This window comes from Natrix helvetica (assembly GCF_964273705.1).
Source record: "Natrix helvetica genome assembly, chromosome: 5".
NCBI classification, from domain to species: Eukaryota; Metazoa; Chordata; class Lepidosauria; order Squamata; family Natricidae; genus Natrix; species Natrix helvetica.
The window spans coordinates 12,254,276-12,398,454 of record NC_138551.1 but is presented as its reverse complement, the minus strand read 5'-3'; the positions used below and the strand labels follow the sequence as shown (position 1 = coordinate 12,398,454).

Below are 144,179 nucleotides of genomic sequence, written 5' to 3'. Positions count from 1 at the left end.
GCGAGGCCATGGAAAGGCAGGCAGAGGCTTCGCCCGGCTGGCTCCGCTCTTCCTCCTCCTCCTCAGGTTTCTCTTCTTATAGCTCCCTTTTGTAAAAATACTTCACATTGATCTTCTATACTGTGCTTCCTCTAAAGCAAATGTTGCTGGCACAGCTACTATTTTTAATGCTCTAGATTAGAATGATCCATGTATTATTAGATGCAACAAATTCACGGCCTGTTCCAGAAATTGCATTGGGAGATATCCTGATGGTATTGTACAATATTTACAGAATACAGAATAACAGAGTTGGAAGGGACCTTGGAGGTGTTCTCTCACAACCCATGCTCAGGGAAGAAACCCTATAGCCATGATGGCGAACCTATGGCATGTGTGCCACGGGTAGCATGTGGAGCCCTCTCCGTGGGCACGCGAGCCATTGCCCCGCTCAGCTCCACCATGCATGCGTGCATGCCTCCCACCAGTCAGCTGATTTTCGGGTCTCTGCTGTGCATGCGGGAGGTGCACACGCATGTGCGAGGGGTGGGCCGTATTGCATTGTGCTCCCCGTGCGCCCCATTTTAGGTTCCAGAAGGCTTCAGGGAGGCCTGCTAGGCCCAAAATGGGGCACGGAGGTGTGTCGTGCACATGCACGGGGGGCAGCGGAGCACCGGGCGGGGGTCTTACGCGCATGCACAGGGGATGGGGCGCTTTGCATTGTGGGTGTGAGCACACACAATTTTGGCATGCAAGGACAGAAAGTAACACTGCTATTATATCTCCCCTAGTCCTTCTTTTCATCAAACTAGACATGCTCAGTTCCTGCAACCGTTCTTCATATGTTTTAGTCTCCAGTCCCCTAATCCTCTTTGTTGCTCTTCTCTGCACTCTTTCTAGAGTCTCCACATCTTTTCTACATCGTGGTGACCAAAGCTGGATGCAACATTTATTTATTCTCTGTTTCCGTTTACTTTATTTGATTTGATTCTGATGTTGTCCATCTGGTTGGCCATAAAAGAAGGAATTGTCCTCACCATTTATCTCCTGCATCACTGCATCGAGCCAGTCTCCAAATCGTTCTGTGATTCTAGGCTACTCCATTTCCACATTCCAATTATGTGTGGGCAGTACATCATTTTTTATATTAAGTTCAGCATTTAAGATTTGTTACAGAAACACTCAGTATTTTCCCCTGTGGTGCATCTGCAGAAGGTGGTTACTATTGAATAATAATGATATTTACTGGATATATAATAAAATGAGTATGTATGACCCTGCAATTTATTGACTTATCGCTGAGCACATATGTATTTAATGATGAAGCGTGCACGAAACGAGCTGGCAGCAACACCGGCAGCAGCCCACCTCTGCATCCGACCCACACTGAATCTCCTTGCCCCAGACAATTCCCTGCAGTCCCATCTAAACCAAAGAGTAGAAGTCTCCTGACTAGCTCAATACACAGCCTAAGAACAGCCAGGAGTGGATTTCTGCCCGGCCTTACTGCCGGTTCGCTCGCGTGCATGCTTCGGGCTCACGTGCACTGGATGTGCGCTGCGTGCGCATACACAGTTCAATTAAAATTGTCCTGGGCATGCACAAAACTAAAAAACAAGATGGCAACGGCAGCGACAAGGGAACCAGTTTAGGGGCATGGAAGGCCTGAGTCGCTGCCAGTTCCAGTGACCCAGGCCCCCAAACTACTACCGGTTCAGCTGAACCGGGCCGAACCGGTAGGAACCCACCACTGAGAACAGCCCTTACATGGAATTGCAACCTAAAGAAACCCCAACCTTTCATCTTCTCATCAGCTGATGACCTCAACATAAATAATGACCTCCTTAAATAATAAACTTCTCCAACTCTGCTGTTGCTCCCAAAAGCTCCATTCTGCCTAGTACTCATCCTAGCTACACTGACAAGGCCTCCCTAGTGTCCCCAAATTAACGGTTCTGACCTAGGCTTCCCCAGTGGCAAGAAGCCGAGCCCTCGTCCCGATAAGCCCCTTTTATTTAATTGACAGTGAATTCTTCTCCAGCAAACTCCCAACCCATAGTCTTTCAAGATAGTTCACAATTACTGATCTTTATTCAGGCTTGGAGAGTGGCCAGGCCGATATCTTCCAGGCATAGCAAAACGTGGCAAGAATGCAAGAATGAACTAATTGTCTCCTGCAAACTCCCCTCCTCTTTCGCTCCTCTTTTATTCCCTATGGGAGGGGCCATTCACCGTCCACCTGTGGCCTTACTACCAAGTCGACCCTTGTTCCTTAGCTGTTCCCTTCATTTGGCAACTCTACACATGCGCACACTGGGAACAGGCTCCAGCTGTTCGTCTGCCTCACTGATGTCTGATTCCGAAGGCAGCTGATAACTGACATACGGCTCTGGCCCCCTCTCTGTCTCCAACACAGAGCCCTCAACAGAGCCTTCCCCATACTCCAGGACTGGCCCATGTTCCTCCCCAACCTCCTCACTGTCTGAATCTGCTGCCAGCTCTGCTGGCTGCTGGCAGGCCACAATACTAACCCGCCAGTCAGATCTCTAGGATTTCTCACCTTGCAGCCCTCAACTTCTATACAAATCTTTGTTTTCCCATTATTCAGGATCTCTTTTTCTTGTAAATCTAAAATCTGGCTATAAAACATGAATCAGTGCTGTGCTCCTTATTTCGATTGTTCCATGACAGTTAAAAACTCACTTGCATTTTGCCTGGCTGAGCATACATCTGGTGTGCATAAACAAAGCTGATGTGCATGGAACGAGTGGATTCCAACAGCCTGAATCATTTTTTGGGGTGGGGGAGGGATGTGCATCCACTTATGGATCCCAACATTCCATTGAAAAGTTGCTAAGCAAAGGGTAAACTGGAAGATATATAAAACACATACTATTATACTATACTATTTGATCCTGGACAGGCTCAAGGTTGATTCAGCTTTCCGAGGCCAGCAAAATAAGGACCCAGAGTGTTGGGGGCAATACGCTAGGCTCACTCATACTCATAAAAGTGATTTAGTGGTTTTATTAATATTCCTCAGCAATTCCTGTTGTGGCCCGCCAGAGGCCAGCAGAACTGGTGGCAAACTCAGACAGTGAGGAGTTTGGGGAGGAACATGTGCCAGTCCTGGAGTCTGGGGAAGGCTCTGGTGAGTGCTCTGCATAGGAGGCAGAGATGGGGCCAGGGCCATCCGACAGTTATCAGCTGCCTTCGGAGTCAGAGATTAGTGGGGCAGAAGAACAGCTGGAGCCTGTTCCCCATGTGTGCATGCACAGAGCTGCCAGGAAACAGTTAGGGAACAAGCCCCAACTCATGAGTAAAGGCACAGGTGAATGGCCCCACCCATAGGGAATAAAGAGGAGTGAAAGGGGAATGGAGCTTGCAGGAAACAAATTGTTTGTTTAATTAGTGTGAAGCTTTGTTTGTGACTCCAGAGACTCTTTGCCAAGTATTTTCTTCTACAGCATTGTGTTTGGAAGATATCCTGGCAGCTCTCCAAGCCTGATAAGATCTGTGGTTGTAAATTCATCCTTGAAAGATTGTTTGCCAGGACTTTGCTGGATGTGAATAAGAGGAATTCACATTAGCTTAATAAAAAGGGTTTTTGTCGGGACAAGGAGTCTGCTTTGTGATTTTGTGAAGCCTAGGTCAGAACAATTCCTTCACCAAGTCCAGCCAAAAGCAGACCAATGCTAGTCCACAGACTAATGGCCAATGAGTTCACAAGGCACTTGAAGGCTACCCCCTACAAGACAAAGCTACCAGCAAAATTAAATCCACAACACAAGAAGATTCATGAGGCAAAAAAAGGTCAGAGTTCACAAGGTACAATCCAAAGTCAATGCACAGTGTCAATCCAAAGCAAGAACCACAATAACCAGGAAACACAAAACAAGGAGCTCAACCAGTGATGGGTTCCTACCGGTTTGGACCGCTATGGCCGAACCAGTAGTAGCTTGGCGGCCTGGGTCGCTGGAACCGGCAACAACCCAGGCTGGCCACGCCCCCGAACCGGTTCTCCTGGCGGCACCGTAGGCAGCACTGTTGTGGCCCAGCAGGTGCCGTTGCCGCTGCCACCAGACTCCGAGAGTGAGGGTCCCTATGAGTCAGCTCCATTGGAGGTGGGAGACCCTGGACAGGGTTCCGACGCTGAGCAGGGATCGGAGAGTCTGGTCGGCCACCAGGAGGCGCCTGAGGCATGGAGCAGCGGTGAGAGCCAGAGGAGGGGGGCTCCCGATGCCATGCCTTGGAGCAGTGGGGAGGAGTCACGAGACAGTGAGTCAGAACTGAGCAGGGAGTTCCTGGACGCTCGTTACCGCCGCGCCCATAGATGCAAGGAGCGTGGGGGTAATTATCGGCGATAAGAGCTCTCAGCTGCTGATCAGGAGGCTCCTCTCCAGGTTATAAAAAGGGTTGACTGTGCATATGCCCTTTGCAGCAGCAGTCAACAGAGGACTTATGCCAGACGTTCTAGTCTGGAATTCTAGCAAGCTGGATAGCTGCTTTCGTGTTTTGTTTTTGTGAGTTTTGTCTTGGTGGTTTACTGCCACTGAACCTTCTGTTTGTTTGTGCAATAAACCTTGTTCCCTTGTACTGTTCCGGAGTGTGTTCTGTGTGGGCAAAGGAGGAAGGGGGGTCAGAACACAGCACCATCTTATTTTTTGCTTCTATGCATGTGCAGTGCAATTTTAGTTGTACTGCGCATGTGCATGCAGCATGCATCAAGTGAGCCCCTGAGCAAACTGCAGTAGTCTCTGCCGGAACCCACCACTGAACTGAACATGTTCCCAGCATTGTCTCCCTCTGTCTGCTGTGCTAAATACCCATATTCTGGTGCAGCCCATCAAGAAGGGCGAAGCTTTCTCCTCGCAAGTAATCTGGCTGACCAACACTGCTCCTGCCTTTTCTCTGCCCTGTGTATTCTTGGATCAGTTGCAGAAGGCAGTTCCTTTTCCTCCTCACTGATTAGCTTCAGCTACATGCTTTCCCCACCTGAAGCCTCAGGGCTCTCCTGCTGCAGCTGGGCTCCAGCCAAATTCCTCCCAGATGGCTATTCAGAGCCATTGACCAACTCTTCTCCAGATGTGTCCGGAACTGGTTCAGCCTCCTCTGAGCTAACATCTGGAAAGGTATCTGGGGAAGCATCCGGGGAGCCATGACATATTCTGACTCTGTAAACCACTTAGCAAGGGGCTGTAAAGTACTATGAAGTGGCATACAAGTGCTGTTGCTACTGCTATACTACATCTGAATTTTGTTTTAAAGAAAATAATTTGATTTGCTTTGTAGTAAATGGTGTCACTTGGATTCGAACCCTTAGGAGAGGCTGTGGAAAGCCTAATCTTCCTCCCTTTAATCTATTTGCACAGGTTACATAGGATTTCCCACCGTGCACAGTTACCATAGTACATGATGTGGGATTGCGAATTTCTTTTTCCGTCTAGAGATTGGGATAAATATTCTATTCCCCCTCCCCCACTTCACATTCAATGATCCCATTCATATATCAAAGGTTGTTGGTTTTTTTCCCCCCAAAAGCCAACTGAATCATGGGGTGTGGGTTTTGTTTTTTGTTTTTTTGAGGAAGAAGAAGACAACTAGCTTCTCATCCAAGGGGTGTCGTGAGTTCTGAACTCATGAACCTTCTCGGGCAGAGGTCACCAACTGGTGGTTCGCGAGAAAATTTTGGTGGTCTGCAGAAAAATTATTTGCATTTTTTATATTGCACTAAATCAGGAGTCCTCAAAGTATGGCCCTTGGGCCGGTTACATGCAACGAATGCTTGTGTTGCTGCAGAGAGTCTCCCCCTTCTGGGTCTATTTTTGCAGGTTGGAGGTGTGGGGGGAAATTCCAACTTGGGGTCTGCTTCAGCCTCCTGGTGTGGGGCTTTGGGCGAAGGCTGGAGGGAAGCACCGCTGGTGGCAAAGAGCCGGAGGGCCTCGTTCCAGTGGGACTGCATCATGGCCTGGAACTGGCTGAGCATCTCAGCCTGCTGAGCCTCCAGGCGCCGGTGCCTGGCCTTGCACTCCTGTAGGTCTTCCCTCTACTTGGAAAGCCTATGCTCGTAGTCCTCAGTGAGATGCTTCTGCTGAGCCTCCTTCTCGGTCAGATCCAATTTGAACTGAGCTGTTTTGCCAACTCTTTCTCATGGTGGCTGTTTTGCTCCAACAACTGCTTCCTGTTGGGGCCCTAATGAGCCCGGGCGAGCAGGTGAGGAGTGGTGAGTAGAGGCTGGCAAGGTGCCCCACAATGTGACTGACATCGAGTTGGCCACACCCACCCAGCACATGACCACCTTGCCACACCCACTCAGCCTGTCTTTAGGCAGATCATATTAGTGGTCCGTGGGATTTAAAATTATGAATTTTAAAGGTAAATTAAATTGTAAATGAAGGTTGGTGACCCCTATAAGCTGCGCGGGTTATCATGGGGGTACCTAGGTGCTCTCATGTTACACCCCTTTTAGGTGGCCTGCACTGGTTACCAGTTGTCTTCCGGGTGCGATTCAAGGTATTAATTATGACCTTTAAAGCGCTCCATGGCTTAGGCCCAGGGTACCTGCGAGACCACCTACTGCCACCAATAGCCTCCCACCGTCCAGTTCGATCCCACAGAGTTGGCCTCCTCAGGGTGCCGTCGGCCAGACAGTGTCGGCTGGTGACCCCCAGGGGGAGAGCCTTCTCTGTGGGAGCGCCTTCCCTCTTGAATGAGCTGCCCCCGGAGCTTCGTATAATCCCTGACCTCCGGTCCTTCCGACGTGCCCTAAAAAGTTGGCTTTTCCAGCAAGCCAGCCTGGCCTGTTAATTTTATTTAATTTTTAAAATGTGAGTGTTATATAAATTGGGTTTGTTTTTTGGACTGTTTCTAATTTCCTTTTAACTTTTGTACTATGTGTTTTTTAATGTTGTACGCTGCCCTGAGTCCTTTGGGAGAAGGGCGGCGTATAAATCCAATAAATCCAAATCCAATCCTATCCTATTCTGGGATGAGAAGCAAAACTTCTTCTTCTTTAAGAAAAAACATTTCTTCCTCAAGAAAAAACATAGTCTAGATATATGATGTCTTCAGTGGGGATGTGTTTAGGGGGGACTGCAAAGTTGAATCCTCTGGAAAGGACATTGGTTTCAGCTGTGGAGGAGGAGCTTCCATCGATGGCGGTCGCCTCTTGAGCTCCAAGAGCACCATGGAGCTCCCGACCAGGTAGGGGATTGCTGCCGGCCCCCATATCATCTGAGGGGGCCGAGAATTGGATAGCCCGACCACCCAGGCATGTTTCGGGCTTGATTTGGCCCGCCAGGGTGGTCGGTGAAGATCGGAGGGAGAAGAGGACCGGACGGCTGCAAACGGCTATCGGCAAGGAGAGAACAATGGCGACGGCGCAGTGCAGCACTGGCGCCGAGAAACACCGAAAAACGCCGAAAAACATCGGAAAAAAGCCGAAAAAGCCGGAGGAGAGTGAGGGGGAGGGGGCGAGAGGCTCCGGAGGCATTGGAGGCACCGGAGAGACCCCAGAGACATCGAAGGGCACAAGGGGAACAACGTGACGTAACGGGACGCTGGAAAGACATCTGATAGGTGAGAGGACTGGGAGGTAGCCGGAGGCAGCTGGAAGAGGCAAGGAGAGATGGCTGCGGTGACGGACGAATGGAGAGAGCCGCAGCCAGGGACTCCTGGGGATATTCTGTCGTTCCTGGCTACTCGTTCCTGGCTACTCCCATAATGCCCCCCCCATCCATCGGGGGGGGGGGCACATCCACCTGGAAACAGCTGAATTGAACTATCATTTACCCTTTACCACCTTCTACCATCTTTGCTTTTCCCCCACCATCTGGGATATTTAATTATTGCCTGCCTTCCCCCCCCCCTTCCTCCAAGTACCAAGTACTACCTGGACACTGAAAAACCCTCCGCCCTCCACTGAGACTCTAGCCCTACCGGCTTTTAACTATTAACTTTATATCATCTGCACCCTTACCCCACCGGGATTGTCAACAACTTATTAATTTATTCGAGGATAGACCTGCTCCGCCTGCGGGAGGCCCCTCTCTCGCAGGTATGGCCCTTGGCTCTCTCAAGGGCCAGCCTTGATGACGGGTTCGTGAACCCCGAGAGGTGGAAGAAGAGGAAGCTGAGGGGCTTTTTAGCCAAATGTTTTATATTGTTTTTAGGGGGTTCTGGGAAGGGGGGGGGGGATAACCAGGCCAGGAGGGAAGCCAGTGCCACACGAACAGGTGAGTCCAGGAGGGAAGTGAGCGGAGTGGGGGGGGGAGAGGGAACAAGCTATTCCAGTAGAGGGTTGTTTTATTACAACGGTCGCGGGGAGGGGGGGATGCGAGGACAAGAGAAGATCACAAGGTCGGTTGGGAGACCGTGGCTGCTGGCTACGCCCGGTCGTTTGTACCAACCCCTGCAACCTAGGTGGTCAGGAACTACAGAGACAGGGCCTGCGGCTGATGCTTTGCAATGCAAGGTCCGTGACCAACAAGGCCCCCCTCATTAATGAGTTGATCTCTGAGGGGGAGCTGGACCTTGCAGGAATAACGGAGACCTGGTTGGGCCACAAGGGTGGTTTACCCCTCGTGGAAATGTGCCCACCAGGTTTCCATGCATTTCATCAGCCCCAGGCCCTGGGTAAGGGTGGAGGGGTGGCAGTGGTTATACGGGATGGTCTAGAGCCGAGGGAGTTCACTGTTTCTCAGATACCCGGGTGTGAGTCACGTGGTGTGAAATGGGGCCCAGGGAGGCAGTGGGGTCTGCTGATTGTATACTTGGCTCCTCGCTATACGTCAGCAGCCCTGCCCGAGCTCCTCGAGCTGATCTCGGAGACGGCGGTGGAGATCCCCAAACTTTTGGTTATGGGGGATTTCAACCTGCCGTCGACGGGAGCAGCATCCGAGGTGGCTCGGGAGTTCATGGCTTCCATGACAGCCATGGGCCTGACCCAACTAATTCAGGGCCCCACACACGAAGGTGGCCACACACTGGACCTTGTTTTTGTATCTGAGCAGTGGACAAGTGATCTGGGAATAGGGGATTTAGACATTACTCCCCTGTCATGGTCAGATCACTCTTGTCTCCGGCTAGACTTCCCTGGCGCTACCCCCCACCGCGAGGAGGTGGAGCCAGTTTGTCCAAACTGGTACTGCCCCAAGCACCTGATGGAACCAGATAGGTTCCAGACGGAGCTTGGGCCATTACCTGTAGCCCTGACCCGCGCTCGGTCGGAGGACCTAGTGGCCGCCTGGAATAGAGCGACGGCTGGGGCCTTGGACCGGGTTGCGCCTTTGCGACCTCTCCTACAGCAGCGACCCACCCGGGCTCCTTGGTATACCGAGGAGTTGAGGGTGATGAAGCGCCATAGGAGACGTCTAGAGAGCAGGTGGAGGTCCTCACGCTCCGAGTCTGACCGAACACAGGTAAGAGCCTATTTACGGACCTACCTTGTGGCATTGAGAGCGGCCAAACGTAGATATTGTGCCGCTCTTATTGCATCTGCGGATAACCGCCCTGCCGCCCTGTTTAGGGTGACCCGCTCCCTCTTGGTACAAGAGACGCGGGGGGCACCCTTACAGGGAAGAGCAGAGGAGTTTGGAGAATATCTGCAGAATAAAGTCGCTCAGATCCGAAGCGGATGGGCCCCCTCCAGTGGTCTGGACGGGCCGTCAACAGCGAGTCTTGTGAGTCCACTCTGGGAGGGGTTTGACTCTGTTGCCCCCGAGGATTTAGACAGGTTGCGTGAACGGCTGCGACCCACCACATGTTCATTGGACCCGTGTCCCTCCTGGCTGGTACTGGCATCCTGGGAGGTGACACGAGGCTGGCTTTTGGGCCTGGTGAATGCCTCGTTGGGTGAGGGATCCTTACCAACTGTCTTGAAAGAGGCGGTGGTGAGGCCCTTACTCAAGAGGCCTTCACTTGACCCAATGGAGCTAGCTAATTATCGTCCAGTCTCCAACCTTCCCTTTTTGGCGAAGGTTGTTGAGAATGTGGTGGCGCAGCAGTTTCCACGTCACCTCGATGAATCCGACTATCTAGACCCACGCCAGTCCGGCTTCCGACCCGGGCACAGCACAGCGACAGCCTTGGTCGCGTTGGTTGATGATCTCTGGAGGGCCAGAGATAGAGGTTGTTCCTCTATCCTGGTCCTATTAGATCTCTCAGCGGCTTTTGATACCATCGACCATGGTATCCTACTGCGCCGGCTGGAGGGGATGGGAGTCGGAGGTACCGTTCTACGGTGGTTCGGCTCTTACCTCTCCGGCCGGATGCAATATGTGTTGACAGGGGGGCAGAGATCGACCTTGAGGCCACTCTCTTGTGGGGTGCCGCAGGGATCGGTCCTCTCGCCCCTCCTGTTCAATGCATATGTGAAGCCGCTGGGCGAGATCATCCGTGGTTTTGGGGTTGAATACCATCTGTACGCTGATGATACACAGCTGTACATTTCAACCCCAAACCACCCCAACGAGGCTGTCGAAGTGATGTCCCGGTGTTTGGAAGCCGTCAGGGTCTGGATGGGGGACAACAGACTCAAACTCAACCCCTCCAAGACTGAGTGGCTGTGGCTACCGGCACCTCGGTTCAGCCAGCTGACCCCATCGCTGGCCATAGGGGACGAGCATTTGCCCTCTGTGGAACGGGCGCGCAATTTGGGCGTCCTCCTAGATGCCCAGCTGTCAATGGATGACCATGTGGCAGCCGTGGCAAGGGGGGCGTTCCACCAGGTTCGCCTGGTGCGCCAATTGCGCCCCCTACTGGACCGGGATGCCCTACGCACAGTCACTCATGCACTGGTGACGTCTCGCCTAGACTACTGTAATGCTCTCTACATGGGGCTTCCCTTGGGACGCGCCCAGAGAATGCAGCTAGTCCAGAACGCGGCCGCGCGGGTTGTCATGGGAAGTTCTAGATACTCCCACGTAACACCGCTCCTGCGCGAGCTGCACTGGCTGCCTGTGGTTTTTCGGGTGCGTTTCAAGGTCCTGATTACTATCTTTAAAGCGCTCCATGGCACAGGACCTAGTTACTTGCGGGATCGCATCCTCCCACATACATCCCTGCGGCCAATCCGCTCTCACAGGGAGGGCCTTCTCCAGGTGCCGTCCACTAGGCAATGCCAGTGGGCGGCGCCAAGGAATAGGGCCTTCTCTGTGATGGGCCCAACCCTCTGGAATGACCTCCCCCCCAACATTAGAACCACCATGGACTTCCGCTCCTTCCGACAAAAATTGAAGACTCACCTGTTTCGATTAGCTGGCCTGGCATAATTATAATTGTTACAACTGCTACCTCCTGGAAGTATACTCTCAACTGGTTATTTTAAGGGTAGTGTTTTAAATCTAATTGATTTTAGGGCTTTTAGAGCCATATTTTATTCTTCTATACAGTTCTTTTAATTTTTAACCTCCTCCATGTGTATATGTATATTTATATTTATATTTGTACTTATTATTTGTTATGTGTTGTGTGGACTGTACACCGCCCCGAGTCCCTTTTTGGGAGAGGGGGCGGTTTAGAAATGCGAAGAATAAATAAAATAAATAAATAAATAGTCCAGTTGTCTTTTTTTTTATATTAAAAAAACACCTTTGAGACAACCGTGACCTGGATGACTGAGAAACTCCACAGACATTGATCCTTTCCACAAGGGAGCCATCAGACACTTTCAATAATGTCAATAAAGGGCAGATAGAACAGTATATTGTATATTCGCACATTGCTTCGTTTAACCCCGTGGCAACAGAATTAGTAGCAAACTTTGGACAGATGGATGAAGGGAGAAACTTCGCTTTTGAAGTTTTGATGGCCATTCCAATTTTACAAGAATCGCTTGGGGTTTAAAGCAAGCATCTGGTGAGTCCGGAACAATCCTCAATTTGTTTCTTGGTACTTTTGAAGCTTGTGAGAATTCAGAACTCATAAAAGTGCAGACTTCAAAAGGTAGCTATATATTAGAGGTAGCGACTGCTGCCTTTTCGCATTTAAGTACTGTTTTAAAATATCTCTGCATGGTATCTATAATATATAGGCTTTTTTAAAAAAAGAAAAATAAAGTCCAATTGTTTGTTGAAAGGAAGCCTAAGTGGTGTACGGGAAAGGAAATTCTTTGCTAGATCCAATCCTGCCTGTCTGGAGTGATTTTTTTTTTCCTGTCTAGTTCCAGCCCTGTTAAATTTCGTTAATTTCCTAGAAACTGGAGGTGAGAGGAAATGAGACATGCTTTTAAAAAAGTGCCTCATCCAAAATTATGGAGTGAGCTTTCTGATGTTGGAAGCAATGTCCTTCTGGGTTCAGTTCCAAGTGGGGGAAAAGACACTGGATTCATGGAAGTTGCTTGGAAAGAAGATGTTAATGGACAGGATCACGTGGCTTGAGGCCCTGGGGAAAAAGGAGCTCGCATGCTCAGAAGCATTGCGTGTGAGAGTGTGCGGGAGCATGCCCGAACTAGTAGTAAAAAAAATTAGCAACCCACCTCTGGGCTCCACCTTATGAGCTTCCTGTCCCCGTGTAATAAATGTATTCTGATTGGTTGTCAGACTCCCAGGGGGCGGGGATCTTAGCTAACTTTGTTGACTGTCTGTGTCCCAGGCTTGGTTGGGCCTTGCTGGGTGATATAATCTTCCCAGGTGCCATGTGGTGAGAGGGCTAATCCTACCTTTGTTGAATCTTGGGTGAGGGCATTTCCCTATGAATGGACCTAGCTATCTCTTTATTTCTTAAGGACATCTGCTGTGGGTTATTGAGGAAGGTGGGGGCTATTAAGAGTGAGTCTGCTTCCTGGCCTAAAAAGCATGTTTTTCCAATTCTCATCTTGGGAAATATAACACACTGTCTTTTCAGTATTTCCTAGGATATTTCATTTTTCTAGGAGAGGCGTAGGTGCTAACTTCCTTCACTGATTTAGCGGGAATTGGGTTTCCTCAGTCCAGTCTTAGGACTAATTACGTAGACAAATATCCAGCCAATTTTTAACTTTGCTTCCAAGGCCCACATCAGACATGCGCCCACATGCGACCTACCACATGTTTACTGGACCCGTGCCCCTCCTGGCTTGTACTGGCATCCTGGGAGGTTACACGCGACTGGCTCCTGGGCCTAGTGAACGCTTCGTTGAGTGAGGGGTCTCTTCCGGCCGCCTTGAAAGAGGCGGTGGTGAGGCCCTTGCTCAAGAAGCCTTCCCTGGACCCTACGGAGCTGGCCAATTATCGTCCTGTCTCCAACCTTCCCTTTTTGGCGAAGGTTGTAGAGAGTGTGGTAGCTTATCAGTTTCCACGACATCTGGAGGAAAATGATTATCTAGACCTGCACCAGTCCGGCTTTCGCCCCGGGCACAGCACGGAGACGGCCTTGGTCGCGTTGGTGGATGATCTCTGGAGGGCCAGAGATAGGGGTTGTTCCTCTATCCTGGTCCTATTAGACCTCTCGGCGGCTTTTGATACCATCGACCATGGTATCCTGTTGCACCGGCTGGAGGGGTTGGGGGTTCGGGGCACCGTTTTGCGGTGGTTCGGCTCCTACCTTTCCGGCCGGACGCAACGTGTGTTGGCAGGGGAGCAGAGGTCGACCCTAACCCCCTTACTTGTGGGGTGCCACAGGGGTCGGTCCTCTCGCCACTCCTGTTCAACACATACATGAAGCCGCTGGGTGAGATCATCCGTGGGTTCGGGGTGGGATACCATCTGTACGCTGATGATACTCAGCTGTACATTTCCACCCCGAACCACCCCAACGAGGCCGTCGAAGTGATGTCCCGGTGTGTGGAAGCTGTACGGGTCTGGATGGATGACAACCGACTCAAGCTCAACCCCTCCAAGACGGAGTGGCTGTGGGTTCCGGCCCCCCGGTTCAACCAGCTAATCCCATCCCTGGCCATCGGGGGTGTACAACTTGCCCCCGTGGAGCGGGCGCGCAATTTGGGCGTCCTCCTGGATGCCCGGCTGTCCATGGATGACCATGTGACAGCCGTGGCAAGGGGGGCGTTCCACCAGGTTCGCCTGGTGCGCCAATTGCGCCCCCTACTGGACCGGGACGCCTTGCGCGCAGTCACTCATGCACTGGTGACGTCTCGCCTGGACTACTGTAACGCTCTCTACATGGGGCTTCCCTTGAAATGCACTCGGAGACTGCAGTTGGTCCAGAATGCGGCCACGCGGGTAATTATGGGGAGTACAATGTACTCCCATGTGACACCTTTCCTGCGCGAGCTGCACTGGCTTCCTGTGGTCTATCGGGTGCGTTTCAAGGTTTTGATAACGATCTTTAAAGCGCTCCATGGCTCAGGACCTAGATACCTGTGGGATTGTATTCTGCCCCATAAATCCCTGCGACCAATTCGCTCACACAGAGAGGGACTTCTCCAGGTGCTGTCCACCAGACAGTGCCGGGGGGCGGCGCCTAGGAGCAGAGCCTTCTCTGTGGCAGGCCCAGCCCTGTGGAATGACCTCCCCCCGGATATTAGGATTACCTCTGACCTCCGCGCCTTCCGTGTAAAGCTCAAGACCCACCTATTCCAAGTAGCTGGCCTGGCTCAACCATAGTTTGATGATATCGCTCCTGACGGGTTTTTTAATTTTGTGATTTTATTTAGGGGATTTTAAACTGTGATTTTAATTGTTTCCATCCATCTGTCTACCTCCTCCATGTATATGTCTATTCTGTGTATGTATTGTCCATATTTGTACTTTATATGTTTTTTATTGTACGCCGCCCCGAGTCCTTTGGGAGAGGGTGCAGCTAACAAGTAAAATTTTATTATTATTATTATTATTATTATTATTATTATTATTATTATTATTATTATTATTATTATTATTATTATTATTATTATTATTATTATTATTATTATTATTATTATTATTATTATTATTATTATTATTATTATTATTATTATTATTATTATTTATTATGATTTCCTCCCCCCAAATACTGATAATTCTTGATTTACAATCATTCATTCAACTACTGTGGGAAGTACACACCAAAAGGACAGTGCCAAAAAAACCTTACAGCGCCAAAAACCTCAGAAAACCGTGCCAAGAGATTCAAACCAGCCTTTCCTCCTTTAAGAAAACCAAGAAGCACCAGAAAAAAGGAAAACTTAGAGCAGCCCTGTTAATGGCTGTTACAAAAGTAACAGAGCTGAGTAACAGAAAAGTAACAGAAACACTTAAGTAGAGCCAGTAACATAAGGGGGATCAGGCTAAAAATAAACTCTCCAAGGTAAACTGGAAACCCCCTCTTCCTGCCCCCTGACAGAATTAACCTTTAGGACAGGAAAAACAAAAGATTAATGCAGGAAAACAGGAAAACAAAAACAAAGGCAATCAGAAACACATCAAAACCCATCGAGCTTCAGGAGCTTCAGAGGGGAATTAAGCATAAAAGGCTCAGATTCACACTTCCAAGCTGCTTCCAAGCCACGAATGCTCCAGCTGTGTCACTTTTTGCTTCTTGCCTTCCTACATTAAAAGAATTCCACTTTCTGGCAGCTGGCTTCTGCATCCATTTCTTCTCAGTGGCTGTAGGTGTGTCCCAGCGGGGAACGAACCAGGAAAATTTCTTCCAGCACTACCATTCAAAATTATAACAACAGTGACTTACAACTAATCCTTGCACTCACACCAGTTCACAGTCTTGCCAGAGTCTTGTGATCTAAATTCAGGTGCTCGGCAACCAACATGTATTTACAATGGTTGCAGTATCTCTACCCAGAAAAGTAGATAAGATGAGTTGCGCAAGAGAAATCTTTGTGTGAATAAAATTTTAAGGGGAACAGCAATTGCACAAGGGCAATTCCACTCTCTCGGCAGAAGAGGCCTTAATCCAGTGGAGAACTGTTATAACTGGGACCCCTCCTGCTGCAGTGGAGAACCAGAATGTCTGAGTATCTTGTCGTGTGTAAGGTTTCAGAAAGATGCACTAATAAATTCATGAGCCTCAAGCCAAGTTTCAAAAGAAATACAGTCATTTATTAGGAACACCATTTTGGTAATACCCCATTGCAGTCAGATCTGACTTCATTTTAATTATGGCTGAACTTTGCCCCTGTTTCTTCTCTCGCCTGAATCTGTGTCATAAATCACATTCTCCAACGAAGTGCACACCTCACAAGCCTGCTGTAGTAATCTGAGATCTGACTCAAGCTGAAGGTATGCCTGGAATGTGCTGCCCCCCCCCCTTCCTCACCATGGCAACTTTATGAGTTGACATCATGCTTGCTTCTTTGATCATTGGACTGTGGATCAATATCCTCTTCTCAATCTGCCAGGACCAGACTTTACACATTAGGATAGACAAACCCCTTATTTCACTGAGAAGTGCTGGCTGCATTAGCCCATTTGCCACGATGGCTTACTAGGACATGGCCACTGCACTATGTTATAGCTACTTGGAAACTTAGGTGAGAATTAAGTAATGGGGAGAACCAAAGGTGAACAAAAAGACATAAAAAGGTGCCTCCACCAGATGTGTCACCCTCCCAGAACACTCTATACTCGATATGGCGAACCTATGGCACGCATGCCACAGGTGGCGCACAGAGCCATTTGTCAGGGCATGTGAGGCATTGCGCTGGCCAGCTGAGTTCAGCCTTTTTAAAAGCCATTTTTCTCCCTCCCCAGGCTCCAGAGGCTTTATAGGGCTTCCCTGAAGCCTCTTGAGTGCAAAACAACCAGCTGAATGGGAAAACAGAAGTTCGGGAACGGACTTCCGGTTTGCTCGTAGGGTCAGTTTAAGCCAGGCATGTCCAAAGTGCGGCCCGGGGGCCAAATGTGGCCCCTTTTCAAATTTCAAGCGGCCCGCAGCCTCTTCTCCCCACTGGAGTTATTTGTTTAGTCTTTCATAAAATACCGTATTTTTCAAAGTATAAAGATGCATCTTTTTCCCCTCAAAAAAGAGGCTAAAAATCTGGGTGCACCTTATACACTGAATACAGCATTTTTTGCCTCCCAAAATTCTGCCCCCTTCACCAAAATGGCTGTGCATAGCCTTTAGGAGGTTTACAGAGTGATCATGGGGGCTGTGGAGGGCTTAAATGAGCAAAAAAACGGGCCATTTTTTGCTCAACTTTGCCCCCCCTAGCCCCCAGGAGCACTCTAGAAGCCTCTTAAAGGCTATTCATGCCCTTTAAAAAAAAGGCCCATTTTCGTAAAAAATGGGCCATTTTTGGGAGAGTGCAAAAACTTTTTTTTAAATTTGCCTCTTCAAAATCTTGGTGCGTCTTATACTCTGAAAAATACGGTAGTTAATTCGCATTTAATGTTAAGGGTTCAAAGAATGTCAGGCTGAATGATCGGCCCCACACATTTTCACATCACCAAATCTGGCCCTCCTTGCAAAAAGTTTGGACACCCCTGGTTTAAGCCCTCTGGAGGCTTCAGTACCTTCAGGAGGCTTCCCTGAAGCCTCCGGAGGACTAAAGTGCACCTACCTCCTGAAGGTCCCTGAAGCCTCCAGAGGGCCTCCGGGGAGCGGGGGAGGCTGTTTTCGCCCTCCCAAGCTCCTATAAAGCTTCTGGAGTCTGGGGAGGGCAAAAAAAGCATGCAAAACAAGGGGGAGCACCTATCATGCATGCATGCGCACTGGGGGAGTCGCACTTTGCATTATGGGTGCGGCACTCCCACGCACGACCCCTCTGCGCTCCCCCCCTTATGGCACACGAACCAAAAAAGGTTCGCCATTGCAGCTCTAGACATCTCCATTCTCTCTCTCTCTCTCTCTCTCTCTCTCTCTCTCTCTCTCTCTCTCTCTCTCTCTCTCACACACACACACACACACACACACACACACACACTTTTCTTGTGGAAGGCTGAAATTGTCTTTACATTTCTCTTGTATTTCTTAGAAAAATAAGATGTTGTTGATGATGATGATAATGATGATAGAGTTGGGAGGGACCTTGGAGGTCTTCAGGTCCAACCCCTTGCTCAAGCAGGAGACCCTATATCATTTCAGACCAGTGACTGTCCAGTTCTTCTTTAAAAGCTCCACTGATGAAGCACCCACAAGTTCTGAAGGCAAGCCGTTCCATTGGTGAATTGTTCTCACTGTTAGTTGCTTCTCTCCTTCATTAGTTTCCATCCATTGTTTCTTGTCTGGCCTTCAGGTGCTTTGGAGAATAGGTTGACCCCCCCCCCTCTTCTTTGGGGCAACCCCTGAGATATTGGAACACGGCTATCATGTCTCCCCTAGTCCTTCTTTCTATTAAACTAGACATACCCAGTTCCTGCAATTGTTCTTCATATATTTTAGCCTCCAGTCCCCTAATCATCTTTGTTGCTCTTCTCTGCACTCTTTCTAGAATCTCCACATCTTTTTTTTATATTGTGGTCACCAAAAGTGAATGCCATATTCCAGGTGTGGACTTGGTAAGGTTTTATAAAGCAGTACTGATATTTCATGTGCCTCTGTTTATGCAACCAAGGATTGTATTAGCTTTTTTTTATTGTTACCACACACTGCTACAGCTGCTGCTGTTGTTCTTTGGTTTTACAATTCCTGTGCTACTACAGTTATGTAAAATGTAATATAAAATTTCAATACAATACAATAGTAGAGTTGGAAGGGACCTTGGAGGCCTTCTAGTCCAACCCCCTGCCTAGGCAGGAAACCCTATACTGTTTCAGACAGATGGCTATCCAACATCTTCTTAAAGACTTCCAGTGTTGGGGCATTCACAACTTCTGGAGGAAAGCTGTTCCACTGATTAATTGCTCTAACTGTCAGGAAATTTCTCCTCAGTTCTAAGTTGCTTCTCTCCTTGATTAGTTTCCACCCATTGCTTCTTGTTCTACCCTCAGGTGCCTTGGAGAATAGTTTGACTCCCTCTTCTTTGTGGCAACCCCTGAGATATTGGAACACTGCTATCATGTCTCCCCTAGTCCTTCTTTCTCTTAAGCTAAATATACCCAGTTCCTGCAACCGTTCTTCATATGTTTTAGTCTCCAGTCCCCTAATCATCTTTGTTGCTCTTCTCTGCACTCTTTCTAGAGTCTCCACATCTTTTTTACATCGTGGCGACCAGAACTGAATGCAGTATTCCAAGTGTGGCCTTACCAAGGCCTTATAAAGTGGTATTAGCACTTCACATGATCTTGATTCTATCCCCCTGTTGATGCAGCCTAGAACTGTGTTGGCTTTTTGGGCAGCTGCTGCACACTGCTGGCTCATATTTAAATGGTTGTCCACTAGAACTCCAAGATCCCTCTCACAGTTACTACTATTGAGCACGGTACCACCTATACTGTACCTGTGCATTCCGTTTTTGTTGCCTAAATGTAGAACCTTACTCTTTCAGTTGAATATGATTCACTCATGTATGTTAGATGTGAAATTATGTGGGGTCAGTTTTGTTTTTTAAAAAATGTGTTATTATTTCATGACAATTGGCCAAATCAAATTCTTTTGCGATTGATCAACAGGTAGGTTTAGGATTCCTTGTTGTTGCTTCATATTAAGTACCATTTTTTTTACACTGACCAGTTGGAGTAGAAACCATTCAAACAAAGGAGTCCAACAGTTGTGGCTATACTAGGTTGGGAGGTTACAGCAAAGGGATCCTCTGACAGAACATTCTGCCAATGTTCTCATCGCCCACGGCAAATGAAAAAGCCATTGGCAACACACTGTATTTGTCAATGGAGATTCTCAGTCATCCAGGTGATTGGTTGTTCCAAAGGTGCTTTTTCAGGCAGCAACTGGACTTTCTGATTTTTCCTTGAAGACATTTCGCTTCTCAGCCAAGAAGCTTCTTCAGCTCTGACTGGATGGTGGGGAATGGAAGGATTGATACTCCTTGCAGACAGCTGGGCGTTTGCATTCTTTTAATAGGTCTTTGAGGCCACTTGGACGTTTATCTGTGTCCTCAGGGTCAGCTGAGTGGTGCAAAGGGGTATGGCACCTTCTTGGAACTGCTGAAAGGGCGGTGTTGTAGACTGGAGAGAGAGGATGTTGTATCCTTCCCCCTCTGTTGAGAGAGGGCTGTTCAATTTTTGACATAGATGGCCTCTTTGACCCCTCTTTCAAACCAGCGGTCTTCTCGGTCCAAAATGTGGGCTTTGCTGTTTTCAAACGAGTGGCCTATGTCTTTTAAATGAAGATGGACTGTTGAATCTAGTCCTGATATGTTTGTTCTCCTATGTTGGGCCATGCGCTTATGAAGTAGTTGTTTTGTTTCCCCAAAGTACCGTATTTTTCAGAGTATAAGACGCACCCTTTTCCCTCAAAAAAGAGGCTGAAAATCTAGATGCGTCTTATACACTGAATACAGCATTTTTGCCCCCCTGAAACTCCACTCCTTCACCAAAAGGGTCGTGCATAGCCTTTACAAGGCTTTCAGAGAGATCCTGGGGGTTGGGGAGGGCAGAAATGAGCTAAAAACGGGCTGTTTTTGCCTCCCCATCAACACTCTATAAGCTTCCTAAAGGCTATCTATGCCTTTTGGTGACAAAAAACGGGGCCGTTTTGGGGAGGTTTGCAGAGTCCAAAACTTTTTTTAAAAAAAAATTTCCTCTTCAGAACCTTGCTGCTTCTTATACTCTGGAGCGTCTTGTACTCTGAAAAATATGGTACATATCTCCACATGGCTTGCTACATTGTATTGCATATATCACTTCCTCACTGTACAACACACTGTATAGTATTCACCACACTTCCATGCCCACTCTTTCATCACCCTACCCAATCTTCTGCTCTGCATCAAAAAAGCAGGATCTGGTCAAGATTGCAGGAAGTGATACAGTGGGGGGTTTCAAAATTTTTTAGAACCTCTTCTGTAGGTATGGCCTGCTTTGTGGGAGTGGCTTGCTGGCCATGTGACCAGGTGGAAGTGGCTCGGTAGTCATGTGACTGGGTGGGCGTGGCCAACTTGTAAAATGCAGTGATGTGCGGTGAGGTTTATGGCTGGTGAGGCTGGTGACGTCATCAGGAAGGTGGGGAATGGGACCACATGTGCTGGAGGCTCAGGCTGCCTCAGCCCCCAGCACACGTGATCCCATTCCCCGGCTCGCGCTCCACAGTCCTTGAAAGCAACTGGGGAACGACGAGAACCTTCCTACCTCTGCTGGACTTTGCGCGCTCCTCGCGACTGCATATTGCAGTCACGAGGAGCGCGCGAAATCCAGCAGAGGCAGGAAGGTTCTCATCATTCCCCAGTCGCTTTCGTGCCTTCGTCATCCGGCAGCGCCGACAACATTTCTGCCTCCGCCCTCCGCAGCTCCCGGATGCGCCCGGACGGAGGTAGCCAGAATGGCCCCGAGGCAGTCCAGCAGGCGAGCAACCGAGGATCAGGCTGCGAGCCCGGGAGCTGCGGAGGGCGGAGGCAGAAATGTTGTCGGCGCTCCGGGATGACGAAAGCACGAAAGCGACTGGGGAACCCAGTCGTTTTCGTGCCTTCGTCATCCTGGAGCGCTGACAACATTTCTGCCTCCGCAGCTTCCGGGTGCGGCCGGACGGATGTATATAATATTATAATATTATAATATTACATATATATATATATATATATATATATATATATATATATATATATATATATATATATATATATATATATATATATATATATATATATATATATATATATATATATATATATATATATATGCTGGTTTTGTTGTATTCGGGTCTTTTCCCGTGTAAGGTTGAGATTGTCTTTGCAACGTTTCGGCAGGATCACACCTGCCATCTTCAAGCTGTGGGCTTAAAGCCCACAGCTTGAAGATGGCAGGTGTGATCCTGCCGAAACGTTGCAAAGACAATCTCAACCTTACACGGGAAAAGACCCGAATACAACAAAACCAGCATACCTACACCCGTGAAAATCTACGAAAACATATATATATATATATATATATATATATATATATATAGTATATAATATTATATAGTATTATTTCATGAAGAGAGGTGAGGCTCTGCCTCCCCTGCCTCCCCTGACCGCACGTCCCTGGTAAAATGTGGTGAAACTCACTTAACAACGCTCTTGCTTAGCAACCAAAATATTGCCTCAGAATCTCTAGCATTTGAAGCACATAAGTCTTAAAGCTGTCAAGGTACAAGACCCTTGCACCCCTAACCCTTTAGAAAAAACCTCAGGGGTGTTCAAACGTGACAGCTTTAAGACTTGTGGACTTCAACTCCCAGAATTCCTCCTCCAGTCATGTTGGCTCAGGAACTCTGGCATTGAAGTGTGCAAGTCTTAAAGCTGTCAAGTTACAAGATCCTTGCACCCCTAAGCCTTTAGAAAAAACCCCAGGGGTGTTCAAACTTGGCAGCTTTAAGACTTGTGGACTTCAACTCCCAGAATTCCTCCTCCAGTCATGTTAGCTCAGGAACTCTGGCACTGAAGTGTGCAAGTCTTAAAGCTGTCAAGTTACAAGATCCTTGCACCCCTACCCTTTAGAGAAAAAAACCCCAGGGGTGTTCAAACCTGACAGCTTTAAGACTTTAAGGTTTAGATAGGACTCCTAGATGCGGGCGGGGAGATTGGTGAGCCAGCCAATCAGTGAGCGGCGGGCAGGGCAAGCGTGGTGCAGACGGGCGGAGGGTGGGAGCTGGAACCGGTACTAAACAGCATGGTAGATTTGTGGAACCTTTTCTATGGAAGAGGTTAGAACTGGCAGGAACCCACCCCTGAAGTGATAGTACCACTCTGTACAGGTAGTCCTCAACTTCCAACAGTTCATTTAGTGACCAGCACTGGGGAAAAAGTGATTTAGGACCGTTTTTCACACTTATGACCATTGCAGCATCACCATGGTCATGCAATCAAAATTCAGATGCTTGGCGGCTGACTCATATTTATGACGGTTGCTGTGTCCTGAGTGTGTGGGTCCTGTGATCACTTTTTTATGACCTTCTGACAAGCAAACTCAAGGGGAAAGCCAGTTTCACTTAACAATTGTGTTATTAACTAAACAAAGGCAGCGACTCACTTAACAATGGTGGCAGCAAAGGTCATAAAATGAGGCAAAAATTAATAAATGTTTCGCTTTCGCTTCTCATCCAAGAAGCTTCTTCAGAGCCTTTCTGACAATGCTGCTAAGCAATGCTCAATGTGGACTTTATCATCAGGTTCATATTACCATATGTGGTGGACATGCCCAAAAGCTAAAAAATATTGGACGGAAATACATACAGTTGGAAAAAAATGATAAAACAGCATATACTGTATTTTTCGGAGTATAAAACACACCTTCCCCCCTCCTAAAAAAGGGTGAAAATTTGGGTGCGTCTTATATACTGAATGAAGCCCCACCCACCCACCAGTCCCAACTCTTTGGCCTCTGCCTCCCAGCAATTTACCTCCTTGCAGCAAACGGGAGCTTGCGAGGCTGCAATAGGCTATAGCAGCGATGGTGAACCTTTTTTTGGCTCACGTGCCATAGGTGGGGGGAGCGCAGGGGGGTTGTGTGCGGGCGTGCCGTACCCACAATGCAATGCGGGACCCCCAGTGCGCATGCACGCACTACAGGCCCTCCTCCCCATGTTTACATGCTTTTTTTGCCCTCCCCAGGCTCCAGAGGCTTTATAGGAGCCTGGGGAGGGTGAAAACAGCCTCCCCCGCCCCCCCGCCCGGACGCCCTCTGGAGGCGCAGGGAAGCCTCCGGACGGTCCCTGAAGCCTTTGGATTGCTCAAAACGACCCTCTGAGCAAACCGGAAGTGACTTCCAGTTTGCTCAGAGGGTCATTTTGAGCGATCCAAAGGCGTCAGGGAAGCTCATGAAGCCTCCGGAGGGCCTCCGGGGAGGCGAGGGGGGGCACCTTTCGCCCTCCCCAGGCTCCTATAAAGCCTCTGGAGTCTGGGGAGGGCGAAAAATGGCTTTAAAAAAGGCTGAACTCAGCTGGCCAGCGCACGCATGAACACTGGCCAGCTGACAGGGCAGAGCCTCGCATGCCCTGACAAGTGGCTCCGTGTGCTACCTGTGGCACGCTGCCATAGGTTTGCCATCACTGGGCTATAGTTATCCCTGCAGCCTGAAACAGCTGATGATCCGGAAAAATTGAAAGTGAAACTTGCTGTTTGCTCCACGTGGCAAATTGTTGGGAGGCAGAGGCAGAGGCAGGTATTTTTTTCTTATGCTAATCAAGCTGTTTGCTGCAAGGAGGTAAGTCAATAACTGTACATGCCTATAGAATGCTCAAATTATTAGACTTATTTTTTAAAAAAGACTGCTTTATTATTGTTCTAGACAGCTTAACAAAATGAAGAAGCTTTTTAAAATAAATGCTTGATGTGAAGACACCCAGTGCTATTGTATCTTCTTTTAAATAGCAGAAAATAACTATACTTCCAGAAAGCACATCAATTTTAACAGCATCTGTACAAGTATAGTTTGAAATGTAACACCACAAACAGTGTATATTGTCTGTACTGTTTGCTGTTTGTTGCAAGGAGGCAAATTGCTGGGAGGCAGAGGCAAATATTTTTCCCTTGTTTTCCTCCCCAAAAGCTAGGTGCGACTTATACTTCGGAGTGTCTTTTACTCTGAAACATACGGTAGATTTGAAACGAGAGATGTTTTTGTTGGTGATTCTGCCAGAAAAATATGATAAAAGGACTATATATCTGATTTTACATATATTAACTGCAGCCAGAATTGCATTTGCATAGCAATGGAAAAATGATGAGATTCTGCCAGATGAGAATGAAATTAAGAAAATACTAAAATGGGCAGAAATGGATAGACTAACTCTTAGGATTAAGGATAAAGAAGAAACTGAATATTTTTAAATATGGGATGTATGTAACAATGGCTAGACAATAGAAACAGAAGTTAGAACAGAGGAAACATAAAACGAGGAAATGTTAAAGTGTAGAATTGTTAAAGAATACAATGCTAAGTATTATTGTTATTATATTATTATATTATCAATATTATTGTGATCAATGCTATAGCAAATATGTGGATTATGACCGCCTAAAAAGACCACACACTGTTTGATGGAAATTGAATTTTTATATGTTATATAAATAAAATAAATAAAGCATGAAAAAGAATGTTGATTTTAATTCTTATTTACTGATGGAACCATGGAATATCAATCAGATAAGGGAGGGATAAATGGATTCTTAATGTAGGTGTCAACTTGTAAAGTGTTTCCATGACTCGAGACATTTGTCTCGAGGCTCGTAAATTAATTAGGTCATCTTTTGGAAACTTCACAGAAGGTCTATATTTCAGGTCTACATGCATCAGAGCATAAGGATATTTAAAATTCAATGCTCAGATGAATTTTGCTGGGTTGTTGATCCACAGGTAGAAATATATATTTCAAATTATATAGTTGTATATATGGTAGCTAAAATTATTTAGGTAACAGCAGCAGGGCAAAATATAGGCAAAGACCGTAGATGGGAGAGACAGGGGACAAATCAAACAGCTACCTTGATAGAGTTTATGATTTTTCCCTTATTAATGTGAGTCTCTCATTATAAAATTAATGCATTTATTTTCACTAGCATTTTATACCCTAGATGGCAGCAGTGGAACAAAATATAGCCATGGGGAAAATATAGTTTGCTAATAATGATTATATATGTTATTTTTGGTGTGTTCATTTAGGTGGTAATGAATATATTTATATAGTTCATCAAGCTTAACTACTGAGGAGATGATTTTCTGAATGAAACAATAGAAGGTAATTGTCCAATACAGTTTACAGCCTTTTACCCAAATTACTGGAAGAGCTTCATTTACATTAGCTTAAAACCTGTGCAACAATCCCTATGAGGCAGACGTGCACTCTTTCTGATTTTCATATCAAATACGATATGAAACTTAGGAACAGCTGAAGGTAAGAAGTAATGTCTCCACTTAATAAACTCCCAGACGAGGCAAGATTTGAGCCGGGAGGGGAGGGGGGATCAGGCTATTGACACTAATGCAAAACATTCAAGTTCTTAATTAATAATCTGAATGACTAATCTAAATAACTGTGTCTGAGATTTTGAGGGTTAAATCAAGAATCTTGGTTTTAGCACTGTCTAAGCCAGACCATAATTAAGCTTGTCTTCCAGTTACATCTTTTTCATTCATCTCCCACGTGTATGCGTGGCAGAGATCTGAAAACCAGCTGGCCGGAGGGACGCATGGGCACATGCATGGTGGAACTGAGCTGGGTTGACAGCTTGTGTTCCCGCAGAGAGGGCTCTGCGGACCACCTGTAGCACGCGTGCCATGGGTTCGCCATCGTGGGCATAGGGTTTTCTGCTTGAGCAAGGGGGTTGGACTAGAAGACCACAAAGGTCCCTTCCCACGCTGATATTATGTTATTCAATGGCAAACATTAGCTGAACATTGAGCAGCTAGAAAGCGAGAATGGAAACGGAATAATCTTACCCAAACTGTTGTTTTCTCAAAATATTTGCCTGGCACTCCAGTAAGATGATAGCAGAGACATGATAGCAGTGTTCCAATATCTCAGGGGTTGCCACAAAGAAGAGGGAGTCAAACTATTCTCCAAGGCACCTGAGGGTAGAACAAGAAGCAATGGGTGGAAACTAATCAAGGAAAGAAGCAACTTAGAACTGAGGAGAAATTTCCTGACAGTTAGAACAATTAATCAGTGGAACAGCTTGCCTCCAGAAGTTGTGAATGCCCCAACACTGGAAGTCTTTAAGAAGATGTTGGATAGCCATTTGTCTGAAACGGTATAGTGTTTCCTGCCTAGGCAGGGGGTTGGACTAGAAGACCTCCAAGGTCCCTTGGATGGCATTAGCTGTTTAAACTTAGGGCAGAACATATGGATAAAAGATTTAGAAGGTGGAAAACAGATGGGAGGAAACATTTTCACATCAGCTTTCTCCCTTGAGATTAACAGCTATGGACATCTCTGAGCCGGTTCCCTCACAAATGGCACTGACACGCTACGATTTAGCTGTGCTGTTTGATTTTTGTACTTTGATTCTTCTCCATCTCCTATTTGTTCCCCGTTGTGATCTGGCTTTGATGAGAAGGTGGATCAAATTTTTATTTTATTCCACTCAGTCATGTCCGATTCTTGGAGATTACCTGGATGTACCCCTCGATTTGTCAGAAGGGGCTTGCCATTGCCTCTTTCCTAGGGCTGAGAGAAACGGACTGGCCCAACATTGCCCGCTGACTTCATGTCCTAAAAGCAGGACTAGAATTAACAGTCTCCCAAATTCTGTCTTGAATCACTATATCAAACTAGCTCTGGGATTAAAGAGTGGGAAATTGTAAATTGGGCTTTGTCCTCAAATTGACTTTAAACACTGGATCAGGGGTGTCAAAAATTTGCAAGTCTCTTGTAGTGTTATTGATCCTATTATCTATGGCTAGTCTGCTTAGGTGCTCCCATTTATTACTACTTAAGTTTTCTATGATCAGTTGCAAAATATGGATCTAGGGTCCAATACCTTTTGACAGTGAGCTCTTAAGAGAAGTGTTGTAATGTAATTGTTGCCTTTGTAATTTTTGACTGTCAGAGTTACAATATCCAATTTGGTCACTATGTGTGTAGAACAGGGGTGTCAAACTCAATTTCATTGAGGGTCGCATCAGGGTTGTGTTTGACCTCGGAGAGCTGGGGGGGAGGAGACATGGCCATGGTGGGCGTGGCCATCTTGACATCCCTAGTGTCAGTGCCTGTGGTGGCCCGAGCGCTCTGCCAGCGAAAACGGGCTCCCGAGCTCCATTTTCAGATGCAACGACTTTCTACAACCTTCTGCCAGTGAAAATGGAGGTCCATTTTCACTGGCAGAGGCACCGCGGGGGGCCTTGTGCTTGACACCTGTGTACACTAGATGATGAAATTAGAAATTGAAAAATACTATTTCATTTCATTGAAAGTAGCAGTATAGGGAATGATGCCCGACATTTTACTTCCAAGGCTATTGTAGGAGATGACCTGGCTGGGCCTGAGCGGAGAGGTCAAATGTGTCATCAGCAGTGGTGGCTTCCAGATCCAGTACTGGTTGGAACGGGCCCGGCGGCATTCACATCGACGTGCGCAGCACACGCGCATGTGTCTTAGCACCTCCATGAGCCTCCGCGATGCTCCAGCTGCTTAGCGGAGCATCACGCAGGCGCTGTACGCCCCATGTGTGTGCGCGGAAGAGCCGAAGACTTAAAAGATGGTAAGGAGCTTTGGCGGGCAGGTGGGCCCTCCGGAGCACCGTACCAGAACGGTAACTGGTGCTCCGGGCAGGCTCCGGTACGCCCGTACCAGGGCGTACCCCCTGCAACCCACCACTGGTCATCAGTTTGGAGTCCCATTGCGCCCACAAGAGATCTAAGTCCCCCCCATCTTGAATCCCTTTGACTTTTATCTACTGCCAATTTGCTTTGACCGTTGGACTCAAGTGTGGTCGTAGGTCAAGGACTACCTGTAGGTGTTCCTTAACAGAAATTTGAGAAAGCCTGTCAGGAAAGGATCAATAGTATCCCTACTCCAATCTGCTCAAAACCGGTGTTCTGACTTAGGCTTCCCAAAAGCACGAAGCCAACTCCTCATCCCAATAAAACCCCTTTTATTTAGTTTAAAGGGAATTCCCCTCCAGCAAAGTCCTGGCCAACAGTCTTTCATGAGTTTTCACAACTACAGACTTTTATCAGGCTTGGAGAGCTGCCAGGCCGATATCTTCCAAACGCCATTATGTAGCAGACAATATTTGGCAAGACGTATTGCAAACAGATCTCCACCCTAATGAATTGAACTAATTGTCTCCTGCAAACTCCCCTCCCCTTTCGCTCCTCTTTATTCCTTATTGGAGGGGCCATTCACCGTCCACCCGTGGCTTTACTCCTGAGTCGACTCTTGTTCTTTAGCTGTTCCCTTCTCCTGGCAGCTCTGTGCATGTGCACATCGGGAACAGGCTCCAGCTGTTCTTCTGCCTCACTGATGTCCGTTCTGAAGGCAGCTGATAACTGTCAGACGGCCCTGGCCCCCTCTCTGCCTCTGATGCAGAGCCCTCGTCAGAGCCTTTCCCAGACTCCAGAACTGTCCCATGTTCCTCCCCAACCTCCAGATTGTCTGAGTCTACCACCAGCTCTACTGGCTGCTGGTGGGCCACAACAACTGGCTTCTTTTTCTTTTTTAAAAAAAAATAAAGGGAGTGGGTAGTAATTTATAATTTGTCCCCTGCTTCTTTCCATTCTATTCGGGTTACGAGACAGGAAGATGGGATAGGCAGTGTGGACCGCCATCCGCAGCTGCAAAAGTCAGCGAGACCTTATCCTAATTTTATCAGATGGCTTCCTCCCAAACTCTTTGTTTGAACTGCTCTTCGAGAGAAGAACGAACAGGGAAGACTTCAAGGCTTCCTAAAATTGAAAGCTTCTCCCTGGGGCAATTGAAATGTGTGTTTTTTTAAAAAATCAAAGGACTGATGAAATCGGATTCCAGGAGCAACACAGAAGAAACAGATAAAGCCGAGTGGGAATTTGGTGAAACAGAGCCAGAGGTACAGGCCTATTGAAGGCGGTCAAGCTAATTAGAATCAGTAACTCAGGCATTCTATTCCATGCTGTGAAAATGATCTCAGAAGTTTTGGATTTGCTTGTTCTAGTTTCTGTCTCTTTGTACAGTGTGTGTGTGTGTGTGTGTGTGTGTGTGTGTGTGTGTGTATTTCAGAAGTAAAAATAATAATGTGACCGATGGATTTTAGGTCCCTGAATGGCCAAACCCAAACAGAAGTCTAGAAAATGGCAATTTTCTTTTAAACAAAAGAATTCTTTTGAATTCTACGTGTGTCTCTGCCTTCACCGCTGTTTTAAAACCCCTCTTCTAAAAATTTCACACAGAGCTTTCTGAGTTGATATGTTCAAAAGGATTTTTTTTGGGGGGGGGGTTGAGGGTGGGAGAGAAAGAAGCAGTGAAATTAAACAGTTTAACATTTTTTGGGGGGGGGCGGGAACCCGCTGTTAGAGGGATGAGGTGGTTTAAATTCGGGTAGATTGTTGAGCAGGAATGTCAGCGTAGATCAAAGAAGAATAACCGTAGCTTTTTTTTAATGAGGCAAAATGGTGCCCAAGGAATATTAAAACAGAGAATCCTCGACTTACAACTGTTCGTTTAGGGACCAAAGTTACAACAGCACTGAAAAAGTGACATGACTGTTTTTCACACTTACAACCCTTGGAGTATCACCAGGGTCGCATGATCAAATTTCAGGGGCTTGACAACTCGCTTGATCCACTAGAGTGGGGAGGCAAGGAATGCTGTGGGTCCCGTCCCCTGAGGAGATACATCTGGCGGGACCAGGGGTGGGTTACTGCCAGTTCTAACCTCTTCTATAGAAGGGGTTCCACAAATCTACAGTGCCGTTCAGAACCGGTTCCAGCTCCCTCCCCCTGTCCGTCCGCACATCATCAAGATGAAGAGCGAGAGGAGGAATTCTGGGAGTTGAAGTCCACAAGTTTTAAAGCTGTCAAGTTTGAACACCCCTGCATTTTTCCCCTAAAGGGTTAGGGGTGCAAGGGTCTTGTAACTTGACAGCTTTAAGACTTGCACACTTCAATGCCAGAGTTCCTGAGCCAACATGACTGGAGGAGGAATTCTGGGAGTTGAAGTCCACAAGTCTTAAAGCTGTCAAAACACCCTTGGGGTTTTTTCCCTAAAGCATTAGGGGTTCAAGGGTCTTGTAACTTGACAGCTTTAAGACTTGCATGCTTCAAATGCCAGAGTTTCTGAGCCAACATTTTGGTTGCTAAGCAAGAGCATTGTTAAGTGAGTTTCACCACATTTTACAAGTTGGCCATGTGCCCACCCGGTCACATGGCTGGCGAGCCACTCCCACCCAGTCACATGGCCAGCAAGCCACTCCCACAAAGCAGGCCACACCTACAGAAGAGTTTCTAAAAAAATTTGAAACCCACCACTGGGCAGGACCCAGAAAGTGGCTTCTCTGTGGTTGCTCCCTGCCTCTGGAATATCATCCCTCTGGGAATTAGACTTGCCCTTACTCTGACACTCTTTCGGAAGTCCCTGAAGACGCAGTTCTGCCAGGGGGTCTGGGGAACTCAGAGCGGGATGGAGCCCATTAAATGACTGGTATGAACGTGTGCTGTTGTTGGGATGGGGGCGGAGGTTTATTATTTCATTATTTTAACAATTCTATTAGTTTTATTTTTATTTCTTTTATATTGTGCTTTTAGCTGCCTTGAGTTGCCATGTGCAAGTAGGCAGCAATATACATTTTCTAAACAAATACAAAAGTCTTTATGGTCTGAAACAGTCAGGTTTAATGTGGTACTTATGACTTACTGATAAACTAAATTCAATGGGCTTTATTAAATCCGAGACTGATGAATGCGTGTTCACAAAAAGATCTAACAATGCATATGAGATAATTCTTGTTTATGTTGATGATATTGTTTATATTGGTCCAAATAAGAAAATGAGTGAGATTTTTGTTAAAAGTTTGCAGAGATACTTCACATTGAAATCTTTAGGTCATATTAGCACTTATTTAGGTGTTCAGATTGACAAAACACAGAAGGGGTTTAGTCTTTCACAAGAGGAGAAAATTGATCACATTCTGCATCATTGCAACATGAAGGATGCTAACACAACAAAGACACCCATGCAAACAGATTTTCACAACTTAACACATGAACCAAGTTCTGAGTTTGAGGATCAAACACTTTATTGTTCAGTCATTGGGTCACTGTTGTACATTAGTAGTTGGACCAGACCCGACATTGCACTTAGTGTTAATCTCTTATCACGACACGTAGGTAAGGCAAAACAATTTCATTGGACATGCGTTAAGACGTTATTGAAATACCTGAAACACACTAAACACATGAAGTTATTGTTAGAACCAACACATACTGATTATGCAGAATTGTTGTTATGCAGATTCTGATTGGGCAAGTGATAAGAAATCACGCAAAAGTACTTCAGGTTACATGATGTTCCTGAATGGATGTCCTGTTTATTGGCAAGTGAGAAAACAGAGTTTTGTTTTGTGTTCATCCACTGAAGCTGAATATGTTTCAGATGCATGTAATTCTCTAACATGGTTTGATGCTTTGATCGCAGATATCTGGACACGTCCGATTCGACCAATCACAGTGATGGAAGACAATGAATCGGTGGTTTAAATTTCTGAGTCACATTTCACAGGTTCTAGGTCCAGACACATTGACATTCGTTATCAAAACACAAAACAATTAGTTAAACAAGGTTTTGTTAAATTGCAATATGTATCTACACATGATCAAATTGCTGACATGCTCAACAAACCGCTTCCAGCAGCTCAACACGAGTATCTGCGGAAGATGTGCCTCATTCGATGATTTGATGACATCAGCCCAACTAGCAAAAGAAGGGGTGTCACTGCGTTAATTGGTTTGCTAGCTGCGCTGAAAATCTACTGCGCAGATCACAGTTCTTATCTGCAAGTGATTTAGTACGCATGCTCCTTCACATTCCTCCTTAACTTTCTCTTCTGATCTTCTGTTCACCTGCTGAAGGAGACAGGCATATAGCTTTGCCAAAATGTAATTAATTCAGTTAGCAAGTTTTGTATTTTTATTTTCTTTTATATTAAAAATGTTTTTATTAGATCTTGCTTCGGGTTTATTTTTGCTTATTTTCAAAAGTATGCTACAAGGGATGCCAAGATCCACACCTCCTTAATTCAGGGCGGAACTCTAACAGAACAGCCCCTCCCAGAGGAAATAAAAGAGGAGCAAAAAGGGAGTGGAGTTTGCAGGAGACAATTACTTTGCTTAATTGGTTCTTGACTCTCCGAGACTCCTTGCCAAGTTTTGCAGATATTGGCCTGGCAGCTCTCCAAGCCAGATAAGGTCTGTGACTGTAAATCCTCCCTGGAAAGACTTTGCTGGATGTGAATGAGCAGAATTCACAGTCAATTAATAAAAGGGGTTTTTGTTGGGACAAGGAGTTTGCTTCATGCTCTTTGGGACGCCTAGGTCAGAACAGAGAGAGAGGGACTGACCCAAGGACACCCAGCTAGCTTTGTGCCTAAGACCGAATTAGAACTCACAGTCTTGGTCATAAGTCACTTTTTTCAGTACCATTGTAACTTCAAATAACCACATCTATAGTGATTCTCAAACATCCAGGTCATGGTTGTCCGAAAGATGTTTTTTCGAGAGGCAAATGAACTTTCTGGTTTTTCTTTGAAGATAGTTCGCTTCTCATCCTAGAAGCTTCTTCAGCTCCTGAAGAAGCTTTTTCAGCTCAGAGCTGAAGAAACGTCTTGGATGAGAAGCAAAATGTCTTCAGAGGAAAAACCAGAAAGTCCAGATGCCTCTTGAAAAAGCACCTTTGGGTCAAAAGAGTGATAGTTCTAAGTCAAGGACTACCTGTATTTCAAAGAAACAGGTCTGTGCATCAGGCTAGTTGAATCATAGTAGATTGTTTTCTCTTTTCTCCAAATTAAGTGTCTCCCTGGTGTATTATTAGTCTTACTCCAGAGGTGGTATTCAGCAGGTTCTGACCAGTTCTGGAGAACCGGTAGCGGAAATTTTGAGTAGTTTGGAGAACTGGTAAATACCATCTCTGACTGGCCACGCCTGCATCTATTCTCTGCCTCCTGAGTCCCAGCTGATCGGGAGGGAATGAGGATTTTGCAGTAACCTTCCCCTGGAGTGGTGTGGGAATGGAGATTTTACAGTATCCTTCCCCTGCCACACCCACCAAGCCATGCCACACCTACTAAGCCACGCCCACAGAACCGGTAGCAAAAAAAAATGAATCCCACCACTGTCTTACTCGTATTATTTGCAGTCAAGATGCCCATCAGGAATTCTAGCTGAAGACCTTTAGAAGTTGGAACAGGGAAAGGCTAATGTTGTCCACGGACTTTAGTGTGATCAATATTGTCAGTCTGATTTCCTTTGTATTTGTTCCCTCTTTAGTTGAGCCCCCATAAAAACAACCAGGTTTTTTTTTTTTGGGGCCAGCTGCAATGAGCGACCCCGATATCAGCATATGAATACACTTTGCTTTTTAAAGGCTGCTGAGTGCATATTTCCAGCACTAACAATTTTAATCAGGCAAATTCACATGCAGATTACAGCAGGCCAAGCCAACTCTCGTTATCATTATTGACCAGAACGGTGAATAATATTCCAAATATAGCCTTGCTGATATTTCTTGTGGCTGTACATCAACTCACTTGGAAATTAGCAGAATCTTCGCCAATTCAAAGTCGTTGTACATTTTTCCTGACTGATTGCTCTTTCATTCTGACTGTGTTCTAATGCTATTTGTGACCCTTGCTGACCCAACTAGCTTGTGAAGAAGGCAGTTGTGCAGTTGGTTCGTTTTCAAAAACGCTTCATTGGGCAGGGCTACTTAAAGCCAGAAAAAGAGAAGGTAAAACGACATTCGACGACTAAAGTTAAGCTATTTGTTTTTATGAATTCCTGCCCTTCCCCCACTATTTAAATGTTAGAAGTTATGATTCTTTTTGGACTTTCTCTGCCCTCCCAAATAATTGATAGTTTTCATGGAATTAAACTATTTGAAGGTCTACTGTTATCAAGTTAAAAATTGAATAAATTGCATTGGTGGTGGTGGGGGAAGTATAGATAATCCTCTACTTGCGACCACAATTGACCCCAACATTTCCATTGCTAAGCAAGACAGTTGTTGAGTGACTTGTGCCTCAATTTAATTTACTTTTTTTGCCACGGTTGTTAAGCGAATCAGTGCAGTTGTTAAGTGAATCTTGGGGTCTTCTCCAGCGGTAGGTTTCACATTTTGTCACTTCTACGCATGCGTTTTCCTCACATGTGGACCTTCTGTGCATGCACCTGGCTTGGGCGAACCAGTTCGAACTGGCTGAATACCACCTCTGGGCTTCTCCCATTGACTATGCTTGTCAGAAGTTGGCTGGGAAAGGTATAAATGGGTTGTAACTTCAAACGGTCACTAAATGAATGGGTATAAGTCGAGGACTACCTATACTCAGAATGTGAATAGAATACACTGCAGGTTATCTTCAACTTACAATTGTAATTCTGCCAACAATTTTGGTCAAAAGTCAAAATGGTTGTAAAGCACATCACCATGTGACAATCTCTTTTGTGGCCGTTGTTAAGCAAACACTGAGGTCCTTAAACAAACCCATTATTTGCTATGGGGCAGTTTTGCTGAAAATCGGAAGTAAATGCTGTTTTCCTAGCAAAAACATTTGTAAAATTGTGGTCATGTGTGGTGGGGCGATGCAATGGCCATAAATGTAACGGCGAGGTTTGTATGTTTCGGACATCAGAACGTTGAATCTGGGTCATCAGTCTCATATCTGGGATCCGTTGTAACTTGGAACATTTGCCAAGCAACCGAGTCGTAAGTCAAGGACTATATATGGCAGTGTTGAGCTGCTTGGATGAGAAGCAAAATGTTTTAAAAGAAAACACCAAGAAATTCCAGTTGCCTTTTGGAAAAAAAAATGCACCTTTGGGACAACTCTAGCTGATCAACACACCTAGGAAGCCCAGTACCGGTAGTTTCCCAGCAGATGGCAGACCCATGGCTATTAAATTAAGAACCATGGCTCTCCATGACTTCCAAAAATGAATCCAACCCTTCTCTGAAGCCAACCTAGAGGGTATCCTCCTGCCACATCTCTTGCTAACAAATTCCAAAGTTTTGATTATGTGTTGCATTTTTTAAAAAAATCCTTTTCATATGTCCTATTCTTCCAGGGATCATTTTCATTAGATGACTCCACTTTGGGGAAAACAGGTTTACCGTGTTCATTTTATCTGCACCATGCACTTTTCCATATCTCAATCACCCACTTCCTATTAGTCACCTCCTGTCTAGTCACGGTTTTCTTCCATATAGTATCAACCTTGTGAACTCTCAAGATTTCTCTTTCTTTTTTTTAATTGCAAAATTTTTATTGGTTTTAAAATATATAGGGAAGGGTAAAAGGGTGTACAGAAAATTTTTTGCAGCTTCCACACTGGTGGCGAAAATCCCCCCAAGAAACTCACAGATTTAACAATCTTAAAAATAAAATATAAAAGAAAGCATTAGAACAAATTTAACCAATATTATCAAACATGTACTCTACTATTTTTTCTCTGTTACTTTTTGTAGTATCAACAATTACAATTATTCCAAATACATTCATTTTTGTGATCTAAGCCTTTTCGATATTGCTTCTTTTTCCCTGCCGCCCGGAGGGGCCTCAGCGCCCTCCCTCCTTATCTTGCGTCTTGCTGTCCTTTTCCCTACTCCCACTAAATTCCTCCTCTGGGGGGGGGGGGAAGATTCTTTTTAATAAAGGCTTCCGCCTCTTGAATTGTATTAATTCTGATCCTATTTCCCTCCCAGAAGACCATCATCCCCTCTGGTAACAACCACAAGATTTCTCTTTCTGTTATGTATTCAAAATGGACAGTGATTAAGATATACATGTATGGGTGTAGGTATAAATATATATTTATATATATATAGCATGTGTATATGTGTGTTATGCATGTGTATGCGTAGAAATGTACTTTTGAGAGCAGGCAACAGAATTTCACTTTTAATGTGTGTGTGGGTACCCAAAGTAAAAAATGACAATAAAGGTTATCTTATTAAGAAAAAAACCCAAGAATCATAATCTTCATGTGGATGCTGCTTCAATGTTGGATCATCTTAGCTGCCCTCCTCAGGACCTTCTCTAGCTCCACTTTGTGTCCTGTGCTGCCTACGACCAAAATAGCACACAATACACAATCCTGAACTTACAACCACAATTGAGTCCAAAATTTATGTCGCTAAGTAACACATTGGTAAAGTGTCCCATTTTACGTCTTTTTGTTGCCACAGTTGTAAGTGAACCACTGCCGCTGAGTTAAATTAGTAGCAAGGTGATGAAGGTGACTCTGCTTTCTCACTGACTGCTTGTCAGATTGTGAAATGTGATCACGACTCCGGGATGGTGCAACCATCATAAATATGAACCAGTTACCAAGATCACATAACCAGCTGCAACAGTCTAAAGTGTGAAAAATGCTCATAAGCCCCTTTTCGAATAGAACAACAGAGTTGGAAGGGACCTTGGAGGTCTTCTAGTCCAACCCCCAGCTTAGGCAGGAAGCCCTGTACCACATATGGATATCCAAATTTTGTTCTTATTTTGTCAAGCATGAATTAGATAACAGATGTGTGTATAAACATGATTATGAATACATGAAATGAATACAAGGGAGTACAAAGAAGTCCCATCTTCTTAAAAACTTCCAGTGTTGGGGCATTCACAACTTCTGGAGGCAAATTGTTCCACTGGTTAATTGTTCTGTCAGGAAATTTCTCCTCAGTTCTAAGTTGCTTCTGTCCTTGATTAGTTTCCACCCATTGCTTCTTCTCCTACCCTCCTTTCTCAGTGCTGTTCTAACTTCGAACAGTCAACAAACTGTTATTAGTCGAGGACTATCTGTAGTCCTCATGCAGTGGCACCATCGGCTTGTAATAGGATTAACTGCAACCACCCACTCAGCCTTACACCTTTTACTGCTCCCCATATGGCTTGAAACAATAAACCCAACGTTTCTCAACTTTTAAAAGGTGGACTTTTAAAGTTTCAGAACACCCCACCCAGAAAGCTGACTGGGGAACTCTGGGACTTGAAACCCACCAAGCCAAAGTTGAGAAACACAGCCAAGTTTCCTTCAGTTCTAGTTTCCATTTTGAGCCCACTGAAGGATGCCCCGGTGTTCCTGGAGGGCCTCCCCTCATCACAGGTGCTCGCACTACAACTCCCACGCCTCCTGCTCAGGGGCATATAACGGCTACGAGCCGCTAGGAATGCTGGGAGTTGAAGTCCCCACCGGGAGGGGAAAGAAACGCTAGCCACGGGAAGAAGACACGCAAGCCCCGCCCTCTAGGGAAGCGAAGAAGCCAGAACTCGCCTTCGGGGCTTGCGCGAGGCGTCCGAGGAGGGACGCAGAACCGCCGAGGAGATCCTTCCGCTGCTGTGAGTCGCCCGTGGCGACTGAGGGCGGCGCCGCCCCCGCCTGTCGCGTTGCCCTGCCGCTCCGCCTCCCACGGGCCCTGGGCCTGCGCCGGGTGTGCGGAGTGGGGGGGGGGGGAAGAGCCCTGGGGGCGGGGGCCCCGCGTCCCCTCCTTGTTCTTCCTGCCCTCCTCTGTAACCCACTCAGGTGGCGATAGTTTCTAGAAGCCTGTCCCGGCGTCCTTTGCGGCCCCAACATGGAGGAACTGACGGTGGAAGTGCGAGGCTCCAATGGGGCCTTCTATAAGGTACGCGCCTCTTCGCCCCCACCCTCCCCGCCGGGCGACCGGCCGAAGCGGGAACCACCGGGAGCTGCGGCTTCGGGGCGGGGTGTGTGTGAAGGCCGCCATCGGCCAACCATTGTGGGGGGGGGATGTCTTTCCGCCCCGGGGCGGAGAGGGGAAGACCGAGGAGGCCTATAGGGGTCGCTGGGGGAGGCGTCGGGGGCCGGTTTGTGGGGCTGCGGGGAGGTTTCGTTCTCAGAAGTGGGAGCCGGGGGGAAGGGGATTCCGTGAGGGCCGGGGCGGCTTTTCATCTCTCCTCCCAGCCTTTGGAGGACACTTTAAGCCCCTGCATCCATGCCCCATAATAATAGCAGCCCGATCCATAACCTTAAGGCCAGGAGTTTTGGTCTCCTTTGCGGTTTTCTTTTTCTTTTACTGCAGAGACCTAGAGGGCGGGCATGGTTTTCGGGAACCCCAGGATGAGTGTGGGGTTAGGGATAACTGTTCTTAATTCCCTCTTGTGGCCCCTTTACTCAACCCCTCTTTTCTGACCCTTTTACTCATCCCCCTCTTTTCTGAGTCCTTTACTCAACCTCTCTTTTCTTCCCCCTTTACTCATCTCTTCTTTTCTGACTATTTTACTCAACCTCTCTTTTCTGCTCCTTTACTTATCCCCATCTTTTTTGACCATTTTACTCAACGCCTCTTTTCTTACCACTTTACATCCCCATCTTTTCTGACCCCCTCTTTTCTGACTACTTTACTCATCTCCTCTTTTCTGGCCCCTTTATTCATCCCCATCTTTTCTGACCCCCTCTTTTCTGACTACTTTACTCAACCCTCTCTTTTCTGGCCTCTTTATTCATCTCCTCTTTTCTGGTTCCTTTACTCATCTCTTTTCTGTCCCTTTTACTCACCTCTTCTTTTCTGGCCCTTTTACTCACCCCTTCTTTTCTGGCCCCTTTACTCATCTCTTTTGTGACCCCTTTACTTTTCTTTGATGTGAAGTCATAACAATTAAAATAAAATGTAAAAAAGAGACCCTCTGGCATGAATGTTACCCCTAGAACATTGTGTGAAGTCCGGATCCTCCCAAATTCAGGAAACTTTCAGGTCACAACTTTTGTGGCTTAATGGTGTGGCTTCTTTCGTCTTGGGGGCTCTCGGGAGTTTATTTATGTCACCCTTTTCCCCTGCTACCCTCTCTGGAATGCCAGGATGTTGCAGGATCAATACAGGGTACTCTCTCAGCTGTTGCTGTCAGTCTGTCTTCCTGAGCCAAGCCTTGGATTCTTGAAAATCCTAGCCCTTTTTAATCCTGTGTGAGGCCTGTGCCTTCCTTTAGAGAAGTGCGGCTAGGTCAGCGGTGTGAATGTTAGTTTATCACTGCATTGTGTAAATTAATTGCATGTAATAACATGCATATATTACTTGTTCTATCCTGCTATCAGATCCCATGTTCTTTTTTGTTTCAAGTTGAATGAGTCGTTAAGAATAATAGGTCTTATGGACATTTGAAGGATTCTTAAAAAACAGATGTTCCAACACTGTCCTTAATAGTTTAGTAAGACTAATGGGAGGAATCTCTATAAAATGTTATTTAATAGCTCTAACAACTACATGTCATACTTTTGAATTCCTACATAACATATGAGCTGTGTTTTTCATCTGTTTTGCTAAGAAAGTCTGTCTTTTTTTCTCAGTGTAACATTTTTGTGTAGTCTCTAAGTTCTGAAAGGTGATCCTAATTTCAAAAAATGTTACGTTAGAATTGAACCAAATGCCTCATAAGTTTTTGAACTGGGAGGGTCGTTTCTGTTTCTATAAAGTGTTTTGATCTTTCCTTACTTCATAGTCTTGAACTGTATAATGAACAATATCCTTTTTAAGACTTTAGTGTTTAACATGTATTCCGTATTTTATTTACTTTAAAAAAAAGATAAACTGCGTAGACATCTAGAGCTATCACTTGAACCATTACTTTGTGTATATATGTGTATATATATACGTGTGTGTGTATATATATGTGTGTGTATGTATGTATACACCAGTGTTTCTCAAACTTGGTGACTTTAAGTCCTGTGGACTTCAACTCCCAGAATCCCCCAGCCAGCATAGCTGGCTGGGGGATTCTGGGAGTTGAAGTCCACAGGACTTAAAGTCACCAAGTTTGAGAAACACTGGTATACACACACACACACACACACACACACACACACACACACACACACACAAAGAAGTTGGGATATATTCTGTACTGAAACATTTCTCATTCAGTTCACTCAAATTAATTTTCTCTTCAACTATTTTATATCAAAGGAATGAGACAATTTGTAGAAGTTACCTCATCCCAAAAGTACCTGCAATCCAAGAGTATTGATGTTTTAACAGAAGTTTGTTCCTTTATTGCTTTTGTGTACATAAATGAAGGGAAGTGGAAGTGATGTTGTTAGAACAGAAGCTGTTGTGATGGTATCCATTCCACATTAGTAGGTGTGTAGCTGGAGGGCTCTCCTTGTTTCCATTTTGCTACCAATCAGCTCATTTAGCAACTTACGTCTCTTGGATTGGGATAGTCAATGCTTTGATAACACACAAATGGCATAAACATTGCTTGACATTGAGATACCCTTGAAAGTTGTCTAGAAGTTGCAATTGCTGCAGATCATAACTACCTTCTTATTAAATTATATGCTAAATTGCACCATATAATATGGGCCTGGAAGTGCTGCACTTGGCTTCCCTCAATTATTGGATCCAGTATTAGGTGTTGGCATTGGTCTATAAAACTTTAACTAGGTATTAGGAATTTAATATTGTCTTCTCCAGTAAATTTCTAATCTATACACTGAAGGTAGCTGGGAAAACCCAACAGGTTGGTTTGGTCAGAGTTCAAGGGTTAACATTAGAGTCATGATGGCACAGTGGTTAGAATGCAGTATTGCAGGTTAACTCACTGCCCACTGCCAGGAATTCAGTTCTGACCAGCTCAAGGTTGACTCTGTCTTCTATCCTTCCAAGGTTGGTAAAATGGAGACCCAGATGGTTGGGGGCAATATTCAGACTCTATAAACCTCACAGAGTGCCGTACAACACTATGAAGCAGTATATAAGTCTAAAAGCTATTGCTTTTAGGATATTCTCAATAGCAATACCTCTGTTACAAAATTCTACAAAGGCAAGCTAGCTTATCTTTTAGATGTCAGCTGAAGATGTGCTTGTTTACGTAGGTATTTATAAAGTAATGATTCTTTTACCAAGCAGTTTTCATATTTCCTGTTTATATGACTTTTCTTACAATTAACATTGTTTCGAATTTGTGAAAGTAGCTTTAAAGAATTGTTATTTAACATTACTATATTCCTTTTTTAAGTTGCTTGGGAACCTGTGGAAGTAAGAGGAGGATCGAAATAATAGTCATTTGGTAGTGGGATTTAAAATTACATGAAGTTATATTAAAATAATCATTGGCAGATTTATTTTCTCAAAATAGTGCTGTGCTACATTTTATTTAGATTGAGCTTGAATTCTGAGCAGACAGCAACATCAAACTTGTGTTATCCGTGTATATCCTGTTTCTTCGTTCAGATGGTTAAGTGGATAGCTGTAGTTAGAATGCCAAATACAAAATATAAATTAAAATAGAAAGTTAAAACTTTGATTAAAGATATGAGTCCACAGCAAAAGCAAAATAAAGACCAATTATGATTTGTGACAGAATGTGTTGTATAGCCTAGGAATAAGGGCGGACAAAATCCACTTCTGCATGCTGGATAAATAAATCTCTAAGATGAGATACTTTTTCAATAGGGTCTGGTCTGCTTAGTATCAAATCCTTGATTGATTTTTAGGCAATTGAAGTATCCCATTTTTCTGATGTGGACTTCATAGAATCTGATTATTTCTTTAATTAGAGTTCCATATCACCTTTGAGCATTTGTAGGATTATCACATGTTTGTTTATTAATAGCTATTTTAATCACATGAAAAATAATATAGTTAGACTTGCTGTAAATCATTTTCACATATTCTAAGAGATGAGCACTACTCTTTTAGAAATCTATATCTAATTTTCCCTTTATTTACAAAAAGTAATCTGAAAGACATTGAGAGGCTGTCTTTTGAAGAAAGTAATACACCAGAAACATTTTCAGCAAAGAAGAATGTGCAATTATTTGAGGCCCTCAGAAGATGCTGAATCACAACTTGTAGCCTCCCTCACCATTAGCCACATTTGTTGGAATTGCTGATCATTGCAAGGGAAAGATCTTAGTTGGCTTACCCCCAATATAGGTGACAGCTTTAGGTAGCTGGATTTGGAAACTAGGTTGAAAAAAAAATCTAGCAGGCTGAGTTTAATCAGGGTTTTGGAGAAGGTCTCTACTTCTTTATTTGTATATTAATCAAGCCAAATTTCCTGCCTCTGGAGAAATATTGTTGATGCCGATTTTCTCCCCACTCCACAAAGGAATTCTACTATGCATTTCCTATTTTTCATATTATGATCAGTCAGTGTGATGATCATTGATCATAGCAATGTCATTAATTGAGAGTCATGAAAATCAGAATACTTGATAATGCTTAGCTCTGCTGAACTATAACTTATTGCAGTTAACTTGGTTGAAATTAGTTTTTAAAAAAGTTACGCTTAAATTGCTGTTTCATTGTTTACCACAATTTGTATAACTAGAAGGCAGTGAAAATGATGTGCGTCACAACAGCTGAAGTTTGTGGTGGGAAAGGAAGCACCAAAAAAAGATACTTTTCATATTTTGCATTCCGAAACCAACACTTACGTTTTGGACTTTCTCTTCAAGGAGTTCTAGGGGATTCTCAAATAATTGACAGTTTAAAATACCCCTCTAAAAATAGTGAAAGATTAATTAAACATCTAGTGAAATCATCCAGCCTTTTCATCGATTTTAACGAACTGAAAAAAAAAACTTTTCCTAGAAGATGTCACGACTTAGATTAGCAGTTTGAAAAGACTTTTCAAGTTGCTGAGGCATGGAAGAGGGCCTCTGAACATTATTTCAGTAAGTGGTTAATTTCTTAAATGAAGAGAGGGTCTTTGCCATCTATCTGATCCTAAACCATTTAGGATTTTGCAGCCGTCATACCAAGCTATTAGGGCTGTGGTAGATATTGTAGCAATAATAGCTCCCTCAGCCCAGTAATAATAAATTAATAATATTGGGGATTATTTCTTTTCAAATGGAGTGGACTTGCATGCAGTTCTCAGTGAAGGGGATTTGTTGTACCTACTTGAAAGTAACATTAGGGTTGTGTCATCCCCCCCCCCCATAACATTGGAAGGATTGTCAGAAATTCATTGAGAAAATAATAATTGAGGCAGATCAGCAGAAGCAGACAATTTTCAGTAGGGAGATCAGTTTTAGAGTCACACAAATATTATTTTAAGAGAATTTTAATTACATGGGAATCCCTGGAGGTATAGATTAGGCAGAAAAGCACATTGGATGAAGATGGTGGAAATCTATACCTGTTCTGTAGCCATAAAAAAAATTCCATGGATTATCCATGAAGTCTGCTTCAGGCATGGAAATAAAGTTACATGTATCTGATAATTACAGAATATACCCCAGGATTGGCTTTTCTGTTCAGATTTGCTTTGCTGTGAGCATTGTTGGAGGGAAGGAATGCTGAATAATCCCATTCCACAGGAGACCGGGGGGGTGGGGGGGGTGCAAACCAACAGTTTTCTGTCTCTGGTTGCCCCTGCCTTTAGGAGCATCTTGTGTCCTGATATGAGGAATTTCCCTAGCTCCTTGGTTTTCAGAAAGATCTTGAAAACTTTATCCAGCAGAGAAGGGTGCACACTGATGGTGCTGGAATTGTCTTAACTATGTTAAATACTGTTCGATCAGGTTGTGTTAGTTTGATTTATAAACCACTTTGAGTTCTTTGTAGGAGTGGGTGATCACTCCTAAATTGGGGTTGGGAATCACTTTTATTTACATACAGTAGAATTATGTTGCAGCTGTTCTGCATTATTGTATACTAACTAGTATTACAAATTTTGAACCTAGCTGAGAAGTTTGTGTAATATTTTGCTCTTTTAAAAGAAACATGTGCCATCACTATTTCTCATAGTTTTCCTAATATAAGAGCTAAAATTTCCTGAATGAATTCGTTGAGACAAATACCTTGTTATATATTACCCACCCTACAAGGCAGAATGACTTTCTAAGGAGTTTGGGATGCATTAGTCTTTTCTATGGACAGAAGTAGTGCACACTACTGCAGATAAAAATGCAGAAATCTAAGAAATATCCAGTATAGAGTAATTTTTAAAATCTTCAGGTGGAACCTTGGAGAACAAAATAGGCCTGGCAGGGAAAAAAAAAAGATCTTTATCCATTTTGTCTAGTGGGAACATTTTTAATTTTAACAGTTATTTAAATGATTTGTAGATGACCTGATAGGATTTTTTTGAACAAAAGTGACAAAATTTGCTACCTTTAATATGTTTTGAAATAATTAATTTGACCATAAGCGATACCTGCCTCTACTTTTGCTTGCTCCTGCTACCCATGAGTCATATGCCTTTTTTAGTTTGAGCTCTCATTGGCTCTCTCACATTCACTTGTCACTGTCAAGTTGCATAGCTGTGAGGTTATTTTAGGCTATCAGATTTTGATAGTAGAGCTGTGAAGACCTTAGCTGTTGAGCATTTTAAATAGTCTACCTTCTGTTGCTTTTTTGTAGTAATCAATTATTTTTAGAGTAATATTAAAGATTACAGTTAAAAAGGTAAAAACTAACAGAAACAAAAAGAAAAAAGGGCGGAAAAATATAAAAGAAAAAAATAAGCATATGGTAAAAAAGTGAAAGAAATACATACATTTCCTCCCCCTTAATCACAAGTATGACAATTTTAGGAACTTACTTTCTCTTAAAATAGAACACATTATCTCTTCTTCCTATATCTCAACCCATATCTTCAAAAACCTCTCATTCAGGTTTAGTTAACAAAAACCCACTAAAACAGAGATAACAATTTATTTTTAACCTTGATCAGATAACCAAATTTATATTCCTTCCTTGTATTTTTAACAATCTTGATTTTTAGTGCATTCAAATAATTTCTTAATTTTTTATTTATTTTTTATTTATCCCTTCTCACTAAATTTTTCAGAACTTTAACAAATCTTGTTTGTAAATTCAATATAGGAAGATGTCCAGATTGCTCTTTTGATTTATTTGTATATCTGTTTTAATTATTAAGATAGCCTGTTTTCATTTGTATATCAATATAGCATCTTTCTCCATATAATTCTTATTGCCTGTTCTTTATGAATACACATTCAAATCTTGTTCCCTTTTATAATTTTTAAACACAGTCTGTTTATAACAGAAAAGACGCCCTTAAAATATCCCTCAATACAATAGTTTACTAAGTTCTGTAAGTCAAATGTAAGTATCCTCTTTAGTGTAATCTTTAGCTCCTTGGTTCCCTCTAGTCTTAACCTTCAGAATCTTATCCTATCATGTTTTGTAAAAAGACAATTAAAAACAAAAGCCTTTTTCCATGGAATGACTTCTTAAAATTCATTTCAAAAGTCTATGATAATGACTTTTCTCAACAACTTCATGTAGATGAAGATAGGGGAGCAAACTAAGCTCTAGGGCACTTCTTACTGGAGTCTCTTTAGGCTTGACATCTCCCCTTCTACAAATGATGGACTGAAATTATCCTCTCAGGAAGAAGCAGAAAAAAGGGGCATACAGGTAGTCCTCAACTTATGACCACAATTGAGCCCAGAATTTATGTTGTTGTGATAAATTAAGCGAATTTTGTCCCATTTTATGACTTTTCTTGCTACGTTGGTTAAGTGAATCACTGCAATTGTTAAATTAGTAACACGGTTGTTAAGTGAATCTGGTTTTCCCATTAACTTTGCTTGGCAGGAGGTTGTAAAGGGTGATCACATGAACCAAGAACACTGCAACCATCATAAACGTGAGTCAGTGGTCAAGCATCCGAATGTAAATCACGTGACCATGGAGATGCTCATTCATAAGTGTGAAAAATGGTCATAACTCACTTTTTTCAATGCCTTTGTAACTTTGAATGGTCACTAAATGAACTGTTGTAAGTCGAGGACTACCTGTACTCTTAACACATAATTTAACTTGTTTAGTGAGAAAACAAGATCTCATTAAAAACTGCAGTAATAGATGCTCTGTTTATTTTTTGCTAAACCATCAGGAAAGCAGTAAAAACAAATCAATGGGCCATTGGCATATTGTGTACCTGGTATATGATTTCTGGCTGATAGTGAGTTCCAAGGGCTTAAGCATTCAATACAACACAACACAACACAACACCAGAGTTGGAAGGGACCTTGGAGGTCTTCTAGTCCAACCCCCTGCCTAGGTAGGAAACCCTATACCATTTCAGACAAATGGCTATTCAACATCTTCTTAAAGACTTCCAGTGTTGGGGCATTCACAACTTCTGGAGGCAAGCTGTTCCACTGATTAATTGTTCTAACTGTCAGGAAATTTCTCCTCAGTTCTAAGTTGCTTCTCTCCTTGGTTAGTTTCCACCCATTGCTTCTTGTTCTACCCTCAGGTGCCTTGGAGAATAGTTTGACTCCCTCTTCTTTGTGGCAACCCCTGAGATATTGGAACACTGCTATCATGTCTCCCCTAGTCCTTCTTTTCATTAAACTAGACATACCCAGTTCCTGCAACCGTTCTTCATATGTTTTAGTCTCCAGTTCCCTAATCATCATTGTTCTCTTCTCTGCACTCTTTCTAGAGTCTCCACATCTTTTCTGCATCGTGGCGACCAAAACTGAATGCAGTATTCCAAGTGTGGCCTTATCAAGGCATTATAAAGTGGTATTAACACTTCACCAGTCCTAGTTGAAGAATTGTATAATTGGTAGTTCACATGTTTAGCCAAGCCAGGATTTTAAGTCATCACTCAAAATGGACTGAACTGCAGTCCTCATAAGAAGTCTACTCGCAATTGAGTCCAAAACTTCCAAGGTAGTCCTCTTGGTCTACAGATGGTCCTTGACTTATGACTACAATTGACCTCCAAATTTATATTGCTAAGTAAGGCAGTTGTTAAGTGAGCTGTGCCTCATTTTATGATCTTTTTGCCACAGTTGTTAGATGAATCATTGTAGTTGTTAAGTGAAACATTGAGCTACTCTGGGTTCCTCCATTGACTTTGCTTATTGGAAGCCAGCTGAGAAGGTAACAAATGGGGATCACATGACCCTGGGACATTGTAGATGTCATAAATACAAGCGAGTTACCAAGCATCTGAATTTTGATCACGTGACCTACAGTGATCATAAATCTGGAAAAGGGTTATAGGTCATTTTTCTCCTTCTGACGGTCTTTAAAAGGCTGAGAATGGCTGCAGGATTATTCCTAGTGGCCGAACCTGCTTGCCGCCTTTGCAGGCTAGTGGCGATAGGTGCTACCCCCGCTGGGGTTTTGGCTGGCCGCCAAAGTACTCACGCCTCAGAGAAATAGCAATTTGCGGTTTAATTCAGTCTTTCTTTCTTTCTTGCAATTTTTCAAGGAAATCAGGATGACACAGCCGTCCAGTTGGGGACTGTGTCAATAACTGGGTATTACCTGGTGACTAGGGCGCGGTCTAAAGAGCTTATTGGACTCAGTCAACCCATCCTGGATACTCCTCCCCTCACTATGGAGAAGGCTTGCCTTCAGAAGTTGCAGGTGCCCCATCACTGAAGGCTTTCCAGCAGAGACTTGTCTGAAATGGTGTGCAGACTCTCCTGCTTGTGCAGGGAGTTGGACTAGCTGACCTCCAAGGTCCCTTCCAACTCTGTTATTCTATGTTCTATGGCAACTGATACCTTACATGTGCCTGAATTAAGTGCCATGGTTTTCATGTATTTTCTGAAACAGAGCATAGAAACCCTCTGAGTTTTCCATAACTGAGGCACTGTCACAGAGACCTCCTTCCTGACTATTCCCACTATGAGACACCCACAACCTGTGGAAGCACAAGCACGGCTTCCCCAGCTGATCTTAGCTGACTGATGGGATAGTATATCAGAACCAATTAGGCAGTAAGCCATTCAGGGCTTTTTAAACTGATCTCAACGCATTCAAATAATTCTGGTCATACAAAGCCATTGCCGTGCTTGTAGAACAAGCATTACACAATTTCATTTTTGCCCACGTAACAAATGGGCAAGTGCATTCTGCACTGCTCAATTAAAGGCACTGGTTTACTTTTAATTTTAAATGACCACCATAATCCTGGGATATTGCTTTTATATGTAATTAAGTTTTTTATCTTCAAGGACAATTTTGATTAATTGAGCAAATAATACCACCATCACCACAACCAAAATTATTGAAATTACTGCTTCACAGACCCATTCTACACAAATCTACTCAGAAATTAATTCAGACACATAAGTAGAAATCCGCTGGTTTAAACTGTAATCCTCTACATACATATTTAGTAATTAAATTGAATTAAAAATAGTGTTAAGCCACTGTAAAAATATTAGTGTTCGCTTTACACAAAATGAGTTTATACACAAGAATATCACAACATAGAAATCAACACTATTTTCCGTAATTTCTTCCAAGGACATATAAACATTTTAACATGAAAAAGATAATTATGTTTGAAATCATTTATCATTCAAATTACTAATCAAAACGCCACTTTAATCCTTTCTAGTGACCCTAGTCTACAGTGAGACATAAGCAGACAACACACCATTGGGAAAGACTACAACCACACAAATGCATCAGAATAGCTCTCTAAGTACGGTATACAGCAGGTAATAAGGAAATGAAAGTCAGCAAATTTGAAACTGCATAACCCTTTTAACGAAGCAGTAAATTTCTACAGAAACAATTTTAATAGGATTTCAGAATTGCAGTGGGAGTGTATCAATGGAAAGGGAGTCAATACTGAAATATTATGGAATCAAACACCACTGTAAAAGCTCCATTTCTACAGGAGAGTGAAGGACCATAAATTCAATTTGCTGTATCTCCAGTCAAAATAATCTCCCATCAGAAGACAAGACTCAACAATTGCCTTTGTTACATTTCACTATAGTAAATATATCGTTATCAACAGCTACAAACTGTATCAGTAGTTACAGACAAATTTGGCCTCCTCTTGAGGGAGCCCTGCTCAAACATGCTGGTCAAACAATTACTCCTCAAGTATACTAAATATTTTCAAGTATTAAAGTCCAAAATGTTCCTTAGTATTAGTAGTTTAGATCTTTTACTGAATACTGGCAGTCCTTGACTTACAACTATTTGTTTAGTGACTATTCAAAGTTACACCACCACTGAAAAAGAAGCCTCACGAGGTGCTGGCTCGCCACTCCTTTAAACAGCGGCAAGGGAAAAAACCCTTGAAACAGCGCCGGAGGCCTCCGCCGCTCCCCTCAAGGGTTGAGTGACGAACCGCGGCGTTGGAATGTCACAGAGCGCCCGTGCTTATCCTAAGACACCGGAGGGGGCCGGTGGAGCCGGAGAATGAGTGCCGAGGGCAGGGGGGAGAAAGATATCTCCACCTGCAGAAAAGGTGCGTGGCAGCCTGAGGGCATAAGCCACTGTTCAAGCATGCCAGAGGAACGGAACTTTGAATTCCAAAATGGTGAACCGCCATTTTGAACACGTGATCCAATATGGCGGCCTTCATGAAAACAGAGTACACTGGCAGGAGCCAGGTTCTCACGCCTACAGCCAGCCCCACCGGAGGAGCGGAGGAGCTCTCACCAGCTCCATCTAGCGAAGGTACTGCTAAGGGAGGGGGCGGCAAGGCAAAAAGGAAGACCAGGCACCTTGTCCCCAAGGCACCTAAGGAGCCTAGCATTGGTCCCAAATTTACTATACAGGGCTCCAAATATGAGAAGCAGAGGCATAAAGCCTTAGAGCAAATATGCCACAAGGCCAACAGTTGAAAGGCCCCGCAGGGGCTGAGATTGGATGAGAGGCTACTGGGGCATTCCTCCCCCAGTAGAGCTATGGAAGAGGATCCCTCCCTTCAAGTGAGGATTCCCTTCAACACCTCAGGGATCTGGGGCGCTCCGCAGGGTTGGCAATCCCCTCCATGCACCACGGGCCCTCTGCCACAATCTCTCCCTCCCACACCTGCGGGTACGGGAGCCAGAGCACCCATCCCAGGGGTACCTAATTTCCAAGATATGATGATGAGGGCGTTTCAGCAGTGCATGGCTGGGGCTTTCCAGCAGTCCTAGATGCAGTCGCACGTGGTCCCCTTACCCATGGTTCCTGAGGGGCTGGAGGCCCAGGGGGCAGACCCTGCTGACTCCCCATTATCCTCCCAGGAGGACAGCGATGCGGAATCCGAGGAAGGGGAGCTCAGAGAGGATAGACTTTCCGAGGACGAGGGCCTGCCTCCCTCGAAGCCCTCCTGCTCCGGACTGTTCCAGCCCTCCCTATACAAGTCCTTGCTATTCAAGGCAAAGACGGCAGCTAAGCTTGGCAACAGACCTTTAGAACTGCCAGCGCAACCTCAAGGCTTCTCGGCTGAGACCATATTCGAGGAGCAGACTGTGGAGGCCAACACGGTGCCCACACCCAAGTCCTTTCTTGACCTGATAAGAAGGCAATGGGCATCTCCCACCTCGGAGCCGATTCCAACCTCCACAGACAAAGCCTTTTTTAAAGTGGACAAGGACATGGCTCAGGTGCTGCCGCAGCCCACCATTGACGCACCGGTCACAGTGCTACACATACCCACAAACTTGCCCGGAGAACCAGAGGATGCTCTGAAACCGGAGGACAAGGAGGCAGACCTCACCTTGCAGAGGAGTCATCAGGTGGTGGCCTGGGCAGTAAAGGCAGCCACCACCACCACCACCTTCAATCGGTCTTCACCACTGTGGCTACAGAATCTCCAGCAGCGGATCAGGGCTCACCAAGACATCAACAAACTGGTGGCAGCCATCCAATTCTCTTTGGATGCCACCCTAGCAGCAGCCAGATTTGCATCCAGGGCGATCGCCTCCTCTGTAGCATCCCGCAGGTTGCTTTGGCTTCGGCACTGACAGGCGGAGGTACGTCACAAGTGTCTCCTGGCATCAGCACCCTTCATGGGGGGGGGGGCGCTCTTTGGCATGGCTCTGGATCCCTTCCTGATAGAGAACAAGGACAAGTGGAAGGTGATTCCCATCGTGCAGAGAAGGAACAACTCCAGAGGGACTCCCTACCCTAGAGGAATCACCGGCTGTGGTCAGGACTATGGATCTTCCTTCCGGGGTCATTCACAGGGTTGGATTTTGGGTATTCAGGGTTTCGCCAGTACCAGGGAGGCTATCCCCCCAGGCAGAGATACCCCCCAAAGAGGCAGCAGAGGGGCAGGCAACAGAAGCAGCCCTTTCGAGGGGGCGGAGGAGGCGGTGGCGGGCGCTCCTTCTGCAAGAACTAACCCTAGGCCCAGCTCTCCTCCCATCGGGAGGCGCTTGGCGTATTTTGCTGACCACTGGGACCTGTCTACCTCTGATGCATGGGTCCAGTTCACCATCTGTTTTTGTCTCTCTCTCGAGTTCCTCTCCAGCCCCCCGAGTTTCTTCCAGACATGTGCTATTTCAAATAACCTGATCCGGAGGCAACTGATGTAGGAAGCCATTCAACACCTATTGGACATCAGAGCTATCCAGCTGGTGCCTCTAGACCAACAGGGTCACCGTTATTATTCCATTCTGTTCGTGATCCCCAAGGCCTCAGGCGGCTGGAGAGCGATTCTGTACCTGAAGAGGCTAAACCGGTTCATTCGCTATCGAAGGTTCAAAATGCACTCGCTGCACTATTCTAGAAGGGAGATTTCCTCAGTTCCATAGACCTCACGGAGGCCTACCTCCATATACCCATAACCCCAGATCACCGTAAATATCTCAGATTCTGCTAGTTAGGGCACCACTTCCAATATCGGGCCTTACCATTTGGGCTGTCTTCTGCCCCACGGGTTTTCACGAAGGTAATGGCGGCATTGGCGGCATATCTAAGGTTACAGCCTATTTGTATCCAATGTTATCTAGATGACCTGCTGTTACAATCATCATCTCAGAGTAGTCTGCCTGGCCCTCAAACAATTTCGAAGCTCTGTCAAGGGGTGTCACATCCTGATACTCACAGATAATATAACTACCAAGGCGCACATAAACAGACAGGGGGGGACCAGGTCAAAGTCCCTCATGCTGGAGGCCAAGAGACACCTGATCTCTATAACCGCAGAGCATATAGCGGGGGTGGACAACGTCAGGGCCGACTGGCTCAGCCGGACCGAGGTGGACAATTCAGAGTGGAAGTTGCAGCCAGCAATCTTCAAAGCAGTGGCGGAACGCTTCGGCCGCCCGGAGATCAACCTATTTGCCACCCCCCTCAACGCTCAGCTCCTGAGGTTTTACTCCAGGTACCCAGCTCTGGGAGCGGAGTGGGTGGATGCCCTCTGATGTCTGTGGCCTCGGGGACTCCTGTATGCCTTTCCACCGTTGCCGCTGATCCCCAAGGTCATCTAGAAGATCTTGCAGGAGGGGGTGGAGGTGGTCCTGATTGCCCCACATTGGCCCCAACAGCCTTGTTTTGCCGACCTTAGGTCTCTCTCAGTGGACAGGCCCTGGAGGATTCCACAGGAGAGGATCTCCTTCAGTCAGGGGTTTCTGGAACACCCAGATCCCCAGTGGCTGCAGCTAACCATCTGGCGCTTGAGCGGAGCATCCTGAGGGGGGACAGTTTCTCCACCGGGGTCATACAAATGATCCAGGCGGCCTGCAGGCCTTCCACGGAGCGTATCTACAATGCCACATGGTGTGCCTTTTGCACATAGTGCGCCACCAGGAACTATGACTCGGTCCAGGCCTCGGTGTCACAGGTACTGGACTTCCTTCAGGCAGGCCTGGACAGAGGGTTGGCTCCGAACACTGTTAGGAGGCAGGTCTCCGCACCCCATAGTCAAGCGGTTTCTCAAAGGGGCCTCCAATCTTAGGCCGCCCACGGTACACAGGTACCCTTCCTGGGACTTACACAGGGTGCTGGACGCTCTGACAGGGCCTCCCTTTGAGCCACTACGAACAATCTCACTCAAACTCTTGACACTCAACGTGGCCTTCCTGGTGGCAATTACTTCCGCTAGACAGATATCTGAACTCCAGGCTCGCTCTGCCAGGGAAGATTTGTGTATATTCCACCAGGACAGAGTGGTCCTACGACTGGACCCCTCCTTCATACCCAAGATGTGCTCTTGTTTCCACCGATTGCAAGAGTTAATATTGGCCAATTTCTGTCCGGACTCCTCTCATCCTTTGGAGAGAAAGTGGCACACCTTGGACGTGAGGAGGGCACTGAGGATCTACTTCAAATGAACCCTGCCAACCAGAAAGTCAGAGGCCTTATTCGTTTCCTTCCAGCCGGGGTCCCTGGGAAACAAGGTAACCTCTACCACGATAGGCAGGTGGTGCAGACCTGTATTGCAACCGTGTAGCAGGCATGAGGGTTGCAAACTTCGGGGGCCATTACGGCACATTCCACGCGGAGTGTGGCCACTTCAGCGGCCTGGGCCTCGCAGGCCTCATTGACTGAGATCTGTAGGGCGGCCACATGGTCTTCTCCCTCACCATTCATGAAGAAGTACAAATTAGACTCCTTCGCTTCGGTGGTAGCAGCCTTCGGACATAGGGTACTGCAGGCAGTACACAGAGAAGGGGAGGCATCTCACCAGGCATAGGGTTGAGCATAGGTTGGTCTCAAGGTATGCTCCAAGTGTTAACCCTCCCTAGGGACGTTTGGGCTTTGGTACATCCCATCCTGGATACTCCTTCCCTCACTATGGAGAAAGGGCGTTGGTACTTACCTGATATGTCTCTTCTCATAGTGGGGGAGGAGTATCCAGCCCGTCCCTGAGTATGATGTTTTGGAAACATTGGTTTTTTGTTGTACATCTGGAGCGTAAAGCAATAAACGACTAAATAAAGGTTTGAAACTATATCAGTGTCTAAGAATGGATGACACATCGACTCTGATAGAGTTCTTCATCGAAACTGGGTATTACCTGGGGACTATGGTGTGGTCTAAAGAGCTTATTGGACTCAGTCCAATCAACGAGGACGAAGTTAACCCATCCTGGATACTTCTCCCCCACTATGAGAAGAGGCGTATCAGGTAAGTACCAACGCCCTATTCCACTGGTTGATTGTTCTCACCATTAGAAAATTTATCATAGAGAAATTTAGAATCCAATTGTTCATTAGATTGACTATTTTTATTGCTTGGGGATTATTGGTTTTATTCAGGAGAATACAATTGGGAATTGAGGTCTACAGTTGTACAGTTGCCATAGTTGCCAACCAATGGTTCAATTGTTTTGTTGGCAGTTATAAAGTTAAGAGCTGAGCGAGTAAGCAGATAGGGACTGTAAATAGGAAAATCAGGAAGTTAGAATGATGTCTGAGTTTCAAAAGCCACCACAACAGAGACACTACTATGATACTCAAAACATCAGATGTTCCACGCTACTGCACAAAGTATAAAAAGCAAACAATGAGAACTGGCGATCCTAATTCAAGGACACAACTTGGTGGGATGGTATACATGATCTGCACATAGCATGAGAAGCCTACAATTTATTTAAAAGTGGAAAGCCCAGCAAAAAAGCATGGAATGTTGCATTGTACATAAAGAAAACAATATACTTGCACAAAAGTCTTCGAGCTGCAGTGTGGCAATCTTTTTGGAAGAAGATGAATAAGAACAAAAGAAGAGAGAAACAAAATGGATACATGAGGTCTATACGTTTCAAAACGGTACCAGTTCTGTTTTTCCTTTTATTCATATCCAAATTCTTTCCCACCAGTTTGATTTTTCTCCATTTTCTGTGTCTGAAGGAGAAGTTACTGAAGTCCTTGGGGCCTCTGAGTTTGGTTACACCAAAGACTCCATACTTCAGCCCTCAAGTACTGCAGTAATCTCTTCTTTTGCTTTATTCACTGAATGTTCCTCCTCTTAAGAAATTAAAACTTAGGACACAGAGGGGTTTCTAAGATAGGCCATATTTTTGTCAGGGAGTCTCTAGTGGCTACAGAGCAGTTGAAGATTTATTCTTTGTCTTAGTCTAGGACAGCGATGGCGAACCTTTTTTGGCTCGCGAGCCACAAGTGGGGGGAGCGCAGGGGGGTCGTGTGCAGGCGTGCCACACCCATAATGTAATGCGTGACCCCCCCAGTGCACATGCGTGCACAATGTGCGATCCCCCCATTTTTACATGTTTTTTTCACCCTTCCCAGGCTTCAGAGGCTTTATAGGAGCCTGGGGAGGGCAAAAAGAGCCTCCCCGCCCCCCCCCGGAGTCACTTCCAGTTTGCTCGGAGGGTTGTTTTAAGCGTTCCGAAGACTTCAGGAAGCCTCCGGACGGTCCCTGAAGCCTCAGGAGGCCCTCTGGGAGGGCGGGGGAGGCTCTTTTCGCCCTCTCCAGGCTCCTATAAAGCCTCTGGAGCCTGGGGAGGGCGAAAAATGGCTTTAAAAAAGGGTGAACTCAGCATGCGTGCTGGCCAGCTGACAGGGCAGCGCCTCGCGTGCCCTGACAAATGGCTCCGCGTGCCACCTGTGGCATGCGTGCCATAGGTTCGCCATCACTGGTCTAGGATTGTGTTACCTCATGTCTTGCCTGTTGGAACTTTTTGCTCCAGCTGCTGGACTTTTCTGCTGAACCATGAGACTTGGACTTTAGGACTTGGGAAATCTTCCAGACTTGAATATTTTAATGAACATTCTAGAAGTAATTTCTTTTATTATATGTAATAGGTTATCATTCAGGAGGTGCACATCTGGTTTGGCACTATTTTTTTTCAAAATGGGATTTTTATTATTTATGTAATCTCAGGTTTTGATTGTCCCTGTACATCCAGGTACTGGTAAGCTGTCTTTCAATTAATGGGCCACTCATTTATTTTATGATTGCCACATCACCTGGAATTGAATGCGAAGATGGAGTGAAGAAATGTGATATTAGAACAATATCCAGCAGTGGAACCTGATTTGTTGCCATTTGCAGAATTTGCCTTTAAAATACTTTGTGTTGGGCTCTTGGCATGATGCAGAGTTTATGGCTCTAGCACGCATGGTTTGCTCTTGCCTTGAGTTCCTTGAGGCTTAAATTTTCTCCAAGCAGTGCAGTTCCCTATTGGGAACATCTGGATTCTGCCAAGGCTGTGCGTAAATGGATAGCGCATGTGCATAGAGAGGAAGGATCAAGAATTACACTGGAATTTGAGTGGTTTTCTGTTTAATTTTTGCCTTACTTCTGCCTGTCCAAGAAAGTTTATTGCACTTTTTCCTGTGGCTGCTTAGCTCAACATGGTAGCTTTTCATTCTGAAGTATATCTGGTGTTTCACTGCTTTCTCTTTGTTGCAGTAGTGATTTCCTTGTTCCATGTATTCTGCAGTTTCCCTTCCTGTTATAATTCCCTCTGCCTTCCAGATGAGGTGGAATACACAATTCTGTGTGCAGCAGGAGGAGGAGATTAAAACCTTTAATTCACTGAAAGGGCTATCCTGACACAAAGAGATTATTGGAAGCAGTGTCAAATGTTGTGGAAAGCAGAGGAAATGGCCTTGAAGGACAGGAAGAAGAGCTGATGCCAAGACTGGTCAGGTTAAGATCATTGGCCTTGAGTTGCCAGGCTAGTCTTTGTCGGTTAGGATCATTATTCTCCATGCATTCCGTGGTGGAAGGCCCAGGGAGCATGAAGAAGGAGGTACTGTCATAGCTAACAGGCCTTGGGAACATGGAAGACAGAAGAGGGAATTAAACAGAGAGCTGGACCATAGCAGAAAATATTCCTTAGTTCAGAAGAAGGTGGTTGTACAGTATGAGAAAAAGACCAGCTCTGCCTTAAGATAGGTATGTTAAATGGGAGCATTGCCTTCCAGTGACGTGCGGGCAGGGGAGGCAGAGCCTCACCACTGTCAATCATGAAAAGGAAAAAAAATGTAAACGGGAAAAGGCGAGTGCTGAAGTGAGGTTAGCTAGCTGCTGCCTCACCGTGAATGACTGCCTGTTTAAAAAAGCCTCTAAAGCTCTGAGCTCTTCCGCGGGTGAAAGAAAGCGCTTTAGTCAGTGGGGTGTCGGGGGAGAGGAGAGAATGCTCAGCCTGAGCTCTTCCGCGGGCGAAAGAAAGCGCTTTAGTCAGTGGGGTGTCGGGGGAGAGGAGAGAATGCTCAGCCTGAGCTCTTCTGCGGGTGAAAGAAAGCGCTTTAGTCAGTGGGGTGTCGGGGGAGAGGAGAGAATGCTCAGCCTGAGCTCTTCCGCGGGCGAAAGAAAGCGCTTTAGTCAGTGGGGTGTCGGGGGAGAGGATAGAATGCTCAGGCATTCTCTCCTCCTCTCCCCCACACCCCGCTGACTAAAGCGCTTTCTTTCGCCCGCCTGAGCTCTTCCGCGGGCGAAAGAAAGCGCTTTAGTCAGTGGGGTGTCGGGGGAGAGGAGGAGAGATTCTATCCTCTCCCCTGACACCCCACTGACTAAAGCACTTTCTTTCGCCCGCGGCACAGCTCAGGCAGGTGGACGCTTAGAGCCCCTGGAGCCCTTCTGCCGAGCAGGGTGCTCCCTCACAGCTCCTGTCGTCCCGTCTGACAGGCGCCACCCGCCCGGGAAGCAGCTGAGCTGGAAAGTCCCAGCCGGCAGTTTGGCTTCCAGAGCGGGCGGTGCGGGCGCCGGTGGGCTCCTCTGGGCTCCTGCCTTCCCAAAGCGCATCCCTGTTTTTGCGGAAAGCAAAAGAATGGAGAAGAAACGGGGAAGCTTCGGGTGGGAAATGAGGCCATGGAAGAGAGTTTTGCCCTTTGCTGGTGAACATGGATCGGTCTTGCGCCCATCCTGGAGAGATCCCACCCTGGGCTGGCTTTCAGTGACGTGAAAGGCTCTTTCCTCAGGCAGGCATATTTTCCAATGAAATAGATCGAGACAGGAAGATCATTTTATTACATTTGAACGTTTTGACTAAAACGGATTCTCTCATTCAAGGAGGGAACTCAAAGACCATTTTTCCGTCCCTTTTATCAAAGAAAATGCCATTGGGCAGGGGAAAAATAACTCCTCCTTTGCCCTGGAAATCAGCTACATGGAATTAAACACTATAATCCAACTTCTGTGTGTGTGTGTTTGAGGGGGGGAGGGGGGAGAGAGGGAGGAAGGAGGGGAAGGTAAAAGAAAAAGAAAAAGAAAAAGAAGGAAGAAAACTTATTTAAATAAGTTTAAAGCTGTTGCTTTAAATCGGAACTGAGCATGCCTGGCTGTGGAATTCTGGGAGTTGAAGTCCACAAGTCTAAAAAAATTGCTGGCTCACTAGCCATAAACTTCACCGCACGTCACTGGCCTTGACAAACTTTCCAGGGCTGAGTTAAATTATCCTGCTAGCAATATAATATTTGCAGAAACCCAAATAGTTTTGGTTTTGTTTTGCTTTTGTTTCTTGAGTTATGCCAGCCTTGCAGAGCTTCTCAGTCTTCAACGTAGTGTCTTTTTTTAAAAAAATCTTCTTAATAGAATGATTAAAATCTGAGCTATAGGTTAACTATTGTTAGTTGGACTCACAATTGGTTGAATTGAATGCATGTGGCGAACGCTCATTAATGGCTCCACTTCAATTTGGGTTGAATGTCACATGGTTTAGTCCAACGTTTTATCAAGCATTTATATTGACCAGGTCTGCCGATATTACAAAGCTGGGCTGAAAGAAACGCAATTAGGATGAATAGGGTAGAGCGTATTTTAGTTGTGATTGCTATTTAAAGTTTTAGCTTGCTTTAGTGTTATATGTTACCTTTATTTTGCATTATTATTTAATTATTTTATATGTCATGTTGAGTTTGGTACCTATATAAATGTTTCAAATAAATCAGAAAAGCCTAGACTGGCCAGAAATATTGAGGTAGTCCTCAACTTACGACCACAATTGAGCCCAAAATTCATGTTGCTAAGTGAGAAATTTGTTAATTGAATTTTGTCCCATTTTATGACTTTTCTTGCCACATTTGTTAAGTGAATCACTGCAGTTGTTAAATTAGTAACACAGTTATTAAGTGAATCTGGTTTCCCCATTGACTTTGCTTGTCAAAAGGTTGCAAAAGGTGATCGCATTACCCCAGGGCACTGCAGCTGTCATAAATGTGAATCAGTTGTCAAGCACCTAAATGTAAATCACGTGACCATGAGAATGCTGCAACGGTCATGTGTGAAAAATGGTCATAAGTCATTTTTTCAGTGCCCCTGTAACTTTGAACAGTCACTAAGTGAATGTTGTAAGTCGAGGACTACCTGTATATGGCAGCAGAGATCTGGCTTGGTGATAGTACATGTGAAAGGTTTCTGGCTGATCTTGTCAATCACAAGTCAAATGTGAGCCAGCAGTGTGATACATCTAGTAAAAAAACAAATGCTATTTTAGGAGTGCATTAACAGAATCATACTCATAGGAAGTAATTGTACCAATTTGCCTACCTTAGTCCAATCCCTTTTGGAGTCTTCAAATACCCCATTTATTACTGCTTTCTAGTCTTCATCAAACTTTTATGAAATTTAAGCAAGGATAAAAACAGCATAATTGCAGAAAATGCTTAGTATTGAATATAGTAAATAAGGTGTTAAATCAAGACTGAATAATAGTACTTTTATCTGGCTCTGAAATGTTACTAAAGTTGGCACCAAATGAGCTATCTTGGACCAGAGATGGAAATCACTGCCCATGCCCGAGAAGGCACTTGTTTGAAATAAGGAAATGTAACACAATATTTCAGGGTTAACATTATTTGGAGAAATTAAGTAGAGATGTATCCATTTGTGTGGTTTTTCACTTAACAAGACTTCAGGAAGTGTTCTGATTTGACTTGCTTTGGAGGAACTAAATTAAATATCAGTTCTGCTTTTTCAGATTTCTTTGAGTCAGTCTAGTGATTCTTCCAAATCCAGGGAATAATCCTGGGCACTTTCATATTCATCATTCATTTAATTTGTTTGTTGTTGTTTGATACTTAGCCTTGAATTAATTGATATTAATGTACATTGTTGGAATTTGTACTTATTCATTCGAATAATCATTTAGCAAATGTTCCTTGCATTGTATGCAATAAATAAAATATGTTTGTCCATCAGTCAGATAATGTTAGGAACTAATTTTTAATAGAAACAATAAAGAAAGATTATATCTTCTCTTTTTACTTCTCTATATCACCTCCAGTATTATAAACTCATCAAAATCTAGGAGTCTTATTCTATGATGGTCAAGGGATTCAACTTATGGCAAGACTGATGGCAGGTCCCATGCAGACTTAGGATGCACTTTACTCAGCATAGTAACAGATACAGAAATGAGGTTGCATTAGAGCTGTGTAATTAAGGTGTCAGAAATCCTGGGGTGTTTCTTTTTTATGCTGGAAGAAGAAAGTACATTAGTGTGTAGTGTTCAGCAAACATTCGATGTTATAATGGCCCTGAACAAGGAGGCTTATAACCAGTCCAAGCTATGTTTGTCACAGTGTCCTTGCAGTCACATAAACCCCATTTGTGACTCTCTGCCATATTCTTGAAAGCAAAGGGTAAAGGTAAAAGTAAAGGAATCCCTGTGGATTTTACTGTGCTAGTTGTGTTGGCAGGGGAGCAGAGATCGACCCGGAGGCCTCTCACATGTGGAGTGCCACAGGGTTCGGTGCTCTCGCCTCTCCTGTTCAACACATACATGAAACCGCTGGGCGAGATCATCCGTGGTTTTGGGGTGGGATATCATCTGTATGCTGATGACACTCAGCTATACATCTCCACCCCAAACCACCCCAATGAGGCCATCGAAGTGATGTCCCGGTGTTTGGAGGCCGTACGGATCTGGATGGATGGCAACCGACTGAAACTCAACCCTTCCAAGACGGAGTGGCTGTGGCTTCCGGCGCCCCGGTTCAACCAGGTGTTTCCATCTCTGGCCATTGGGGGCGTGCAATTAGCCCCTATGGAACAGGTGCGCAATTTGGGCGTCCTCCTGGATGCCCGGCTGTCCATGGATGACCATGTAACAGCCGTGGCAAGGGGGGCGTTCCATCAGGTTCGCCTGATGCGCCAATTGCGCCCCTTATTGGACCGGGATGCCCTACGCACAGTCACCCATGCGCTAGTGACGTCTCGCCTGGACTACTGCAATGCTCTCTACATGGGGCTTCCTTTGAGATGCACTCGGAGACTACAGTTGGTCCAGAACGCGGCCGCGCGGGTGATCATGGGGAGGACTAGATTCTCCCCTGTAACACCTCTCCTGCGCGAGCTGCACTGGCTTCCTGTGGTCTTCCGAGTGCGTTTCAAGGTCTTGATTATGATCTTTAAAGCGCTCCATGGCACAGGGCCTAGTTACATGCAGGATCGCATCCTGCCCCACACATCCCTACGACCTATCCGCTCTCACAGAGAGGGACTTCTCCGGGTGCCGACCGCCAAACAGTGTCGGGGGGCGACACCCAGGAGCAGAGCCTTCTCTGTGATGGGCCCAGCCCTGTGGAATGACCTCCCCCGGGTCATCAGGATTACTTCCGATCTCCGCTCCTTCCGTGTACAACTGAAAACCCACCTCTTCCAACTATCTGGCCTGGCTCAACCGTAATTTTCTCGCACCCCTCCTGACTGTCTGTTTTTTAATATTTTGAATTTGGATTGTACATGGGGTTTTGTAATTAGGGTATTTTAATGGTTTTTAATTGTCTATGTATTGTATCTGTTAACCTCCTCCGAACATGTGTGTCTTTGTACTTATTTATGTCATGGATTTATGTAAATGTTATATGTTTTTAACTCCATTGTACGCCGCCCCGAGTCCTTCTCGGAAAGGGAGCGGCTAATAAATTTAAATTATTATTATTATTATTAGTTGCTGTCGACTGTAGGGGTGCTCATCTCCATTTCAAGGGCTATTAGCCAGCGCTGTCGGAAGATGTTACTGCAGCCATGTGGCCAGCATGTTACTTTTCACACCGAAGTGGTATCTGCTAGCATTTACATGCTTTTAAATTGCTAGGTTGGCAAGAGCTTGGGCAAGAATGGGAGCTCATTCCGTTATGGGAATGAGGTCTCGGGCTGTTGACTTTCCAGCTGACAAGGCCAGTGCTGCCCCTTAAGCAAAGGGTGAACCAGTAGGAAATCTCAAGTTGTGGTCATGTGGCATTGCACTTAATGACCTCACTTGACTGTAACTAGACCTACCATCGTTAGTCATGTGACTTAGTGACAGCAGTGCTTAACAGTGAAATTCCCGATCCCAATTGCAGTCGTTAATTGCCAATTAACACTGCAGTTTGTTTGTCTGGTCCAGTGGTGGGTTCCAGATCGGTGCAACGGGGCCGGGTGTCCACCATGTGCACCCGCGCAGCACGCGCATATGTACTTACCGCCCGCGAAGCTCCAGCTGGTCGGCGGAGCGTTGCGCGGGCGCCGTACACTCTGTGCACATGTGCAGAATCCCCGATCGGCTCAAATACAGGTAAGGAGGGCGGGTGGGCCCTCCGGAGCACCGGAACGGAACGGTACCTAATGCTCCCAGCAGGCCCCGGTATGCCCATACTGGGGCGTACCAGTCGTATCCCACCACTGATCTGGTCTGAACATTTACTTTTGCTAGTCTATAGTCTGTCACAACAAAAGGATTAGTAAAGTAGATTTGACAATAATGGTTTATAATTTTTTAAATGACATTTCAGAGTCTTTCAACAGTGAGATTGGTGGCATATTTAATAAATAAATTTTGGGAAATATCAACTATGAACAGTTATTGATCTGGGTGGGGAAAAGCCAGGAGAGAATTTGAGCAGGATGAAGGATTTTTTGTTCTATCAAGAATAATTTGTTGGGGACTATTAGTGATTCATTGGTCTCCATATCACTGCAACAAGAGTGAGAGCAATTTATCAGCATCTCTTCTCCAATAAGTCTCTTGTCTGTTAAATAAATCTACAATTCTTGGTATCTTCTGCTGCATTTCTGTTAAATAGAAATTTTGTAATAAAATGCTATTTTTTTGTGTGCTGTAATTTATTGTAATTTTTGTTCTTTTATCTCAGGGATTCATCAAAGATGTTCATGAGGATTCACTCACAGTCGTGTTTGAAAACAAGTACGTATTACTAAAATTGCTTTTCCCACTTTCATTTTGTTTGTAGAATATGCCCATCTTTTTTATTCTGATTGGCTAAATCGCTGTAGAATTTAAAGATTCCAACACTTTGAATTGCTTGTGATAGCCCCTCTGTATTGGCAACCAGAGCAACCAAATTAAAATTGGTGTCACTTTACACTGGTGGGATTGTTCTGCCTGCAGTTGAGTCCTCGTTTTCTAACAGCTGCACTTCTTAGTTGTCTCTATACGCAATGGAGTTCTCTGCTGAGTTAAAGTTGATAGTATTCCATTTAAGTGACAGGTAACATTCTTGGTAATCCTTGCTAATCTAAAATATCTATTCAATTTACAGTTGGCAACCAGAACGTCAGGTTCCTTTCAGTGAAGTAAGATTACCACCACCACCTGATATCAAGAAAGAAATTGGTGAAGGAGATGAAGTGGAGGTGATTTAATTCAAGTATTTCTTTGCTTGCTTATGTGGAAGTTTCTTCTGGAAGGTTAATAGTGGAACTTAGTTTGCTATCATCAAGTTAATTGAACTTTTTTTTTAACGGCTTTAAAAATGCAAAATTGAAAAAAAATCAGAACCATTATTTAAAAGGAAATAACTTTATTAGGAAAAAAAAATATGAGTTGCTTTTGGGCAGATTTTTAAGCAACCATGTTTAAATTAAAAAAAATCACAGCAGCCATGCCATGAATATTAATTGCAATAGTTACACAGTACAAAATATTGTCTTGAATTCCTGCCAAATCTGAAGCTGAGATATAGTAAGAAATGACCTCAACCGCATTGTTCCATATGGAATTTACACTCCTGACAGAAGGCTATTTAATTTTTGTTTTAAAAAAGTCTATCGTGCCAGGGTAGAATATTTTAATGCCAAATAACTTTTGTCATGAATGTGTTTTTAATAATTAACCAAAATATGCTTTCTTGGAGAAAAGGCTCCATCCTCAGTGGTGGATATAGGCAATATTTTGAAGTCTGTGGGTATGCTTGGAATGCTGAGAGCATGTTGTAGGTGCTTTCACAAAATGGTTGCTATGGTAGGTTTAACCAGTCATACAATATTTATGGAAGGCAGATAGGATGAGGCTTCCTCTTGTCATATCCTGTAGACCCTCAAGATACTTTTTATATTACAACTTAACCATGCCTTTATTTTGGGAAAGTATGAACATTGTTTGAAAGCTTCTTGGGTGCTTCAAAGATGTTCTTGTAAATACATTTAGTGCTACTGGTTTCTTCTGTTTTTTGGGTTCTATAAAGCTAAATTCTTCTCGTTAGAGGAGTGATAAAATGCAGTGGGCAAGATTTCGTTGCCTATTCTGTTATATCAGAACAGGTGTAAAAGCTATTTGAGGTCCAGTATAAAGAATATTGTCTGAAGAAAATTCAAATTGTTAACTTAATTCTCATTCTACATGGGATGCATAAGCTATTTATTTGAAATGTATGATTAGTATCTCTGATTAAATCATATATTCAGCCAGATGATTTGTGCTTCTGGATTTTAAATATGTGGGATGTGTTGGAATGTCATAGCCATTACTTCTTCATCTGACTTAGAGAATGGATATAGGGTAGCTAGGAAGAGGCCTTATAATACTTTCTTGCTATAGTACAGCAGAATTGGGTTGGTGTTGTTTTATACAGCCATGAATTAAGTTTTACTCAGTCTTAGGTTTTTGTCCAGTAATTTGTAAATTATTTATAGCATTGTTAGTAACTGTATATAGAATACCAAAAATCAAGCCAAACATGTTTCAGATTAGATTATTGTGAGGGCTACATCCGCCACGTTTTCTTCAGTAGAGAAATAATCCATGTGTGGGCATATTTAATTTCTTTTCATTATGAAAGTATGTCCCATTAAGATTAATTGACAACTTAATGAGTTTCATAATAACAGTTTAATTTCATTTCTACATCACCAACTATTTTTTTTCGAAATTCTATTTTCTTCAGGCTGGAGGATATTATTTAAAATCATTTATTTTTTTCTTCCATATAAACACCCATAATGCTATGCACGCGTGTCCCCATTCTACCCCCAGCTTTTGGCCTGTGATGGACCCGTTTTTTGCCCTCCCCAGGCTCCAAAAGCTTTCTATGAGCCTGGGGATGGCAAAAACAGCCTCCCCCGCCACCCCGAGACCCTACGGAGGCTTCCCTGAAACCTTCAGAGCGCGAAAAACTGGCCTTATGGCCAAATTGGAAGTCCGGTTTGCTCGTAGTGCCGTTTTTTGCCCTCTGGAGCCTTCAGGGAAGCCTCCTAAAGCCTCCTGAGGGTGAAAAATGGCCTTAGAAGGAGGCCAATGTCAGCTGGCCAGCACACACCTGCACGTTGGAGCTGACAAGGCAATGCCTCGTGTGCCCTAACAAATGGCTCCGTGTGGCACGAATGCCATAGGTTCACCATCACGGGCCTAAGGAATAGGATTTTTTTTTTAAAGAAAAGACTTAATGACCCTGCTAATCTTTAAATGTAAGAAGATTTTCATAGTTAAGTTTTTTTGATGCTCCATAATATTAATTTGTGCAAAAATAACCACTTTGGGACAATTACATCTCAGCATAGAGAAGTGATCCAACTTTCGACATAGGTACCACTTCTTTATGGTGAGAAGAAAAAAACAGAAAATATTCAATTAATTGAAATTTCTCATGCTTGATTTTGGGAACTCTGATTAAAAATTATGGAATAAATCCAAATATTACATAACATTTTAAAATGATTTTCATAAGAAGTTCAAATCACAGTGGTCTAAATACTGTATAATTTACTTTCAGGTTTACTCAAGAGCAAATGACCAAGAGCCATGTGGCTGGTGGCTGGCAAAGGTTCGAATGATGAAAGGGGAGGTAAGTAGAAGTGGAATTGTATCACGAGAAAGATTCATCTAAAGGGAGCATTAATTATTGTGAAGTAATTGAATAGCTAAGAACCACATAGAAGTTAAATTATATATATTTAGTAACTTACTTCTTATCCATGGGGTCCTTAGTGCATTCTGAGCTTGACATTTAATTACTTAACTGGGTAACATCATCAGTACTATTCTAGCAGAACTAGCAGTGATGATGTTACCGTATTTATCGGCGTATAACACGCACCTTCATTTTAAGAGGGAAATTTCAGGAAAAAAATTTAAATTTCAAATAAAGAACTTTGAAGCAAAATAAGGGTAGCTCAGAACTTTTTTTTTATTAATATTATTACCACTTATAAGGTAAATAATGTAAAAGGACAGTAAAAGCAACTATGAACACTGCTGCTTTCACTGCTACTATCTTCCACCCTCCCTTCCTCCTTCCCTTCCTTCCTGCCTCCCTTCCAGTTCCCTCCTTCCTCTTTCCTCCTGCCTGCCTGCCTTCTTTCCCTCCTGCTTATCTATGCTTCCTTCCTTCCTTGCACCTCCCTCCCTTCTGCCTGCCTGCCTTCTTTCCTCTTTCCCTATCCTCCTATCCTTCCTTTCTCCTTCCCTGCCTCCCTTCCAGTTCCATCCTTCCCTCCTTCCTTTTTTTTATTAACTTTTAGTCGGGAGTCCGGGGAGAGGAGAGACGGCTCATCCATTCTCTCCTCCTCTCACCCACACCCCGCTGTCTAAAGCGCTTCCTTTCGCCCGCCTGAGCTCTTCCGCGGGCGAAAGAAAGTGTTTTAGTCGGGTGTCTGGGAGAGGAGAGACGGCTCATCCATTCTCTCCTCCTCTCGCCCACACCCCGCTGAGTAGCGCTCCGTGATCCTTTTCTGTGCGCCTGGTGTTTAGATAGATAGCCGGATGTTTAAAACGCCAGGCGCACAGAAAAGCAGCTGCTTTTGGGGCGAAGCGCTCCGCGATCCTTTTCTGTGCACCTGGCGTTTAAAACATCCGGCTATCTATCTAAACGCCAGGCGCACAGAAAAGGATCGCGGAGCGCTTCGCCCCAACAGCAGCTGCTTTTCTGTGCGCCTGGCGTTTAAAACATCCGGCTATCTATCTAAACGCCAGGCGCACAGAAAAGGATCGCGGAGCACTTCGCCCCAACAGCAGCTGCTTTTCTGTGCGCCTGGCGTTTAAAACATCCGGCTATCTATCTAAACGCCAGGCGCACAGAAAAGGATCGCAGAGCACTTCGCCCCAACAGCAGCTGCTTTTCTGTGCGCCTGGCGTTTAAAACATCCGGCTATCTATCTAAACGCCAGGCGCAGAGAAAAGGATCGCGGAGCACTTCGCCCCAACAGCAGCTGCTTTTCTGTGCGCCTGGCGTTTAAAACATCCGGCTATCTATCTAAACGGCTGCTGTTGGGGCGAAGCGCTCCGCGATCCTTTTCTGTGCGCCTGGCGTTTAGATAGATAGCCGGATGTTTTAAACGCCAGGCGCACAGAAAAGCAGCTGCTTTTGGAGCGAAGCGCTCCGTGATCCTTTTCTGTGCACCTGGCGTATATCGCCTGGCGTATATCGGCGTATAACACGCATACATCATTTGCCCCCTATTTTTCGGGGGGAAAAGTGCGTGTTATACGCCGATAAATACGGTACTTGGTTGGGTAATGAAATGTCTGCAAGAAAACGAATCAAGTTCAGAACGTACCAAAGACCTCACAGTTCAACCTCGATCTACAAATATTCTCTTCTATTGGTCACTACTATCTTCCAATCTTGAAAAAAAAATGAAATAAACTTGAATCTTCTAACTTAGTTAGTCGTGGAATGGATAATAAGAAGGAAAAAGAGCCTGAAATACAAATTTTATCCCAAATAATTTATTTTCTGAGGCTATGGCTGTTTTAATGTAATATGACCTAATGAATGAAGGGAAAATAAGTCTTTGACAATGTATGGGTGCTATATGACTGTTGCATTATTTTTAATACCTTAATAGGGCCTTAATTATAATATAAATATTATAGGGCAGTGATGGCGAACCTATGGCACGCGTGCCACAGGTGGCACACGGAGCCATTTGTCAGGGCACGTGAGGCACTGCCCTGTCTGCTGGCCAGCGCGCATGTGCGTGCTGGCCAGTTGAGTTCACCCTTTTAAAAAGCCATTTTTCGCCCTCCCCGGGCTCCAGAGCCTTTATAGGAGTTTGGGGAGGGCGAAAAAAGCCTCCCCCACCCCCCCAGAGGCCCTCGGGAGGCTTCATGAGCTTCCCTGAAGCCTCCGGAGGGCAAAAAACCGGCCCTACAGGCAAACCGAAACTTTGGGAACGGACTTCCAGTTTGCTCGGAGGGTCGTTTTGACTGCTCCGGAGGCTTCAGGGAAGCGTCCTGAAGGTCCCTGAAGCCTCCAGGGGGGCGGGGAAGGCTGTTTTCACCCTCCCCAGGCTCCTATAAAGCCTCTGGAGCCCGGGGAGGGCAAAAAAAGCATGCAAAAAATGGGGGGTCGCGCCTGTAGTGCGCACATGCGCACTGGGGGGGGTCGCACATTGCATTATGGGTGCAGCATGCCGGCAAATGACCCCCCTGTGCTCCCCCACTTATGGCAGGCGAGCCAAAAAAGGTTCACTATCGCTTTTATAGGGCCTTAATATCTTACATTAATTAATATTGTGTCTTAATATCTTAATTAAAATCACACTCTATAACCTTACCTTACAGGGCTGTTATAAAGTGAAAATGGGGATTAGGAAAGATGATAACGACATTCTTGAGCTGTGAAGGGAATAATAAATGTAATAAACATAGTTGAGAATAGATAAACATACGTAATGAGGGAAAAGTAAATATTTTGAATCTTTGATCAGTCACGACTTATTTTTAAAAATTAAGAAGAAGAATCTTTTCTCAGTTTTATGTCATTGAGTATGCTGCTTGTGATGCCACCTACAATGAAATAGTCACATTTGAACGACTTCGGCCTGTGAATCAGAATAAACCTGTGAACAAGAATACATTCTTCAGATGTGCCGTAGACGTTCCAGAAGATCTGAGAGAGGCGTAAGTACTCTTAAAAATTCCTTATATTAGAACTATATCTCTATTAGAAATTGACTTTCATAAGATAATCCTGAATTGGAACACTTTCTGTCTAATGAAAGAGTGAAGCTGCCTGTCTTTGCAAATTAACATGGAAATTCTCTTTTTGGGCTGTCACTTATATTTTGGAAGGTCAGAAAAGGACCTAATACGAGTAGTCTTCGCTTACAGACAATTTGTTCAGCAACCATTCAAAGTTACAGCAGTGCTGAAAAAATAAGGTCACAGCCCATTTATAACCCCTTCGGTGTCCCTGAGTCACATGATCACCATTACAGTCAGAACATCCTGAGCCTGACCTGCGGATTTTTCTTTCTCCCTTGCCCCTTCCAACAAAGCGGAGAGATTGGAGAGAGAGGGATTGCAAGAAAATAAGTTGATTGCTCTTCTACGCAATGGAATGAGACAGCAATTGTGCCAGCAGCTTGGGTTGAGAACTGTGATCACACTGTGCAAACAGCTTACAGTACTGTCTTGAAATCCTTTCTCCAATCTCTCTACTCTATGGAGGTTGGGGTGGGGAAATAAAATGATTCCAGTAGGCAATTTCTTCTTTGCTAGATCCTTCCCTCCCACTACCACAGAGTGTAGAGATTGGAGAGGGATTTCAAGAGAGCGAGCTGTTTATTCTTCTGCACATCCCACGTAACACCTCTCCTGCGCGAGCTGCACTGGCTGCCTGTGGTTTTCCGGGTGCGTTTCAAGGTGCTGATTACCATCTTTAAAGCGCTCCATGGCACGGGACCTAGTTACTTGCGGGATCGCATCCTCCCACATACATCCCTGCGGCCAATACGCTCACACAGGGAGGGACTTCTCCTGGTGCCGTCCACTAGGCAATGCCAGCGGGCGACACCGAGGAGTAGGGCCTTCTCTGGGATGGGCCCAACCCTCTGGAATGACCTCCCCCCCGACATTAGAACCACTTCTGACCTCCGCTCCTTCCGGCAAAAACTGAAGACCCACCTGTTCCGACTAGCAGGCCTGGCATAATTCAACTGTCCCTCCTGGCAAATGTATTATATCTGGTTATTTTAGGGGTTTTTAATTTACTGTATTTGTTTTTTAGGGGTTTGAATTTATTTTATATCTGCTTTGTACAGTTCTTTTAACTACATTTTAACCTCCTCCATGTCAATTGTCAACTGTACATATTTAATTTAATTTTATTGTATCCTGTTATATTTTGTATGAACTGTACACCGCCCCGAGTCCCTTGCGGGAGAGGGGGCGGTCTAGAAGCATTAAATATTATTATTATTATTATCAAAAGCAGTGTGACTGCACCAGCAGCCAGGTGGCAAACAAAAGCTGAAACTGAGTACAGTAATCTTGTCTCTTTCCAGCTGGAAAGACCAATCGCAGTCATGTGATTCCCCACTTAGCAACTGCTTTGGTTAGCTGCAGAGTTGCCAATCCCAATTAGGGTCATTGAGTGAGGACTACCTGTATGCTCCTGCAAATTATTCTCAGTGTACCTACATCCAAAATGTGAAACTTTGATTTATCAGAACTCAATGCAGTGGATCTCAGATGCAGCAGATGGAATTCTTCCTGCTTTTACATCATTTGTATAAAAACATCTTGATTCTAATTTGTATTATTTGTATAGTAATGTTCCTTCAAATGATGTACAGTCTGATTTAATGGACAATTGGGAATAATTGGTCTGTTAAATCAGTGTTTCACCTTGTAATGTTTTGTTGTGTTTTATTCTTTTGGCAATGTGGTATAAGTTTTCAGTTCTTTTCTCAATAAAAGCAAATGAGCTTTTTAAAAGTTGTTTTCTGGCTGTGCCTTAAGAGATTTTTCAGTATTTTCAATTTTTCCAACTTCATGTCTTATTGGTCACCTTTCAAACCAAATTAATTCATACATTAATTTTCTAGGTGTGCTAATGAAAGCGCTCACAAGGATTTTAAGAAAGCGGTAGGAGCCTGCAGAATTTTTTACCAGGCTGAAGCAGCTCAATTAATAGTTCTGGTAAGATAAAGTTTCTTCCCTTTTTTTTTTTTACCCCATCAGTGACCAAGTCATTTTTATGGTAACTATGTTACCAATTGGATACTTTGGGTCTGGCTTGTATAAACAAATAACCAGTATTGAAAGATATTACTATACCTTTCCACTGGTGAAAAGAAAATATTCTTTAGAAAATGCAGATTGAAGAGTTGCAAATAGGATCTCATGCAAGCTATAATCCAAGCTGTACTATTTGGGCCTGGTAACCTTTGCCTATTGCAGGGGTGTCCAAACTTGGGAACTTTAAGACTTGTGGACTTCAACTCACAGAATTCCCCAGCCAGCATGGCTGGCTGGGGAATTCTGTGAGTTGAAGTCCACAAGTCTTAAAGTTCCCAAGTTTGGACACCCCTGTGCTAGGGGCTGAGGGAAGGCAAAACCTTTTTTTCCCTACTTACCTCTTCGAAATCTTGGTGCATCTTATACACCGGTGTGTCTTATAGTCTGAAAAATATGGTATCTACCCTGTTTTCCCCAAAATAAGACCTCCCTGGATAATAAGCCCAATCGGGCTTTTGAGCACATGTGCTAAATTTAGCCTTCCCCCAAAATAAGCCCTCCCCAAAAATATTGCAACACAGCAGCAGCCATGAGGTGACCACGCTTGCCGCCTCCTGCACCTCGAAAATAATAAGACCTCCCCGAAAATGAGGCCAAGGGCTTATTTCGGGGGGGGGGGGGGGGGTCAAAAGAAAATAAGACCCTTTCTTATTTTTGGGGAAACACAGTACTACTTCGTTATCTCCGTTCCCAAGTTTGGACACCCCTGGCCTATTGGATCAAACAACAACCTGGGACCTATAGCAAAGGTTTTTGTATTATTTGGTGTCACTTTGATTGCCACAGCTGTTGCATCTGAATCTGGCTTTATGCTAAAGGCATATCAAGCTGCATTGAGCAGAGTAGATCAGCAGAGCCTGCTTGCCCACTAATAACAATATGGATTTCACCACCCTAATAAACTGATAAAAACAAATATTTCAGTTTTAAATAGAAAGAAAATACTTAGCATATCAATTTTATTTGTTCTCTTAACTTCCACATATTCTAAATTAGATATGAATCAGAGGTAGGTAAATTGTTTGTGGAGATTCTCAGTTACCCAGGTTGTGGTTGTCCCATAGGTGCTTTTTTCAGAGGAAAAACAAAGTCCAGTTGCCTTTTTGAAAAAGCACCTTTGGGACAATGACAGGTGAAATAATTGGTTTTTTTTTAAATTCATCCCCTGTCAAATGAAAATCCTTACACATTGTTTTTCTTTCAGTCTGCCAGTGAGGCAACAGTAAAAAGAGTGGGCATACTCAGCGACATGCATTTGCGTAGCATTCGAACCAAGTTAATGCTCATGTCAAGAAATGAAGAAGCAACAAAGCATTTAGAAGTGAGTGGGTCTCAGCTGGTTTTCTCACACCTTTTAATTATGCTTCTGATTTAGTCACTGAAACGGTGTTCATGCTTGAAGTTTTTATGAAGAATAAACATTTTTTTTTCCTTTTCCCCAGTGCACAAAACAGCTTGCAGCGGCATTTCATGAAGAATTTGTTGTCAGAGAAGACTTAATGGGACTTGCAATAGGAACACATGGCAGTAATATACAGCAAGCCAGGAAAGTGCCAGGCGTTACTGCAATTGAACTTGAAGAAGATACTGGAACTTTCAGGATCTATGGAGAGGTAAAAGAGAACACAGCAAAGTCATGTTTTCAAGTTGGGAAACTCTGATTTCTTTGGGCTTAAAGTCCAGAGCCGGGATGGCGAACCTATGGCACGCAGAGCCATTGTCAGGGCACGCAAGGCTTTGCCCTGTCAGCCTTTTTTTGAGGCCATTTTTCGCCCTACCCAGGCTCCAGAGGCTTTATAGGAGCCTGGGGAGGGTGAAAACAGCCTTCTCCCCTTCCCCCAGGAGGCTCTTGGAGGCTCCAGGAGCTTTCCTGAAGCCTCCGGAGCGCAAAAAAACCGGTCCTACGGGCAAACCGGAAGTTCAGGAACGGACTTCTGGTTTGCTGGTAGGGTCCGTTTAAGCCCTCCGGAGGCTTCAGGAACCTTCAGGAGGCTTCCCTGAAGCCTCCGGAGGACTAAAAACGACCTACGAGCAAACCAGAAGTCCTGGTGTGTCCATAGGATGGTTTTTTGTCCTCCGGAGCCTCGGGAAGCCTCCTGAAGGTCCCTGAAGCCTCCGGAGGGCTTAAACCGACCCTACAAGCAAACCAGAAGTCCGTTCCTGAACTTCCGGTTTGCCCATAGGGCTGGTTTTTTGCGCTCCGGAGGCTTCAGGAAAGCTCCTGAAGCCTCCGGAGGGCCTCTGGGTGGCGGGAGAGGCTGTTTTCGCCCTCCTCAGGCTCCTATAAAGCCTCTGGAGCCCTGGGGAGGGCGAAAAAAGCATGCACAAATGATGGGAGCGCTGGTCATGTGTGCATGCATGCTGGGGTCGTGCATTGCATTATGGCACACCCATGCAGGACCCCCCTGTGCTCCCCCTGCTTTTGGCACGCGAGCCAAAAAAAGTTTGCCATCACTGGTCTAGAGGGTTGAATTAGACTGGACAAATTCCAATATTTTAATCCCAGTATAATGGAAATAACAAAGAATTGGTGGGAAAGAAGGCAAATACAGAATATCGCACTGTTCTTTTTACTTGTAATCTTCTTCAGAAATCCCTGTGGATTAAGGTCTAGGCAATTTTAACAGTTGTTAAATGCATCTGTGTAAATCTTTCTCAAGTCTCACTTCCACTATGCTTAAATGAGGGAGCCTGCCTCCATGTTGAGTTTTGATTCCTACTGGCAGTTGATAGAATCATTCCAATTTAAGTAAATCAGAAAATATTGCTAGAGTGTTCCTGATGAATTCAGTAATGTTTCTCATTTAAGGGTTATTGCATAAAGGCTAATGAACTTGCCTCCCCCAGATGTCCCATTCCTTCAGTGAATGTTAGTATTGAATGGGCAAGTGTGCTTATAAGGAAGAATGGGAAGAAGACTTCAGGAAATGTTTGAGGCTGTTGAAAGTAGAAATCCAACTGAGACCCTAAAGCTGCATTTGTCAGCTCCCAAAGATGTTACCACACTAATATGCAAGGGGACAGAACGGGAACAGGCAAACATGTCTCAAGAAGAATCACATTAACTATAGATACCCCCCCCCCCCCAATTTTGATGTATATATTTCATAGTATGCCATTCAAAGTAATTACATGCTACAAATGTAAAAGGGAAAGAAGTAAATGTATTTACACTATTAGTACTCTTTTGCTAGAGGTAGTCTGACTACAATCAAAGCCAGTTTTATTATAATCATGCAGCAATTGTGATGATGTACAGTAGATAAGGCAGTGACGACTAATCTTTTCCAGATCGAGTGCCCGAACCCCCCCCCAATGCAATGCACGCATGACCCCGTACATGCACCCCGCACATATGTATGCCTCTGCACGCGCATGCGCAGCAGAGACCCAAAGACCAACTGGCTGGTGGGAGGCATGCACACATGCGCAGCAGATCTGAACTGGCGCGACAGCTCACGTGCCCACAGAGAGGGCGCTGCGTGCCATTTCTGGCATGCATGCCATAGGTTCGCCATCACAGAGATAAGGTCTTCTCTGCAGTCCTTTCATCTTCGTAATATAACATTTGATCTTCATTGCTACATGGTAGGTTAGGATGATCCCTGATTTGGGGACAATCAAGTAGGCGTGCTTTCTTTCATTATATTGCATCATTAGGATGACTTCTGCAACTAGAGAACTAGCTCGGTGTCAAACTCGCATTGTCACGTTGCCATCATGTGACAGTTTCGTGATGTTTTCCCTTTCGCGGAGCTGGGGTGGGTGTGGCCTGCATATAACCTATCCAGACTGTGGGCCACCAGTTTGACACCCCTGGACTAGATGGTGAAGTTCAGTTGGCTGCATGTTTGGTTCCTTTGCAGGAATGCTGGTTAATTAAGGATTATTAAAGAATAATCAAGGTTCTCCTCAGATCTGAGAAATTTTGGATGGGTGACAAAATGGCTATTGTAATGTCGAGGTTCCGATAAAAACATTTACTTAAATGGTTATGTAAAAGTACAGGCACCAATTTGCAAATGTATATAGTAGTTTGGAGATAAAGTCCCATAATCCCATAGTGTTTAAGCACCTGTTTGATAGCCATCATTTTTAATTTGCCAGATACAAATACTTGCATTTTCTCATTGCAAAAGAGAGTATATGTAGTTTTCCCTCCTCATTTTATATGGAAATAACTGTTCCCTAAAAGTTTTTTAATTGTTAATGTTTAATGCATTCTGTTCTATTTATTACCAGAGTGCTGAGGCAGTGAAAAAAGCTAGAAGCTATTTGGAATTTGTGGAAGACTTTATTCAGGTTCCTAGGAGTCTTGTAGGTATGTAATAATAATAATAACATTTTAACACTAGCAGGGAAAAGTTTCAACATAAATATTTTCCCCATCTTTTCTCTCCCCCCCCCCTTTCACAAGCACACTCCCTGCCAATCTATTTCAATCTAACCTAATGGCCATAAATATTTATATTTTGAGGGCGCAGCAGAGCCTAATGGGGAAGTGGAAATTACCCTTATCTTTCTTTCAGTCATAAAAGTAGTCCCATCATCAGCCTTAAATTATTATAAAGAATTTTTCTAATTGCTTTTCTTGTTGACGGTTTACTTGAGACCAAACGCCTAATGATGACTCACAACTTCAATATCTTTTATTTGTTAAAGGGAAAGTAATTGGCAAAAATGGCAAAGTTATTCAAGAGATTGTGGACAAGTCTGGAGTTGTTCGAGTGAGAATTGAAGGAGACAACGAGAACAAACTACCCAGAGAAGATGTACGATTTTAACTTTTTTCCCCTCTTTCCTTGGCAATGAACGTCTTATGGGTAGGGTAGAAATTAAAGGGGGATGTGAGGTTTTGTTTGTGGAATAATGGTGGAAAGGGTGTGCTGTTCATGCCCTATGAGTCGCAGTGGCTCAGTGGTTAGAATCCAGTACTGCAAGCTGCTTCTGCTGACTGCAGTTCGATTCTCACTGGCTCAAGGTTGACTCAGCCTTCTATCCTTCCGAGGTCGGTAAAATGAGGACCCAGATTGTTGGGGGCAAATACGCTGACTCTGTAAACCTCTTAGAGAGGGTTTGGGAGGCCTGCAAAGTGTTCTTGGGGGCTGGGGAGGGCAAAAATGAGCAAAAAGCAGGCTGTTTTTTGCTCATTCCCCCCACCCCCACCTCAGGAGTACTCTACAAGCCTCCTAAAGGCTATGCATGCCTTTCTTGGCAAAAAAGAACCCATTTTGTGAAAAACAGGACTTTTTTTGCTTGTTTTTGCCCCCAGCCCCCAGGAGCACTTTGCAGGCCTCCCAAACTCTCTGCATGCCCCATATTTCACAAAAAATGAGGCGTGCAGAGGGTTTGGGAGTTCTGCAGAGTGCAAAAACTTTTTTTAAAAATTTACCTCTTCAAAATCTTGGTGCCTCTTATACTCTGGTGCCTCTTATACTCTGAAAAATATGGTATGTTTCCCATTGTGTCTAACCAGGTAACCGTACAAAGATACTGTAGGAAATAGACAGCTCAGATGCATACAGTTCTAAATTGCTATTTTGAACGATTGCATTATTCCATTGAAGCCTATGGATTCGCAATGGGCAGTCATAGGAGAATGCTGTGGGCTTTAGATTGTGCTCCCCTCTTTAATCTAGTGATGCTACAGCACCAAGCATTCACTGATGTCTGTACGGCCTCTGTCTTGTAACATCCAAGTAACTTCAACAATATGCCAGCATCTCTGGCAGAGTTCAAAGGTTCCTCACTAATTAGAGACTCAACCTTGACATTAGCTTATTCTTGATCAAATGATTGTATCTTATCAATTATGGCTTCTGCTCCCTATAGGTTGGCCATAAGCTAGCTAATTCTTTTAAAATTTGGTTTCAAAAGTCAAAATCTGGGTTCTGTTATCTTTAAGGTTTTCTACAGATTTTATAACTCCAAGCCAATCAGTTTAGCCTCTCTTGAGAATTCAGGTTAAGCTCTTAAGATTTGCTTGTTTGTACAATATAAACAAAACAAATCTAACAACTTACGCCTGGCAAAAAAAAACAAAAAACACCCCCAACCACTTCATACTAGAATATTATTGAGACTGCTCTGGAATCAATCGTAAATAAGACAGACACAATCTAGCACATAAGTTACATGGTAGCTTTATTTAAAATAGTGTTTGACTTTGTGTGTGTGTCCAGGCACGCATATACAGTTGCAAGAATTATATGTGATTTAGTTTATATATATATATATTTGAAAAACATTTTTTATCTTTATAGGGAATGGTTCCATTTGTGTTTGTGGGTACTAAAGAAAGCATAGGGAATGTCCAAGTACTTCTTGAATACCATATTGCCTACTTAAAGGTAAGCATTGTTTGACGTAATTTTCAGATTTAGTTTGCAGTCCACTCTTACCTATTGAGGGTCCATTAAATGAATGTGATTTGCTGCTGCAGAGCTAGGAATCAGGAGTGATTTCTAATTATTTTCACTTACATCTACCTTATCTTGAAGGTGATCATTCTGCTTTTTTCTTATGTCTTCCAGTACATTTTTAGATTAACCTTGTTATATTCCCATCATTGTTGTTGCTATTATTTATTTTTGTGTACCTTTCTAATCTTTATACCGCATTCTTCAGCCCCCGTATAAAAACCCTGATTGTTTCCAGCCTAATCACTATTTTTTGATTTTGTAATTTCATAACTATAGACTCCACAGTAGTTTTAACCCCAAGGATTTTTATTCTGGTATTTTAAAACAGTTGATTTGAACAAATCTAGACCAATACTTAAGTAGCATCTTATACCAAGAATTGGTTCTCGATGTGAAAAAACAGATTGCTACAAGTAAACATTGTGAAACATTTGAAAGAAATGTATACCGAACTGTCTAAAACTTATTAGGGCATTTCCAGTGAATCATGTCTTGTTGATTCTCATTGGCATTTAAGCGATCAGAAGCTCTTTGAGCCTGTAATTCCGTGAATGTAATTATTTGTTAGTATAGTTAGAAGCTTGCTTATTTTTTTTTTCTAAAGTGAAGAGTGCATAAGAAAATAAATTGGGGAAAAATAACATTACATAGCTTAAGTTTATATTTAATGCAACTCTCAATTCAGGAGGTAGAACAACTACGGATGGAAAGGCTCCAGATTGACGAGCAGTTACGTCAAATTGGCATGGGTTTTAGACCTTCATCTACCAGAGGCCCTGAGAAGGAAAAGGGTTATGTCACTGATGAAAGCAACCCTTCATCTGTACAAGGCTCAAGGTCCTATAGTGGAAGAGGCAGAGGCCGGAGAGGGCCCAATTACACCTCTGGCTATGGTAAGTGTGTTTAAAGATAAGGTATGAAAATTTGCTTTGCTCCTCTTGTCCTTAATAGAGAATATAACAAGGGCAGTGTACTTTTTTACCAAACACATATATAGCATGTATATATGTGCGTTATGTGTGGGTATGGGTAGATACTATGTTTCTTTTGTAAACAGGTAACAGAATTTCTTTTTTAATATATGCTCACAGCAAAAAATGATACTAAACATTATCTAATATATTTATTTTTCAGAGTTTTTGATACACTATGAAGTTTCAATATGGGTTTCAGGAAAATGTCTATTGTTTCTTACAGCTTAATTCAAGCTTTTTATATTAAGTTGGACATCAAGTTAGTATCGATTCTTAGCAATCACATAGACCAGGGGTGTCAAACTATTTCATTGAGGGCTGCATCAGGGTTGTTTAACTGCTTGGGCGGGGGACACGCATGGCCACATGTGGCCCTCCTGAGCTCTGTTATCACTGGCAGAAGCAGCCAGACCTTCGCTGTTTCCATGGTGGCCCCACAGGCCAGACACCCGTGACATAGACTGACCTTCTGGATGATCTATCTCCAGTGTGGTGCATTGTCTTTGAGTGCATCCAGCTTGCTGATTGTCTTTTTCCTTCTCTTTCTTCCCATCTTTCTTAGAATTATAGACTTCTGAAGAGAATTGGGTTTTTGCATAGAAGTCTGATTGATTATTCTTTCAATGAGAACTCTGAATTGACTTGTTCTGTGATCTATTCATTGGTTTTCTAGGCTATCGGGGGTATTTTCAAGAGTTTTCTCCAAAAGTTGAAAAGCTTCAATACTCTTTCTGTCCAACTTTAGTTCGATAGAAAAACAAAAAATATAAACCATTGCCTGCAGAGTTTATAATTTGGAATTAAAATTTTGGTAACTATGATAGCTGTGTTATATAATATCAACATAATACCTCTAAATAATACAAATGTTAGTAATTCCTCTTTCCTAGATTATTGATTTATATTGAGTAGATCAGACTTAATTTGCTAAGAGAAGTTATAAATAAATAACAGGTTTCCTTAATAACTGAACACCATAGACTGTTCATAACACAAGACCAAAAGTACTGTAATGTGGATACAACAGCCAATGTCTTCAATTTTGAATAATAAACCCAATTACCGTGTTTCCCCGAAAATATGACATGTCCTGAAAATAAGCCATGCCACATTTTTTGAGTGGACAAAAATGTAAGCCCTCCCCCGAAAATAACCCCCCTGGACAACCACCACCCCCTCCGCCCAGGCATAGCGCCGCTCACCGACCTTGCAGTATCTGGAAGGAGCCAAGCCGCAGGAACGAGGTGGGGGGCAAAGGCTCGCGTTGCTTGGTGCTGTCGGGATATTGCTAGGTCAGTGAGTGGCGCTGTGCCCAGCTGGAGAGGGGGGGGTAGCGGGCAGCTGCTCTCTTGCGAGCAGGCTCCCGAAGAGCCAGGCAGTCCTAGGGTCAAACGCACTACACAGCAGCCATGAGGTGACCACGCTCGTGAGCAGCCGCCCGGCAACCCCCCTTTCCAGCCGGGCACAGTGCCATTCACTGACCTAGGAGTATTGCCAAGCCATGTGAGCAGCTGTTCGCCGCCCTCCGGCTGCCGCGGCTTTGCGCCTTCGGAATGCCCCTAGGTCAGTGAATGGGGCTCTGCATGGCTGGAGAGGGGGCTTGTGCGAGCGGCTCTGTCACTCCCCGTTTGCACGACTCCCAGGCTTACAATGCCTTTGCCTAACTCTCCCTGCAGAGCCAGGGCATCTCCACCGCCACCGCCGCATGGCTTTTTCTGCGGCTTCCAAAGCACGGTGGTAAGATGCCGAGTCTTCCAGCAGTTGCTGCTCTGGGAACACGCTCTATAGTTGTACACTCTGGGAGTACGCTCTGCCGACAGCCAGCCCACAACCATAGAGCGTACTCACAGAGCGGCAACTGCCAGAAGACTCGGCATCCTATCTCCGTGCTTTGGAAGCCGCAGAAAAAGCCATGCGGCGGTGGTGGCAGCAGAGATGCCCTGACTTTGCAGGGAAAGTTAGGCAAAGGCATAATAAGCTTGGGAGTCGCGCGAGCAGGGAGCGGCAAAGCGACTCACGCAGCTCCTTATCCAGCCATGCAGAGACCTATTCATTGATCTAGGGGCATTCCGATGGCACCAAGCCACAAGAGCCGGAGGGCGGCAAATAGGCGCTCACATGTCTTTGCGATACCCCTAGGCCAGTGAAAGGCGCTGTGCCCGGCTGGAAAGGGGGGTTACTGGGCGGCTGCTTGTGAGCATGGTCACCTCATGGCTGCTGTGTAGTGAGGTGGCTGTGCCTGGCTCTTCGGGAGCCTACTTGCAAGAGAGCAGCTGCCCAGCAACCCCAAAACAATAAGCCCTCCCCCTGATAATAAGGCCCAAGCCATATTTTGTGAGTGAAAAGAAAATAAGACTTCGGGGAAACACGGTATGTAAATGAATCCCCATTGTCATGAAGCTATCGGGAATGGTAGTTTGGTCTGAAAATTTCGAATGGATCTGGAAACTATGATTAATGAGAAATTTTGCTTGGTTTTTCTGTTCTTTTCTGCATACATTTCAGGAAAAAAGTGCAAGTTTGGAAGCAGAAATATAATGAATAGTGATCACTGGTTCATTATCTCAAACTATGTATTGTGCATGACAGAAAATGAAATTTTACCAAATTAGGGCACCTTTTATTAAAAGGGATATTGCACCCGTTTCGCCCATCCAGACTACATCACATTCTGCTTAGAACACATGGCTCTTATGTGTGATTCTTTGTGTGCTTTGTTTTGGGAGCATTTCCCCCCACTAACAGTATCACATAGTTAACAAACAGCTAGGGCTCATTCCTTAAAAGCAGTAGACTTTAAAATATGTTGGCTCTTAACTATCTTCATAGACGTTTGATCTCTCCTAGCATCAGCTGTTTTCTAATTTGGATCTCGTCTAATACATCGAGTCTACCTTTTGGATTAAGTTCCACCTACTGCAGATACAACTACAATAAATGTCCTGATATTAGATATATAGTTTGCAAATAGTAATTTCCTCCTTATAAACCAGTAAATCCAAATGCCTGTTAGACTTTGGTATTTCTTTGTGCCTTTGAAATGATCCTTGTAAGTATGCTGCTGATTCATGCTTTTATTCTTTTGGTTCCCATCTTCTTCCTGAAGGAACAAATTCTGAGCTATCTAATCCCTCTGAGACGGAATCAGAAAGAAAAGACGAACTGAGTGATTGGTCACTAGCAGGGGATGAAGATAGGGAGGTCCTACACCAGCGCGACAGCCGAAGGCGCCCACCAGGAGGAAGGCGTAGTGTTTCTGGGGGTCGGGGCCGAGGTGGACCGCGAGGTGGGAAGTCATCTATCAGTTCTGGTATGGAGAACCTGTTTCAAATTTATGCCAGAAAGTTCTACTGCTATCATTTTCAAGTTCATTATCTCAATTCACAAAGTAATTAGATGTAAATAAATCTTTAGAGGGCTTCACATTTTTCATCTCAGCCAAACAGGATAGGTTGCTAAATGGTGGTGGGGAGGAGGCAATGTTGACGTCACTGGTGTTGGGATATGGGATTCTCTAATCCGGAAGGCCAAATTCAGATTGCGAGGTCTCTGCTGCTGCATAACACGAAAAACAATAGCAGAAAAGCTTTTAAATTAATCCCTGGGGAAAATCAGATCGATCCTGAGCATCTTCTGATCTGATTTGGAAAGTTGTAGGTATTTCAGAAAATATTCTAAGAGATAAGGACAATGTTGCAAGCGGGTTAATAGAGTCATTAATTGGGGTTATTAGCTATTTGCTAAGCTACCAGTCACAGTCAAGAACTACTTGTGGTAGGACCACAAGTTTTAAGAGGAACCTAGATGAGCGTACTGGTTAAAAAAAAAGCTTGAAAGATTCGGTGTTATTTCTGAGTTGGGGGTAACATGCTCCCAGCGAACAACTACGGGAATTTCTGTACCTGCTTCAAGCATGCCAGAGTACTTTCTCAATTGCCATGAGAAAGAAGATGGGCCTTGGCCTTGATTCACTGAGGTTATTAAATTTTGAACTTTGAATGCTTTTGTGTTGCCATTTTATTTTTTCTCATCCAATGGACTGTTGGAAAGAAATTATATAAAGGGGTTCAAAGTCATCAGTCTCTCAGTGGGATGACTCTCTGAAACTGAACCAAACAGGACCAAAGCTAATATTGTGAGACAATTCAGGAAAGGAAAGATCAAGTTTGAAAATAGACTGGGGCTGTGGAGAATAATACTCCAAGAAAAATTCCCCTCATTGGGAGAGAGTTGGGCAGCTGCTTTAGGATATTACCCATTTCTGTATTCAAAGAAATGTCTTCCACTCACAAACTCTAAGTTGAAGCAGCCTGCCTGTATTTTCAAATATCTCATAAATATCTCATATAAACTCCACTGGAAAGAATTCCAGTAGCTATGATGTGCATATTCTTCCCTCTTTCTGGCATTCTTCAAATTAGGATATAAATAAAGAGACAGAAATTTATGTCTAATCATTTACCTGAGGAGATGAATAAAAAACCAATTGCCTCTGGGATTTTCTGGAGGATGGAATTAAAGCAATGGCCTTGATGTTTACAACCTCCAAAGCCATCTGCTCTGTAGCTTTTGTTTCCCTTTCAAGAGCAATGTTCTCAAGTTTTCAAGAACGTTTCAGATTTTTCCTATGTTGCTTGGCATATTTAGTATGCATGTAAGGGATTAGATTACTTTGTATTTGGTTACCCTCGTAACGTTTTGTTTAAAATGGTAGATGAAAACAACACAAATTTATGTGCCACTTCTGGCTTTTGTGGGGTTCTCCCCCCCTCCTCTCATTACTTTAGTGCTGAAAGACCCAGACAGCAATCCTTATAGCTTACTGGATAACACAGAGTCTGATCAGACTGCAGATACTGATGCAAGCGAATCGCATCACACCACCAACCGACGCAGGCGATCTCGCAGACGGAGGACTGATGAAGATGCTGCCTTAATGGATGGCATGACAGAATCTGACACGGCGTCAGTTAATGAAAATGGCTTAGGTATGTAAATCACTTGTAACAAAACCGAAGAGGTTCATACCCATAAACTTGTATAATTGTAATGTGCTATTACAGTCAATTACTCTACATTTTCATCGTCACACTTAATTGTAACTTAATATAGTGTTAACTGTTTGCATAATTAAAGATGTCACTTACATGTAACCAGAATATTTGAGGCCATGTTCTTATAATTGCATTAAAATCCTTCTGGTTTGAACCGGTTTTACACCACCATGTTAAAAGAACAGAGCATTTGTTCCAAATCTCAAGAAACAATTGTCCATTTTGTACCTACCATGAAGTGCAAAGTTGATTTAGTCTTGAAGATTTTAAAATCCCGTTTAGAATAAGTAAATGTAAACGTAACATCCATTTTATCTTTGGTGGGGCCCGAGTGGTTTTGTTGCTTAAATTTACGGAACTAACAGAATTAAAAATAATTGAAGTCAGTAGGACTTCTTTGCGGGTAGGTGTCTCTCAGCATTCTGTAACTGCCATTTCGTGATAATAGTTTATGCAAAGTTCATCAAGGAGAAACGTTTCTAATAAGACAGGCAAATGATTCCTTGAACCAGTGCTTACCTTTTGGTATCAACATAAATTAATGCCAATTTAAACATGGTCTTGTACTGTTGTTACTCCACTTGCAAGTGTGAAATAGGGCTTTTTCTTTCTGCTTTGTGCTGAAAAAAAAATCATCTGTAAAATGGTTCATTCCTCAACTTTGCAATTGCAGATGATAGAGACAAAAAAAACCAGCGACGCAATCGTAGTCGCAGGCGTCGCTTCAGGGGTCAGGCAGAAGATAGACAGCCAGGTAACTTTAAGTGGAAAGGTGGCCCACCTCAGGTCACAAGCATGAAGGAATGCTCCATGTCTGTTTGTGTACCTCTGAAGCGTGTGAAGTGCCTTTTGTAAATAATAATTACTTAATAACTAAGACTACAGGCTGAGAAATTACTAGTTACTCATCTTCCAGTAACTAACATTAGTGTCTTATAAACTGGTCATGCTCCCAGTGTAAGCATCATTAAAATGGAATGATTTGTAGATGTCAGAATGGAAATATATGCCATAATGAAAGCAACAGTGCCTGGTGAGGCTCATTTCTGGCAACCACTTGTTAGTAGGAATGTTGGCCAGCTTATTAGTGCTGCAATAAAACATGAAGTGACTTGCATGGTATTTGCCTGTCTCATATTTTGAATCAATATAAGCATTTCAAGGACAACAGAAATCGCACAACTGCTGTAAAGCAAAAAATAGTTGCATGTTCTGTCTGCCATTGTGGTTTGATGCATCTTTAAATATGTACTAACATCTTAAAAGTGCAGATTTTCGTTTTCAGAACACTCCATGTTTGTTGCATTTGTAAACATCTTGCATTTGCTAAACAAGTTCAAGAATATTAGTGTGTCCTATTTCTGTAGAGTTCAAAGGCTTATGAACAGTTGAGTACAATTAAAAATGAAAGGAAATGGATTTCACACTACAAAATGCTATAGAATAATAGACATATGATATTGATCAGTTAACCACAAAAATCCTTTGATGGATAATTAAAAATTGCTTTCTCAATTTGCTTCTGATTGTTTCACTTTAATTCTGGAGAACTGCAGTATGACTTCACTGGAGAAATATAGTAATCAAAAATATTGCATCCGTAGGGATCCTTAGCAAATTAAGGCAGTATGTTTTTTGATCAATTAATCTTAAATTCTGAGAGGGATAATGACAGCCACCGCTGGGAAGTATTTTCAGATATGCTGCACAATTTTGGCCATATGGTGAATTTCTTTATTAGTTACACCGTGTTCATCACGTAGAACTCATTTTAATACCTCTTCCCCCAATTCTTTTCCAATAAACTATATTGGAAAATATAGTTGCTATATGGAGTCAAAAGGAAACAATGAGCCAAAGTACTCCCTGTCCTAAGAATACTTTTCTCCAAAAGAAAAGCATTTACTATTTTAAGATTTGTATTGATATCCTGCCTTTAATTGTTTCTATCAATCACTTAAGGTGGTGAGATTGGCTGCAACCTGCCAGACCTTCTGCCACAGACCTGACTCAATTGGCTTGAGGTTCCAATGGGGAAGAGGTGGCTGATAAATAACAGATCCCGCCTCTCCCCCCCCCCCCCCAATTTATCCTGTTCCCTCCTTCCCAATCTTAGTTAGGGTTGAGTATATTTTTATAGAATTTGATTTGCATTGAGTATAGGATTTGTGGTGTTTTATCCTTTTAACATTGTAAGTCACCCAGTTACCCTATGGTAAGTTGAGTGGCCAATAAATAAAATAAAATAAATGTGTGATCGTCGTCCTTCTATTTTCCCTACAGCAGCCCTGTGAGCTAGGTTGGGCTAAAAGAGGGATTGGCAAAACCTAGCTGGCTTTCATGGCTAAGGTGGGATATTAATACCCCTTCAATTTTTCCTTATATATTTCTCACTTCAGAAAAAATGTTCCTAAATTGAAGAACATCCTCAAAAAGATCTCTTTGGGCTCTGTATCCATCTGCCTCAAGTCTCTCACCAGTTTGGATTAAAGCATGTTTTTAAAAATCATTTTCCAGGTTTCTTTTCAAAATCTGGACCATCTTTCCAATCTTCAGTACCTTTAAATATACCTTGCCTCCCCCCCCCCCCATAGGAAAGTCGTAGAGTTCTCCTAATAAGGCAAGAATATTTTGAAACTGACAAAAAAAAAAAGCAAAAACAGGTCAATATGGATTTAATTTAAATTAGCTGCATGAAACTTCAGGATTAACCATTAAGTCTTTCTATTTTGGAGGGCCTCAAAAGATGACTGAATTTGTATAATATGAGCCTTGGAACGTAAAAGGATAAACATGATTTATCCTTTTGGATTGTTAACCAAGAGTTGGATGTTTCCTAAACGTAAAAGCCTGAAAATCTTTTTCCTCACAGTTACAGTTGCTGATTATATATCAAGAGCAGAATCTCAGAGTAGACAAAGAAACCTCCCAAAGGAAACACTGAGTAAAAACAAGAAGGAAACGGTAAGAAACAATAAAAGTACAAATTAATATCTAGCTAGAGGGGGCACAATGGCTCAGTGGTTTAGAAGCTGAGCTTGTCAGCTGGAAAACCAGCAGCCTGGGTTTGGGACATGAGCTCGTAAATAAATAGCTACCACTTTGGTGGGAAGGTAATCGTGTTCTGTGTTTTTTCCATACATTCTGTGCTGCGGTATGATGTCATGCTGGAAAAGTCTTTGGACAATGCTGGTTGGCTCCCTTGGCCAACAAGAGTTGGACACGACTGGATAGGGAAAACTTTTATCTGTACATACCTATTTATGAATTTACTTCCAAGATTATGTAAACTACATCTCTCTGTAGGTGCTGAAAAAAGTTTGCCAATTTGGAGGGCTCTATAAAAATAGGAAAATTATGTTACAAATTTATTGGCCAATTTAGACAACTTCTGTTAAGAATACCTTGCCCTAACCACATTCTCCAGCTTTCTAAGAACTGCCGCCTAAGGCAAGAATGCAGCTTATGTCTAGAGATAATTACCTACCTTGTTCATTCGACAGTGTTTTCAACTGGATTTTAGGAATGATTTAAATAAATAGGTACTACAGATAACTGGGTGTAACATCCACTATTACACGTAAAATGTTCATCTGATCATCTTTCTAAAATTAATACCTTCTGTGGATTTTCTTATGAAGTCTGAAATTGGGGTGGGGGGTATATTAATTATGCTGTAATGATTGACAGTTCTCTTCTCCCTTTAAAAGGTGACAGATGTGATTGAAGAGGTTGGCCTTTCTGAAAAAGCGGTAAATGGCCCGGCAGTGGTTTCTGGGACTGAATCTTCCAAGCAGCAACATAGTCCTGAAGAAAAGCCTAGTACTATACAAGAAGATGGAAATAAACAGGAAGAAGCTGTGTTGAATGGTGTTTCATAAACAAGAGTTCCTAGTTTACAGTTCTTTTACATTACATTTTACAATAGTGCTTGTATAAGCTTGCCAAAGATAGAATATGGATTGCGAATCTTGACATCGCACTTTCAGTTCCTCCATTTTGGAAAACAACAGGGAGGGATCCTGAAAAAAAATCCAATGTTGAACATACTTTGACACCTACTGTGTTATAAATATCATCAGATGTGCCTTGAGAATAGTATATGTAACATTTAAATAAAAACAAATTGCTGGCTATAGGAAACGTTATTTTGTTTTCAAAATATGACTGATGTGGGGGGGAAATCCCTAACATAACCTACTTTATGAAAGCATTAGCTGCTTTTATTACATTTTTAATAATATGCAACCACTTCTTCACCTGAGGGAAAACTAGAAAAAAAATGCAGTCTAAAATATTTTGCACTGAATTGTAATTTCTCCATTAGTTTAGTCTGGAAACTGGTCTGTTTTAATACATGTTTTTTAAATGCTGTATGTAGTGGGGGAAAACTGCAGACCACTGGAATACATTTATTAAATTCTCAATCTGCAGGGATATTGGGTGACCTTGGCAGTGACTGTTCTACATTGAGGCTTTGTTTGATTTATTTATTAAACTGTACAGTATTTAAAAATCAAACATAGCTTTAGTTAAAACACTTAATTCTGAATTAGTCATGTCCATTAAGATAACCAGAACTACTGAAAAGATCAATTTCCAGAAAGTTTATTCTGTATAAACTACATGTTAGTCCTTAGAGTATTTTTATTTTTGGTTGTTTGATGTGCAATATGTTTTTGTATGCTGGTAGAAAAATAAACCTTGATCTTCCATTGGTTGATCCTTAAACATTTGCTAGTTATTAATTTGTTATACAAGGGTTGGATACAAGTTCTCATGGAGGCATTGCCTTTGAATGAAAGAGTATATTGTCATTTTCTGAAAAGTTTTATGTAGCTGGCAACATTGTTCCTCATTTAACTTGCAGATCTAAATGTCTTTCCTTTTTACTGGTTATTGCATAGAAAGCAGTAATAGGACAATTTAGGGAAAAATGGTAAAATTCAATTCGCAAATGGATTATTTCCCAAGTTTAAAATTTGATCCTAAAAATCCTGACATTCTAATTGGATATCCCATATCATTTTATCTCAAGAGCAAGTCTGACTTCATTGCTGATGTAGCACACAGAATACATTGCTTTTGGGGAGGGAAACCATCTTTTTTCAAGGAGACAAAATTAGAACCAAGTCCTAGAACCATGCCTCTCCCCTGTAGATTAAGAAAAGTTTAGCTTTAGGGTCATACTTATTCCTTAGCATTCCCTATAGCCTTGCAGTTCTTGCCATATTCTTGTCAATGCCACTGTAATTTCAAAAGCCTGCTCACTGCCATCTAGGATACTACTACTACTAGTTCTCATTGTCTTTATTTTATTCACTTTTGGAGTTGTTGTTTTTTTGTCCTTTGTAAGAATTGGTGTATCCTGCCCATGACCCTCCGATGTGTTTTTTAAAAAAATCCAAAGTATTTAATGTTTATACCATGCAGAAAACTGGTGACAATTATTCTGGAAAGGGAGAGTTCACTTATGCTAACAAATTTGTGAAACATTTCTTTTTATTTAAAATCACTATAATATCTCCTAGATTTTTTTCAGGGTAAGGATGCCAACTTCTTTCAACGCTTCCTTCTAGAATTTGGACTCTTGTCTTCTGTCTTATCATTTAATTCTGCTTCAATATGTTCTGGCCAACTTCCTTCTTAATGTGTCAACTATAAATGTTCTCTATTTCAAATGTTACTTGGTTGAAATACTATGCTTGCAACAGTGGGTTTTTAAGATGCCTAGCAACGTTTTATTGGAAAAATGATCATATTTCTATTAGCACAATCTGCTAGTGATCCATTAAGATGACTACTTTGAATTGCCACTTTTCTGCTACCTTAAAATTATGGAGGTTCTCACCCACCCACCCGCCGCCAAGCTGGAAAGGTTGGGGACTACTGGTTTAGTGTCTTATCCTTTGATTTTATGTGTAATATTCTTCCATTCTCCTAATGGTTGCCATGTCTCTCTCCCCATTTTCATGTGTCTTTCACAGAACTATTCTGTCTTCTTCCACCCTTCCTAAATTACTGGAGATAGTTTGTTTAAGTTTTCTGTAGTTGTATTTCTTCCTATACATTTCTTCCTATTGCCCAGGTAGGCAAATACAATATCCATACTACAAGTGACAGGAACATAGTACCAGGAAAAAGTCAAAATTTTTCCAGATGGTCTGTTTTACATTGCTTCCTAAATTTCTCCAGATCTCTTTGGGAAGAAATCTATAATTTCCAGTATTTATATTTAGGACTGTTGATGCTGTGTCTTGAATTCTGCCTAAAATGTAGAATATAATAATATAATCCTCTCTAGATAAATCTGCCATTTCCAAGTACTTCATACCCTTCCCTAAAGTCCCATATAAAAATTCCCCAAGCTACTCACTCAAATGTAGAATTCCAAGAGCTTCTTGCTCTAATTATTCAATTATGGACCAAGCAACTCCAGTTGATCTGGGTAACAAATTAGGCAACCTCCAAGATAAAGAAAAGTGAAAAAAAGCATACAGGTTCCAGAATAGGTTGAGCAACATGCTTTGTAACATAAATCGAACAGTGTTTTAGAAGCCACAAAAATCAATTAAAAAGCCATAGAACTCTTTTTTTGTCTACATTTAAAGGGGGAAAAATTCTACCTTACATTTAAGACAGAGAGGAGAACATTATTCACCACGCTTAATACTCGGATTTTTTAAATCCATGACAATTTCAAGCCTAGTTCTTTCCCATTTTAATCGTCTTCAAATATTCACAAAGGCAGGAGCCATTATTCAGAAATAAATCTAAGCTTTTCTTGGTATGAAGAATTGAAAACTTGTTTTAAATGCTTATATTAGAAAGTTGGAGACTACCAACTTGGTTCTCGCTCATGAATGGCTGCTTAACCAGCAGGAAGGTATAGACCAGCTTACGAGAGCAACTGTACTATAACAACACTTTCTTATGCACATATAAAGAAATACTATACGAATTTTATTGCTCAGCAATCATGGTAATAAAAATCATTTTTGAAGAATACTGCACCATAATTCTATGATAAAATAATACAGCTGTTCTCAGCTGAGAAATAAATTACTTCAAATATTATTAAGCCTCACAGGTGTTTTCAGCAGAATCTTGGATGTTCATATTTATCCTGCTAATTTTTTAATCTAAAACGATATTTCAGATATTACTATCTGATTAATGGGTTCTGTACAAAGCTTGCACTTCATTAGAAGTGCATCAGAAGTTGTAGTTGACATTAATTTCTGAAAATAACCAGAGAAGGATGTGCCCTACATCAAAACCATTTCCTTTTGGCATGTATGACAGCTTCATTTGTCTTTGGGCTATTTTGAAAATATATTCTAATTGTTAAAGTCAGTGATGAGTTCTCATTTCTTAGCTTGACTTTCCAGTAAATCCTTAGCTTCATTAATTTTGGCTGCAACATAGGGAGACCCACCTGGTAAAGAGGAAAATATATGGTTGTCATGTTCACAAGACAGAAATTATCCCATTATTCTGGTAAATGAAATAAATGTGATCAGTGAACTGAATATTCAAAATAATAAAACATTTTAGTCATTTCAATAATAAAACGGTCCACATACAAAAACACTTAACTACATCAGCAGTGGTAATGAAACAATAGCTCGCCAGGCTATAGAATTTTATCAGAAAATTCTAGTTTTCCCCTCATGTGCATGCACAACTTTCAAATTTAAAAAAAAATAGGAAAACAGAACTCAAAATCTCTAAATTCAATTCTTAAAATGTTCCCATGCAGCCCCATAGGAGAGTCTCATTTTACACGAGTCAGGTGAAGACAGCCATTTAACAGATCAACATTTTCTGATTTACCTTTATCAGGATGATTCAAAAGCATGATTCTTCTGTGAGCTTCTCTGATTTTTGCTTTGTTTGCTGTAGGACTAACAGTTTATTTTTTAATTAGATAATTTATAACTAGGAAAAATATCAAACAATCAGCCAGATTATTATTAAAAACACCAGATTACTGCATCCATGTCAGTTCACTACCTCATTTCACAATATGACTATTACGATATTTTGAATTTTACAATTTGCTTAAGATACGTATTTGCAAGCTGCATGTTAGATTTTTGTGATAACCTAGCAACAAACACAAATGACATATTCTGATCGTTCTGCAATTATGCATACAAATAAACTTATCCCCTCCCCTCCCCCATTGTCTTATTAGGATAGTAAAAAAACCAGACCCCTCATTACACCACCCAGTTATTGAACTTCTTTGCGTAATTGGCTGGGTGAGGTTTAAATGTGACAAATCTGTTTGCTTGATAAAACAGCATTCAAAATTTTATAGAGCTGTGGTGATGCAGTGGGTTAGAATGCAGTATTATAGGCTAAATCTGCCCACTCCCAGGAGTTTGATCCTGACCGGCTCAAAGTTGATTCAGCTTTCCATCTTTCTGAGGTCGATAAAATGAGGACCCTGATTGTTGGGAGGAAATATGCTGACACTCTAAGCAGTTTACAGAGTCAGCATGTTGCCCCTAACAATCTGGGGGTCCTCATTTTATTAACCTCAAAAGGATGGAAGGCTGGGTCAACCTTGAGCTGGTCAGTCTCAAACTACTGACAGTCGGCAGAATTAGCCTACAATACTGCATTCTTACCATTCTATCACCTTGGCTCTAAATATTATATAAGTCTAAATGCTACCTCTGTTCTAGAATGATTTGAACATTTTGCATCCACCCTATGACCATTCACTATCTTGGAGGCCTTGTCATTAATAATACTGAACATAAAATTGGTTGTTATGTTCTGATCAGAGTTACAACCTGTATGATGTAAAAATATTACCATAAACTTTTTACTATTCAAATCATAGCTACAAAAATTACGCCACCAAACATGTTTCCCATTCTTTTCTTATGCAGTTTTCCCTGGAAAATATTGTGATTTTTAATTTTAATTTTACCTCACTCCTAATATTAAGGCAGCTTCCCGCTTGTTCATTTTGCTTTCGAATCCACCTCTGTAATAACTACTGAAGGCCTGAAAATAAAATATTGTTATTATGAAAGCATTATGCAATGCTACCAATAAGAAATTAAAGATGCACATCACTCAATTGTGGCAAATAGAAAAAAACACATCATCCAATTACATAGAACATTGCCAAGAAGTAGAAGCGACACAATTTATTTCTTTTAATGTCCTCCCACATGGCTTAGTTCATTATTACCAACTAATTCATTTTTTCCCAGCATTGAGACAAAAATATTTCTACAAAACTCAGCAATTATTTTTAATTAATTTGCACACCATAATAAGCATAAGGCTTATAACGGGCAAATTTGGGATCTCATATTCCTATGCATTGAACTGTTTCTCATGTCCCAGGGTAAGCAAAGATGATGATATTGCTGCAAAAGAATATTGAGTTAAAAACAAACTCACCGTTTTTGGCAGAGATTGCAGAGTTTGCTTTACTTGTGGTTCCATTTGTTTCATTACTTGCAGCGCATAGCGACCTCAAAGGAAGAAAGAAAAGATTCAATTTCAGCTATTTAGTGTGAGATCTGCAGAACCTGTAGAGGCAACAAGACAATCCCAGGCCAAAATGGACAAAATCTAACGCTTCCACAGAAGCTTCCTACTATTGCAATAGGCTGAATAGAGTGTAAACAGAGGTCCAGTACTTCCTATCCCACTGAAAGGATTAAATTTATTTTTTTCTCCACACAGCACTCAGGCTACTAAATTCCAGGAAGGGCTACATACACCACTCAAAATTGTTTTTCCCTCAGCCTTGCACAATTCAAATTCTATTTTAAAGGATCCAGTACCATTTACTGATGCAATTTTTAAAAAGGCAATATATTTTAAGAATTTTACAAAGTCAACAATAAGTAATCTAAATTAAGTATTACTTACAAGGATACTAAACAGCACATCCCTTAAAATGGGCAGCAGAAACGAAAGTGCAAGGCAGCTGCTCTTTAAACTATGGTGTTCCTTTCTTTCAGAAAATCAAATTTCAAGTAAGTTATACATACAAAGACAGCTGTGGCATTGTAATGAGAGAATAATACATGTGTGATAGACTGAAACACCTAACCTAGGGAAGTGTGCAGGGTGAGGGAACATCAGTTTAAAAAGTTGTCTTGAAAGAGACAAAAGTCAGTGGGATGAGTGAAATTTCACTAATGTTACTAATGCTTTTAGCATTATCAAGTTTTGTCATTGTCCATAACTTTCACAGTAGACATTTTATAAATGGACTGTCCCATTCATAATGGTCATTTTGCAATAACCTTGTGGTACTTTGTCAGCATTCCAAGTATGACTCTACCCTGAAGAATGGAAAGTCCCATAACCTGGGGATCAGCTTCCTCTGATGCGATAAATTCTGAGAGTATACCATCTTTTCATATACAATACAAGCACAGGTAGTGGACCTGAGGATTCATCCTCTCTTTTGAAGCTTGACAATTTATTGTAGAAGGCCATGTTGACTAATTCCTGTCATTTAAGTAATTCCCTAAACTAGAGCACTTAGTTGATATCTCTCACCCGGGTGAAGGTGTTAAACATATTTTAAATCATTTTGGTCCAAACTCCAAATTTGCATGTGCAAGCCATAGGCAGAATTATGTCCAATAATACAGATGCAATTCAAACAGATTGTCATACAGAGCCAATTTGCAAATTACATTAAGCCGCAATGTAGTATGGCTATGTGAACCATGCTTAACAAATGTTGAGTCAGTCAATAAACTACGGTTAGCAAGTCAATGTTTTCTATGATATGTGAGCCTACATTTATGATATCTATTTTAAACTTAAAAGCATCAAATCTGGCATCATAATAACAAATGTGATATGAAATTAAATGTATCAAATAATTAGCAATATTTGGCAAAAAAACCTGCCACTGAAACCATCTACACGAAACACTGTCTTTCTGTTTATTAAACCATCCAACATAGTCTTGTAGACAGATGCCTATGCTTCTAAACACTAGACTGTAATATTACTGTTCATTATAGGGTACATATTTAACACAAGCAGAAATAAAGCATGTTTTCCAAGAACAAACCTGCATAACCAGCTGCAGCTATTGTCAGGCCAACTACTATCATAGTACCAGCCTAAAAGAAAGGAAAAAAGGAATAAATAAAATATTAACTTCAGAACATTTTGCTTGTATACTATCAGTGAAAAAGATTTTTTGAATATATAAAAGGGTAACCAAATATCTAAGACAGAAATTGCTTAAACATTACACAGATCTTCAGTTGACAATTTTCAATTCCATGCATTTGAAATCATACTGAACTTACTCTGTGTCTGTACGTGTCTGAGAGGGAGGATAATTAGGGAAGTCACCTTGAAACTTAGATTTATATGGCTAGTGAAACATGAATACTGTACTTTTCTTTTAAAACTAGGACACAAAACATTTTTGGATTTGTTTATGCCTTTTTGACAAACAGAGATATTCTATAATTCAGAAGCTTGTATTATGTCAATTTCAAATCTTATATAGGTACTGTAATGAATAACTTCACCAATGGGATTTTACTTTGTCTCTTCTACCAACACTTTGGAGCAAATCTTGGGTGTATGTAGGTATTGCAAACATAACTGAGAGCTAGACAATCAATTTAATTGTTCTGAAATAACTGTATATGTATAAGAAATTCAGCTCTTAAAAGTTCTCAGAAATCTTAAGTTATTTTTATTCCAACTGGATACAATAGTACTTTAAAAAATAAACAAAATATTGTACCCGGGAAGATTTTTATTTCTCATCACAATATACATTAAATTTCAAATATCTCTATTCATGAATTAAGATACTCATGAATTAAGAACATATTTTCTAGGGTTCTTTCAGTGTGAATGTGCGTGTATATGATTTTATGTTCTCTTTTCCAAAATAATTATACCAGTAAGCATTTGCAGATTAACAGAGTTGGAAGGGATCTTGTAGGTCATCTAGTCCAACCCCCCTGCCCAAGCAGGAGACCATACACATTTCTGACAAATGGCAGTCCAATCTCTTCTTGAAAGTGTCCAGTGATAAGCTCTCACAACTTCTGAAGGCAAGCTGTTCCATTGGTTCATTGTTCTCACTGTCAGAAAATTTATCCTTATTTCTAGTGTGATAATTTCAAGTCATAAATGTTCCACAGGTAGTTCTCATTTAAGTTTAGGCAGTCTCATGGGAAATACTTATTTCTCATGCAAATTAATAACCTATATTTGAACTTATATCAGAAATGAGATAAGCAACGTTCCTAAGATTACATCATCATAGTTTTTTTAATCAAGTATTATAACACAATGGAAAACAGCTTTCATGCAGCTACTCAAAGGTCCTAAATAGGAAATAATTTATATCTAAAATTTAGTAGGATGAAGTTCCATTATATTATTTCAATATATTTAATTTATGCAGTGTCTAGTTCTTTTCAGTTAGGGTAAAATAGAATAACTCTGGGAGCTGTGCAAATGCAATCAGTTTGGGGCTTTTTGTATTGTAGCTTGTATCTCGAGAATATTGCAACTCTATTGTATCTGGTACACTTCAATTTTATTTAATATATTTTAGCCACTTTTTCAAGATCATGGTTTCTGCAAAATATTTAAAAATAGTAAAAATCAATATCCAATTATAAAGGACTCTGGCATTTAAATAATTTTAAAATAATCACTTTAAATAAAATGCAAGTTCAAATATTTATCAGCAACAAATATAGCTTTAAAAAAATGAAAGACAAAGAGAAAAAAATGCATTTGAATGACCTTTTAAAATGCTGCCAGAGATGGTGCTATCCGTCTTCTCTTGAATGATCGAGTATATGCCCTAGTATGTGGCCTGCTAACCTTACAGATTTATATAGTGGTTTGGTAAGTATTGCTCCCAAAGAATCAGTCAATAGCTTCCCTAACTACTCTCTGCCTACTCAGCTAATGAGCCTATCTAGGTGAGGTGATAAATGAAGCCACCTAAAAGGTCATAAATTGAGCCTCCCTAACCAACATGCCCAGACTAAAGAAGCTAGAATAAGCAGTGAAACATTTTGAAAACATTTAAGCAGTCCGGTTGTCATGACTCAACTCTGACAACTCTATCTGGATGACGGAGAACCTTCGACACAGTAACTGTGAATTAACTAAGTTTTATTTAATAGCCCAGCAGATGGCAGCACCTAGCTGACCTTGACTAGGTTCTGAAAAATTAGTTAAGGTTTAACCTGGTTAGTGTTTCAGTTATGGCTACAAAATTCAGACAGTTATCAGGTTAAAAGACAGCAAAGAGATATAGAAAACTCTCTTTACCCTCTGAAGCAACCAGATTTTGCAGCCCAGATTTGGTATTCTTATTTTGGAGTCCACCCCAAGGAAAAGCAAGACTATGAAGTAGACTTGGAAATTGGGGAAAAACATTCCTATAAGGATACGAAGAAATCCAAGGGAGAAAAACTCTTTTAAGATAGTGACCTATGAAGCCAACAGAAAACCCTGCACAGACAACCATACATCTGAAGGTGAGATAGGGAGAAGGTTACTGATTTAACCACAACTGCAGTGCTGTGGAAACCTTAACAGAGACTGAAGGAGAAGTAGTGGATGGGTACTGAATTTCTCTTCTTTAACTTTTAAGTTGCCCAAGTCTTTTGATGAACAGTAAAAACTTTAAGAATGGCTTGTCATTGCATTATTTTAGACTACGGCCAAGAAAACTACAGAAGTGAGGACAGCCATGTTTAAGTTTATCAGCTGCTGGAGAGATGGCTTAATTTCAGCAATGAATAAATTCCACACTTCAGGTTCTACCAAATATTGCTCCAGCCATAGTATTACGGTATTTAGTAATGATACTTGCAGAGCAAAACTAATCTATTCCATAATCTATAACATTGGAATGGACAGACAAAACCTTATTTGTAAGGGAAGAAGGTCCAACAAAGCTGAGCTCTATATACCTTACTTCATAGAAAAGGAGTGTATCCAAATGCTTCTTCCAGGCAGCCTGAATGGGTAATTTAGAAGAAAATGATGCTGCAGGTACCTATGAAGTTTACATCTTCCTTAGGCATGAAAGCCAACTAGGTAACATTGGTCCAATCACCAGGAGACACTGAGTTCTAGTCTCAGCCAATGAAAGCCAGGTAGGTAACATTGGGTCAATCACCAGGAGACTGAGTTCTAGTCTCATCTTAGCCAATGAAAGCCAGCTGGGTGACTGGGCCAATCACCAGGAGTCTGTGAGTTCTAATCTCACATTGGCTAAGAAATGTGGGTGACTTTGGGCCAATCACCAGGAGACTGTGAGTTCTAGTCTCATCTTAGCCAATGAAAGCCAGCTCAGTGACTTTGGGCCAGTTGCTCTCCCTCAGCCCATCCCACTTTACAAGTTGTGGTGGGGAGCATAGAAGAAGGAAGGAGTATTACCTATATTAACTATGTTGTGTTTGATCAAAAACATACAAAAAGGCAGGATAAACCGCTCCAAACTTGATTGCAGAAAATACAACTCCAGCAACAGTGGTGTCAATGCCTGGAATGCTCTACTTGACTCTGCTGTTACATCCCCAAACCCCCATAATTTTAACCTGACTGTCTACTGTTGACCTCACCCCTTTCCTAAGCGGTTAGGAAAGTATAAGCGCACCAGCGTGCTTACCGTCTCTGTCCTACTGTCCCCATTTATTCGTACCCATTTCCTGTGTTCATACTCACGTTTATACTTATACCTGTTATCTTTTACATGTTTCACAAACTAAATAAAATAAAAATTAACCAATTTAACCTGCCATCCCTGGGGCTAAGACTCAGCGAAAACTGATCAGGGATATAACAAAAATAGGCCAGGATATTCCTCCCTATTCGAAATCATGGGAAATAAAGTGGTGAAACAGCCCTGCTCATCCTCAGGGAAAGGCCCCCACCCCCAGAGGAACCCCAACCGATTATTCCTCAGTTTAGCTCCGTTTTACGTTCTGCTCTGAGGAGAACATTCACAGTGACGGCCTTTGGCAACTTTAAGACTTGTGGACTTCAATTCCCAGAATTCAGTTGAAGTCCACAAGTCTTAAAAGTTGCCAAGTTTGAAGACCTTTGGCCTAAAAGGAGGCTGAAACCCCGTGCAAAATTTCTCCTGGGCTTTTTTTGGGGGGGGAGGAGAGAACTGGCTGTTGAACAAATGGGGGTTCAGGGCTCCCCCCCGCCCGGCAAAGCAAACCCCTCTGGAAAAGGTTGTTTCCCGTCCTGCGCCTCTACTTCAGCATCCTGGGACTACAACCCCCAGGATTCCCGGCTATATCACGACCGCGCCCGGGATTCCCAGCCGGCCGCCACAGACAAGCCAGGTTAAGGGGAGGTTAAGGTCCCATTCTCCGCCCGTAAAGTAGGGTGGGTGGACGGTCAGGTCACTCACCATGCCTGCCGCGCTCCTTCACACGCCCCGGGGGAAGAGAACCCAAAAAAGGCGGGAAACCACCCGCGGCCCTCCCTCGCAAAGAGGCTCGGCGGCCCTCAGAAGCCCTGCCGTAAGCCGAGGGAGGACCTGTCGTAAAAGCGCCCGCGCGCTCTTCCGCCTCTCGGATCCGCCCCTCCGGCAGGCTCCGCCCACCCAGGCGCGAATTCGAAGAGAGGAGCGCGCGCGCTCTGGCTCTTCGCCCGCCCCCCCAATTCCTCCCTCCCTGGAGGCGCCTGGAGTGAGAAGAAGCCGCAGCTCAGCTGGATCTCGCTTTGTCCCAGGTTTCCCCTCCTCGCCTCCCGCTTCCCTCACCTTCCCTCCCCTCCGCCCATCCCCAATAGATGGGAATGGCCTCATCTACTCATGCATACATTCGAAGCAGACGGTGATGTTTCTCTGGGTCGTATATGTGGGTTTATGCTTAATAGTTATTCTTAGAGAGCAGAAATGCAACGAGATTTCATTTTAATCTACGCTGATTAGTTTACATTTAAAGTGACAATGAAGTTCTGTTCTATTTCATTCCATTCCATTCCTCTATCTTATCCCATCCCATCTCAATTTTCCATTCCTATCCTATCCTATTTTTTATTCCTATCCCATCCCATCCCTTCCTAATTTCCATTCCTATCCTATCCTATCCTATCCTATTTTTTTATTCCTATTCCTATCGCATCCCATCCCTTTTCCATTCCATTCCTAACCTGTCCTATCCTATCCTATTTTCTATTCCTATTCTTATCCCATCCCATCCTAATTTTCCATTCCTGTCCTATCTTATCCTATTTTCTAGTCCTATCCCATCCCAATTTTTGATTCCTATCCTATCCTGTCCTATTGTATTTTCTATCCCTATCCCATCCCATCCCAATTTTTCATTCCTATCCTATCCTAAACAATCCTATCCTATTTTCTATTCCTATCCCACCCCATCTCAATTTTCCATTCCTATCCTATCCTGTCCTATCCTATTTTCTATTCCCATCCCATCCTAATTTTCCATTCCTGTCCTATCTTATCCTATTTTCTAGTCCTATCCCATCCCAATTTTCCACTCCTATCCTGTCCTATTGTATTTTCTATCCCTATCCCATCCCATCCCAATTTTTCATTCCTATCCTATCCTAAGCTGTCCTATCCTATTTTCTATTCCTATTCCTATCCCATCCTAATTTTCCATTCCTATCATATCCTATCCTATTTTCTATTCCTATTCCATCCCATCTCAATTTTCCATTCCATTCCTAACCTGTCCTATCCTATTTTCTATCCCTATCCCATCCCATCCCAATTTTTCATTCCCATCCTATCCTAAACAATCCTATCCTATTTTCTATTCCTATCCCACCCCATCTCAATTTTCCTATCCTATCCTATCCTGTCCTGTCCTATCCTATTTTCTATTCCCATCCCATCCTAATTTTCCATTCCTGTCCTATCCTGCCCTGCCCTATCCTATCCTATCCTATCTTAAATTTCGATTCCATTCCAATTCCCATTCCATTCCATTCTGAAGGTCCATAGCAGTGTTACAATATTTGACGGGCTGCCACAAAGAAGAGGGGTCAACCTATTCGCCAAAGTACCTGAAGGCAGGACAAGAAGCAATGGGTGTAAAATTACCAAGAAACCAACCTGGAACTAAAGAGAAATGTCCTGACAAGGAGAAGAATTAATCAGTGGAACGACTTGCCCCCAGAAGTTGTGAGCGCTCCAAGACTAGAGGTTTTTAAGATTTGTCTAGAATGCTATAGGGCAGTGGTGGCGAACCTTTTTTGGCTCGCGTACCACAAGTGGGGGGAGCGCAGGGGGGTCGAGTGCGGGCGTGCCGCACCCATAATGCAACGCGCGACACCCCCCCCCCCGGTGTGCATGCCATAGGTTCGCCATCACGGCTATAGGGTCTCCTGCTTGAACAGGGGGTGTTGGACTTGAAGACCTGCGCTCAACACGGAGACAGCATTGATTGTGCTTATTGATGATCTCTGGTCCAGAGTTATGCTGGTGATGAAAAAGTAACTTTATGGCCAACCATTGCAATTTTTTATTTTCACACATCTGGAAAGCAAAGGAAACAGAACAGAACAGAACATAATAACATAATGGGCAGAAGATCTTGGAGGTCTTCTAGTCCAAACAATCTGAAAAAAGCTGAAGTAAGATCATTAGCACAATCATAGATTCAGTTAGTGAGTGTTTCACTTCATGACTGAATTGCTGCTCCCAATTGTAGTTGCTAAACGAGGATAACTTGTATTATAATAAATACAATCTATCTGGAGATTTTATTTAGTTTCGGACCAACACGTTGTGTGTTGTTAGCTGCGAAGTCATGTCTAACCCATCGGGACCCCATGGACAACGTTCCTCCAGGCCTTCCTGTCCTCTACCATCCCCCAGAGTCCATTTAAGCTCATTCCTACTGCTTCAGTGACTCCATCCAGCCACCTCATTCTCTGTCGTCCCCTTCTTTTGCCCTTCCTTAATCTTTCCCAGCATTAGGCTCCTCCTTCCTTCTCATTAAGTGGCCAAAGTATTTGAGTTTCATCTTCAGGATCTGGCCTTCTAAAGAGCAGTCAGGGTTGATCTCCTCTAGGACTGACCGGTTTGATCGCCTTGCAGTCCAAGGGACTCACAGGAGTCTTCTCCAGCACCAGAGTTCAAAGGCATCAATTCTTTGGGCTCAGCCTTTCTTATACACCAATCTTCACAGCCCTACATTGCAACTGGGAAAACCATAGCCTTGACTTTTGTTGGCAAGGTGATGCCTCTGGTTTTTAGTAAGCTGTCTAGATTTGCCATAGCTTTCCTCCCCAGGAGCAAGTATCGTGTTGTGTAGACCTGGCAATTGTGATATATAAATTGCTTGTGGGAAACCAGCAGGGGATGTCAAAAATTATGATCATGTGATTATGGAGAGGGGAGGAGATACTATGGCACCCAAAATTCTGGGACTGGTAGTAAATACAGTTATTTAGAGCCAGTGTAACTTTGAACAGTCACTGAATGAATGGACATAACCCGACAAATACTCTTATATCATCTTTTCACCTAAAACAATATGTTCTAAGGTGTGGTCCTAGGACCCTGGGTGTCCTTCTAAATCAGATTAATTGATTAACAGAGTTGGAAGGGACCTTATAGGTCATCTAGTCCAGCCCCCATTCAAGCAGGACACCCTACACCCAGGATGGCGAAACTATGGCATGGATGCTACAGGTGGCAGGCACAGCCATTTGTCAGGGCTTTGCGAGTTCAGCCTTTTTTAAAACCATTTTTTGCCCTCCCCAGGTTCCAGAGCCTTCATAGGAGCCTGGGGAGGGCGAAAACAGCCTTCCCCCCCCCCCCCGGAGGCCCTCCAGAGGCTTCAGGAGCTTCCCTGAAGCCTCCGGAGTGCAAAACACCAGCCCTATGAGCAAACTGGAAATTCGGGAACAGACTTCTGGCTTGCTCGTAGGGCTGGTTTAGGCCCTCCAGAGCCTTCAGGGAAGTCTCCTGAAGGTCCCTGAAGGCTCTGGAGGACTAAAAACAACCCTACGAGAAAACTGGAAGTGACTTCCAATTTGCTCGTTTGCTCGTTTTTCGTCCTCTGCAGCCTTCAGGGAAGCCTCCGGAAGGCCCCTGAAGGCTCCGGAGGGCTTAAACCGGCCCTACAAACAAACCAGAAGTCCATTCCGGAACTTCCGGTTTGCCCATAGGGCCGGTTTTTAAGCCTCCGGGAGGAGGGGAGGCTGTTTTCACCCTCCCCAGGCTCCTATAAAGCCTCTGGAGCCTGGGGAGGGTGAAAAAAGCATGCAAAAAATGGGTCACACCTGTCATGCGTGCATGCATGCTGGGGTGTATGTGTGTCGCACATTGCATTATGGATGTGGCACACCCATGCACTACCCCCTGCACTCCCCCCGCTTATGGCACGCGAGCCAAAAAAGATTCGCCATCGCTGCCCTACACCATTTCTGACAAATGGCAGTCCAGTCTCTTCTTGAAAGCCTCCAGTGATGAAGCTCCCACAACTTGCGAAGGCAACTTCTCTTCCATTGGTTGATTGCTCTCTCAGGGGTGCTTGAAATCAAAACTCTTTCTCACCTAGGTTAAAAAAATAACTCACTCTTAAAATCCCATCCAACAACTGTGAAGAGTGATGGCAGCACCTAATGCATCTGTTTTTTTTTAATTTTTAAATGCAGTAAATATATTCCATACAAATAAAAACTTGTGAGGACCTCCATCATTTTTAAAATTGAGAGAGAGAAAATTAAACACTGATGTAGAAAAAAATATGTAATGAAAGCATGTGAAGTACCTAGATAACTAGGGAGAGAGAAGACTCATCTTTAAAGAGGAAAGCATACAATTATTCTGAAGTTAACAAATACATTTATTCCTGGGAGACAGACATCACCATCCACTAAAGCACCTAATTTTGTTTGATCAGACTAATTTACACAGCATTAAATAAAGTCCCGCCAGGAAAAATAATGTTGTAATGGAAATTAAACTTTGGGGTACAGTCAAGTGGCAAATACGTTTGAGTCTCCCAGCCCTCCAAATCCCCATATTTTACATTGTTCTCCTGATCTACTGTACTAAACTTAACAGGAGTAGCCGAGGGCTGGACTGATCCTCCTAATTGCTAATAGATGTAGTCCTAGACTTACTACCACAATTGAGCCCAAAGTTTCTGTTGCTCAGTGAGACAGGTTAAATGAGTTTTGCCCCATTTTACAATCAATCTTACCACAGTTCTTAAGTCAGGGGTGTCCAAACTTGAGAACTTTAAGACTTGTGGACTTCAACTCCCAGAATTCCCCAGCCAGCATGGCTGGCTGGGGAATTCTGGGAGTTGAAGTCCACAAGTCTTAAAGTTCCCAAGTTTGGACACCCCTGTCTTAAGTGAATCACTTCTTCTTGTGCCATATCTGTCATCAGACTTGGAGATCGTGTTGGCAATCCTATTTTTATCAACAGCTGCACCAAAAAGCGCTGTTGAGTTTTGTCCAAACCAGTCCCTTAGGTTTTGAAACCATGATGTTCTTCTTCTGCCTGGACCTCATTTGCCTTTCCTTTGTGTCAGGGTTCCAAATAGCATCCAAAATTAAATCAGAGTCCAAGGCAAAGTATTGCTCAAAGTTCCAGTTTATTAAGAGAGCCACGTTGGCACATCTGGGAAAACCTGAATCTGAAAGCTTCCCGGTTTTCCCTCACCCAGTTGAAAGTTGAAGATCTTGCCCCCACAGCCCCAAGTCCATCACATGGTCCAATCTCCCACTGCCATGCTGGCAGTTCCACCCATCCAATTCCGGTCAGGTGCAGAGACAAAGGATGACCTTGGCTTTCTAGAGAGAATTTTGTTGTGACTACCTAGTATATGTCTCCTTACAATCCCACCTCTTATTTTCCCACAATAGAAAATGCATAGCAGAATAATAGAAAGTGTGGCAGGCCAAAGATTCTTTAGCTTTTTAATGGTTTTGATGATTTCCCTTGGCTTTCCTAGGAGGCTTATCACCACCTCATTTGTGATTTTGTCAACCCAGCTTATACGTAACAGCCGTCTGTAAATCCACATTTCAAATGCTTCTAGTTTCTTCAAGTGGTTTTCTGTCAGAGGCCAACTCTCTACTCCGTAGAGCAGGATAGAAAAGATGTAGCATCTGACATGTAACTGATTTTCAGTCTTGGGCTTATGTCATGACTACACCTGTAGTGATGTAGTGAATCACTACAGTTGTTAAATTAATAACATGGTTGCTAAGTGACTTTCACTTCCCCATTGATTTTGCTTGTCAGAAGGTCGCAAAAGGTGATCAAACGACCCCGGGACACTGCAACCGTCATAAATAAGAGCCAGTTGACAAGCAACTGGATTTTGTTGATCTAACCATGGGAACACTGCAATGGTCGTAAGTGTGATCATTTTTCTGTGTCATTGGTAACTTTGGTCATTAAATGAACTGTAGTAAGTTCAAGATTAATCTGTAATTGGAGTTGTCCACTTAGATAGGAGAAGATCCACAGGAAAATGTTGCTTCCAAGTTCCAGCTCATGAAGACCATCCAGAAATATGCGATGGTTAATGATACAGAATGAAGGATCTAATAAGAGCAGTAAGATAGAACTTTCTCATCCAGGTTCTAAGGAAGTTTATCCACATTAGGAAGCAATGCAGGTTCTAGATACCCCATTTCATCCAACGTTCTTCGTAGTTGCAGGTCCATCGTTTTGTCTAACTTTATTTTTGAAAAGGGAAACTTGATAACTTGGCAGAAGTTGTTGTTCTGACCGAGGCTTCCCAAGAGCATGCAGCAAACTCCTTGACCCAACAAAAACCTTTTTAAAATTCATTTACAATGAATTCTGCTCATTCACAGCTGGCAGAGTCTTTCAAAGGAGGATTTACGGTCACAGACCTTATCTGGCTTGGAGAGCTGACAGGCTGATATCTGCAGAACCTGGGAAGGAGTCTCAGAGAGTCACTAACCAATTAGCAAACTAATTGTCTCCTGCAAACTCCACTCCCCTTTTGCTCCTCTTTTATTTCCTCTGGGAGGGGCCATTCATCGTCTGGCCTTACTCCCAAGTCGATCCCTGTTCTTTAGTTGTTCCCTTCATCTGGCAACTCTGTGCATGCACACGCTGGGAACAGGTTCCAGTTGTTCATCTGCCTCACTGATGTCTGACTCCGAAGGCAGCTGATAACTGGCATACGGCTCTGACCCCATCTCTGCCTCCGATGCAGAGCCCTCATCAGAGCCTTCCTCAGACTCCAGGACTGACCCATGTTCCTTCCCAACCTCCCCACTCTCCAAATCTGCTGCCAACTCCACTGGCCACTGGTGGGCCACAACAGCTGTCTAACACTGGTGGATAGCATCATCATGAGGGAATGTACCACTGCCTTCTTCAGAGGGGGAAGAACACCCCTTTCCTCAAAGCAGCATTTGTTACTTCTTGACTGCAGTGAGGTACACCATACATAACTGACCCAAGTGCCTGCCAGGCACCCAGGATCTTGGCAGGGATTATCCTGTTGATACACTGAAAGCAGAGATGTATGGATGCTTTACCATGACGTAACATGTTCCATCATTGCTCCTCACTTAAGGCTTCACTTTTATCAATTTCTTCAATCACTTCAATCAGAATAGAGCTGGAAGGAACCATGGAGGTCTTCTAGTCTTCTACTCTTTTGGGAGGCAGCCGTGTGCAGTAGCTGCCAAAAAAGCCAACACAGTTCTAGGCTGCATCAACAGAGGGATAGAATCAAGATCACCTGAAGTGTTAATACCACTTTATAATGCCTTGGTAAGGCCACACTTGGAATCCTGCATTCAGTTTTGGTTGCCACGATGTAGAAAAGATGTGGAGACTCTAGAAAGAGTGCAGAGAAGAGCAACAAAGAGGTTCAGGGGACTGGAGGCTAAAACATGAAGAACGGTTGCAGGGACTGAGTATGTCTAGTTTAATAGAAAGAAGAACTAGGGGAGACATGATAGCAGTGTTTCGATATCTCAGGGGTTGCCACAAAGAAGAGGGAGTCAAACTATTCTCCAAGGCACCTGAGGGTAGAACAAGAAGCAATGGGTGGAAACTAATCAAGGAGAGAAGCAACTTAGAACTGAGGAGAAATTTCCTGACAGTTAGAACAATTAATCCGTGGAACATCTTGCCTCCAGAAGTTGTGAATGCCCCAACACTGGAAGTCTTTAAGAAGATGTTGGATAGTTATTTGTCTGAAATGGTATAGGGTTTCCTCCCTAGGTAGGGAGTTGGACTAGAAGACCTCCAAGGTCCCTTCCAACTCTGCTATTGTATTGTATTGTAGTCCAACCCCCTGCTCAAGGAGGAAACCCTATACAATTTGAGACAGGTGGCTGTTCAGTCTTTTCTTAAGAACCTCCACTGATGAAGCACCCACAACTTCTGAAGACAAACTGTTCCACTGGTTAATTGTTCTGACTGTTAGGAAGTTTCTCCTTAATTCTAGGTTGCTTCTCTCCTTGATTAGTTTGTCTCCATTGTTGTTGTTTTTTGTCTTGCCTTCTAGTGCTTTGAAAAATAAGTTGACCCTCTCTTCTTTGTGGCATCCCCTCAACATACTGGAATACTAAGCCAGAAATCCTTAAAAATGTTAAGTAAAACATGAAATGCCCTGGGATCTGAAGTTTAGGAGATGCCACTTGAAGGCAATTATCTCCAGTGCTCTTGTTATCTCCACACTCCAGGGATGATCAGATAAAAGCAGCCAAGATATTTTTTGGGGGGGAAATATCCAAGTACCTGCTGAAATCCAATCAGATCTATCAGGTTTTTGGCACAAAGCATCTTCATTGTCTTCAACCCTTGCAAATGTCAGTAGTGTTTGTAGAGTCACAACCTGGCCAAATCATCAGAAATAATTAATCACAGAAATAATGTAATCAACCATTAGGTTCATACTATCATAGGTGGTGGACTTGCCCCAAAGCTAAAACATATTGGATGAAAATACACATTTGGTTGGAAAAAATGATAAAGCAGCATCTTGAACTTGAAACCAGAGATATTTTTCTTGGGCATTCTGCCAGAAAAATATGATAAAAAGACTATATATCTGGTTTTACATATACTAACTGCTGCCAGAATTTATTTTCACAACAATGGAAAAATGATGAGATTCCATCAAAAGAGAATGTAATTAAGAAAATACTAGAATGCGCAGAAATGGACACACTAATACTTGTTATTAAGGATAAAGAAGAAATTGAATATTTTTTTGACACGGGATGTATTTTATCAATGGTTAGACAATAGAAATAGAAGTTAAAAAGGAAAAAAAAACTTTTAAAAGTTTTAGCTAGAATATGTTATAAAGACGTATTGCTATTGGATGATTTTAGGATGATTTAATGGAATGTTATCAGATAATCCTATTCTAGATTTTGAATATTATATATAAAAGGATGTAAAAACAATTGTAGTCAAATTAAGGTTGAGATATAATAATTGTGATATACATGAATGTAGGTGAATTTAAAATATGCGATTTGATATGAAAAGCAGGTGGTGACTATGGAAGAGATGCATGGAAATACTGTAACCAACTGACACACTTTCTACAATTTGTAATGGAAGATGGTTTTTTTTAATGTTTGTTTTGTCTTTGTTCAAAAACAATAATTGCTTTTTAAAAAAAAGAAGTTACAAAGGAAGAGACATAAAAAGGAAATGTTAATGTGGAGAGAAATTGACGATGAAGATGTTATGTATTATTGTAATTATATTTATAGTTACATTATTAACACTACTGTAACGAATATAATAACAAATATGTGGATTATGACTGTTTAAATAACTACCCAGATGACACACTGTTTGATGGAAATGAAAAGCAATATACATAAAACAAATAAAACATGGAAAAAAAGGAAATAATCATAGTGACCTTCACTATTTCATCACAAGCCATCTGCTCTGACTCAATACATTTTAGTTTAATGTTTTATGTAATCTGTTTCATGGATTTATTCTTCTCCAGCAACACAATTCAAAAGCATTCGTTCTATGGTGCTCAGCCTTCCTTATGATCCAACTCCCATAGCCATACATTACTCCTGCAAAAGCCATAAAGGTAAAGGTTCCCCCACAGGGGGCGGTGCTAGGGGGCGTTTCTAAGCTGAAGAGCCAGCGCTGTCTAAAGATGTCTCCATGGTCATGTGGCCAGCATGACTAAACGGCAAAGGCTCACCGAACACTGTCACCTTCCCACCAAAGGTGGTCCCTATTTTTCTACTTGCATTTTTACATGCTTTTGAACTGCTAGGTTGGCAGAAACTGGGACAAGTAACGGGAGCTCACTCCGTTATACGGCGCTAGGGATTCGAACCGCTGAACTGCTGACCTTTCTGATCGACAAGCTCAACGTCTTAGCCACTGAGCCAGCACGTCCCTATTTTTGACTATAGTTTTGACTATAAGAAACACAAAGGGAGCGGGCAAGGAACTTGCCCGTCGCCGTAGCCGCCGGAACCGGAAGTCAGTTCCCGCTCCCCAGTGGGCTTCCCCTGCTTTTGGGGGGGCACAGGATGCCCCGGAGAGGCGTCCTGCCGAAGGAGCGGCTCGCGGAGGACCCTGGCATCGGCGGCGGCTGGTGGGGGCTTCTCCGCTTTGCTCCAGGCATCGAGGAGCAGTCTCGGAGGGCGCGTGTGCGTCTCGCTCCAGGCTGATCAGACGATGCAAAATTGAACGAAGCAGCGGCGGTGTGGTGAGATGCTTCCTCTCTTCATTCCCTTTCTTTTGAACTGATGGACTTTTCAGCAATCTTAAAGTTAAACTCTCGGATTTTCTTGGAGGTGCGGCTGGAGGGAGGGGGATTTCCCCCCCCCTTGGACAAGCGGCTTGAGAAAATTTTGCTTTCGCCCCCAGGGGAAGGAGGAGGGGGGAGAGCCAACCAATGATGCCTCACCCCTGTAAAAGTGTTTTTCACTGGATTTAGCTCCAGGACTTATTGATGACCTGAGAACTTTGTGAACTTTTTAAAACTTTACTATGCCTCTGAGCCCAAAGCTGGCAGGACAAGATGGCACACTTCCGTTGTCTTCATGAACTCTGAAACCTGACTCCACCTTTAAAATTCAGGCTTCCGGTCTTTGTCTCCGTGTCACCCAGAAGACTCTCTTGTGGATTGTTATTTCTTGAACTTCCTGGGGGGAAAATTCCTCTCTATTGCTAGACTGACTAAAGGAACTCCCATCTGCTTGGATCTTCTGCCTCCTGGACTCATCTGTCTGCCCTACTTCTCCAGCTGTCCATTCTCTATACTGATTGATTTCTCTACTTTATCAACTATGTCTCCAAAAAGACCACCCCCTGGAAAACCTGGCTTTGCTACTTCTGCACCGACATCTGCAACATCCAGTCCTGCCACACAGTCAAAGATTACAGAACTGATGCAACCTAAGAGTACAGAGATGGATTTGCAACAAATGCTCCAGCAACTTATACAGGGCCAGGAAGAAATTAAGAAACAGTTAAAGGAAATGAAGGAAGAAATCAAAGAGAATCAAGTCCAAATTTATAAGAATTCACAGAGACTGGACCTTGTGGAGGGTGGGGTGGCGGAGGCGGGGGGGGGGGGTAGAAGCATTGCAGAAGGGAAACAAAGAGCTTGATATCCAACAAATGAAAACAGAGTTTGAGAGAATGTCCTTTTATCTTAGATTTCAAAATGTTATAGAAGCAGATGGGGAAAATATAAGGGACATTATGACTAATATTTTAGCTGAATACATACATAAAGATAAACAACAGATGGAATGGGAGATAGATCTGGTCTATAGAGTGAATTCAGCATATGCCAGAACACACAATGTACCCAGGGAGGTCCATATTAAATTCCTTAGGAAAAGCACAAGAGACGAAATTCTGGGTGTACAAAGGGGGCAAGCATTGACATATCACGACAGGGAGATAACCATCTTGAAGCAGATCCCCAAAAAAGTTAGGGAGAAAAGGAAAAATTATTCGCAACTGGCGAATAAATTATACCAGAAGGGGGTGTGGTTTAGATGGTTGATGCCTGAAGGTATGCTGATATTCTGGGAGGAGACAAGAATTAGAATCAATACACCCATAGAGGCACAGGCCTTTATGGAAAAAAACAAAGCGAACCTAGAAAAAACAGAAGACTCTACAACGGTTATACAGGACACGGGAGGGGCCGGAGCTCTGCCAGCGGGGGGAGAAGGGGCAACACCAAGAAAGCTCAGATCACAAAAATGAATAAGAAAAACACATTGTTATAAACAGACCGAAAGTAATAATAAAATTATTTATAGACTTTATATTATAATATATAAATTGATTGAAAATTTTTCTAGAATTAATATGCTGATTTTATGATTATGTATTCATGTTTTATATTTAGATGTACTTAATGAGTTTGGAGGGAGGGGGCGTCTGCCACACTTGCAACTGCCAAAATTTGTACACCATTCCACCTACCCTTTTCCCTATAAATGTTTAAAAAAACCAATAAAATTCTTTGAAAAAAAAAAAAGAAACACAAAGGGAGTACTGCTAATATGCCTGAACTGTGAGAAACCAGAAGACAATTTCCATGTCTCTTTTTTTCACAAAGCTTCTTATGAACTATAGATTGCAAGTGAAAAAACCCAGGAGAGAATGTACGCGGGATTACTGCAAACCGGTTAGAGTAAATATTCACCACGCACAGTCCAATGTCAATATAACAAATAAATAAGCAATCTTTCTCTCCAAATCTGTATATAAAATCTGAACAACAGCAGAGCTGGAATTTTCCCTGTGCTGCGAACTTTCATTCTGAACCACAGGGGGAAAAAATGATTTCATAATGGAACCCAAAGATGTCCTTTCTGCTATTGCTTTTGTTATGTGTGAAACACTATTATTAATACATGACACTCTATTATTAAGAATACTCACAAACAAGTACCAGAGCAGTAATTCACCCTCATTTCGTGATAATCTCAGCAATCAAACAATTCAGCTTGTCCATCTGGAAAATGCACGTGGTATTAAGTTTATCCAGATTGCTACAGTGGTCAGTTGTATTTGTGCGGCACTGCAATAAGCGGCATGGCGTCAGAGTGCATTCACTCAAAATCCAGTCGGTGGTAATGTGTTGAGAACAAAAAGTGTCCTGGATGGATAGGGATGAAATTGGGGGTTATGGGCTAAATGAAAAAAACAAACACAAGCAAGGGACAGAAAGGATAAATATAGATCTGAGGGAACAAAGGACATTTTTTCTTAAAAAAGTGGAAGTTATACAGCTATAAAATGATTAACAAAGATATTATTCCATTTTTTAAAATGAGAAGTTAATTTGTTATTTGAGGAAAACAGTATTATAGAACGAAGTGTAAGTTCCTCCTTTTAACTAAAAGGGACAGTTGCTTTAAAAAAAAATATTTTAATTGAATGTTTTAATCTTTAAAGTAATTATACAGCCTTCTGTATAGCCTGTTTAGCCTTTATAATTCTCCATTTTGCATTGCCTTCCTCATTGCTTTAACCTTGTCCTATAATATAACAGTAGTCCTAACACTTATAATAATGTTAATTATTTATATCCCCATATATATTTACATTCTCTATTTTCTGTTTTGGCTTCTGTTTTCTAGCCACTTATAAATTTTATTCCATACTTTATAGAAATCCAATTCTTCTCTTTCTTTTAGTTCTATTGTTATTTTGTCCATCTCCGCACATTCGAGTACTTTTCTAGGGACAGTTGCTTTCTAATCACACTGTAGAGACCCCAACTTTGAGAACATATTTTTAAGGTTGAATGGGAACTGTTTCCAAGCTTGTTCGTGTTTTATAAGCTCCAGTGTGTTCTTTCAATTGTACACAATTCTCTAAGTCAGTCACCCGTGACTTATTTAGCATAGAGCTATACTGAAAGTACATTATAAACCATTCCGTTGCTTATGTCTACTTCTCTCAAATGTTAAGGTAAAAGCATACATATTCTACTTGTATCAATCAATGAAACAAACAATCAATCAGAATAGAGCTACAAGGGACTTTGGAGGTCTTCTAGTCCAACCCCCAGCTGAAGCAGGAGACCCTATACAATTTGAGATGTGGCTCTCCAGTCTTTTCTTAAAAACCTCCAGCGATGAAGCACCCACAACTTCTGGAGGCAACTTCTGTTCCACTGGTTAATTGTCCTCACTGTTAGGAAGTTTCTCCTCAATTCCAGGTTGCTTCTCTCCTTGATTAGTTTCCATTCATTGTTTCTTGTCTTGTGCTTATGCTATAATAAGTAAGTAAAGGAGAAACAATTTAATCCCTGAAGAGCATATGACCAGGTTATCTGTGGATCTGCCTCTTCCTGGCAGGATCTGCCAATCCTACCAGATCAGATAACGTGGGCACTTTCCAGGTGCCCTCTTATCAAATGATGCCATCTGGTAGGACTAGTAGATGACTGCGAGGAAAGTAAGGACCTACTATAAGTAAGAAAAACCAAATGCACATGTATGCAATAGGTCTGTGATGGTGAATCTGTGGCACACGGAGCCCTCTCTGTGACCATGTAAGCTGTTACCCAGCTCAGCTCTACCACGCAGATCAGTGCCTCCTGTTGGCCAAATGATTTTCGGCTCTGCCGTGCATGGGGAAAGGTGCGCGGATGCGCGGGAGGGGGTCGTGCACACATGTGCAAATATGCAGGGGCAGGGGGAGCATGGGGGGGTGCAGCACCCCCCCCCAAGCCCCATTTTTGATTTCCAGAGGCTTCAGGAAGGCCGCCTAGGCCCAAAATGGGCTGCAGAGGTTGTGTGTGCCTCCCCTCCCAATGGCCCATTTGTGGTCCCAGGAGGCTTCAGGGAAGCCTGCTAGTCCCAAAATGGACTTCAGGGGGTCTCATGCATGAGTGGAGGGTCATGCGTGTATGCTTGGGGGAGTGGGGCTCATTGCCTTATGGGTGTGGACATGCGCCTGCACAAATGAGGACAAAAAGGTTAGCCATCACTGCAACAGGTAATACCTGGCATCAAGAGCAATAGGTGTGCCGGGGATCTAGTTGCCCTGGTGGACAACCACTTAAGTATGGCCCAGCAGGGTTCTTGCTTTAGCTGCCAAAAACCCCCAACACAGTCGTAGGCTTCATCAACATAGGAACAGTATCAAGAATACTGCATTCAGTTTTGGTCGCCACGGTGTAAAAAAGATGTTGAGACTCTAGAAAGAGTGCAGAGAAGAGCAACAAAGATGATTAGGGGACTGGAGACTAAAACGTATGAAGAACGGTTGCAGGAACTGGGTATGTCTAGTTTAATGAAAAGAAGGACTAGGGGAGACAGGATAGCAGTGTTCTGATATCTCAGGGGTTGCCACAAAGAAGAGGGAGTCAAACTATTCTCCAAAGCACCTGAGGGTAGAATAAGAAGCAATGGGTGGAAACTAATCAAGGAGAGAAGCAACCTAGAACTGAGGAGAAATTTCCTGACAGTTAGAAAAATTAACCAGGGGAACAGAAGTTGCCTCCAGAAGTTGTGAATGCCCCAACACTGGAAGTCTTTAAGAAGATGTTGGATAGCCACTTATCTGAAACGGTATAGGGTTTCCTGCCTAGGCAGGGGGTTGGGCTAGAAGACCTCCAAGGTCTCTTCCAACTCTGCTATTGTATTTTATTGTATTATTGATAAAATTGTTGGGATCCTAGAGGTATCAGAGGGATACTGCAATGGTCATAAGTGTGAAAAATGGAGACAAATCACTTTTTTCAGTGCCTTTGTAGCTACACCGAGTGGTTGTAAATTGAGGACTGTAAACTTCTGCTTCTACCTCAGGACTAAAATGAAAGGTACTTAACCGAAGTCTCTTTCATTCTTGCTTCCTTGTTCTTTTCCAGCCGAGTGGGTTTAATAGAGGAAACCAACCCAGAAATTCTGTCAGAATCCAGATCCATTTTATGAAGGTTACGAGGCACTTGATGGGTTGAAACAAGCTCAGATTGAGTTGCAGCAGCAGCAGCACACAAAAAAAAAAAAGTTCCAAAAATAACCATTGACAACTCTGGTTATAGAAAAAATGATGAAAGGATGCCCTATTGGCTTCTCTTTTTGTCTAGAAGAAAAGCCTCAGAAAAAATAGGTAGCTCAGAGAACTAATAATAGTAGTTTAAAAAAAAACCTTTTATCAGGTTTTTAACCAACAACTTTCTTCTTGTACGATTAATAAAACCACCAATGTATGGTTGTAGAATTACTGCTAAGGATAACTCTAGAAGACAGTGGAGGCTATGGTAACTCTTGGCTGACTAGAAGATTAAGCACTTCTGTGTTTGTGAAGTAGACTATGAGTTTGCCAGGATTAAACTGTAAATTATGGCAAATCTAGACAGCATACTAAAAAGCAGAGATATCACCCTGCCAACAGAAGTGTGTACAGTCATGGCTATAGTTTTCCCAGTTGCAATGTATGGCTGTGAATGTTGGACCATAAGGAAGGCTGAGCACCAAAGAATGGAGGCCTTTGAACTATGGTCCTGGAGAAGACTCCTGTGAGTCCCTTGGACTGCAAGGGGAAAACTATGATGCTCAGAATTGAGTTCAAACACACAATAAACTATTATTTCCTGTGATGTGACAATCATATTTTTCTTGATTGAGCCTAAAATGACATTTGTTCTTTTTATACCCTTATCATAGTGCTCTTCCATTGTTCTGATCTAGACTTCCTTAACAAGCATGAGTCTTGATCCCGGCAAAACCTCTTTTATTTACACAACTGTGAATTCTTTTCATTCACAGTCAGCAAGGCTTGGCAAACAGTCTTTCAGAGGAATATTTATCAACACGAACCTTATCTCGCTTGGAGAGCTGCCAGATAACTAGCTTCCAAATCCAGGGCAAGGCAACACTTGGCAGAGAATCTCTTATAGTCACAAACAGAACTTTCCACTCTTGAAACGACCGAAGGAACAAATTGTTTCCTGCAAAAGCCCACTCCCTGTTCACCCTTCTTTTGTTTCCTATGGGAGGTGCCAATCATCTCCAAGGTGTGGCTTTACTCCCAAGTCGACCCTGCTTTCTTAGTTGATCTTGTCTTCTGGCAGCTCTGCGTATGCACACACTGGGAACAGGCTCCAGCTGTTCCTCTGCCTCACTCCTGTCTAACTGCCTCTCTGCCTCCGATGCAGAGCCCTCGTCTGAGCTTTCCTCAGTCCACAGGACTGGCCCATGTTCCTCCCCAACATCTTCACTGTCTGACTCTGCTACCAGCTCTGCTGGCTGTCTGCAGGCTACAACATCCATCTTTAGTTGGTAGTCAGATACTAATAAAAAGTACCACATAATTTTCATTCTTAGAATAAAGATTTTGTGTGCTGTTCGGAGGAGTTGAAGTTCATGAATTGATAAAAATCAGATGGTCAAGGCCATGATCTATGCTATAGAGATAGCAAGAGTTACAATCTGTGATAGTGGTGAATATTTGTAACTTGGGTGTAGGATGAAGGTGGAGATTCATTCTCCAAGCTTGTGGATTGGTTTCCAAATGTTGCGTTACCAGGCTGGGTAACATCTTCAACTCTTCATGCTGAAGATGTTACCTAGCCTGGTACCAAAACGTTCGGAAGCCAACCCACAAGCTTGGAGGATGGACCTCCACCCTCAGAATTACAATCAATATGGGTACTCCCACATAATGTATGAGTTCAGTACCAATGCAGACATTGAATTGATCTTGGGAAGCCAGGAACTTGCTCCATCAGTTTCAGCAAATAACCTCTCCTTGGGTTCCTCAAGGTCCTTCTTATATTTCTTAGTTCCATTCCCAAAGATTGAAAGTCGAAGATAAAAATGACAATTCACAGGGTGTTGTTTTTTTTTTAAAGCCTTGGCTTTCCACCCTAGGAGAGCAAAGTATATCTAATTTAGTTACATAGGGCAATGTTTCTCAACTTTGGCAGCTTGAAGATGTGTTGACTTCAACTCCCAGAATTCTCCCAGAAGAGATTGGACGGCCATTTGTCAGAAAAGATGTAGGGTCTCCTGCTTGAGCAGGGGGTTGGACTAGATGATCTAAAAGGTCCCTTCCAACTCTGTTAATATGTTAATCTGGTTCCGGACATCTCCAAGCTGCCCAGGTTGAGAAACACTGGTGTAAGGAATTCATGCTCAAAATTTAGAAGGCTCTGTTTTAAGATCTAGGACACGGCTGGTGAACCTTTTTCGCCTAGAGTGCCAAAAACAAACAAGTGCTATTGCGCGCTCACATCTTCTCACACCAATAATTTAATCACCCTCCCCTGCACTGTACCCCCTGCGCATGTGCGTGTGATCCCCCACTGCCCTGAGCATGCACGCATGACTCCCCCTGCTGCCCTGCGCATGCACGCACAGCTTTTTTGGAGCCTGAGGATGGCACAAATGGCTCATTTACTGACTTCTGGGGGGTCCAGTAAGTCCATTTTCTGCCCTCCCCAGGCTCCAGAGGCTTTCCTGGAGCCTGGGAAGGGTGAAAGTGGCCTCCACCCCCGGAGGCCCTCTGGAGGCTGAAAATATCCACCCAGAGCCTATACACATGCCCTGTACTTACCTGGCATCGTGTGGAGACTCCTGGGAAGGGAAGGGCAGCATGGATGGGCCAGCCAAAAATCAGCTAGGGCAACGGCTTGCGTGCCCGCTGATATGGCTCCATGTGCCACCTGTGGCACGCGTGCCACAGGTTTGCCATCACAGATCTAGGATGCAGGCTGCTGAAAGTATTTAGTCCGGTTTTCCTTTACATTAAGGCAAGTCTCTTATAACCCATCTGGCCATTCTTTGGATCTACATATCCACTGTCCCTATTTATGGAACAGCTCAATGTCTAGACATCTTGGCTTTGTTAGAATTCACCCCCTCTCTTTGGCTCTAGATGGAGAATGTTTTAATTTAGCAAATAAGAATAGTTTGTCAAAACTAACTACCAATTTGCAATTTCTCTATTATGTAGTCTTTCAAAACATGTTAACATTATTTTATTTTTTTGCCATGAACGCTTGACTTAATTAATACTGAACTAAGTAATTCTTCTTAACAAAACAGGCTTTTCTTGGTTGGAGTTAGTGGGTTTTCTAACTACTGTTTTGTATGTTCTTGTACAACCCATTGACATTTGTTCCCACCCTCATCACCTTCTACAATTATTTAATAGCTGAGTAAAGGTATAAAATCATTAACTTCCAGCTTAAATAAAACTGTGTCAGACTAATAGCTAGATTAATACATTTTAATGATCGCTATTTTGTGTTTTTTTTTGGGGGGGGGGGTAGTGCAGAGCAACAAAAACAAAAACAAAATTGCTGCATATATGCTGCACCTATGAAAAAGTCAAGTTTAATGATAAATCTGGCCTTAGCGAACCAACCAGAATGCATAGAGTCTGAATAGGATTTAAAAACCCAACTGTGCACAGAAATTAGAGTTTTGCCCCTGAATCATATGGAATTACAGAGCTAGATGTGTGTGCCATGCCTACACAATAAAACCCAGAGGAAGCTGCTATTTCTGTTGGTTTTATTAAACCAACCAAGCAATTTAATTCTTTTGTTCAGGAGAGTTCTACTTCATTGATTAACAAAAGCAGGGATATAATTTTTTTTCAGCCTTTCTGAAAAGCTTGAAATGTCAAGCCTTTTAAAGCAGATTATTCTGCCTCTGTGCAGTGAATACAGCCAGAGTAACCTTTTGTCTACAATTAAATATTCTAGCATAAATATAAAAGAAAATCAGAGATGGGAAGATTGACTCACGAGAGATTGGAGAGGTAGATTCGCAGAGTGATAGTGCAAGCAGCTTGCTTCTAATTAACTATGCGACTGAGTCTCCAAGCATTCCCTTCCAGCCTCAGAGAGCGAAGAGGAAGTTGTTGAAGAATGGAAAGGAAGAAATATATGTCATCTCATCTGTCTGGCCAGAGCATTTCCTCGGGGGTATATAGAGGTACTTTAGAAATGTTTATATTGCTATTTATGTTCAGGGTGAAAATAAGGAGGCCAGAAAGGTTGACTCTGGAGACCAGGGCAAAGGAAGCAGCTGTCTTGAAAGTTTGACTCTCAGCTTGGCATGTGCCAACTCTTTCTGCCTGGCACCTAGATGGGTTCTTATCAAATGTTTTGTGGTTCATGGGGTGATGTTGAAGATGATAAAACTTCAGGTTGTGTTTCCTACGCTTGATAACCCCATTTTCAGAGTTCAGTACCTTTTCTTGTTATTATGTGTCCTAGCTTATTTATTATTATTATTTGAAAAAACCCTACAATGTCTATGTGTATCTGTACCTTTACGTACAAAAAAGCCCATGTGCCTACATATATATATATGTATGTATGTATGTATGTATGTATGTATGTATGTATGTATGTATATGTATATGTATATGTATATGTATATCCATTTGTAAATGATGAAGCCAAAAGGTAACATTTAAGGCTCTTTTAGCCATTTTGAAGCAATGTATTTTTTAAAAAAGTTGATATGATTTGCAGTGGGAGACTTAGCTTTATTTATATTCATAAGTCTTTCATCACATGGTATTTTCAGTAAAGTACTTAAACGTGGTTCTTATAAAGTGCTGATGATATAAAATACTCTTGATCCTCTTAGGGTTTGCAGCTTCCACAAAAATGTTGCAAAATAATGGAAACCAGTATATTCTTAGTTATAACCTACTGGGTTTTTTTTTAAATAAAAAAGTTGGCATATTATTGAAATTATATTGCAGTTATGTTTTGCTGTCTGTGCATTAACTTTCCTGCAACCTGGGTGAGACAGACCATTTTCTAATATAAATATGCATTTTGTGGTGATTTGATGTTATAGAAATGTTCTTCAGTTTACTGTAGCTTAACCTTCTGTAGTTACCTTTTTCCTTTACCTTGATATTCTGGTTTTATTATTAAATAACTGAGTTAGCACTATTAAAAAAAGGTGTAGGTGAGAGTTATAGATCGAAACTGTTGCAGTATATAAACTATCATACTTGTTAGAGTACTTTATTGGGATTTTGCTGTGATAGTATTTAAACAAACAGCTTTAATTAGTAGATTTCTTGTGGCTATTATTCCAGAGGTACTACATGCTTACATTTTAGCATCAATGCCCCCCTTGTATTTTACCTCATGTACACAGATATTCAATCAAGAGACATAAATACAATAATGTTTTAATCATTTTCTTTCATTTGTATGGAGTAGTCACATAGTGGCAGTAATAAATGACACATTACTGTCATTTAGACTGCCTGAAATAATATATAATCTATTTGTGTACACTAAAATAGCGAACTATATTAATAAGAAGAACAGGTAATGATCAACATTTATAAATTGGAAATGTTGTGTACTGTGAGGGTGTCAAAATGGCTTGTGGGTGTGTGATATCTACGTGGTATAAGTGGCGTGTCAGGGTGCATATATTCTCCCTCAGAAAAGACAAATGTCCTTTTATATACTATCTTGGAAAAACATAACTTTTGGAATTTAAAATCATCTATTTCCTATGCGAGATTCAAAGAGTTGGCTTGTAGAGATAAGGGTCAACTCTACTGATAGAAATACACTGGATGTACATTTCTAGCTTGATCCAAAGTATTTAATTTATTTAATCTTCACACTAAATTAAGAGCTCAGTGGGGGGGGGGGGGGAACCATGTGTAAAGAAATTTTAGAAATCCTTTGGACATATACCTTTAAAATCATAGCGAGATCTCATGGAAGAGGCTAGGTAACAAAAACAAGTTGTTACTGAGGTGAGCATTTAAATGCTGCAGCTACAACACATAATCCTATTTTTATCCTTATTGAAGACAAATAATGTTATGCTGTTGAAAGAAGCATTTAATAGGTTGCTGTATCGATATATTATCTTATTTCCCCCCTCAGTTATTTTTTTCAACATTCTATCCATCCTTTGTTGTTTCATTTTTATTTTTATTTTACAAATAAAGTAGAAAGCCATTTACAATCATTTTGAATCTTTTTCTGGAACATTTTACCCACAGTACACGAAGCATCCATATTCCAAAAGGAAGTGTTAATTATGTCCAAAGTTATTTTGGATAAGATAATGGTCTCTTCATAATTTTTAAAATAAATTAGCAAAAAACAAAAAAACAAAAAACAACCGCCGTGAATATAGAATAAGAAGGTGTGGTTACTGTTCATTCATATAGAGCAATGCTTTTATTGTATGTTGTATACCATTTGTATTATATTATGATTCTTAGTCTTAGGAAATATTGCCCCACCCTCCTTACTTTCGATTTCAGAAATTCATTAAACAGATGTGGCCATTAAAAAAAAACTGGTTTTTTTAAAAACTTAACTTTTTGAAAGCTGTTAACTTTTTTTTACCAGCTATTTGAATGTTTATATTTTTAAGATTCTGAAAGTGTAACACTTATATACACTTACTATTCTCTATTATGTAATTTTAGATCTAAATACAGTACTTTTATTATGCTGGGATGAAATGCAACATATGCTGTCTGTGTGTTTGTGTATATGTATGATATTAAAAGGCAAAGCTGAGATACTGCACACTATAAGCAATGATTTACTTCTCTGAATGAATATATCTCAAATAAACACATGAAATTCTCTATAATTTTGTTCCATGAAATACAAATTATTCTTAGCTCATTTTATTCTTTTCTTTAAATGGATTTACTGTATCAATTGCCTTTTAGTATTTTTTTTTAAACATATCTAATGATGTTACAAATATTCGTCAGCATATGGCTCTTATACGACCCCTTCTGTGAGCTGGATTGTGGCTATTATTTCTCTCATTGTTGTAATGTTTGCTTGTGTGTTGGTTAAGAAGGACTAAAAAAGTGAATTTTCACTAAGGCATTTGGTGGCATCCTAAGAGCAATTGAAAATGATAGATATTATGTTCATTTCATGTAAATATCACTTTTAACATGTTTATTCTTGGTATAGTCTGACACTTTCTCACTGTCTGATTCCTTCTGAAAGACATGGAAAGCCTAAAATACATTCATAATCATGATTGATGATGTGTCATCAAGTCAAGGTCAATCTTATTGACTATGTAGAAGCTTTTCATTATTAATGTCCACAATCTACTCTCAGCCATTTTAACAAGACTTACATTGGAAAGGACCGTAGTGGACAGCAGTCATAAACTAAACCTCGTTATTTAGCATATGATTTATTCCCACCATTGGTGTCTTTATTACCCTGCTAGACGCAATAGCATAAACTCAAATTAATTTCATTTTTAATAGTTGCTCTTGGTGCGACTTAACTGAAAATATAATCCTTTTTAAGAACAGCTAGCTTTATACATGTCTAATCTGATACATATTAACATGTAGCCAGCTGGTGAAAGCTAAGTGCATTACTGAATTGTTTTGCTTTGGTTGACCAATAAAAGGGTATTGTTTGTGTGTGTGTGTGTGTGTGTGCGTGTGTGTGTGTGTGTGTGTGTGTGTAAACGCTGTTTGTCCAGCCAAAGTATGATATTACCCCATCTTCAGTTCAAAAAAGATAACTTTTAATTAGATCCTTGGTAGAATATACTATTGCCTAGTTTTATAATATAGCTATGCACAACACATTTTATAGATTTGTTCATGGCTATAAATCACTATCAGTTTGGCTGGTTAGGGGTTACCAATCAGACTTCATGGCTAGCATTTAAATCTTAAATTTCCCACAATCTCTTTGTATAATAGAATAGAAGAATAGAATAGAATTCTTTATTGGCCAAGTGTGATTGGACCCGCAAGGAATTTGTCTTTGGTGGCATATGCTCGCAGTGTACATAAGGAGAATAAAATACATTCATCATGGATAAAAAGATACAACACTTAGTGATATCAAGGTTGCTAGTAAGCTATCAAATCGTACTAGGACACTAATAAAAACAATATAGATTGAAAGATACAATCAACATGGTTATAGTCATTAGTGGGGAGAGCGATACTAGGAAGGAAGAGAATAATAATAATAATACATTCTTGGTAAATTACTGACAGTGTTGTGGGAATTAGTTGTTAAGCAGAGTGATGGCATTTGAGAAAAAACTGGGGCGTAGTACCCTCCCCTCGGTGTGATTGCAGGGTCCCATGTCAAGCTGTAGATCACATCATGACTGGCTGTAAGCTGAAGGCATATACCAGTCTTGTATCTCTTTTTTAAAAAAATATAAATGATACAGCCCTTCAATAGTTAGATGGTCTAGACATTGGTATTTGAACATAGATTTTTTTTAACACTTATATTTTATTGGGTTCTATTAATCTAGTTGAAATGCTAATTTATATTGCTAGTCCATGTATGATATGACGTTTGCTAAATAAAGAAATTCCCATTGTCTGTTTCTACCATTCTGCACAAAAACTATTCTTGCTTCGTTTGTTCTTGTAGGCTTTTGATTGCCCATTATTTATTTATTTATTTTGTCAAGCATGTATTGGATAACACATATAAGTATAAACATGATTTGAATACATGAAATGGATAAGAATAAAAGGGAACATTAGGACAGGAACGGTAGGCACATTGGTGCGCTTATGCACGCCCCTTACGGACCTCTTAGGAAAGGGGTGAGGTAGACAGTAGACAGTTTAAGGTTAAAGTTATGGGGGTTTGAGGATGTAACAACAGAGTTAGGTAGTGCATTCCAGGCGTTGACCGCTCTGTTGCTGAAGTCATATTTTCTGCAATCGAGTTTGGAGTGGTTTACCTTGAGTTTGTATCTGTTCTGTGCTCCTGTATTGTTGTGGTTGAAGCTGAAGTAATTGTTGACAGGTAGGACATTGTAGTGGATAATTTTATGTACTATGCTTAGGTCAGATCGAAGGTGTTATGCAACATCAGTATTGCACTGATAGAACCTCACACAGAGAAGAATCTGACACCCCATGTAGTGATGACATCCATCTGTGAATGAGACTCATCCCTAATAGGATATCTCCCAGACATTTAGCTGTCTTCATTGACAACAATACTATATGAAACGCAATTTATTCTCTATATGGAGTGTAGCAGAGGTCATTAGTTTGCATGCTTTTTAAACCATTGGGTTGAGCTGCATCGGAATGGGGAAAAGCGTACAGGAAGAAAATTTGTGTAGCTTCATTCCCTTGTTGTGTTTCTGCCCAAATCATCTTCCCAAGCTTCTCCCCTCCCTCTTCTATGAAGATGCTTTGGAGTGGGGAAAAAAAGGAGAGGAAATAGGAAAATATCAACTTGGCACGCCTGCTTCTCTCATGCAGACATATAAATCAAAAGGGGCAGACACAAATCGCAAAACGCGAGGTAATGTATAGTTTGCGAGAGCTTCTCCATCGGAGAAGTTCATGTATGCAGCTGTTACTCATTTAATGTTAAGTAATCAAGTGATAAGACGCCAAGTGATATGCTGTGGTGGTTTCCCCCCCCCCCTTGAAATACGCTTTTTTTTTTTGGTCTAATCAGTTTGATGAGAGGCCAGTTTTCCTTAGCAGGATATGAAGAATTGGCATGATGATAAAATGTGTGGTAATTGTGAAACCTGCATTTTTGATATTACGATTCAAAGCCAAATTACCCATCATCTGGGATACTATGGATTTGCTTTCCTCTTGCTTTTTTTTTTAATATCTGAGGCATGTCTAGGGAGCTTTAAGTCTGAGCAAAGAAGCAAGTCTTAGGACACTTGACTATCTGTTTTTGTGGGCTGAAATCAGATTGCATGTGGTCCCAACAACAATGTGTAGAGGAGGCGGGGAGCCTTTGTGTGGGAAGCAATATTGTTTCTGACCTAGGTTTCCCCAAAAAGCACGAAGCAGATTCCTGGTCCCGACAAAACCCCTTTTATTAAACGAATGAGAATCCCTCTCATTCACATTCAACAAAGGCCTGGTAAACAGTCTTTTAGAGGTGAAATTATGACCACAGACCTTATCTAGCTTGGAAATCTGCCATGTACATACATTCTAAACGCAGTGCTGTGCAAGGAAAGACTTGGCACAGAGTCTCTGAGATTCCCAGACAGATCTTCACACTCCTGAAACGAATGAACAAGCAAATGAATTGTTTCCTGCAAAAGCCCACTCCCCTTTCACTCCTCTTTTATTTCCTGTGGGAGGGGCTATTCACCTTCCACCTATGACTTTACTCCCAAGTCGACCCTGATTTCTGAGCTGTTCTTCCCTTCTGGCAGCTCTGTGCATGTCCACATTGGGAACAGGCTCCAGCTGTTCCTCTGCCTCACTGCTTTCTAGCTCTGAAGGCAGCTGATAACTGCCGGATGGTCTTGGCCCCATCTCTGCCTCTGACACAGAGCCCTCGTCTGAGCCTTCCCCAGCCTCCAGGACTGGCCCATGCTCCTCTCCAACCTCCTCACTGTCTGACTCTGCTGCCAGCTCCATCATAAGTGTTGCTTCCTTTCTCCTAGTAATGCGTAGGGAATTTGAGAGATGCTGAGGAAGTTATATCATTATTCTGTTTATAGTGTTATATTAGCTGAATATCGGTGCTCCGCCCTGAAACTATGTGATAGGGCTTGATAAATTGACACAGCTTGAAAATGAATGAGTAGTTACAATCGGCTTCTCCTCTCCCCTTCTCTCTGTCAGGCTTGCCCCACAAAGGACTCTCCTATCTTATCCCCTTCTCTCCCTCAGTCTTAACTACTTAGCATCAGAGTGTTTTTTAGGTGGGGAGGGGGAGTAGAATGTGTAAACTCCCAGCCCGCAGGCCGGATGAGTCATGCACTGGCCACACCCATGCCCAAGTGGTAGTTGAAACAGCATTCTTTTCAGGTGGGGAAAGGGAGTAGAGCGTCTAACTCCTTAGCATCAGAGCGTGTTAATAATAATATAAGAAATACTAATGATCTGATGGTCATTTCGAAAAGCCCTTTCTAGCGAACACGTAGAAGCCAAGAGAAACTGGACAACTTCCTCACACATCTCAACAGTCTACACCCCAAAATACAATTCACTATGGAAATAGAAGCCCATCACCACCCTGCACAGATCAACTCTGTAGCCAAGAGCCTCATCTCCAGAACCAAACGCCTAGCCGACAAAGTCCACCTGAAACCTGAATTACACACTCTCACAAATGTATTAATCTCCAATGGATTCCAAAGAAAAACAATTACCAACCTAATCCAAAGGGAGACTCCCCCCCAAAACTGAGACACAGAACAGGACAATGGCATCGCCCTCCTCCCTTACATCAAAGGCACCACAGATAAAATCAGCAAAATTCTCCACAAACACAATTTCAAGACAGCCTTCAACACTGACCAAAAAATAGCCAACATCTTAAGAAACCCCAAAAACAAAATCCAGCTAGAAAACCAAGGTGTCTACGAAATACCATGCAAAATCTGCCCTGCAACATACATAAGACAAAGGAACAGGAGAATAAATGCAGAACACAAGAAAACTGTAAGAAAAAAAGAAAAAAACTTCCTCCCTTTTCCAGCACCTTAAAGCTACAGGACATGAAATTAATTTTGACGGAACCAGGTTAATCTCCAGAACAGAACACTTCAACAAGAGAATAATTATGGAAGCTATCAAAATAGAGAAACATCCCCACAACATGAATAAATGTGATGAAATCTCCCACCTACCAGACATCTGGAAACCAGCCCTAGTCAACAAACGAGCCCCACCCACCATCCAGGCCGTTGCAACACAAAACAACAATGGACACACAGCCAGCACCAATCAGCACCAATCTACCAATCAAGCCACACATCCAGCACTCCACACACCCCACCAAGATTTATAGAAAGATGACAGCTCCGATCACACTTTAAGCCGAAAACACCAGCCTGAGGATGGTGAGTGAGACCCACCATCGCCTGCCTGCTCTACTTCTCCAGCTGCCCAGTTTCTACACTGACTGATCTCTTTGCTTTCTAAACCATGTCTCCAAAAAGACCACCTCCTGGAAAACCTGGCTTTGCCACTTCTGCTCCAACATCTGCAACATCCAGTCCAGTCCAGCCACACAGTCAAAGATAACAGAACTGATGCAACCTAAGACTATAGAGATAGACCTTCAACAAATGCTTCAACAAATTTTACAGGGCCAGGAGGAAATCAAGAAACAGCTAAGGGAAATGAAAGATGAAATTAAAGAAAATCAAGTTCAAATTTATAAGAACTCACAGAGACTGGACCTTGTGGAGGGTGGGGTGGCGGAGGCGAGAGGGGGGGTAGAGGCTTTACAGAAGGGAAACAAAGAGCTTGATATCCAACAAATGAAAACAGAGTTTGAGAGAATGTCCTTTTATCTTAGATTTCAAAATGTTATAGAAGCAGATGGGGAAAACATAAGGGACATTATGACTAATATTTTAGCTGAATACATACATAAAGATAAACAGCAGATGGAATGGGAGATAGATCTGGTCTATAGAGTGAATTCAGCATATGCCAGAACACACAATGTACCCAGGGAGGTTCATATTAAATTCCTTAGGAAAAGCACAAGAGATGAAATTCTGGGTGTACAAAGGGGGCAAACACTGACATACCATGACAGGGAGATAACCATTCTGAAGCAGATTCCCAAAATATTAGGGAGAAAAGGAAAAACTATTCGCAATTGGTGAATAAACTATACCAGAAGGGGTGTGGTTTAGATGGTTGATGCCTGAAGGTATGCTGATATTCTGGGAGGAGACAAGAATCAGAATCAACACACCCATAGAGGCACAGGCCTTTATGGAAAAAAATAAAGCGAACCTAGAAAAAACAGAAGATACCACAATGGTCACACAGGACACGGGAGGGGCCGGAGCTCTGCCAGCGGGGGGTGAAGGGGCAACACCAAGAAAGCTCAGATCACAAAAATGAATAAGAAAACCACAATGTTATAAACAGACCGAAAGTAATAATGAAATTATATCTAGACTATATATCATAACTATATAAACCGATTGAAAATTATTTTTTCTAGAATTAATATGCTGATTTTTTATGATTATGTATTAATGTTTTATATTTAGATGTATCCTATGAGTTTGGAGGGAGGGGGCGTCTGCCACACTTGCAACTGCCAAAATTTGTAACCATTCCACTTACCCTTTTCCTTATAAATGTTTTAAAAAACCAATAAAACTTTTTGGAAAAAAAAACAAAAAAAAAAAACGAGCCCCACCCACCATCCAGGCAGTTACAACACAAAACAACAATGGACACACAGCCAGCACCAATCAGCAACAATCTACCAATCAAGCCACACATCCAGCACTCCACACACCCCACCAAGATTTATAGAAAGATGACAGCTCCGATCACACTTTAAGCCGAAAACACCAGCCTGAGGATGGTGAGTGAGACCTCGCCAAAACGTTGCCAAGACAATCTCAATCTTACACGGGAAAAGACCCAAATACAATACAATAGCAGAGTTGGAAGGGACCTTGGAGGTCTTCTAGTGCAACCCCCTGCCTAGGCAGGAAACCCTATACAGTTTCAGACAAATGGCTATACAACATCTTCTTAAAGACTTCCAGTGTTCCAGCATTCACAACTTCTGGAGGCAAGCTGTTCCACTGATTAATTGTTCTAACTGTCAGGAAATTTCTCCTCAGTTCTACGTTGCTTCTCTCCTTGATTAGTTTCCACCCATTGCTTCTTGTTCTACCCTCAGGTGCCTTGGAGAATAGTTTGACTCCCTCTTCTTTGTGGCAACCCCTGAGATATTGGAACACTGCTATCATGTCTCCTCTAGTCCTTCTTTCTATTAAACTAGACATACCTAGTTCCTGCAACCGTTCTTCATATGTTTTAGTCTCCAGTCCCCTAATCATCTTTGTTGCTCTTCTCTGCACTCTTTCTGGAGTCTCCACATCTTTTCTACATCGTGGCGACCAAAACTGAATGCAGTATTCCAAGTGTGGCCTTACCAGGGCATTATAAAGTGGTATTAACACTTCACGTGATCTTGATTCTATCCCTCTGTTTATGCAGCCTAGAACTGTGTTGGCTTTTTTGGCAGCTGCTGCACACGGCTGGCTCCTATTTAAATGGTTGTCCACTAGGACTCCAAGATCCCTTTCACAGTTACTACTGTTGAGCAAGGTACCACCTATATTGTACCTGTGCATTTCGAATACAACAAGACCAGCATACTGTATATATAGTTTTTTTCCTATTACTTCTCTGGGATGTCTGTAAAGCGCTAAGAGTCAGATATCACTGGAGCAGCATATAAACCCTGTCAAATAAACTGACAAGCAAGCAACAAATAAATAACAATTTACACTACTTTGTTGTCAGACTAAGTAAAATGCAGGTTTTAGTAACATAACATCTGGATGCCACAGCACATGTACTTATTAGTTTATGACTGCATATCTTAAATGAAAACTATTTTTAAGGTAAAAAAAAAAGCTTTTCTATTCCCAAACATAAAAAGTGTGGAAAAGTTTGAAAATCATCAAATATGTCATTTATTCCCACAGAAAACACCGTTATATATACAATATCTACTGCATGCAACCTAGGATAAACCCAAATGAAACATGTGCTTATTAGTCAACAGGTTTGGTACTCTAATTCAGGGGTCCGCAACCCCCTGGCCATGGACCACTGCCAGGCTGTGACCCATTGACCATGACCCCTTCATTTGCATATGTACCGGATTTAGGTTGTGCAGGTGAAACCATTCCCCTCCCACCGCCGAAATCACGGAAGCTGCAGGCAGCATTGCTGGTCTGCCGAACTCAAAACGTTGGAGACCCCTGCTCTAATTCATCCATATTGCAGTTAGATTCCAAGATATTGCATATGATACATTTTAGATGCACCTTCTCAGATTGTTCATTTTTATTTATTTAGATAGACATCCCTTCATAAAAAACGTTTTTCTGCTTAGAAAAACCCAAACAGTTGAATCATGAACTCTCACCAGAATCACGAAACTATCAAAATCACTATTAAAAATGACTTAAGGTTAGACTGAAGAGGAAGATCTGCATTTTTTTCTTTTCTTTTAAACATTCTGCATTGGGGTGGAGTTAGGGCGACTGAATGGAGCTGAGCGTTTACTGGCTGGATGCCTTTCCTGACACCTACATGGAATTCACAGTAGATATACAATAGCAGAGTTGGAAGGGACCTTGGAGGTCTTCTAGTCCAACCCCCTGCCTAGGCAGGAAACCCTATACCGTTTCAGACAAATAGCTATCCAACATCTTCTTAAAGACTTCCAGTGTTGGAGTATTCACAAGTTCTGGAGGCAATTTCTGTTCCACTGATTCATTGTTCTCACTGTCAGGAAATTTCTCCTCAGTTCTAAGTTGCTTCTCTCCTTGATTAGTTTCCACCCATTGCTTCTTGTCCTGCCCTCAGGTGCCTTGGAGAATAGCTTGACTCCCTCTTCTTTGTGGCAACCCTTGAGATATTGGAAGACTGCTATCATGTCTCCCCTAGTCCTTCTTTCTATTAAACTAGACATACCCAGTTCCTGCAACCGTTCTTCATATGTTTTAGTCTCCAGTCCCCTAATCATCTTTGTTGCTCTTCTCTGCACTCTTTCTAGAGTCTCCACATCTTTTTTACATCGAGATCAAAGAGAAAATCTTTAAGAAAATACATATTTTCTCTCTGCCCCCAAAGAATTGAACTTGCAGCCTCCTGATTGTGAGGCAAGAACTTCACCTCTGGATCACCATACTATGAACAAGAGGAAGGTCTTCACTGATCTCCCCAAAACAGTATGAGTAGAGCAAGGGTCCCCAACCTCCAGTCTGTGAACTGGTCTGTAGTATGCCAGAAATCGGGCCGCATAAATAAGCGAAGTCCTATCCCTGGGATGCAGGCAGCATGCAAAACCACACCCACTCCAGTCAGTGGTAGAATTCCAAATATTTTCCTACTGGTTCTATGAGAAGGCACTTCACGGGTGCATGCATGTTTTGTGCGTGCCTACAACACTCAAAGGCCACCCTCGGTGTCAGCGCTGGTGAGCTGAGCTGTTTTTAGCTCAGCTGAGGTGCGGCAATCCCCTCTGCCACGTGAATCAGCTGAGATAAAAAACATGGGAATATAGGACAGGGAAGGATGGGGCCAGGGCCAGCCAGAGGTGATATTTGCCAGTTCTCGGAAGTACTCAAAATTTCCGCAACCGGTACGCCAGAACTGGTCCGAACCGGCTGAATATCACCTCTGCCTCCAGTCCACAGAAAAACGTCTCTCCAAGGAACCGGTTCCTGGTGCCCAAAAGGTTGGGGACTGCTAGAATAGAGGTTAAAGGCATCTCCAAAAAGACTATATTATAAAGCTTGGAAGCAAAAATACCGTATATTCCGCCATATAAGGTAACTGGGCGTATAAGATGACCCCCTACTTTCAGGTGCCCATGAGCCGGTTGAAGGCCTCCATGCTGCCGGGCTTTCGTAGTTTGAGCTCAGTGCCTTCGTCCTCCAGACCGCCAGCCAGACCCTACTAAGCCATCCCAGCGCTCATCCATCCACGTGCCCAGGCGAGGAGCGCCGAGGTGATTGATTGAAAGGCCGACGTCAGCGCTGGTGGCGGCACGGCTTTTTGCTTGGCGGCGTTGCTTTTCCTTTTCTTTTGTTTTTTGGGTATATCTGGCGTATAAGACGACTCCCTATTTTTGGGGTTAAAAAGTTGTCTTATACGCTGGAAAATACGGTAGCAGAAGCTCTTACCTATATGCCCAACAGATAAAACTCGGAAAATGAAAGTCTCATTAAGAGGGCCTTTCCTGCTGATTTAAATATCTAGGTAAGTTTTACATCAAGCTAGGTGGTCCTTTAGCTAATTAGCAGGAAGATGTTTAGGTCTAACCACTTAAAAATATGCCTGGAAAACAATTAGCAACCATTTGGCAGCTTGGTATAATCAAACTGAGAAATAACTGAAGCATAAATGACGGTTAGCAGTTTGACTGGCTCAGGCATTGTTGCAAGAGGCTCATTACACATTATTGTACCAATGTCTCCTGCGCTATCACCTCCACCTTGCTATCAGGTTGAGAGTTGAAGCACACTCCCAGATCAGTAGTGGGTTCCTACTGGTTCGGATTGGTTTGGCAGAACCAATAGTGGTTTGGCGGCCTGGGTCACTGGAACCAGCAGCGACCCAGGCATGCCAAACCAGTCCCCCAGTGGGCGCCATTGGCGCCGCCATCTTGTTTTCCAGTTCTGCGCATGTGCAGAACAATTTTAATTGCACTGCGCATGCGCGCGCAGCACATGCAAAGCATGCACATGAGCGAACCGGCAGTAGGGCCGGCCGGAAACCCCACTCCCCCTGTCCCAGATGGCAGAGCTCTCTACTAAGGTGGAGTGCAATCACATCCAGAGGAAATTGAAATAATACGTAGAGGTAGTCCTTGTCTTACAACCTTCCATTTAGTGAAAATTTGAAGTTACAATGACATTGAGAAAAGTGAGTTACAACCCTTTACGACTGTTGCAGCATCCCCACCGTCAGGGGACCCAATGTGGATCCTTAGGGACAGACATATAAATATGACGGTTACAGTGTCCCTGGATCATGTGGTCACTTTTGGTGACCTTCCAACGAGCAAAGTGATGGGAAAACCAGATCCACTTAACAACTGTGTTATTAACTTAGGAAGTGCAGGTGATTCACATAATGTTGACAATAAAGGCCATAAAATAGAGCAAAACCCTCTTATCAACTGTCTCGCTTAGCAGCATAAATTTTGGGCTCAATTGTGGTTGTAAGTCGAGGGCTATCTTTAATTCCTAACATAGATCATCCACTCAGACAATCCAAGAATCCTGAGAACCTAGTTTCCTATTGACAGGAGCCTCTCTGCCATGTCTTAATTTAATTTTGGCTTATTCATCCAGTCAAAAGAATCACTTCATTTCCAGATGATAAAAGGCAAATTTGGGTCGCCACGATGTAGAAAAGATGTGGAGACTCTAGAAAGAGTGCAGAGAAGAGCAACAAAGATGATTAGGGGACTGGAGACTTAAAGATATGAAGAATGGTTGCAGGAATTTGGTATGTCTAGTTTAATGAAAAGAAGGACTAGGGGAGACATGATAGCAGTGTTCCAATATCTCAGGGGTTGTCACAAAGAAGAGGGAGTCAAGCTATTCTCCAAGGCACCTGAGGGCAGGACAAGAAGCAATGGGGGGAAACTAAGGGAAAAAGGGAGAGGATTTCCTGACAGTTAAAATAATCAGTGGAACAACTTGCCTCCAGAGGTTGTGAATACTCCAACACTGGAGGCTTTTAAGAAGAGATTGGATAACCATTTGTCTGATGTGGTGTAGGGTTTCCTGCCTATGCAGGGGGTTGGACTAGAAGACCTCCCAGGTCCCTTCCAACTCTGCTATTGTATTCTGTTCTATTCATCCTATCCTTTCCTATCCCGTCCTACCCTATGTAACATAGTAGTTTTATCAGAATACCGATAGCCTTGTATTACCAAGCCCCACATGACCTCGTGCAGCTGTTTCATGAAGATATTGAACTTCATAGGATCAAGGTGAGGCCTGCAAAGGAACAGAGGTCATTGGCTTAGGTCATGGCTCTCCAAAAGTGGCATCTTTAAAACTTGTGGACTTCAACTCCCAGAATTCCCCATCCAGCACTGTTGTAATATCATGACTGGTTGAGGAATTCTGGGAGTTGAAGCCCACGAGTTGCCAAGTTTGGAGAGACCCAGGCTTAGCTGTTGAACAGGTCCTCCATGGCCACTGAACAACAGGGCACCCAAGGTACAACAGCTGCATGAGATGGTTCAGAAGGAAACCCTGTATTGTAAGAGGCCCCGAGGCCCCCTAAGAACAGATAGGCCCATTACTGCTACCAAATTAGAAGTGTAACTTTTTAATTGTTGTTAAAATTGATGTTGAGTCTGAATTTTCAGGCTCAGCAGCTAAAGAACATGATCAAAGTGTGTGTTCACTGACACTCAAGCATTAGCAGAAGAAACTCAATCAATGGAAGAGGCACTTGAGGAAGACACAAGCCCAGGTAGTCATATGTCCTTAATGGCGCTTTATGGTCATAAGCTACAATGGTCATAAACTGAGTCACTCATATGAGCAACCTGATATTACAACCTTATCTGTGACAGTCATAAAATGATGGGCTGTTTGTGCAGAAAACTGGAAGGAAATGCCATTTTGGGCAGAACTGTTGTAAAACAACAATCACGTGACAGTGGGATGGAGTGAATGGCTGGAAATGTGGATCGGTTGCCAAACACGCAACATGCAATCACATGGTTATGGGGGAGGGCAACTGTCAGAACTTTGGAATCAGGTCCTAAGTGCCCCGGGAGAGATCTATCATAAATTTGAACAGTTGGTAAGTCAAGGACTACCCATATAGGCTAAGTCAGGTAACCTGAGTTAAGTAAAGTTTCAACAAGTCCATCAACATGTCACAGACTATGCAGGGAGAAAGAAAAATACTCAAGCCATTTATTTTATTTGCCAGACTTAGAAAATAGCTCAAGCTGGTTGTCAACGGCAATATGAAAAAAAGATACTGTATTTTTCAGAGTATAAGACGCACCAAGATTTTGAAGTGGCAAATTAAAAAAAAAAGGTTTTGCACTCTGCAGACCTCCCAAAAATGACCCGTTTTTGCAAAAATGCCCCCCCTTTCCCCCCCAAAAAGGGCATGAATAGCCTTTAGGAAGCTTGTGGAATCCTCCTGGGGGCTGGTGGAGCAAAATTGAGCAAAAAACAGCCAGTTTTTCGCAAAAACGGGCCCGTTTGTTTTCAAAAAAATGTAATGCATAGCCTTTAGGAGGCTTATAGAGTGCTTCTGGGGGCTGGGGGAGCAGAATTGAGCAAAAAAAAACGGCCTGTTTTTCATTTCTGCCCTCCCCAGCCCCCAGGAGTACTCTGAAAGCCTCCATAAGGCTCTGCACGACCATTTTGATGAAGTGGGCAGCGTTTTGTATAAGACGCACCCAGATTTTCAGCCTTTTTTTTTTTGAGGGAAAAAGGTGCGTCTTATACTCCGAAAAATACGGTAATAGCTTCACAGGATCTTTGTCGTAATTTTTACTCTGCTTCCCTACCTGAAACTTTGTTTGTATGCTGTATTGAATTATCTGGATGAAGATTGGACTGCTGTCAGGGTTCCGACAGATGCCCTAATTAAACCACGAGTCTCGAGCCAAGCGCCCCTGAGCGAACCGGCAGTAGCAGCAGCTGGGGCCCACCCCTTGACCATCCGTTTAGGTGAAATTAAAAAAAGGAATAGACAAATATATGGACAATACTGCCAGTGACTACTAATTCAATGGCTATGTACTATTTCATAAATAAAAGGCAATTCATTTTATTGAGGGGTCCTTGGTGCTTTCTGAGCTCGATTGTTTTCTTGAAGACATTTCGTTACCAAACTATGTAACATCAGGCATGCTAGGAGGTAGAGGGGTTTGTTCTCATTTTATATTGTAGGGGCTTCTCTGTCTGTATTGGTGGGAGTGTTCTTGGTGGGTTCTTTGGTTGGGTTGTTTAATGTTTGGCATTTCCTTAATTGGGGTATTGCTTGCTGTTTGGTTGCTGGTCTAATGTTAATTTGGTGTTAATCTCTACTCATCTGGATGTTGAGCTACAAATATTCTGTTCTACCGCTAATTCATTAAATGAAAAAGACATTCTTCTCCCATAATCTTCTTCAATTTGATTGCTTTCAGATGGCTTGGAATTATGGGATTTGAAGTGGAATATGTATTTGTCAAAAGGGACGCGGTGGCTCAGTGGCTAAGATGCTGAGCTTGTCGATCAGAAAGTTGGCACTTCAGTGGTTTGAATCCCTAGCTCCGCGTAACAGAGGGAGCTCCCGCTACTTGTCCCAGCTTCTGCCAACCTAGCAGTTCGAAAGCATGTTTAAAAAGGCAAGTAGAAAAATAGGGACCACCTTTGGTGGGAAGGTAACAGCATTCCGTGTGCCTTTGGCATTGAGTCATGCCGGCCACATGACCACGGAGACGTACACTCTGTACGCTCTGTGCGCGGAAGCTCCGAAGAGCTCAAATACAGGTAAGGAGCTCGGGTGGGCGGGCCCTCCCGAGCACTGTACCAGAATGGTACCCGGTGCTCCCGGCAGGCACCGGTACACCCGTAATGGGGTGTACCTCCTGCAACCCACCACTGTTGTGTCTAGTTGTTTGGGTGTGCAATGCCCTGTAGCAGTGGTGTCAAATTCGATTTCATTGAGGACTTGTGTTTGACCTCGGGGTGGTGGGTGGGGGTGGCGAGGGTGGACATGGTCAGCTTGATGCCACTCATGCCAGGGGCACCTGTGGTGGCCCAGGTGGGGCTGTGGGAATCTGGGCTCCGTTTTTGGACACGACGCCCTCCTGTAGCCCTCTGCCAGTGAAAACGGAAACAGGCAGCCATCCCGACCTCTGTTTTCACTGGCAGAGGCACCGTAGGCCCATCCTTCACTGTTTCCAGCGTGGCCCCATGGGCCAGATCTAAGCACCCTGCAGGCTGGATCCAGGCTGCTGCCCTTGAGTTTGACACCCCTGCCCTATAGCATTATCCTGAGGGACGAAGTTGAAACAGTTTATGTTCAGGATGTGAAGGGTCAGTCATTATTAAGAAACAAACATTGGATTGTAGGTAGGCTACAGTTACTTAGAGAAGCAACTTAGAACTGAGGAGAAACTTCCTGACAGTTAGAAGAATTAATCAGTGGAAGAGAAATTGTCTCTAGAAGTTGTGAATGCCCCAACACTGGAAGTCTTTACGAAGATGTTGGATAGCCATTTGTCTGAAATGGTATAGGGTTTCCTGCCTAGGCAGGGCGTTGGACTAGAAGACCTCCAAGGTCCCTTCCAACTCTGCTATTGTATTGTATTGTACTTTACATAGCAGAACCTGTAAGACCATTATAATACCACTTTATAATGCCTTGATAAGGCCATATTTAGAATACTGCATTCAGTTTTGGTTGCCACGATGTAGAAAAGTTGTGGAGATGCTAGAAAGAGTGCAGAGAAGAGCAACAAAGATGATTAGGGGACTGGAGACTAAAACATATGAAGAACGGTTGCAGGAACTGGGTATGTCTAGTGAAAAGAAGGACTAGGGAAGACATGATAGCAGTGTTCCAATATCTCAGGGGTTGCCACAAAGAAGAGGGAGTCAAACTACTGTTTTCTAAGGCACCTGAGGGTAGAACAAGAAGCAATGGGTGGAAACTAATCAAGGAGAGAAGCAACTTTGAACTAAGGAGAAATTTCCTGATAGAACAATGAATCAGCTGAACAACTTGCTTCCAGAAGGTGTGAATGCTGCAACACTGGAAGTTTTTAAGAAGATGTTGGATAGCCATTTGTCTGAAATAGTATAGGGTTTCCTGCCTAAGCAGGGGGTTGGACTAGACGACCTTCAAGGTACCTTCCAACTCTATTCTATTCTATTCTATTCTATTCTATTCTATTCTATTCTATTCTATTCTATTCTATTCTATTCTATTCTATTCTATTCATTCAGAAATTAAAGATTGCTACCGGTGCTATTTATAATAACTGCTTGAATGTGTAAACATGAACTACCTTTTCTAAAAAGTCCTAAACTTCACAAAGCTGATTTTATTAAAAAAAGAAAAAGAAATGAATTTTGAATCGAAGCACTTACAAGAGTGCAAATGCCAATGGTGAAGTGACATGGGTTAAATGTTGCCTTGGGCAGCTGAGAGCCCAACGAAGCACCGATGTTAAACCTCTTCCTTTGCAGATCCAAAGGTATATTTCATTACAGGACTTATTGTAAAGGCCTGTGTTTTTCCCAAATGGCCATGTTGGTGCTATAAGTGGAGCATGGGGAACGATCTTTTTCTATCATCTGTGTTCTTTAAACCACTTCTCTGCTGTGGCGATTGGAATTATTTTGCCTGTAAGTGTGCCATTATGTGTAATGACACATCCACGTTTTGACCTGATGCTTTTCGAATGCCATCCCTTAAGTGCTTCTTCCCAACTGGTGCATACAGTATCTGCTGTGGGCCGTGCAGCTTTTTCCCTGATTGCAGCCACACCACCATTCTTAGACTGTCAACAAATGTAGTTTGGATGCTTTTTCCTACCTCTAAGAAATCCTTTCTTTCTTTCATTGAAATGGATTCCTTACCCTACTTTTCTCTCTGCAGATTTGTTCAAATTATTTCTCTGCCGGCCCCTTCCTTTAGTAAGTATAGACTTGACTACCTACAGCAGGGGTGTCCAAACTTGGGAACTTTAAGACTTGTGGACTTCAACTCCCAGAATTCCCCAGCCAGCCATGCTGGCTGGGGAATTCTGGGAGTTGAAGTCCACAAGTCTTAAAGTTCTCAAGTTTGGACACCCCTGACCTACAGGTTGGAGAGTTTTGCTTTCAACTTCTACCTTGTTTCAACTTCTAGCATGTTTCCCCGAAAATAAGACATTTCTTATTTTCTTTTGACCCCCAAAACAAGCCCTTGGCCTTATTTTCGGGGAGATCTTACTATTTTTGAGGTGCAGGAAGCGGCAAGCGTGGTCACTTCGTGGCTGCTATTGGGTTGCAATATTTTTGGGGGAGGGTTTATTTTTGGGGCAGGGCTTATTTTAGCGCATGCACTCAAAAGCCCGATTGTGCTTATTATCCAGGGAGGTCTTCTTTTCAGGGAAACAGGGTACCTGTTTCAACTTCTACCCTCAAAACAATGCTGTAGGGCAGTGCACACCAGAACAACTAGACACAAGGACACTCTGCTGATTCCAACAATTATTTCCCACAACGCTGTCAAACTATTCACTAAGACTGTATTACTATTCTTCTTCTCATCCTTCCTAGTACCTATCTCCTCCCACTTGTGACTATAACCATGTTGCTTGTGTCTTTACGATTTATATTGTTTTATTTGTTTCCTAGTATGATTTGATTGCTTATTCGTAACCTATGACTATCACTAAGTGTTGTATCTTATGATTCATGATGAATGTACATTGACCAACGTCAGTGATGGCTAACCTTTTTGTCATCGCATGCTGAAAGCACGCATATGTGCAGATGTGTGTGCCCGCACCCATAATGCAATGCACACGTGACCCCCTCGCACCCCACACCCCCATGTGCCCCAGCCCCCGCACATGCATGCACAATCCCCCATGCATGCATGTACAACCCCCACATGCTTCCCCCGCCTCCTGCACATGCGCCCCTCCCCCCTCCCCCCATTTTGGCTTCCTGGTTGGAAGGAACCAGTAAAAGAGGAATGGGAAAATCCCTATCTGTTGATCAGCGATTTTCAGTCTTGGCAAGTTTAAGATGGGCGAACTTCATGCTGCCTGGGGAATTCTGGGAATTGAAGTCCATGCACCTTAAAGTTGCCAAAGTTGAAAAGCATGGGTCAACACTAGAATTTAGGATTTTCCATTCCTGTTTTATTTAGAGTTTGGTGCAATTAAATAAATCAATTGTGGTTTCGTTAACAAATAGTGATTAAAGCGATATGAATCCTTACTGGGCTTTTTGTGAGAAATGGAAATTAAAAGTCGATTTTGATTTTGATGATTAAATAAGGGATTATGGAAATAATGTAGACAAATGTTAATCTTAGAGTAAGAGTTTTGATATATTTTTTACTTATATCTGTACCAAAGGATGTTGGAAGTCATTCTTTTTCAGTTTTCCTTCTTTTCCTCTTTCTTTCTTACACGCTCACTCTTTTTCTTTCCTGAGCCTTTTCTTTTTTCAAATCTGTTTTTTATTTGTTTATCCCTTAGCTTTGTGGGGTTTTTTATGTATGAAGGATCAACTACTCAGCCATTATAATTCTACATTCCTTATTTACAGAAATCATATCCAAATTTGGAATGAAATCCATTGGGAGCCATCTCATATAAGACAGGCTCTGAGTCCCTCTAACCAAAAAGGGTTTAGCAATAGAAGAGAATATGTATAGGTCAGAGTTGAACTGTGGGTTCCTTGGTGCTCTCTAAGGATGGTTTTCTTGCAGATATTTCACTACCAAACTAGGTAACATCATCAGTATTAGAAAGGAGTGGAGTTTGCTTTTATTTTCATATACTAGTAGCTTACCCTGTCACTGTTGATCAGTTGCTTCACAAAAGTGTTTTGATTGATGCCAGGTCTCTATAGCTTCAGGCAGAGAAGGGCTAAACTGCACCCCTCCCTCAAAATGTTCTTTAAAATACAGAGTTTCCCAGCATTCCTTTAGGAACCTCCAATGTGCAAACTGTGGTTACTCATTCTAAAACAAATCCTCTTTATCTGGAGCTTCAAAATTTGCTGTTTGCTGGGGATGTGTGTTGCTACCGCATTTTTGGACTATAAGACACACCAGAGTATAAGACACACCATCATTTTGAAGAGGTTAAAAAAAAGTTTTTGCACTCTGCAGGCCTCATTTTTTGCAAAAAAAAAAAAAAAAATAGGGGGGTGGTGGCTGAAGGAATGAGAGGTAAGGCTACGTAAAGACATGCGTAGGAAGCTACCATGATCTCAGTAGCTGGTTATCTTGGATACCTACACAAGCTCACCTAATTATCAGAACCAGATGTGGGGGGGGGAAAGGAAAGGTTACGTACAGACATACGCATTACAGCTATGATCTCGAGTAGCCGTTTATCTTTTAGCCCATGATCTCACTGAGCAGAGACAGGCCGTATTAGGGAGTTATGTGAGATTCAACCTTGGCTGGCATAGCCTTCTGGATTCACAAGGGAAAAATGAGGGAGTAAACCAAAAACAATGCTGTTGCTACCCCTGCTTTGCTTTGCTTGTTAAAACTGTATAAAAGCCAAATAAACCCTGTGTGATGGAGACGGACATTTTTGACACCACTGCTTGACGGATTTCAGAAAACCTATAGGGGGCATGTAAAGCTTTGGGGGCTGGGTGGGACAAAAATGAGCAAAAAACAGTCCGCTTTTTGCAAAAACAGGCCATTTGTTTTGCAAAAAAAGGGCATGCAGAGGCTTTAGGAGGCTTGTAGAGTGCTCCTGGAGGCTGGGGGGGGGGGGGCAAAATGGCCCTTTTTTGCACTTTTTTGACTTCCCCAGCCCTTAGGAGCACTTTGCCGACCTTCCAAATCCTCTGCACATCCATTTTTGCAAAGGGGGCAGGGTTTCAGGAAACAAAAAAAAATGCTGTATTCAGTGTATAAGATGCACCCATATTTTCACCCTCTTTCTTGAGGGAAAAAGGTGCGTCTTATACTCTGATAAATACGGTAAATGTCAGTCTACATTTAGTGTACATCTGACTTTGGGGATATTTCTCCATAACCAAACAAAATTGTATTATCTGTGCAGTTCACACCCCTTGCTCACTGGATCTGGATGTCTCAAAACAAAGCCCATATTTTGTAATTAACCCCCGTGCTCCGTTTTGGCTGGCAGAGTGCTGGAGGAGGCTGAGTGCTGTCATGCCCCCCCTGGACACACCCACCCACCCAGCCACATCCACCCAGCTGGTCATTAGAGCAGAGAACCGGTTAAATTATTTGAATCCTACCAATGGAGCAAATCCTTTCTTACCAAAATAGTGTTAAGATGATATAGCCATCCACATTTAACACTATGACTACCACTAGCCATTTTTCATAGTTTTTGGATTAAAAGCTTTGCTAGCGAGAAGCACTTCCTGGATCAACTCTTATTGCCTCTATCAGGTACAACTATCAGACATACTTCATAGAGAGCACAAGGGCCCGCTGTCCATGGTACTAGCAGATGTAAGTTTCTGAGGCTTGCTGTAGTTTTTGGAAAGAACGTCCTCAGAAAATGACTCTTTATGCATGTACGTTTAAAGCTATATGACAGTTGACACAACAAGATGTTTCTCTTTTTACAGAAGTATCCCTTTTTTGAGTTAATCAGAAGAAGCTATGCTGATGCCAAAAATTATTTTTCTTTTTTCGTTTTCTTTTAAGGATCTGGATGATATGGAAATCTGATAGTGTATAGAGACAGCATATGGGCTGACAGATAGTCTAATCATAATGGGCACAGAACCTTTAATTAATATGTACTTTTAACTTAGAAGAGTGCAGTAATGCAATGCCCTTGGAGATTGATTTATGTTTTTTCCCTAAAAATATGGATTACTATGTTAAATTTAAATTTACTGACAAAGAAATAAAGGGAGACTAATATAGCTATTTCAAGCTGTTTAGCTCTCCTCAGCTAGCCATACCCTTCTGGGATTTGAACTCTGTCCACTTGCATATTAGGCAGATGTATTAACCTCTAGGCCATGGGCTCTCCTCACTTTGTTGGCTGTACCAGGGGGGAGATTATGGATTTTTGTATTACTATTTATGAGATTCCTGTAAATTGGAGTCCGACCTTCCACAGCTCCTGGACAGATCCAGCACATTACAGGTAGTCAGTCTTCAACTTATGACTATTCATTGAGCCCAATATTTCAGTTGTTAAGTGAGACAGTTGCTAAGTGAATCATTGCTTAAGTTGTTAAATTAGTAACACGATTGTTAAGTGAATCTCGCTTCCCGATTGACTTTGCTGGTCAGAAAGTCACAAAAGGCGATCACATGACCTGAGACACTGCAGCCATCATAAATACCTGTATAATACCATGATTCCAGGTTCTGTCATTTTTGGCATCATCCTGGTTAAGAACAGACACCTAAGATCCCAGGTCTTCTGCCTTGTCTCAGTAAACGAAGCATATCCCTCCCTCCCTCCCTCCCTCCCCCCCCTCTCTCTCTTGTTATCCATTTTCATCTATAGATGAAGATTTCTGCCCAGGGTTTCCACTGTTTATGGGTTATCTGAGTGATGTCTAAATAAGGAGTAGTATAGAAACATTTTCCAATCAAGCCAGAGGTAGGTTCCTACTGGTTTGGCCTGGTTTGGCCGAGTAGATAGTAACTCAGCTTGCCACGCCCCCCGAACCGGTTCTATCGGCAGCGGCACCATGTCGATTTTCGGTTATGCACATGCGCAGAACAATCTTCACTGCAGAAATTAATTTTTCCTTTTTTTAAACATTGTGCGCATGTGCAGACCTTTTTAGGCACAAATGCGCACGCACATTTTTTGCGCACCTAATTTTTTGGGGGCACCGAACCTGCAGTAATGCTGTCAGCAACTCATCCCTGAATCAAGCCTATGTGTTTTCATGTCTATGGACGCAATGCTATGGACAGGTCCATAACTGAGAAAGGGTAAAGAGCAGGGACGTGCGGTCAGGGGAGGCAAGGGAGGCAGAGCCTCACCTCTCTTCATGAAATAATAGTATATAATATATATAATATTATAGTCTCCCTTTATTTATTTATCAGTACAAATATAAAACAATATTATAATATTATATACATCTGTCCGGGCACGCCCGGGAGCTGTGGAGGGCGGAGGCAGAAATGTTGTCGGCGCTCCCGGATGACAAAGGCATGAAAGCGACTGGGGAACGACGAGAACCTTCCTGCCTCTGCTGGACTTTGCGCACTCCTCGCGACTGCATATAGCAGTCGCGAGGAGTGCGCAAAGTCCAGCAGAGGCAGGAAGGTTCTCGTCGTTCCCCAGTCGCTTTCGAGGACTGCGGAGTGCGAGCCGGTGGAGCACGCTCAGGAAGGCGGAGAATGGGATCACGTGTGCTGGAGGCTGAGGCAGCCTGAGCCTCCAGCACACGTGGTCCCATTCCCCACCTTCCTGGTGACGTCACCAGTCTCACCAGCCATAAACCTCACCGCACGTCACTGGTAAAGAGGCACCAAAGAAGTAGGACAGGAATTGGCTTTCAGATGGTCCACTTTATCTAATGAGGTGTGGGAAGCTACCCCTCTCCTAAAAGAATGAAATATTTTGAGAACTATTTTAAAAGGCAAGATAAAATATTTCCCCTAAGAGAGAAATAAAAATCTTCAGGGAAACAGAAACTCAGAGCCCCAGCTCTCTCCTCCTAGCAGATATTTTGTTCCCATTGAGAAAGACTGGGCAAGCCTATCTACAAAACAAAAGACCTTTAGCCCCAGGGTGAAGGGATTAATACATGACCCTTCAGGACATAATAGGATTAACCCACTACCATCTAGAAGCAGAGCTCACCTATCACATTGCACAATCTCCTAAGGACATTGCATCAGCAGTCTGAATTTCAACCAAACTTAGCTCAGACAAACTCCTAGGATTTGTACATGGCCTCATGAGAGTCTGACAACAGCCAATAGAATACATGTTCTTGCACAGAAACAGGAAATTCAAGTGCAAAACCCAAGAAAAGGTATAAATACCTCCCCATTCTCGACTCCATGTGGTCAACTGCCCAGAAGCACCCATGCACTTCTGCTTCATCATCAAATCATCTTTCCAATCAGCCTCCAGCCTCCATTTTCCCTCCAGTGCCTTTCTCTCGGCTTGGAACTGAACCAGATGGATATTTTCTTCCAACAGGGGCAATGAGGATTATTTACAAT

At 42.8% G+C, this 144,179-nt stretch overlaps 3 protein-coding genes across 7 annotated transcripts in view; 1 reads left to right on the top strand and 2 right to left on the bottom strand.

The window, feature by feature from the left end:
- LOC309393971 (ubiquitin-conjugating enzyme E2 C-like) overlaps nt 1-58 on the bottom strand; it is a 733-nt gene extending 675 nt beyond the window's left edge. The window contains exon 1 of the mRNA XM_081956602.1: nt 1-58. This exon is cut by the window's left edge and continues 675 nt beyond it. The gene's annotated coding sequence lies outside the window, so the exon portion shown is untranslated.
- Nucleotides 59-37,752: 37,694 nt separating this feature from the next.
- On the top strand, nt 37,753-88,537 carry FXR1 (FMR1 autosomal homolog 1). 3 transcript variants are annotated; one of them, XM_081953824.1, is made up of 18 exons: nt 37,753-37,897; nt 38,082-38,181; nt 63,249-63,301; nt 63,657-63,750; nt 66,105-66,176; nt 69,087-69,235; nt 71,164-71,257; nt 72,561-72,677; nt 72,799-72,969; nt 75,599-75,677; nt 76,019-76,128; nt 77,620-77,706; nt 78,464-78,671; nt 81,859-82,062; nt 83,540-83,740; nt 84,480-84,560; nt 86,679-86,770; nt 87,517-88,537. In XM_081953824.1, exons 2-18 carry the CDS (start codon nt 38,131-38,133, stop codon nt 87,685-87,687), a joined length of 2,034 nt encoding a protein of 677 aa, XP_081809950.1. In that variant the 5' UTR covers nt 37,753-37,897; nt 38,082-38,130; the 3' UTR covers nt 87,688-88,537. The 3 variants fall into 3 exon arrangements, with proteins under 3 accessions (XP_081809950.1, XP_081809949.1, XP_081809951.1); XM_081953823.1 differs by having other exon boundaries at nt 37,804-38,181; XM_081953825.1 differs by lacking the exon at nt 84,480-84,560 and having other exon boundaries at nt 37,806-38,181.
- Nucleotides 88,538-90,748: 2,211 nt separating this feature from the next.
- On the bottom strand, nt 90,749-99,378 carry DNAJC19 (DnaJ heat shock protein family (Hsp40) member C19). Of its 3 annotated transcripts, none has more exons than XM_081953826.1 (6): nt 99,228-99,378; nt 94,878-94,929; nt 93,236-93,309; nt 92,754-92,830; nt 91,643-91,713; nt 90,749-91,244 (listed from the first exon to the last, which is right to left on the bottom strand). In XM_081953826.1, exons 1-6 carry the CDS (start codon nt 99,228-99,230, stop codon nt 91,174-91,176), a joined length of 348 nt encoding a protein of 115 aa, XP_081809952.1. In that variant the 5' UTR covers nt 99,231-99,378; the 3' UTR covers nt 90,749-91,173. The 3 variants fall into 3 exon arrangements, with proteins under 3 accessions (XP_081809952.1, XP_081809954.1, XP_081809953.1); XM_081953828.1 differs by lacking the exon at nt 99,228-99,378 and adding an exon at nt 97,774-97,973; XM_081953827.1 differs by lacking the exon at nt 99,228-99,378 and adding an exon at nt 97,779-97,972.
- Nucleotides 99,379-144,179: the final 44,801 nt, after the last annotated feature.

What these genes read in the sequence shown, in the direction of transcription:
- FXR1 (XM_081953824.1), top strand. Translation starts at nt 38,131, where the DNA reads ATGGAGGAACTGACGGTGGAAGTGCGAGGCTCCAATGGGGCCTTCTAT. An exon ending in TTCGAATGATGAAAGGGGAG is followed by an intron (nt 66,177 to 69,086) that starts GTAAGTAGAAGT and finishes ATCTTTTCTCAG; the next exon opens with TTTTATGTCATTGAGTATGC. An exon ending in GGCAGAAGATAGACAGCCAG is followed by an intron (nt 84,561 to 86,678) that starts GTAACTTTAAGT and finishes TTTTCCTCACAG; the next exon opens with TTACAGTTGCTGATTATATA.
- DNAJC19 (XM_081953826.1), bottom strand. An exon ending in AGCTGCAGCTGGTTATGCAG is followed by an intron (nt 93,310 to 94,877) that starts GTTTGTTCTTGG and finishes TCTTCCTTTGAG; the next exon opens with GTCGCTATGCGCTGCAAGTA. An exon ending in TGCAATCTCTGCCAAAAACG is followed by an intron (nt 92,831 to 93,235) that starts GTGAGTTTGTTT and finishes TTTTATTTTCAG; the next exon opens with GCCTTCAGTAGTTATTACAG.